This window comes from Eumetopias jubatus, unplaced genomic scaffold, assembly GCF_037043125.1.
Source record: "Eumetopias jubatus isolate StellerSeaLion01/CBP00866 unplaced genomic scaffold, mEumJub1_p1.0 scaffold_1, whole genome shotgun sequence".
NCBI lineage: Eukaryota > Metazoa > Chordata > Mammalia > Carnivora > Otariidae > Eumetopias > Eumetopias jubatus.
In genome coordinates, this window is record NW_028274807.1 from 143,368,004 (window position 1) to 143,489,899 (window position 121,896).

General features: G+C 42.5%; 1 protein-coding gene across 2 annotated transcripts; it reads left to right on the forward strand.

Annotated features, from left to right (window-relative positions):
- The first annotated feature begins 23,204 nt into the window (after nucleotides 1-23,204).
- TGFBR2 (transforming growth factor beta receptor 2) lies at nucleotides 23,205-112,595 on the forward strand. Of its 2 annotated transcripts, none has more exons than XM_028107073.2 (7): nucleotides 23,205-23,573; nucleotides 58,838-59,006; nucleotides 64,014-64,204; nucleotides 91,181-91,980; nucleotides 93,640-93,781; nucleotides 106,895-107,022; nucleotides 109,855-112,595. In XM_028107073.2, the coding sequence occupies exons 1-7, from the start codon at nucleotides 23,480-23,482 to the stop codon at nucleotides 110,032-110,034; spliced, it is 1,704 nt and encodes a 567-aa protein (XP_027962874.1). In that variant the 5' UTR covers nucleotides 23,205-23,479; the 3' UTR covers nucleotides 110,035-112,595. The 2 variants fall into 2 exon arrangements, with proteins under 2 accessions (XP_027962874.1, XP_027962875.1); XM_028107074.2 differs by lacking the exon at nucleotides 23,205-23,573 and adding an exon at nucleotides 50,306-50,482.
- The last annotated feature ends 9,301 nt before the right edge of the window (nucleotides 112,596-121,896 follow it).

A 121,896-nucleotide genomic window follows, 5' to 3' on the forward strand; every position in this document is an offset into this window, starting at 1 on the left:
CACTGACATCCTTCTTTATGCAGTCTTGGGGCCTCTCCCTGTGATTTCTCCTCAAGACCTTGCCATCATGGCGACCGCAGGGGGATCAGCTTTCTTACATGATAACACAGAATTCTGACAGCAAATGTTCCAGCCAACAAGGTGGAAGCTAAATGGAAGCTAAACCTAGCACACATAGGTACTATATTTAGTACTTAAATGTGCTATATTTAAAAATATCAGGCTCAGTACCTGGAACATTATTGGAGCTGTAGAAATATTCTAGAACAGAATGCCCCCAAATCAATTTCCTATTGTAATAGTAGTGTAATAAAGAGATCATAAAATATATGAACATATCCTTCACAAGACCTTTATATTCATTATTTCATTATGTCACATTACCTCTATCTAAGTAGGAGAAATATATACATATCTTTTTATAATGGAAATGAAAATGAAATTCAGAGAAGTTAAATCAGCTCCCCAGGATCACACAAGTAGTAAATAAGATAGCTGGGAACAAAACCCAAGATATCAAATTCATGATGCAACCTGCTTTACTATGTAGAGTGAATGGGAATAAATGTACTCAAATATATAAGTGTACAGTTATACAGCTTTTTACATTATAGAGATCTGGTAATCACTGATAATTTCAGTTCATTGCCTACAAAACTTGCATATATATATATATATACATACACACATGCACATATGTACATAATAATAATATATATTAATATACATTAATATAATAATATAATTATTACAATGATTATATATAATATTACATTATATAAGTTTTCCTCTTTATCTGTTTCTTTTACTAACTTGTTACAAACATAAAGTTGCAATGGCTCCCATTTGTACTATGTGACACTAAATTCTACGAAAATATTCTTTTTTTTTAAGATTTTATTTATTTGAGAGAGAGAGAATGAGAGACAGAGAGCATGAGAGGGAGGAGGGTCAGAGGGAGAAGCAGACTCCCCGCTGAGCAGGGAGCCCGATGTGGGACTCAATCCCAGGACTCCAGGATCATGACCTGAGCTGAAGGCAGTCGCTTAACCGACTGAGCCACCCAGGTACCCCTCTATGAAAATATTCTTAAGCTGAATCCCCCCTTTTTGTGTCATAAGAGAGAAAATTCCCTGAAATGACCACTTTCTGAGAAACAATTAAACCTATTTACATTTTGACAAAAATTGATTTCTCAGGCTCTCTCTCAGACTGAGTTGTATACTCGGAGGCTGGTGCCCGATTATCTATTCCACTTCTCCTTGGGTGGGTAGTGACTTCAGATCAGACAGGAACCTGATTGGTCTCAATGTAATCCCACTCTTCTCACTAATGAAAGTTTCAGGAATGATCACATGATCAGGTTTTGGTCAATAAACAATAGGAGAAAATTGTTGGGGGCTTCTGGGAGTTTTCCTAACTCATTTGAGAGACTCAGAGGGACTCTAATACTCTGACTCCCCAGGAATATGGATTAAAAAGTAGTTTTCCCCAGGGGTTGCTGGTAACCATCATGAAATCATGAGACAGATGCTGAAGACCAAATCCATAGACAGAGGAGAGTATAACCAAAAGCACAGAAAAATTCAGCTAGTGGATGCTGTGGGTACCCTGTCCTGATCTCTGTACTTTACCACACTGGCACATGCCAGTGCTAGGAGTGTTGGCTGCAGAGAGCTAATGGCTGCCCTTCTCTCCTGAGAATTGCTCTCTGTGGATGAGATACCCAAGAGCCCCCTCCCAAAAGTTATGCTTCCTTTCCATCCCTAAAATAACCTACAACAAATGACTGACCAGCACAGGGATATGAAAAGCTACCTTCTTAACTCGCAGTAAGACTAGTTTTGTGGTAGAATTCATGCTCCAGAGAGAGCTCCCTGAGTAACCAGGCAGAAGCCAATCCAGCTGATATCATGTCTCTGCTTAGCACCTTTCCCTGACTCTTTATTTACTCACTCCCTTTCTCCTGAGAGTTCTTCCTCCATAAACCACGTGGACTCAAACACCTATTTCACATTCTCTTTCTTGGGAACCCAACTCAAGACAGTGCCTGGAAACATGATTAAACCATACCTGGTACCTGCCCTGTCTCTGTTCTTCCCATTGTGTGAACCAGTATAAGTCCTTGTGCTTGAAGACGTTATGGGTAAGGTCTTTCTGCTACCCTTGGCTGAAATTTCCTGAGTTATGACATGGAGTTATGACAATGGGCTTTATTGGGAAATCGGGGTCAGAGAAGACACATAACATGAGCTGCTACTTAAAGGTCAGCTTTCAGTGGTTACTATAAGATCCAGAGCAAAGTGATCTTGGACACAGGAAAGGACACGGATATTTCTGGGATAATAATTATTGAGGGTATGCTGAATATATGAGGTCTTATTTGCATATGCTAGGAAGTTAAGCCAGGTCAGTGAGATTCATATTCATGAGCATTGAGACACATTTAGGGGTGGGGGGGTCAGGGGGAGCAGATGGGTCAAATAGACAAATATCTTCACCACCATCTTACATTACAATAGAGAAACAACTTAATCCTAGATAGGATTATGTTGAGATGAGAAATGCATCCTTGGAATTGACCTTGAGTTTAGGAAATCAGAAGACCCATGTCCCCATCTCCAGGATATAGCTATACAGGTAATAGGCCTGTGCTGACCAATACAGTAGCCATTTGTCACAAGTGGCTATTGGGCACTTAAGATGTAGTTTAAATTGACATGTATGATAAGTGTAAAATACATAATAAAAATCAAAGATTTAGTACAAAAAATGTATAAAGTACCTCATTAATAATTTTTATTAAGTTATGCATTGAAATTATAATGTTTTACATCTATTAGATTAAACAATACATATTATTAAGAGTAATCTTACCTGTTTCTTTTTATATTTATTAATGTGGCTACTAGAAATATTAAAGTACAAACATGACATATTAAATCACTATCTGAATAGTTTAAGGCAGAGGGCAGTGTCATGCTAACAACATAGAAGCCAGGCCTGGAGCGACATGCCAATAATTCCTTAAGGGAAGCAGCTTGAATTTAGAGCTAATATTAGTATGAAAACATGACTAATAAGACAACTAAAAACTAAACATCCAGGCTATCCAGTGAAGTTTAAGTCACCATATGCTCAATCCAGTGTTTTACAAAATGCCACTCAATAATTATAAACTGCTTATTTTTTATTTCCAGAATAAAAATGGCTAAAATGACATTAAGGTGCAATGTGACAACAAACTAAAAGGCTTTTGCAAACAAACTTACAAGAAAGGCCCAGAAGACATTGATGGAGGTGTGACAGAGACGAACTTACCACAAATGACACAGTGTGTGGGAAGGCGCCATGCTGTTGCTTAAAAATACTTGTCTTCTTTTACACTATTTACTAAATTCTTTTGTGATACAGGGATACATGAAGAAATACATTTTGGGAAACTAGTAAAGGACAGATATGCAAAAGATGATGCATTGTTTCAAATATTTTATTTTATTTTTTTATTTGTTTTTTTTAAGATTTTATTTATTTGCGAGAGAGAGAGAGTGAGAGACAGAGAGCATGAGAGGGAGGAGGGTCAGAGGGAGAAGCAGACTCCCCACTGAGCAGGGAGCCCGATGTGGGACTCGATCACGGGACTCCAGGATCATGACCTGAGCCGAAGGCAGTTGCTTAACCAACTGAGCCACCCGGGCGCCCTTTTAGAGAGGAACTGTGGCTGTTTTGACTAGAAAAAATAAAATTCAAAAACAAACTGGAAGGAATAGCATCCTTTCTTTCTATCATATTTGTTGGGTGTGGTAGCATGTCCAGCTAAGGAACTACATTCCCCAGCCTCCTCTGTAGCTATGTATGGTCAAGTGACTACACTCCGGACAATTAGATGAAGTTGTTAGATGGAACTTCTGGGAAGTTTCCTTGAAAGAGAGAATAGAAAGCTAGACTACAGCCCTTTTGATCTTGCTCTTCCTTTTATTCCTTTTTGGGCCCAGATCTGATGGCTAGATCCCTGGTAGTCATCTTGTTGCTTTGAGGATAAAAGCCACAGGAAGGATATGGGAGCAGAAAGCTAGAAAGAGCTTATGACACTGTGAAGCCATCATGCTAGCCCTCTCTCTGTGAGAGAAAATTAAGTTTGTTTTCGCATTTTTTCTAACTGATAAATGTAACTCAAAATTTTTGAAGATCCTTGGCCTATGAAAAAAGTTAGAAGGTCCAGGTTTGGTGGTAGGGGATGAATAGTAGAGGGAAAGTCGACCAGGAGGCTAGGAGAGGGTTTTGGGAAAAGGAGGGCTCTCTTTTAGAACTGCACCAACCTCTGTTAGGAGAATAAGCCAACCTGACCACACTGAGGGGCTCTTTTTTTTGTATAAGTTCCTTGGGGGCACCCTAGAGCTGTCTTGATAAAGATAAAATAAAACTCCTTCATGAGAAGGCCAGGCTACCTCTCTGGTCTCATTACCTGCCACTCACTCTCTTTCTTTTGCTCTGCCATTCCTTTTGAAGACTTGCTCAAACATTAATTCTTTATTGAGAGCAAAGTCAAGTGGAAGAATCAGAGAGATAAAAGCAAATAAAAGTAGACAGGAGTCATTAAAGTCATTTAGCTACCACTTGTGAGCAAGACCAAATAGCCATATTCGTGGCCTATGGTTAAATTTTGATTGTAAAAAGCCATAAAACTCTCTTAAGAGGAAAGCCAAGTTTTCATAAAGACAAAAAGAAGAGTCCATTTGTTTCACAGCACTGGGCTGCTCACTTCAACAGCAGTCCTACAAGCTGTTGAACTCACTTTCAGCATAACAGCCAAAGAAGGGATTTTTTTCCCCTTTTAAATATCTATTCCTTGACTGTAAGCTTCATATGTGGATTCCAGTTTTTGAACAGAATATTCAAGTAGCATCTCCACTTCATCTCCCAACAAGTCTCTAAATTTTTCCAAAGGCAGATCCCCCAAATAAACTGAATTTAAGGCTTCTTGAACTCTTTATAAGATCTTACCAGAAATTTTTGCCAGGTTTCAGTAATTCCTTCAACAAGTACAATATCAAGATCTTAAAACTTCAAATTTCTGCCTTCATCAGGAAAAATAAACCTCATAATTATACATGCATGTGTGTGGATATGTTTGTGTGTATATGTATATAAATGCATAGAGGTAAAAGAATAAATTTCCTCACAAATATTTGATTTCTGAGAAAAGGAACAGAGCTCCCGGGATTATTGGATTTAAGTTTCCACAATGGATAGGAGGGTCATGATTTCAGAATCCCAGCCCTAACTGCAATGAAGTGCTGATCTTGTTTCTCTTTGTTATGTGGGATTTGTATTTATGCCCAAATCATGATTTGACAGATATCCAAAGGGAAATTAATTGTACAGAGATAAAATTTCATTTTTCTCTTTTTAGGTTAATATTCACACTTCACTTCCTAAAATTCTTAAATAGTTTATAGCCAAGCAATACAAAATTAGATATAGAATTATACTATTTCAAGAATGTAACTGAAAAGGAGCACAAGTAATAAATGCTATTATTATAGCTGGATAATGCAGACTCTATATTTACACAATTTGCAATGTGATCTTTTATTTGGAATAGGTTTTAATTTAAAATGTAATTAAGATTATATCAGTCAAGACTCTTTATATTAATATGCAATAGAAAGCCCAACTCAAATATAATGAAAGAGTGTACTGACTCACAAGATTGGAAAATTCAGAATTAAGGCAGACTTTATGTTTGGTTTGAGCCAAAGACTCACAATATGATCAGGTCTCATTTCCCTTCAATTCTTTCAGCTTTTCCCTCCTTTGTGCTTTTATCTCATCCTTAGGCTGGCTTCCCTCATGGTAGGAAGATGGCTGCTAGCAGTTTCCAGAGCCCCCTCCTGACTTCTTCACTGTAGGTGAGGGATACTACTTTCCCCAAACCAAGAGTTAAAAGTGTTAAACTTCACGTTGTATCATCCTTCATCATATTATGATCTCTAAAACTATAAATGCCACAAGGAAGTTAGAATTATCTTGATGGACCTGGGCCAATTGTGACCTCTAGAGCCAGGGGCCTGGTCAATCTCATATAAACCTTATGCCCGCTCTGCAGGGTAAAGGGGTTGAAAGAAATTTTTGAGAGGCCACCAGAATATCCATTACCAAAGAAGATAAAAAAAAAATATTTCTAAGGTGTACTATTTGCTTGCCTTAATGTCCTGTCTAGTCATATAAAACCATGAAAATTTATAGTCCCAGCACTGAAAAGACTCACAGATTTGATGTTATAAAACTTACCTATAAGGAAATTACAGTCTAGGAGAGGAGATAGTGAAGTGACCAATAAATCTACTACTGTGTGATACGTACTGTGAGCAATAGAAACAGTCTTGGAATTATGTGGGGCTCAGATCCAAGATCTGCTATAGTTAAGTTGAGGAGGTCTGAGACAGAGTTCCTCAGCAGGAAAATGGGGATAATACCATCTTATCATTCATGGTGAGTTCAGCTACAAGTAACACGAAACAAAATTCAAATTCTTTAACAATAAGAACAATTAACGCACATTAGAGAAGACCAGAATTGATAACTCAGTCACTTGATGACATCCTTAAGGACCAAATTCCTTGTGTATGTGGGTGTTTTCCTTCAGTATTACCCCTTTGTGTTTGCTAGATGGCCACAAGGTCTCAAACCATCTCCTCAAGTAACATGGTTACTTGACCAAAAAGGGAAGTCATGCATCTCTCTGGAGAGCAACAAAACTCTTTGGCGGAAGCCATTTCTCACCCTACCAGCAAACAATGTTGTTTGGCCAGAATTGTATCATTTGCCCATGTCTTAACCTCTGGCTGGTAAAGCTAGTAGAATGGCATGCTTGACCTAGACTCATCAAGATTCATTCTCTTGAAATATTCAGGGAAAGGAGTTTTTCCCAGAACATGTATAAACAAAGAAAACATTAGAACAGAATATGGAAGAAAATTCAGTAAGGAAAAGTTATATGGGCTTGGAGGTGAAGATGAGCATGGGCCAGATAGATTTGGGAAAACAACAAAATGCCCGCTAAACCAAACCCAGTCAGTGTATGAAAGGAACTTAATACAGTGTGTAGTATGCGCAAAAGCTCAATAAATCGTTTTTAGTGTTTGCTGTCTACAGAAGACTAGTGTGATCTGGAAAAATTCTCATAGGATGTGCCACTCTGAGTGTTGAAGGTAGAGGCAATTAGAAATTGCCTAGATGACAAATGACAAGGGAAGGAAGGAGGCCAACGGTTTTGAGGTAGGAGATGGCAGACAATCAAGGAGATGCAAGGACTTAGTTTCTAGTTGGATCAGGAAGTCTAGAAAGACTGAACTTCCTGGTATGATATAACCCATATATGTGGATAGAGGTGTCATTTGTTAGGACAAGAATACAAGGGAAATGTCTGGTTTGATTGCAGGGGCAGAGGTGCCAAGTTCAGGGACGGGAATTATGAGTTTAAGGTATCTTCAGAACATTCCAATACAAATTAATTGTAGTACAGTCTGCTATTGTTTATTTAGTAGTATATCGTTCATTCATTCAACAAATATTTATTGTATACCTACTGCATACTTGGGATTAAGCTCCACCCATTAAAATCACTCCGTTATGTAATTTTCCAAACCTTGCTACAAGATAGTTGCCCAGTGATCTCCAACCATTGCTTTTGAAGCCAATTTTGGAATCCATTCACTGGTGCATCACTAATAGTTAATTACATTTTTGGCAACAGCATCCTCAAACGCGAAGGCCACATTGTGTATGTTAACTCAGGAGTGAGGTTTTCTCTTGTTATCACTAGAATCAGACCTGCACACTCATTAACAATTTCTCATTTATATACACTGAAGAACCTACAAATTAAATGCTTGAAAATGCAAAGAGTACAACAGACTAAAAAATATCACATTCAAATACCTGCAAAGTTGGTGCTATTTTGATAATAAATTGTATATATAATATCTATAATATACATATATATATGTGCCCATATATATGTATATTATAGATATTATATATACAATTTATTGTGTGTATATATATATATATACACACACATATAAACTTAACATTTGTTAAAGCTTTGTAAGTTGTAAAGAGTTTTCATAGACATTACCACACTTGATTCACAAGGAAACATAGAGAGTGAGACATGGCCCTTTAATTAAACTTTTATTTTAAGATAATTATAGATTCACATACAGATATATAAGAAATTATACAGAGAGATTCCACGTACTCTAAATCTAGCTTTCCATCTGCTAACATTGCAAAACTATGGTATAGTATCTCAACCATGGTATTGACAATGATGCAGTCAAGATACAGAACGTTTGTATCACCCCAAGGTTCCCTCACATTGCTTCTTTATTAGCCACACCCACACCCTACTGCCTTATACTCTCCTGAACACCTGGAAACAGCTAGGTTTTTCCATCTTTCTATTTGTATTATTTTAGGAATGTTACATAAATGGAAGCATACAGTATGTAACTCTCTGCAATGAGTTTTACTCCCTGGTGTAATTCTCTGGATATGCATCCTGATTATTGGGCGTATCAGTAGTTCATTCTTTTCCATTGGTGAGTACTAGTCCATGGTACCCATGTATCACAATTTATTTTATCATTCACTTGTTGAAAGATATCTGTGCTCTTTCCACCTTGGGGCTATTATGAGTAAATCTACTATAAACAATCTTGTCCATTTCTCTTTGTGAACAAATATCTTCATTTTTATGGGATAAATGCCAAGAAGTAGCATTGCTCAGTTATACAGTAGGTGCATATTTAGTTATTTAAGAAACTGCCACATGGTTTGCCAAAGTGGCCATACCATTTTACATTCCCGACAGTAATGTGTGAGTGATCCAATTCCTCCATATCCACACCAGCATTTGATGTTGCCCTTATTTTTTATTTTCGCCATACTCATAGGTATGTAGTGTTATCTCATTGTGACTTCAGTCTGCACTTCCCTAATGGCTATTGATGTTGACCATCTTTTTATGTGCTTATGTGCCATCCATGGGTCTTCCTTGGTGAAATGTCTTCTCATTTTGTTTGCCCATGTCCTAATTGCTTTATACTGCTGAATTTTGAGAATTTTTTATGTATTCTAGACAGTTGTTCTTTATCAGATATGTGGACTGCAAATATTTTTACTCACTTGTAAGCTTGTCTGTTCATTTTCTTAAAGGGTCTTTCACAGAGCAGACATTTTAATTTTGATGAATTCTAATTTATTAATTCTTTTCTTTTATGGATGGGCCTTTGTTCTCAAGACTAAGAACTCTCTGCTAGAGCCAGATCCCAAAGATTTCTCCTCCTATGCTTACTTTTCTAAACTTCTTATAGTTTTACTTTCTACTTTAAGTCTGTGATCCATTTTGAATTGATTTTTGTATAAGATAGGAGAGTTAGGTCAAAGTTTTGGTTGTTTGGTTTGGTTTTGGTTTTAGCTTTGGTTTTTACATATGGAACTCTACATGTTATAGCACCAAATTTTGAAAAGGTCATCTTCTCTTCGTTGAATTTCTTTTGTATCTCTGCCAAATGTCACTTGGGCACATTTATATTCGTCTATTTCTGGGTTCTCTTTCACCGATCTATGTGTCTTTTTCTCTTTGCCACTACCACACAGTCTTGATTACTGTAGCTTGAACTCACATAGATTGACTCCCCTCCCTTTATTATTCTTTTTCAAAGTTGGTTTAGCTATGTAAGTTTTTTTGCCTTTCCATGTGCATTGTAGAACAATGTTTTTCTTTTAGAATATTTTTCCTATATCAACAAAAAATCGTACTAGTATTTTGATAGGAATTGACTGAAACTTGTATATCAATTTAAAGAGAAGTGACATCTTCACTATTTTGAGTATTACAATCAGTGATCTGGTATGTCTCTCCATGTATTTGGGGCTCTCCTGATTTCTATCACCTATTTATGGGTTTTAGCATACCAGTTCTGTACATGTTTTGTTAAATTTCCCCCAAGTGTTTCATTTTTGAGCTATGTAACTGGCATTGTAGTTTTCATTTCAGTGTCTGTATGTTCATTTTTAGTATATAGAAATACAATTGATATTTATATGTTTATCTTACATCTTGTGACCTTGCTGAACTCACTTATGAAATGTCTTTGTAGATTTGTTGGGATTTTCTATGTAGACAATCATGTAATCTGAAAATAGGAACGGTAGGTTCTATCCTTTACTCTAATTCACTGATTCATTCCTCTGTCTTCTCTAATCTACTGTTGAGCCCACTGAATGAGCTTTTTATTCAGTTATTATATTTTTCAGTTTTAAATTTCCATGTAATTCTTCTTTATATTTTCTCTTCTTTTTCTTTACTGATTTTTTCTATTTTTTCACTTATTTTAGGCATACTCCTTGTTGCTTGTTGAAGTATTTTTATCATGGCTGCCTTAAAATCTTTGGTAGATAATTGTAATATTACCATTATCCTGGTGTTGGCATTTATTGATTCTCTTTTTTCATTCAGTTTGAGATCTTTCTGGTTCTGGATATGAGTGGTATTCTATAGAAACCTGGACTTTTTAAATTATGTTGTAAAACCCTGGATCTTATTTAAATCTTCTGTTTAAAGGTTGTGTGTGTATGTGTGTGTGTGTGTGTGTGTGTGTGTGTGTGTGTGTGTGTGTGTGTTTTGTTTTCAATACTGTTCCAGTAGGTTGAGGGGCACCAAGATGTTACAGCTAGAAGTCAAGAGTCCAGGCTGCCCAACTGACCTCCATTGACACCTGATTGTGGGGTGGGGAGATTCTTATTGCTGGGAGCAGGTGGGAGTTCCAGCTCCCATGTGGTATCTAGTGACATGGTAGTTGAGGTGGCCTTATTACTCCAGGTCAACAGTAAAAGTTCTGAATCTCCAAGAGCTCTCTTCTGGCACCAACCCACTGGGGATGGGTAGAAATACTTCATTACCACAGGATGGGGTAGAAGTTTAGGCTCTCTGCATGGTCTCCACTGACAGCACAGAAGCAGGAAGGAGCAGAAAGTCCTCTTTCTACTTGGCCTTCTCTAATACCACCTTGGTGGGGGTGTTGGGATCCCTCATTCCAATTTCACAAGCATAGAAATCTATGCTCCCCATTTGGTCTTTGCTAGCATGGATGAGGGTGGAGCCATAATATTTTATGTGGTATTTTGATGGAGTACAGCCGTTACTGTCTAAAATTTTTCTGTCTTGATAGATTGTCTCTTTTCTAGTCTTTTCGCTAAGGAGAGAGGAGACTTTGGTTGGAGGGTTTTGTTTTGTTTGTTTGTTTTTTTTTTTTTTTGGTCTTACTTATTGATGTTTCCAGGTTGTGGGCTTCTTTACCTCCAAATATGAGCTTTATGGGGGTAGGGGGGAGAGGTTGGGGAGAAGGGGAGGCAGGAAATAGGAAAATCACCACCATGTGGTTCCTCAGGTTCAAGGTCCTTAGATGGTCTTACTTCTTCTCTCCACCTTCCATAGTCTTCCTATGTTTTCTTACATATAGTATCCAAGGTTTTTAGTAGTACTTATCAGGAGGAATAGGGAAAAATAGATCTGGGATGCCTGGGTGACTCAGTTGTTAAGCATCTGCCTTCGGCTCAGGTCATGATCCCAGGGTCCTGGGATTGAGCCTCGCATCGGGCTCCCTGCTCCACAGGAAGCCTGCTTCTCCCTCTCGCACTCCCTCTGCTTGTATTCCTGCTCTTGCTATCTCTCTCTGTCAAATAAATAAATAAAATCTTAAAAAGAAAAGAAAGAAAAATAGATCTGTGCCATCTTCTGTGAAGTGGAAGTCTGATGTGATTATCAACTTGACTTTAAACTTGAAATCAGTCAGGCTCAGTAATGTTGGATAAATTGCTCAGGTCTCCCAGTTAGAAAGTGGAAGGTCAGGAAAAAGGCCAAGAATAAGGACTCTAGAGTAAGATGGATTGGGTCTTGTTGCCAGATCTATCACCCACTCTAAATATTATTAGTAAGTTGTTTTTTTTTTTTATCACAACCCCTTTGAAAATCTGCTGAAAGCTATGACCCCTCTTTTGAACAACACATTTATGTAAATTCATACAAAATTCTGGACATCATGGTAAATTCCATGAATTCCAGATTAGGATCTCCTGTTTTGGAGAAAAATATGCTGTAGCCTTGCATATAGGGAAGAGGGAGGCCACAAATATGAAGAAGCAGCAAAGAATCACATCCCGAAAGGTCATTCACCGGTTCAAGAACTAACTTCGGGATCTTGCAGAGTCTGAGGCCCTGTAGTGAGGAGAGAGCAACCTTGGGGGCATCATGGGAATGCCAAGAGCAGGAGTTAAACTGGATGGCATTCCCCTCCACCCCCCACTCACCAGGGTTCTACTGTCCACCCCACACCCTGACTCCCTCAGGGATGACTGTCCTGGACAGACAGTCCCCCTGGGCTCCTCTGTGTGTGAAGCTACTGTCCACGAATTTTCATTCACCATGCTGCATGGGTAGTAGTAATGTTCCCAGGGCACTTCTGGCCCCTCTGGAAGCAAGTGACAGTACTTAGACTTCGAGGGTGGACTTTGGTATACCAGTATATACCCTCTGTCTGGGGCAGAGGTGAAAACCCAGTGTAGAGACGTGGAAGCCAGCAAAAAAGAGAGTTTAAGAAGTCCCTGAGGAAGAGAAGAAAGAACTGTCAGGTAACCAATCTGTGTTCTGGCCCTTTACTAGCTGTGCAGCCTCGGGCGAGTCACCAACGTCTTGGAATGTGGCTTTCATCACCTGCAAAATGGAGTTGACAGTTCCTGCCCTATCTACATCACATGGTTTCCATGAGACACAAATAAGATCGTGTGTGTGGAGCCTCTTTTGTAAATTGGAAAATGCTACACCAATATTATTTTTAGGTCTGACTAAAGATTGCACACTTCACCCAGAAGTAGAATTTTACGTACAGAATTGTTATTTTTCTGTAAAAGATATGTACGTAAAGGACCTGATTTGAAACTCTATGGTAAAACCACAATCTAGTTTTCTTTACTTAGAGAAAAATGTCCTAGGGAATATGGGTGTTCTCCACAAAAGAAGCAAATACTTTTCATGGGAGCAGATGGCTGAGAAGAAAATAAAAAGTAGAGCATAATAAAAGGTGTCTATAAAATCAGTCAAACAAAACATTAAGTGTTGGGAAAATAGCCCAATGTTTTAATTGTCTTTCAGGAGTTTATTTTGTGTGTGGAGGCAAAATGATACTGATAAATTTCAAAGGCAGCAGCTCTGAACTACTTCTGCTGGCATCCTAAAGAACTAGGAGCATTCTGATAGCCTTTAGGTGAGGAATGACTGCATGGAGCAGATGGTTTGATGTTATGACTTGGAGATAAGCATTTACCATGGCCATTCTAAACAAGAACCGGTAGTCTATTGTCAACTTCAGGAAGGAGGCAACCCTTTGAAATGCCTGAAGGCACAAGTGGAACGTGCTTTTCCAATGATTCAGTGAGTTAATAATTAATAACCTCTCAAGACTTTCGCAAATGATTATGCAAGAGCGCATATCACACTGTGAATTCTTCACCCCTGATACACTAAAGCATAAGTGTTTTGTTACCAAATATTCTTTGCAATCGTCCTTAGCAGTTAATCTAAAGCTTCTGCGTTTAGAGAACTGCTGTGAACTGACTCAAGTTATTTTGTCACTGCCAAATATTTGCTTATGTTTGGTAGATGGGAGAGGTTAGAGATGGGTTGAGAACTCGAGGTCTCCCCAGATCCTTGCTACCAGGTAACATTTAACAATGAAAGTAAGTCTCAGATTGAATTCAGCTACACATACCTATATTTATTAAGCAAACCAACATTGATCTCCTCTGTGGAAAGGTAAAGACTCTGCTCTCTGTCCTTTCATACACCCTGAAAGTATTTTGCAGGAAATAGTCACTCCAGGAAAATGTGACCATTTTTTAGCAGTAGGGTTCAGTTAATCTGAGATCAAGGGTCAGAATCTTCCAAAAGTGGCCAAACACAGTATACTGGGTTAGGCCTGGGGCTCGCTCCTTTAAGCCAATTTACATAACATGAGCAGCAAGCCTTTCACCAATGAAAATTCATTTCTGACCTCCATTATGACACTTAACAAACCTTCTGGAATTGATCTAAGATAGGTACAGTCGTTTGATAAGAGCTTCCTAGGTGCTACGATGACTCTCAAAATATTTATCTTTGACTAGGGTACAAAAGTTTTAACAGAAAATCTCAAATATTCATTGAATCTAATTAGCACACATGCATATTACATGCTCTAAGATGTGTAATACCGTGGGATCAAAGTACAAATTAAATGTGGCTCTTAATATGGTTATATCATTATTTTTTCTGAAACCAACTAAGTAAATCCACCTTAAGGTATAATTTTTTACGTCAATGAACCAGTACTGTTAAGTGATTTTGTACTTTTGTGGAATGAACAATTAAAACAGTTTGTTGTAATTAAAGCAATAACTTAGTTTGATTAAGTGTCTAACTTTCAAGTCTTTTACTATAATTCAGCTAATAGCTACTTATTCAACTGAATGATTTTGGAACTGAGAAAATAATGTTAAAACAAGACCGAAGTTATCCAGCATTTCTGCAATTTTGTTGCAATTTTCTTTTTTTAAACTTAAAAATTAGAGATGAACACTTACCAGGATAAAATTGATTAATGTAACTGCCAAAAACATAAATCTCGGGGCACCTGGGTGGCTCAGTGGGTTAAGCGTCTGCCTTAGGCGCAAGTCATGATCTCAGGGTCCTGGGATCGAGCCCACATGGGGCTCTCTGCTCAGTGGGGAGCCTGCTTCTCCCTCTCCCTCTGCCTCTGCCCCTGCTCATACTCTCTCTCTCTCTCTCAAATAAATAAATAAAATCTAAAAAAAAAACAACAACTTCTCTTGGGAGGTAAAAACCTATTTTAATTTATTTGTACCATTTTCACTTATAGGAAGCATTTCTCAACATTTTAAGATGTTTATGCTGGTGTTTACATTCCATGGCGAGCATTTCTAGCCTCTTTGGGTAGCCAGGCATTGAGGGGTTTACAGATTTTATTTTCCATATTCCCAATATGCAGCATCTCAGTTCTTGAATGTTATATGTTATGTTTATTCATTGAATTATCTTATCTTTCACAGTTATTTGTTGAGCAACAAACGTGCATCACACACAGGAAGATAAAGGTGTGAAAAACACAGTCCCTACCTCAAGAATGACACAGTCTGGTGGGGGAAGCTGAGGGGTCGCTAGTGCCATGGCGGTGGATGTGACAAAGTGGCTTCGCAGCTGGTCTCCACTGGGCTGGAATTCCAGCTCCGTTGTTACTTAATCTCTCTGTGGTTTGGTATCTCCACCTATAAAGTGGGTATGAGAATACTACCTACCTCATAAGATTGCTGTGAGGACTACAGGTATTTATTTATATATATATAAAAAAACAGAAGAGTGGGTAGCACATAGTAATAGATGTGCAGGACAACCCGTGTTGGTTACAATTATTGAGCGTAGATGCTTTAGGACCCACCTTCTGCAAGAATATCCCTCTGCTTCATCCCATCTCAATACAGACACCAGTTCCTGCCATATGGAAGTCTTTATTATCTTTCCTATCCATCGATTTCCCTCCATCCCCATGCTCCTTTGGCTCAGATGTGTTATTTCACACTTGTTTTCCTGCCATAGTCTTATGCCCTCAAATACATCCTTCCAGGCTTTCTAATCACTATTTTGAAAATCTTATCTGATTAGCTCTGATCATCTCCCACCTCTGATCAAAATCTCCTTCAATGTCTTTTACCACCTGAAATATGAAATACAAACTCTTTAGCCTGACATGAAAAAAAAAGTCTTCTCAAATCTCAAGCTATCCTGGGCTACTCTTGGGCTTTGAGTTTCCCTTTTAATGTGTAAAAATGGATAACTATTAAAATGAAATCACAAGACTTTGGTACATTTACATGTTTGCAATGTCTAATCAATACAAACGCATGTGAATATGTATTTCTTTATGAATACAAATACATGAAGTTATGCTTATGCGATTCGCAAGATAATTGGAGGAATTGTACAGTTCTTAATTCATCATTGATGCGGTTCTGTATTTGGTACACAGATTGACAGCCATGTGGTGACTAGAACATCTCCTTCTTTCCATTTCATTAGCAGACTTCTCCCTATTAGTTAGAAATAATTTTGACTGGAAATAACAATTTATATAATATCAGTTTATGATGTCTCATGATTCTGCAAACTAGACTGGGATCACCCTGCTGATTCTATGCCCTCTAGCATTTGCTAAGGCTGGAAAGTCCAGGACAGCTTCTTCCCTCACATGTTTGGTGCCTCATCCAGGAAGACTGGAAGAGCTGGTGGCTGGCTGGGTATCTCATTCTCCATGTGGCCTCTCCTGTGGCTAATGCGGGCTTCCTCACAGCATGATGGTTGCAGGGTACTCAGACTTCTCACCTGGTAACTGGTTTCTGAGAGAAGAAGTCTCTCTTTAAGACCAGTCCTAGAATAGGCACTGTACATTTCTACTGTGTTCTTTTGGTGGAAGCATGTTACAAAGCTAGACCAGATTCAAAGAAAGAAGAAAGAGAAAATAAGCTCCATCTCACCTCTTGATGTGAGGAGCAACCGTAAGTCAGTGAGGAAGGAAGGGATCACAACCATCTGTGAAGACTATCTACCATACTTGGATAATGTCCAAGTGGAGGTGATTGCTTGTATTGGTTCAGTGGTTCTACTCTGTGATACTTTTGGCCTTCTATCATTGTTGAAAGGTGATGATATCATCTCTAACTGCTTTACCCTTCCCCAATCATGTTCAAAGGTAGGAAACAGGAGTGGGCAGAGTGGCTTTCCTTGGAAAGGAACCTTTCTCACAAGCCCCAATCCAATTTCTTATATTTCTTTGCCCAGATTTGGATTACATACCAACCCTCAAACAAGGATGGGTTCTTTCCCTATGATACGGTTAAATCCATATCCTAAACAAAATTAGACTCCGATAGCAAAGTAGGAAGGGGAAGAATGAATTTTGTGCAAGTAAGCAATGGTGCTGGCCATATTCTAGAGCTGCATATACAACCAAATTTGTAGATAATACCAAAAATCTAAATTAGAGCTGCATTGCCCTCCTCATCTTCAGCCCCATGACAAATCCCATGATAGTTTTTGCCTATAAGAGCCCTTTGCCTCTAGCAGAAGGGACTCCAACTCACAAGGCAAAGTGTATGAATTCAGAGAGGGGTGCAGAATTGGGGCCAAAAAATACAATCTAAAATCCCTTCAAATCTAGACTCTGGGCATTGTGAAGTCTTTACATTTCCCTATCCACTCTACGATCATACTTCTCCTTGTCTCTGCGTTGCTGATCTGTGTGTCTCATGCCTTCACCTGACCATGCTTCAAGATTCAGCTCAAAAGGCACTTCTGCCGGGCAGCCTTCTCTCAGTCTCTGGCTTCATGGCCTCTAGTGCCTGCTCCTGAGGTTCCCTGAGCTTATTACCATTGTGACATTCATATTATCAGATTTATTCACATTATTTGTGTCCTTATATCTGTTTCACATTAGATCATAAGGACAGCCTAATGTCCTTCAATTAAGGCCCAGATTACATTTTCTGAGCCCTCGTGTTTTCAGTGTTTAACACAGTATTTGGGTCATAGTGGAGGATCAAATGCTGGTGGAATGCATAAATGGATGGATGGTGGGTTGAAATTCTATCCTGAAGGCAATGGGAAGCCGTTGGATAATTTTAAATGTGATTGTTATTCTTGTGCTTTTGGAGGGGAATATTTGGTCACAGTGGAGAATGTAGTGGGATGTGGTAAAACTGGAGAGGCAAGCAGATGAAGAAACTGAAGGAATCCTCCATGAAGTAACAAGAGACAGAACCAAAACATGTCGGTGGTGGGATGAGCACAGCACAGACTCAAAAAATATATAGAAAGTGAATAGATAAACCCCAATGCCTACTTTTTCGGGAGGCTAAAATAGAAGCAAACTCTTAGCTGATTTTTAGTGTTTCTGGATTGAGTTACCCAGTGGAGATTGAGCCATTTCTGGATATGGGGAATGTACCAAGGGGACATCCATTTTGGAGTCCGATTTTAGAATAATGAGTGTGTGCAATGCCAGTGAAACATCCATGAAGAGTCGAGTAGGCGATCGGAATAATGGTAACCTTGGTAAGTAATTAGAGCTTGATGATTAGATTTGGAGATCATCAAGTATCAGCGCAGCCATAGAAATAGATGTGCTCCCAGGAAGAATGAGAGGGGAAGAGAGCAGAATTGGTAAGGACTAGCGTCTAACCAGTGAGTGGAGGAAAATAAACCTGTTGAGATATTGAGAAGGAATGGCTGGACAAGCAAGCAGGAAGTGGGGTGTACTAGTCTCCTAGTGCTGCCATAACAAAATACCACAGACTGGGTGGCTTAAACAACAGAAATTTATTTCTCACAGTTCTGGAGGCTGGAAGTTCAAGATCAAGGTGTTGGTGGTTTGGTTTCTCCTGAGGCCTCTCTTCTTGGCTTGCAGATGGCTGCCTTCCACTGTGTCCTCACATGGCCTGTTCTCCGTGTGTAACATCTGCTTCCTTGGTATCCCTTTCTCTTCTTGTGATGATATTAGTCACATTGGGTTGGGGCCCTAACCTTTTGAGCTCATTTAACATTCATTACTTCTTTAAAATTCCTATCTTCAAATAGAGTCATATTGTAGGTTAGGGTTTCAACATATGAATTTGGTGGGGGGTATTATTCAGTCCATAACATAGGAAGGCAAAAGCAACATGGAAGTCGAAGAAGAGAGAATGCAAAGGAAGAGAGGTAAGCATGCTAGTAGTATCCAAGGCAATACAGAAAGAGGGCAGGTAAGCCACTGACTGGAACGTGCCCACCGGTTGTACAAGTTGAAGACAAGATGTGAGCTAAGCTAAAGGACTTTCCAGTGAAGAAGTGACTGCCATGGGTTGATTAATGAATAAGAGATGAGGAAGTAGTGATAGTAAAGGGTGGCTCTAATCAACCTTTAGTCACCCAAAATACTGTGGTGATCAGGCTGGTCAGGTGGTTAGGATCAACCCCTTGATTAACTTACTCTATAGAGTGCAGACTCTGGAGCTAGTGACAGGCCTCTGTTTAAACCTGGGCTCTGTCCCTCACTAACTCTGTGACCTTTGCCAACTACTTAATCTTTGTAATCCTCAGTTTCTTCACCCGTAAAGTGAAGCTTAGAATAGTACAGCAAGGACGTGCTCCCAAATGTTAACAAGTGATTATCTTTGGGTGAGAGAGTGAAGGATCTTTATTTTCTGCCTTTGGCTTATCTGTATTTCAGATTTTTTTCTACCTGCAGTTACCATATATTACTTTTGTATTTTAAAACAAAGCTATGTTTTCTCCAAAAGAAACTATCCATGCTTTCTCTAAACCTGTGGTATAATTGCAGGTTTTATTAATATCTGTGAAGAATTGCAAGCAAGGGGATGGATTAGAAACACAGATACTCTCATTTTTTTCCCTTTATCGAAGACAAGAAACATACATTGAGTACAGTTGGGTGCCAATGTAGTTCAAAATTGAAAAAGGAATAATCTATGCTTCTAAGGACCTTACAGTTGGTGGGGTAGGATTCCAGAAACTAATGAATAATTATAATGCACTTCATGTCAGAATGGGATAAACATTAAAAACTAGGTTAAATAAACTAAATGCTCCTCGGGTTCTCCTTGGGAGAGGAGGGATCAGTTTAAGTTGGAGGAATCACAAACTATTTCCTGGAGGAGCTAACCTGTGTATGACTCTGAGGGGGTTGGGGGTGACCCTCACACATTCATTATTGTCTCAGTGTTCATCGGTCTGCTTCACAATAGAAGGAAAATTGGTCAAGAGCTAAGAGCTGAGAATGCAGAATGCTTGATTTATATGGAGAGGAGTCTCCCTGTCAACTGCTTTGGTTGTGAGTAACCTCAACAGCTGCATGTCAAGAAGTTCAGGGGAGTAGAAAGTTCTTGCCTCATCACAACTGGAAAATGCAGGGCTTAAATTAACTACATTTTGATTCAGTCCAATTGTTCTGTGTGTGCGTGCGTGTGTGTGTGTGTGTGTGTGTTCAGAGTTCGTAAAACTGGAAATATGGAGACACTCAAGCTGTTTAACTTCGGTTCGACTTGGTTTTTATTGTTTTTCAACTTGGTAAGGGCCTAAAAATTACTCTCTCTTTTTTTTTTTTAAGTCCTGAGTTGAGCTTTTAATTTTTGTTTCTATCTGCAAATGGCCCAATTTTTGCATATGTATTTTAGCTGAAAATTATACTGAATCAAATATACAACTCTGTGTGAAAACAATGTTTTAATGGAGAGTATCAGACTTCTCTTTCAGCAAGAATCCCTAAAGAAAGGTCATATTGACAAATTTTTAAGATCGCCAAATTGCAATATGTGTGAGTTTACACGTCTCTGATTTCATTGTGACGGCTTCTAAAGGATGAGTTTGCACTTGGCAGTGCTGACTTCAGACTCTCAATTTCACAGGAGATTGGGGATTAAATCAGAAATGTGAAAGGCAAACAAAATTAAAATCAACATTCGTGATACATGATGACAAAGACCACCAGTTAAATACTCCACCATGGAACTGAATATCTCAAACCTGGCCTCTAACAGTGAAAAACATCTGTCTTTGCAATAAGTATAGAAAAGAAAGCCTTTGGAATCCCTTGGGCATTTTTATTTGCCTCTTAGTGTGTTTTGGTGAGTAAGGAAGTATATGTATACTGCCCAGAGGAACTTGGGCAAATTTAGAAAAAAAGAAAAAAGAAAAAAACCCACACACTTCTCCTTTTTAAAGAAAAGGAAGTAATAGTGACATCACCCTCAGCTAAAATCTAGCCTGTTTACATCTCAATTTAGTAGGTAATAGAATGCCTTCTCCAGAGTTATGAAATAGCGAGGAGGATGAAGTCCAATTTTCTTCTGAATCTTTATTACCTCATTCTTTCCTTCATCCAACAGGTATTTTTTAAACACCTATTATGTGCTAGGTACTAAAGGTACAACAGTGAGTGGAGGGGAACAAATTTAATCCCTGTCCTCAGAAACTCTGGACTTGGGTGGGGGAGAGGAATAGAAGTGAAAGAATGACACAGAATCAGCATAAAACCACAGCTGTAGTAAGTGCTAAAAATGAGAAACATAAGGTACCAAGTGAACCTATAATGAAAGATCTATTCAGGGAGGTCAGGGAAAGCTTGCCCATCCAGGAAGTTAGGATTGATCCAGGCAAGACCAGGGGTTGGCTGGATGAAGAGCAAAAGAAGGAGAGAGAAAGGGAAGGGTGCCCTGGGGAAGGCTCTGGGCAGGAGGAATAGTGGGTATGCTCTATGCATTTCGAGAAGGCTCCCAGCAGGAGAGGAAGAGAGGCCCAATGAAAGGTTACCAGAGAGGAAGGGCATTGAAGGATTTGGTTTCTAACCTCTATCTCAAGAGCTGTGGGAAGCCATTGAATGAATTTAATCAGAGGGCTGGTATAATTAGGTTTACATTCTGAAAAATGGCTCTGAGTTGAGAAATTGTGTGACAGGGCCCAGAACGGCCCTGACTGGGGATGGGTGGTTGGGAGACCCCCGCCCTAGGGATGGCAGTGGTACAGGTGGCGTGGCAATGGAGGAAATGGCAAGAAGCAGATTTTGAACACAACTCTCCTCCATGGCTAAAGTGGCCCCCGCTTTGGCAAGGCTATTTGGTAAGCAAGAAGATGCCCAGAGCTCCTGATGTCCCTGTCCTTCTGGCATCCTGAACACAAGAGCTGGGAAGCAGTCTTTTCCTAAGAAACATTCAGAGGCAGCCTCAATGTTGGGGGGACCAGTGGTGAGGAGACTTAAAGTTTCGAGATCAAGCAAATGAACCTTTAGATTGACAGGGAAGTTTTCTCCAGTTGGGTTTCCAGGGAGAGCTATTTGCTTTTCTTCCCGGTGAGCCTGGCCACCTGCCTCTGCAAATAATCTCTCATCTCAGATAAAGGAAGTTCATTGTGTAACTTGCTGGAAGATCTCCTGGCCAGCAAACTAGACAGAATCTAAGTCTTTGAGAGTTGGAAGTAAGATGAGCGTATAATTCCTTACCCAACCAAGAAGCATGGGAAACAAAAAGGGGGTTCTTTAATGATTAAACCGCAAAGGTGTACACCAGGATCTTTGAGGGCAAACTTGGTCACCCCAGCAAGAAGGGAGGGTTGAAAGTGTATCCTGCCGTGCTGCCCTTGTTTCCCTTTCCACAGAGGAGAACCTAAGGACTGTCTCTCTTCACAGGCAGTATTGGAATGCAAACCCCTGGCACTGAGCTGACTCCCAGGCCACTTTTCTATTGACATTTTCTGCCATACTCGCTACATTCTCAACATAAAATATCCCACCACTATCATTCTGTGGCGGCTGCTCATTTCCACTTACTGAAGCACCCCCAAGAAGGGCCAATTCAAAATAGGAGGCAGCACTCAAGAGCTCTCATCACAAATGCCGCAGCTTGGACGTCCTGGATCAGAACCCGCCTTTTCCCAAGATACTCAGGTGGTCCATACGCACAGTACAGTTTGGGAAAAAAAAACTTCGGGACTTGGACCTTCAGTAAGCAAAACATTTTGCAATGTGGCGGTGTGTGTCTATGTAACCGAAACCGAAGTTGGGTGAGGCACTACTTACTATTCGATTTGAAACAAAAATGTGCTCACAGCTCTGCTTTCAGCATCACCCCCCCCCCCCCCCCCCGTGGGCTCAGGCACTTGGGAGTTGGAAAACACAATTCGGGAGCACCTGGGAACAATGCAAAGAAGGTTATGGGAGGCGGAAGATGCTCCGTGGGGGTGCTCTGGGAAGCGTATACACTGTGTGTGTTCAGCTCCCTTCTGAAACGCGTGCCCTCAGTCACGCCGGGGTAAATACTTGGAGCCAGGAACTCCTGAGGGCGGTGGGGGCAGCTGAAAGTTTGCCAAAGCCCTCGGAGGGGCCGGTCTCGGGGACATGATTGGCAGTCAGGAGAGAGAGGAGGGCTGGAAGCCGAGTGGAGGGAGAAGGCTCTCGGGCGGCGAGAGGTCCTGCCCAGCTGTTGGCGAGGAGTTTCCTGTTTCCCCCGCGGCGCCCGGGTGAAGTTGAGTGAGTCACTCGCGCGCACCGACCGAAGACACCCCCGCGCGCGCGCTCGCCAGGGGCAGGAGCCGGCCTCCTGCGCAGCTCCCCTCGGCCGCCGGGGGCCTCCCCGCGCCCCGCCGGCCTCTAGGCCCCCTCCCGGCTGGCGAGCGGCGCCACATCTGGCCCGCGCATCTGCCCGGCCGGCCGGCGCGGGGTCCCGAGAGGGCGCGGCGCGGAGGCGCAGCCGGGGCTCCGGGAGGCGCCGTCCGCTGCGCTCGGGGCTCGGTCTATGACGAGCGGCGGGGGCTGCCATGGGTCGGGGGCTGCTCAGGGGCCTGTGGCCGCTGCACATCGTCCTGTGGACGCGCATCGCCAGCACGATCCCGCCGCAAGTTCAGAAGTCGGGTGAGTGGCCCCCAGGCGGGCTTGGCGGGGCGCCGGGGGTCCCCGCTGCGCTTGACAGTCGGCCCCCGGCGCTCCCCCGGCGCTCGGGCGGAAACGGGAAAGTTCCCTCGGCGGCACCCACGCAGTCCGGCTCCCCGAGGCGCCGGGGTGTGAGTTTCTCTTTCAAAAGAGGAGGAAAGTTAAAGGGGAAGGGGCGCGGGGCACGTCGGGCCCCCTTTGTGCGGGCAGGAAAGGCGTTGTGCCGGCCGCGTTCGAGGCGAGCCCCCACCCCCGGAAAGGGAAGTTTGAGAAGTTGCTTGGGCATCTGAAGGAGGCTGTGGAGCCGCGGCCCGGAGCGGAGGCCGCCGAGGCCGCCAAAGCAGCTGGCGCACCTGGGGTCGCCGCGGCCCGGGGCGATGCTGCGTGCCCACCCAGGTCTCGGCCAGCCACCCCCTTCAGTGGCCAGTGATTCCAGCCTTGGCTCCCGGAAGGCGCCGCACGTTCCCTCAGGCCGGCTTCTTGGCCGGGAGTCACCGTATGAAAGTTTCAAGGAACCAGGCAATTTCCAAAAGAAAGTTATCTGGCTCCACCGATGGCTGGGCGTGGGTGGGGTAGGGAGCGGGGATTGTCAGGTGGCAGGCGGGGAATTATTAACTCGGTGCCTACTAGGTGCTAGGTGCTGGGTGCTGGAGATGTTGCCTGGAGCGAGATAGCCCTGCCTTCCCGGAGGTGATGGTTCTCTGCAAGTGTCCTTTGAGGGAAACGGAAAAGTTAAATGCGTAACTGTCCCTGAGCTCCCCACTCGGGGACGTTTTCGGAGGTGAAAAATGCAGGAATTGAGTTCTTAATTATTTGTTATGGAAAGTACCGAACCCCGGAGACCTTAAAAGTTACAATTTTTTGGCAGCAGTGATCCACATAACTGCGTATCTGCAGCTGAGGTCTGGGTGAACTGAGTACTTGGACCTTGAGGGCCTCAGCTTCCTCATCTGTAAAATGTTTAGATTTGGATAACTTACATCCCCTTCATCTGTGACATCTTGTCGCTCTCTTCCCCCATTGGTGACTTGGAGATGCCCTGATAGCCCACATCACCCTGAGGCACTCGCTTTATTTACCAAGGGCCAGGGGCAGACTTACCTTTAGGTTTGTCTAGAAGTAATAAGCACCAGGTTCTAAATGGTACGTTTCAGAGTATTTGAAGTGGATTGAGAACTTTTTAAAATGGTATTTCTTATTGAAGGTGGCACGGAGATGGGAGTTTTGAATGGAATGAGGAAGAAGCACTGTTGTAAACAAAAAATCCTAACCCAGATTTGAGTTTAATAAAGTCCTAGTGTCTCTTTTTTGGATGTTTTCCTACGTTGCAGTACCAGCATGTTCAAGTGTCTCTGATTATACTCCCAGACACTTAAAAACTGAGTTATATGTTGCTAATAAAGATTTTAAATGGCATCCTTAATTTTCTGAGCATGTTAAAAATCATTAAAACTTTTGTTTCAGATTACGAAAGAAGGAAATCAGCACACCCTGATTTCGTTAGATTTTGTTTACAAGGATAAGATTTATGCATTTTCAAATTCCAGACTCAGTAGTTCATGAGTCAGTTTCATTTCATCTATATACGCATTTCTAAACAATTAACTTAAAAGCCTAGTGGCTTTTTATTTGGGCTTTTGAACAGTTTTTAAAAACCCACAGATTTCATATTTTGACGGAATTAAAGTTTCCAAATTTGAACTAAGGAATCATTTTGGAATTTGCATTCATTTGAAATTAAATTTTCAAAGACCCTGGAAGGTTGAAGTTAGCTATAATGAAAACGAGAAACCTACTTCCATTTCCATTTTAATTTTCCATGTAAGTAAGCGGTTTCAGGATTTTTCTAAAATAACTGGTAAACCATCAAGACATTTTTCAAAATACCTTACTGTGTGATAAGATATGAGGAAATGAGATGGCTAACAGTGTCCTATTAGGCCGCCTAAAAAAGTCCATCTTCTGTTCAGTAGACTGATAAGCGGGCAAAGGATTTCAGTATAAGAACAAACTTCACTAAGAAGGTTTTGTAGATCCACCCTTCCTAAATGCCCCAAATTAATTACTCTTTAGGGGGAAATCTTAAATGTCAGAAAACTCTTCAGATCTGAAAAATGTGACTGTTACTTTTCAAATACCTAACAAGGGATTTCTGTTGAGGACTCAGTGTTGGTAAAAGTGTCATACAGATAAACTTCTTAACCTAAAATCATGTTAATGATGTACTTATTTTTGTCAAGGTCGGAGACTAGAGATCACTAGGCCCAGAATTTGATCTTTGGTCTGTTGCTTTTCAGAAAACACATTTTTACCCTCTCGGCCACTTCCTTTAATAACATCTTATTTTTCACCAGTTATGGTCTATACAAAATTCTCATCCTATTTTGTATTTATTGCCTTTTTTCAAGGTAGCACCCCATGGTGATGAGTCCTCATTATTGTCTGTGTAGCTACCTTAACTGCTACATGGTTTCCATTTTAGTTTGCCAATCCTTAGTTATCAACACAACTTTAAAAATTTTTCTTTATTTTTTAACCCCTTTTTCCAATTAAGAATGACATCTCATTGGTGCCATTGTAAAAAGCGGCCATTACTCATTTGTCCTTTTCAGTGTATTTATAGAGCATCTCCTTGTACCAGGCAGGAGGCTCGGACCTGGAGAATGAATGAATAAGACAGTTTAACGTATGGGAGGGTGTTAAAGGCAAAGGCAAGGACATACAGTTTAACCCTGTGTACTTGAAAGCATTAATGAATACTGGTGGTTTATTTTCTAGACCCCTTTTTCAAAAGCCATTTGGTCGTTGAATGCACTTGGAGGGATGCAAGTTGAACGTTTTTTTTCTCAGTCCCTCTGAACCTCTTTCTTTTCATTGATCTGTTCTTTTCTAGGGCCATGTTATAGGCCCCCACTTGGGCCACCCCAGTCCTCCATTCTGTAGCCAGTGTGGTGGACCCAATGTGCCCATCCAGTCTTTCGAGGAGAGGCTTCAAGATACGAGCTTTGGAACGGAGGCCTCCTAGGTTCCAGCCCCACCTTCCATTTACTGGCTGTGTAAGGGGACACAGTCCCCTTCCTTCTCTAACCCCCAAACCCATTTGTAAAATGGGGATTACGGAGTTAGGGTGAAGATTAAATGAAATAATGCTTTGAAGTGCCTAACACAGTGCCTGCAGCATAGTAAGTGCTCAGTAAATACCAGCTTTCATTATTATTATTAACTCCTTAATCAGGCCTCAGTAGGTCCTCCATGACCTGGTTGCCTTTTGATTCTGAGACTTCACATCCCACCAAGGCTCACACTTTCCAGTTGTATCCTTGTCATCCTGCATACACATTCCCTGAGCAGTTTAGGCCTTTTAGGGCCTTTGTTCAAGCTGCTATCTGTCTGGAACTCCTTACCCAAATAATTTTCCCTGTCTTTCAGACTTAACTCAAGTGTCATCTGCTTAAGGAAACCTGTTTAAATGCCCCGGGGTTGAGCTGAACATGCCCTCCTGGGGACAGACCTCTCTCTTATCTCATAACAATAGCCAAAATTATATCTTTATGTAACTCCCTTGCCAATCAAACCTCTCAAAGGCAGGGGGTGTATCTTGTTAATTTCTCCACATCCAGTGTCCCCAGAAGGACCTGACACATCACCTAGCACCCAGGAAATGTTGAGCTGAGCTGCTGGTACAATCCGGGGGAGGCATTTTAACAACCAGGCAGTCCCTGTTTATTGGGAGTTTGCTCTGAATGGTAAAATCTTCCTTTTAGTTGGAATAGTTTTGGCTCTGAAATAAGTGGGCAGTTTGGCTGTTTTTATAGTATGGAATTGATGGTTTTTTTCTTATTATTCTGATGAGATATGGAAAAAGATGCTTCAGTTTCTCACAAACATGATGGAAAGTTCTCGTCCAGTCCCTTTAGTTATACATTTTGAACTGGTGTAAGGCATTCTAAGCCATTCCAAAACTTTAGGGTTTCACCAAAGAAAATTTCCAGTAAATACTGAATTCTCTCTCTCTCTCTTTTTTTTTCTCTAGAAGGTTGTCGAAAGGAGACTTTCGTTAAAAATGAAGTGCTGAAATCTAAATTTAGCTTTTAAGTTTCTTTTTTCATCAGGGCTTGATGTTTTGGTTTATAAGCGGTGAAGCAGAGTTGGTCGAAGGGAAGTGTGGGCCTGTAGCAGCCTCTGTCTGCTGCAGAGCAGTGTGGATATTACCTAGGTCTGATGCAAACCACCAAAACAGTTTAAAATAGGGTGCAGAGGAAACATACTTCCTGGCTAGAGCATGGCATTATTTAGCCAATTTCCACATAAAAGCATAACTCTGCCACCTTGTTAGCTTCTGCCCTCCAGCTCCTCATGTGTAGCTTCAGCCGAATTAACACATGATTTTCAGTGGAAATGACTTAGCAGAGACGCATTAGTAGTTAAGAATGCTCAATACTTATTTTGTGCTCCCTCTTTTTCATGTCATGTTTTGCTCCCCAGGTACTTGTTGCTTCTGACTGAGGCAATAACGATGATTCTCCTTCCTTGCCTGGCATGTCAGAGGGTTTAGAACGCTGAGCAGGCACATTGGCTCATCCCAAGGAGAAGTGGGGAGAAGGGAAACTAACATTAGAAAATCTGCTCTGAGGCAGCTGCTTGACATGACTTATCTAATTTAATCTTCAAAAGAAGCCCACAAGATAAGTTTTATTATCTTTATTTATAAATGGGGAAGATGGAGTCTGCTCAAGGTCGCTTGAGGTTTGCCTGTGTGTGTGTGTGTGTGCGTTCTCAGCTTGCCCTGCTTGCATTCTGCTAGGCTCTTTTACATAGTGGATCTGTGAGTACATATGTTGAGATGGAAGTTAGGGAAGGGGTAAAGAGTCATCGTGTTTGAGAAGGGGAAACTTACTATCTGATACCATCAATTCAGTGCTCCTGATTTCACGATTTGCTTGGCTTGCGTGATCTGCCTCCTTCCTGACTATCTCTGTACCTTAGAAAATCAAGATAAGACCATCTCTTTATGAGGAAACTCTGCTCTTCCTAGTCTTATCATGGAGTCCTGGTGGTGGGACCCACCTCATGTGACCCATGGTTCGATCGCTTACAGCAGTTGGACAAGCACCATTTTCAAAGCTGTGTACTGTACACCCCCAGATTCCAGGCACGTAGGACCAGCATGCGTGTACAGGCCTCAAACAACTGTTGGTTGAGGGCAGAAAGAACAGAATTTATCGAACATAACAAAGGCGGATGATTTGACTCTTGAGGTCCCACTAATTTGAAAACTGGTATGTGGTTAAAGGTTCTTCTCCTCATGGTCGGATCTAGCCTTTTACTTGCTATGATCAGCTTTTTAGGTCTTGGCACTCAACATGAAGCAACTGCCTCCTTAGATGTAGTCAACTCAGGATCTCCCCCTTAGGCTTTCAGGGGTTCCCTAGCATCTTTGTTTTGTTTACAGGGCTGGAGCTTAGTTCATTAGAATGGGTTTAGCTGCAGAGTAAGTGCCCGTGATTCCTGAGGATGTAGGTGGGAAAGACTGTCTGCTGTCAAGACATGTAGCTCGCTCTCTCTCTCTCTTTCTTCCTTTCTTTTTCCTTTTTTTTTTTTAAGATTTTATTTATTTATTTGACAGAGAGACACAGCGAGAGAGGGAACAACACAAGCAGGGGCAGAGAGAGAGGGAGAAGCAGGCTTCCCGCCGAGCAGGGAGCCCGATGCGGGGCTCGATCCCAGGACCCTGGGATCATGACCTGAGCCGGAGGCAGACGCTTAACGACTGAGCCACCCAGGTGCCCCTTTTTTCCCTGTTTTTCCTTTCCTTCCTTCCCTTCCTTCTGTCCTTTTCTTTTCTTTTCGTTTGCTTTCTTTTCTTTCTACTTACATGATGAGATCCCCCCCCAATTTTTTTCAGCTCAATTAAAATGTAGGCCTAGTATATGGGCAAAAGGGGCCTCTGCCCTGGGTCTTAGAGGGCACTGCCTTTGGTCTTCTAAAGTCAGACCCCTGTCCATGGGGTGAGAAGACTCTGGGCCTCTGAGTCCAAACCCTTCCCTTTTTTAGATCACATTTCAGGTACCTGGGAACAGCACTCCACTGTCCAAATAGCTCTGGGTTAGTTTTTACAGACTGTATGGACCCTTAGTTACCTCTTGGTGAGGGCCTTTATAGCCACTAGTCTGTGCATCTAAGGGGTGGCTAAGGGGGAGCTGTAGCTTTGGAGAGTGTGTGCAGGGATGTGTTACAACTTGGGTGTCCATGCATATCTTACAAGGCCCCACTTGATACAGGATGGAGCAGGCACTGGAAAGAGGAAGGTGTATTATTGGCCAGGCCTGGGACAATGTTTACCCAAAACACCGAATTCCAGAAAGGGACTTGAATAGTTCAAGAGTTTTACAATTATACTTGGTCTTCCAAAGTATTATGAAGATACATTTGTTAGTCAGGGTAGGACAAAACCTATTTTATGCGACAGTTTCTCCACTTAATTTATAACTTCCGATATTTTGATCTATGGTACGTGGGCCTTCATTTGTCTTTACCCTGGGTCTTCCGATGCCATTCCTTTGCAGAGGTGTGGGGCACCAGATTGGTTTTTGTTGATTGTATTACGTTCTCCCTGGAGAGACTGGTCATTAATGAAAAAGCTAAGACTGTTTGTGATCATAATGTTGCATCTTCTTTGTGAAATTCAGTTTTTCATAGTCTGTATTTTCTTGAAGGAAACCTTAGTTCTATTAATTTGACTTGTTCTGTCTGCTGTTTTCACTTACACACTTTTTTTTAAAGATTTCCCAATGCTGTAATGGCATTTCCTCCATGTATTAGGAACACTAGGGCAAGGTGAAACTTCTCTGGATTTTTTTTTCTACTATTGTAAATATTTATTTGAGTGATCCATAGCCTTCTCAAGCCTCTGTAAGGAAAACAAGAACATTAGAACAGTGTTAAGAAGTAAAAAGCCCTTCTGACACTATAAAAGGTATAGAATTGTCAAAACTATACATTTTAGAGAGCCAGGGAGTTGGCAGAACAAACATGAATGTTTCAAAGGAAAATATGGGGTCAGGTGCATACTTTGAGCATATGCCACAGCAGGTCTTATCTGTGAAAGCTGTAAATCATTACAGAGGATTCACTAACTTTGGAGGAAACTCACTCTGCTGCTTTGTGGATGACTACTAGTCATCCTAAAACTCTGTGAAACTTTTCTACATAGGGAAATTGAATTGGCCTCCTGTTCCCTGTGAGTGGCGTCCCTCTCTTGAGGAAGCAGTATTCATGAGCCTTCTTGGACTGGTTTCCCAATAATGTATGGAGCCCACTTACTGAGATCTTGCTACTGCTTGGATCATGCTGAGCACTACATCTCTATTAGTTAATCTTCAAAACAACTACCTCATGGAGGTAGATTTTATAATACTCATTATAAGTCCTTTGGAGTTTAGATAACTTAGCAAAGGCTACCCACTTAGCAAATGATTATGCTGGGTTTGGAACCCGGATGGTCTGGTCTAGGGACCTGGCCTCTAATTGTTATATTATATACAATACTGAGACTAAGCCACTTCAATTGACATACTGTTCTCTATTGTAGCATGGGTGATGGGGGAACATAGGGGTTAAGAAAACTAATGGTAATATCCAACAGATTTCTAATGCTTTAATGTTTTTCATTTATTATCCCATTTAATTTCTTTAGCTAAATAAAATAACATTTGATTCATACACCAGGTAATCAAACATCATGCCTGTCTTGTGACCTCAATGGGAAAATGCAATATATATATCAGCTGATGAATCATGGAGTATTTATGCCATCAAGGAGTTTTTAGGTATTCCGAACAAAACCGGCCCTTTAATTGGAAGGATTGGGGGAATTCAAGGATGCATATAAATACGTGGGGGATATATATGGTATGCCAAGGTGGATGCACCATGAGGTGAATGGAATGTAACTTTCAAGGCTTATCCCTGGTATAGATCCATCTCCTGGTCATGGAAGGGAGACTGGCAGTGTGCTTAGTGAGTGTCAGTCAAGTCCAAGAATATTTAAGAAATCATGCAGTGCCTTGAATATTATAGCTCACCATATAAAAGAAACTTGATAGAGGTTTTCCCAAATTTAGAGACACTTCAGAGCATTTTTAGGATATCACTTAAAATGAATGATGAAGCTGAAACTCTTTCCAGACTATTCAAAAATAAATTACAAATTCTGATCAACAGTTCTAGAGGAAAGACTGAATTATTTTTCTATTCTCTCTATAGAGAATGTTATAAAATATCATTGGAAGAGGTGATCAAAGAGTATGCAATCAAAAAAGATAGTAAACATATTTCAGAGGTATGTCAGGCAGTTAATTGACAAAAATAATTTTTTCTTTTGAAAGTTTATGTTTGTGGTATTTGTAGCTTTTTAAAATTTGCAATTTGTAAGATGACATTTTAAATTCTAAATATTCACTTTCATACCTAAATTTCTATTCTTTTAATTTTTATATCCTTTTTCTTAAAAAGTGCCCCTGAAATTTAAAAGCTTCAGCTTTCACGAGACCCAACCCTATGCTTAATGGTAGGATTTGCTTGTTGGCCTAGAAAATAAATAAAAATGCCTCCTTCTCTATCCCCCACCCCCGTGCAGAGACTGAAGTCTGCATTGTTACATCATCAAACCCAAACTTTTTTTTCCAGGTTTAACTACACCCTTCGTTATTTTCCTAATTTAGAGGCCCCATGCCAAGTAGAGAAGAAGTTGTAAATATGTAATTATCACAGAACCTTGACCTTGAATGAAACCCAGATCTGACCCTTAGTTTGAGATGAAGACTCTGCCTAGGAGACAGCTGGTGAAGACTAAAATATGTTATACTGGCAACCAAGGTGTCCGAGTGATCTGTCCAAGTCCCTTGGCCCCACTAGTTCTCATTTTTTTCTAGGTACAGTGGCAAGAATTGGACTAGATGAGGTTTTCAATTTTTTCTGTCCTGAAATGTTTCATTTTGTAACTTAGTGGAGAAAACCTTTGAGGTTGACTGAAAAACATAATCCTTAACTAATCGAAGTAGAAAACTCAAAAGTCATAACAGGTCAGAAGAGACACATACCGCAAACATCCACTTGGAGTTTGTTGGAGATGACTACTATTGAAAAAGAAAAAGAAACCATGGTTATTTTGAAAATTTCCTGGTACAGGTGCCTGAGCATACACCATGACTAAATAGCATGTTTACTTGAGCTAGCACTTCTTCCTTGCTGAAGAAAAGGCTTACTTGGTTTTGGTGGTAATACCATTTCTCTTTCGTTAATTATGGTGTTCTCATTCTCCTCTTCGTCTGAATTGGTTGAAGTGTCTGTGAAGGTTTTTCCTGAGGAAGAGAATTATGAAATGATTTGCTATGTCTAGGAAAAGAAAGTCCTAAAGAAGCTCCTATGTTTTCGGGGAAAAGAAAGGAAACTCATCTGATATAATTAGTCTTCTCTGGCTTTTCAAAGACTTATCACCACTTTTCTTAAAATATTCTCAAAAAAGACAGAATTTGCTACAGATTGGCAGATTGCAGACTGCTTTTTTAGGCAGGGGAGTAGCTATGAACCCCATAATTGCATTTCTGTATGGTCTGCCTACACCATTTAGCACAGAGAAGAAATCTTCTAACTATTGCTTTGAATGACTGTCTTGTTACTACATATCACTTTTATGTTTTGTTCTCTAAAACCCATTGTATTGGGGGAAAATGATGATAAAATTTGACCTCAAATGTGTGAAAAGGAAAAACAACAACAACTACAACAACCAGCAGTCACATTTTGCATTCACTATACGGGAATCCCTAAAATTATATTGTTGTAAAATAGTTTCTAACAATCTCAACCCTTCCTGGGCACTCTTTTATTCTTATAGTTCCTATCATAATTAATTATATAATTTTTATTGCCTCTCTCCTCACCTATTTATTCCAAGGAGCCCCAAACCAGCCAGTCTTTTCTTTTTTGCTGTTTTCCGTTTTCCATCATCTCTAGCAAGCCTGCCTGTTCTACCTTCTCTCCCCTTCACGAGTCTCATTTAACATCTACCTATTGTGAGTTATAATATGCACTGAGGTTCAAATCTAGAACTCAAGCATTCTGACCCCAAAACAATGCTTTTGTATCATCCCCTGATAACAGGAGCTGAAGATATTCTAATACCTTGCTACTCAAAGGGTGGTCCAGAGACCAGCAGCATCAGCATCACTGAGAATTACTAGAGATGCAGAATGTTGGGCCTGCTCAGAATCAGCATTTTAACAAGATCCCCAGGTGACTCCTGTACATATGCACTGAAGTTTGAGAAGTGCCGCTCCAATAAGATTAAAGCATTTTCCACACAGGAAGCAAAGAATCTGCAGTGATGGGTGGATCAGATCAGACTTGTTTCTGTCACTGAGGAAGAGAAGGATTCCAGGGAGAGTGGCTTCTAGTTTTCTGAGGGTGTTTTGACTCCTCGCTAGCTATAAGGCCCCTTTTTAACTGTAGGTAACTAACACACTGAAGCTAGCAGCAACAAACGCTCTGACAGCAAGTCAAGTCAATTAGTGAGTTGGTTTCATCCTGTCTGTTTACCCAAAACATCGTCCATGGCTCTTTCCCTTGACCAACAACTGTAGATCCTAGAGATCCGTTTCTCTGCATTTAACACATTTACTCATTAGGCATTTAATCATAGACTGCCTTGACATTTGTAGGCCTTAATTAAGATCTATTATACCTTGGCATTTCTTAAAGTATGTGGCACTGTGCTGTATACAAAGTATGTACCCAATAAATTAATGAATTAATGTCAGATTTTTCAGGACATGGTTCTATTCTTCAGCATTAAAAAAAAAAAAAAATCTTTTGCCTTTAGAAAGTTATTTGGTTGATGCCGAGTGAGAACTCACTGAATTTTCTTGAATCCCTCAACATTTATTTTAGTCTGTTTTCAGAGTGCCACCAATGGCTTTTTCAGTGATTGTTCTTTTATTTACCATAAGGCAATTTTTTGCACCTCAGTTACTTTTGTATTTAAGAATTATTGGTCTCGGGGCACCTGGGTGGCTCAGCCTAACTAAGCGCCTGCCTTCAGCTCAGGTCATGATCCCAGGGTCGTGGGATCGAGCCCCGCATCGGGCTCCCTGCTCGGCGGGAAGCCTGCTTGTCCCTCGCCCATTCCCCCTGCTTGTGTTCCCTCTCTCGCTATGTCTCTTTCTGTCAAATAAATAAAATCTTAAAAAAGAAATAAAATTTAAGAATTATTGGTCTCTGGCAGTTACAACATCAGCTCTCACACCTCTTTCTGATTTTTAAAATAATTTTATTTCCTAATTTTTTTCCTTTTGACATTGTAACTGTACTCGGCAAAAAACAAAACAAACAAAAAACAGAAAAAAAACTGTAGAAACCTGTATCTCATGTTGCTGCCTTCTGCATCAACTCTCATCTTATTCGTCAGAATAACTGTAAATCTTATTACCTAGAACCTCGTAATCAGACAAATTTTTACAACAGGAACCTAGTTACATGAAATGCATAACCATTTGGTTTCGTTTTTACTCTTAAATCATGCTACCACAATGCAAGTCTGAACTCACGTTTCCTGTCCTCTCTGAGAAGCTCATTGGTTTCTGCCCATGGATGCCCTTCGTCATTTTCTGTTTAATACATGTACATGGCCATCAGTTAAATCTTCTCCCCAGACGTCATTTTGAATAGGTGGCTCCTGATAGAAAGCCTTCTATGGATCTTCTCTGTGGAACCTAGGTGATTGATTATATGGCCTTACTTTCTCTTTGAGGTCAGGGGCCGTGTCAGTATCCTTGGTTCCTAAGATGCACTGATGGGTCACAGGACTGGTTTGATGATTACATGCATGAATGCGGCCAGGCCTCTTTCCCATTTCCCTTTCTGTCTTGTGCATGCCTCAGGCCCTGATTCCATTCCAGCTAGGTGTCCTCACACATCCTTTTGCTTTTAGATTTGTAACTGGTGACTGTTCTGCTCCCCCCAATTTTCCTGTTCTCTACCCATGCCCTATAATACCTCCACCATGCTGAAATAATGCCTGAGCAAATGCCATTTCCCCTCTTGGATCTTCAGTTAGTTACCCCAGTCAGATTTCCCTTCTTTTTCCCCTTCACAGCCTCACCAATAAGCCTGGCTTCCACACTCAGGTGGCTTTGACCACCAGGCCACGTGTAGTTGTGCCCCTTATTAGAATGAAAATTCTTTGAGGGAGAATCTTCTGTCTGATTCTTCCCTAGCACTCACTGTGCGTTCTCACTGAAAGATTATTGCTGTTGAGAATTCATTACTTTTAAAGGCCAGGGAAACTGCTTGTAAATCCAAGATGGGATGATAGGATATATATCCTATCATAAATATATATATATGTATTTATATATAAATTTATGTGTGTATATTTTTTTCTAGACTGTTTACCTTCTCACCACCAAGTGCATCATCAGGGGGTTTGTCATTTATAATAAAGCCACCCAGAGGGAACCATGGGCTTGTGGGAAATTTTGAATGATCTGAGGCATGTAAGTTGCTCTTTGCAGGGGAGGTTCCCTCTGCCTTCAGTCTTTAGCTTCTGTGAATTTGGGGGAGCTGCAGTCTGTAGGTGTTAAGGCCTGTTGCTTTTCCATCCGTCACAGACTGCCTTTGATTCATTTATCCTCTTGTGTGTGACTCTTTTGTAGGGGACCCAACATGTTACGACTGTAGGCGCCAGAACAAGTCATAACGTAAATCGTATTATCTGACTCAGAACAATTTTTTGCCACTCCTGCCTTTCATTTTTTGTGAATTGTAGGCTATCTCCTGTCATTGGGATAGTTGGAGAAGGGGCAGTTGAACGAAGGGGTCTTGGTGCAATGGAGAGCGTCTGAAGACACCCTTCTACCTGCCCGAGGGAAGATATCTTCTATTGCAAAGATGACTCCTGGTTTTAACAACAGCTTCCAGACATGGCTGCCGCCTCTCTTCCAGTCGGATTGTCACCCAGGGAGCCCCTCCTCCAGGGAAATTGGAGAGTGACCGCTGACTTCATAACATTACTTAGGCATGGACTAACAGTGCCCTACCTGCTCTATCTAGGGGAAAAAGGACATGAAATAAGAATTTTATGTCTTAATATTCTGTGGCACCTATGGGAAATGGTTGACATAGAATACTTTTAATTTGATGTACTGTTGGTTAGCTTTCAGAACTGCTGAAAGCATTTCTCTTTCAAGATTTTGATGATGCTGTTGGTGAGGATGTTTGTGGCCATTACATAATCACTTATGCAGCACCGTGCAAAGCATTTCGTCAAACTCAAGAGTGTCTCCTGTTACCAGTTTATTAATGAAATACTTATGGTATTTTCAGGGCCAAGGAAGGAACCTAGTTTCTTAATAGCTCCATTTTTGCTTCTTGAATAACTGTTGGAACTACAATTACCTCTGCTCCAAGCTTATTGGCATTGTTCCTTCTCAAGGTATAACTCCTTCTTAAAAGCAATTGACTAAATGTCAGATGTCTGTGTTACTCATGCTCTGCCAGTCAGAACAGTTTTGTTCTTCTGTCTCTATTTTTATTCAGACATTCATCTTTAAGCTCTGGAAAAGGAATCTTCACCTTGACCTCTGATACAATGTACTTTTTATTATGATCAGTACTTTAATAAAATTTATGTTAAAGCAAGTCATGGTGAGCATTTTATAATGTACATAATTGTCAAATCACTGTGTGGTGCACCTGAAGCTAATACAATATCGTATGCCAAGTGTACTTTAATTAATAATGATAATAATAATAATAATAAGAGAGAGTCTTTAGAGGGAGCCCCTGAAAATCTTGGGAAAATCTGATTGATCTGATGTCACTTCTTCCCGTGTTACATGAAGTGACCATGGAGCCCACTTGGCGTTTGTGCTCTCTGAATGGAAGTGCCTTGAAATTAAGAGCAAATGAAGGGGTTGGAGGTGGTAATTGATGATTGTGCTGGTTGAAAGCAGTCATTTGTGTGCCCTTCCTGAGCAGTGACCAGGGCTGCAGTGGAAGGTCCTGATTTTTGTGAATATTTCTGCCCACAGCCCTCTCTGGCACGTATCTCTTGGAAGCACATAAGATGTCCTTTGTTGTTAAAATAGCTGTTAAGTGAATACGAAAAGCATAACAAACATCGTAAAAATCGTCATTTGCCAGCTTGTCCAGGCATAAAAAAAAAAAAAAAAAAAAAAACCTAGTGTCAGTAGGGTGCCCAGGTGGCTCAGTTTTTAAAGCTTCTGCCGTTGTCTCAGGTCATGATCCGAGGCTTCTGGGATCAAGTCCCACATCGGGCTCCCTGCTCCGTGGGAAACCTGCTTCTCCCTCTCCCACTCCCCCTGCTTGTGTTCCTGCTCTCACTGTCTCTCTCTGTCAAATAAATAAATAAAATCTTAAAAAAAAAAAACTAGTGTCAGGAAAACAGAAAAGAGCAGGGATTTCAATGACTTTATTCTTTTTGAGGCTTACGAGGGAAAGAGCATCAGTGGGAAAAAAGTCTAGCATGATAACTTCGAAGAAAACATGTTGACCATATCTGGCTATGATAATTTTTTAATAACCCCTTATGTTAATAGAGTGCTTTATGTAAAACTGTTTCACCTGGATGTCATATTTAATTCTGGAAACAACCCTCTGAGTGGGTATAATTACCCTGTTTTACAGATACTATGGAAATGGAAGCCCAGAAAGATGAAACCATCTAAGGCATTGTAAAGCATCACAAATTTGTGTTTCTGTCATTTTACCATTTTTTGGTCTTTGTGCTCCCTTGCTGCTTAATTTTCCAAGTAAATGTAAGACAAACACTATGGTCCCATTGTGTTTTTATATTTCTGTAGCTAACTTGTAGTAGAGGGGATGGTAGGGTTGACGTCAAGAAACCCTGTTCTTTGCCTCAGAAATCGGAAACCATATTTAGGACGAGAGAATTCCCTCCTTCGAGACACAGTTCTCTGAGGGCTTTGTCGCCCGGTCTTACTAGAGTTCAAGCTATGTAATGAGTCATTTTTCTTTATCTCCTTTTCTTGTGGAGCAGTTTTTCTTTTAAACACTATGCAGTCGGCCTTCTTGAGGGTTATGTCACTCCTGCCAATAGACACAGGTTGCCATTTATAAAAGACTGTAGGCAGTTGCCACAGTCTTGTCGTTTTGCTCTTTGCCAGAGCTTCAAGGTCCTTTACATAATCAGGGAGATGGATGGCTTTACACAGGAAGGGTGTGTCTTCACCATATAGGTCTAGAGGTCAAGTGTTGTCTTTGGCTTCCTTTCCCAGAACTTTTCAAAGATGAATGTTTGAATAAAGATACAGAGAAGAACAAGATTGTTTTGACTGGCAGAACACAAGAAACACAGACATCTAGTATTTATTTAAATTACTTTTATATAAAAGAACTTGTATCTTGAGGAGTAGCAAAGCCTACTTACTTGACTGACATTTTCAAAGGCTGTGCTAAAGAATCACCTTGATTAGCAGAAACTGCATTCTGTTTGCCAGCTACACAAAGCTAACTGATACTCCTGCTAATTTGTTCTATAAAATGTCATTTCCCCCACAACCTAAAAAGAGAAGTTGAGTCATGATGTTGTTTACTCCACTTTGGTTAAGGAAACACGTTAAATGAGCTCCCATATTACATAGTATGGACTTCTTTCTCTTCTTTTCCACCATTATTCATCAGGATGATTTTTCCAGTGGACTCGGGACTAAGGATTGTTCTGATCCTTCCGCCTCTGTGAAAATTTCCTAGAAGAGATCAGCGTCTTTAAGGAATGACTGGGTTCATGAATTTATATGAGAAGTGGAGAGATCTTCTTCAATTAGAATAGGTTGCAGTGTTACCTTTTTATGTACTTCTTGTTTAAAAGGGATGCCATAGTAAATCTTCTAGAAGACTACCTTTTATATAATCCTTTAAAAAATGGTAATTTGTACATACTGTTTCCTGTTAAGGCAGATGTAATTATACTTAGAAAAATACTCAAATTTTGAACATTTCAGAGATGGTCCCTCTTCAGATCTGGTACATGGTGGTGCTCAATATATATCTGTTAAATGGAATAAGATAGAAAAAAAATCAGAGACTAGGAAGAGAAATTAAATTGTAGGACTATATTGACTTAAAAGTTATTTTTTTGTGTTATATCTATTTAGCTTCATGATTTTCTGAACGAAAAGTTTCTCCACAACTGTTAAATCTGATCTAAGGAACTATTTATCTTATTAATTTCATTGGTAGTTTATCTAAAGGGAGATACACTTTCTTACGTTGGACTTTTTTGAAGTCATTATTCGTTTTTGCCATGTGGGGTCAAAGTCCTTTAAAAATTCAGCTTTCTCAGGAAAACTCAGACAGATCTGAGTTTTCTCAGGTCTTCAGACAGATCCTCCTTCAAACTCATTGTGCCCTTGGCGATTGGCAAAGGATTTCCACCCTTTAAAAAGATAGGAATTTGTAAAACTCTTACTAAAAAATTAATCTAAAAATGACCTTCCAGGTAGAATTTGTACAATAGCAACCTAATGCATTGGCGCCAATTATGTTGATGATCTCTGCCTCATCCCAAAACATTACCAGAGTTTGACTCACATAAGAAAATCACTTGGAGAGCACCAGGGTGGCTCAGTCAGTTAAGCGTCTGCCTTCCCTCAGGTCATGATCCCAGGGTCCTGGGATGGAGTCCCACATTGGGTTCCCTCCTCAGCAGGAGTCTGCTTCTCCCTCTCCCTCAGCCCTTCCCCATGCTTGTGCTCTCTCTCTGTCTCTCAAATAAATAAGAAAATCTTGAAAGAAAGAAAGAAAGAAAGAAAGAAAGAAAGAAAGAAAGAGAAAGAGAGAGAGAGAAAGAAAGAAAGAAAGAAAGGAAAGAAAGAAAAGAAAGAAAGAAAGAAAGAAAGAAAGAAAGAAAGAAAGGGAAAGAAAGAAAGAAAGAAAAAGAAAGAAAGAAAAAAATCACTTGGGTTGGGTTTGACTTTACCTGTATACATTGATAAAAATGTTCCGTTATAATGCGGTTTGAGACTTTCCTAGCAGCCAGGCCAAGCTGGGGAACATGGTTTGTAGGACTGCCCCCTTGTTCCTGTTTAGTTCTTTGCTCTATACAGAATAAATCTTTTCCTGGACTGTATTTATTTTTTTTCCTACTTCTGGCTGCACATAAGAATCATCTGGGAAGCTTTTAAAATAATCCAGTGCCTGAGCCAAACCCCCAAAGTTCTGATTCATCCACCCTGGTGTAAAGCCCTAGCATCAATATTGTTTGAAAAGATCCCCAGACGATTCCGTTGTGGAACCCAGGTTGAGAAACGCTGATTGCTGCACATATAGGATTTGAACAGAGAAGTCAGGGTATTCACTTAATGTCCCACAGCAAAACAGTACCATTGATTAGGGTCAAAACGTCCCAACCTCTGACTCTAAATCCAGTATAACAAATAAGAGCAAGACTTTGTTACAAAGTTATGGGAGAATCGAAATCCGTTTCCTTCTGGAAACTCACCAGCACAGTGGGGGTAAATACTCATCTAAAGCCTGTCTCACAGTACAGGTGTTTGAAAATCAAGGCCAGAGGATCTGGAGCACTGTAGGGTGGGTTGCAGGTGGGTGACTTTCCAAAGGAGCCAAGAGTTGACCTGGCTCGGAAAGGCTGGGCACCCCTCCATGGTACCATTCATTGTCCACTCATCAGCAGTTGTGTTTCTGCACTTGCTTCAGGGAAACTGAGGCACAGCTGGGGAGAAGCCTGCTTGGGATGCACGCGCACCAGCCACACAGAGGAGGTGTTCAGCTCTCCTAAGCCACAGTCGATGTGGGCAGTCAGCACACTCTCTGTCTTGGGCCTCTCCTTGTGGAAGGTGGCAGACATCCAGTGTCCTTGGGAAGCCATTCTCTGGGTCCCTCTCCAGTCCCAGTAACCCCCTACAGCTGCTGGCAGAGGCACTGAACTCTTTCTGAGGTCTGGGCAGACCACCTTGGGGATGGGAGATCTTGTGGGCAGGTGGAAGTACTGGGGGTGAGGAAGGCAGAAGGAGTTAACATACCATAGAGTTTCTGATAAGGGGTTGTTCGGCAGAAGGATAATCAAACTATGGGGGCCTTAAATACCAGGCCATGTTGTGTGGGCTTAATTCTCTTGAGTCACTGGCATATTATAAGTAGGAACATGGCATAATAGAGCCATCACAAGGCTGGGAGTTTGTGATGTGAAGACTGTGAATGCCTTTCTTCTTTGCCCCCAATGCCTGCCTTCTGCAGTTAGCAGAGGGCAGGGGCACGCATCACATCGTGCCTATGCACCTGGTCTGCACCTGGGCCCATCTTGCTTCTCATCCCACGTGAGGGTTAGCAGCAGCACCTACCAGCAGCACCTCATGATATTTAAAACAACAGTTCCTTCATTATACCTCAAAAGATATATGGAGAAGTGTCCCAGAACGTCTAATATTTCCACATTCTCTTTAGGTTCTGTGTAGATCTCACTCCATACAAAGTCTTCTGCTGACTCCTCTGGAATGAGGTATGAACAAACCAAACAAGGGCAAAAATTCATTAATTCCAAAAGGGTGCTTTCTTTTTCCAGGGCCTCACTCGTAGACGTTTTCCTGACATGTTCACACCCCAAGTATCTCCAACATATGCTTCATACTTTTAGAAATCTGAAGAATTTAGAGTTTCAGTTGGGTAGAGCCTCAATGGAATACTTTTATTATATCTAATGCCGTTTTAGTGGGCTTGAGACTAGGGAGGTTGGGTTGATTGGACAACATATATAAACCATTGCAAAGAATTTACTGGAGTGGAGAATGATGCCAATAGTCCAGAAATCCTTAAAATCCTCCTTCTCTTCAAGTCCTCTGAAGGGACACAATCAGGTAATTTCTTAGCATCTATAGTCATGGTGGAACCGATTACATTATTTATATCTTTCCATCCATGTACTTGGGAATTATAGGCTCTTTCTGTCTGGACACATGATATTCTAATGTTTATGAAAATACTCTTTAGTAGTACACTTTAATTATAATACTTTGTTCTGGGATGATCCAGCCAGGCCTCTTTTATGATCTGTGTTTTTAGTTTTAATCTTAAAAGGGCTGTAAAAATAGTATTGTCTTGCAAGAAAAAAAAATATGATTAAAGTCGATGCCCATGGAGCAGTAGGGATTATAAACTATTTAAATTTCTCCTGGAAATACTGGATAAAAAGAGAAGCTAAAGAGGAAAGGTAGACGTCTCCAAGGAGAAAACTTGCCCTGGAGGAATGCTTTTAATTAGATTTGGCTTCCCTCAGAAGAGTCTAGCGAAGTGGCTTTCCCTGAGCGCTTCGGGATTTTCCCCTGTGAATAAATTCTCTCCCCCATCCGTCATCTCTCTACGGTGTTCTAGAAACTCACCCTTACTTGACATGCCGTGACTTAAACCCTCCAGAAGACCTTGGAAAAGAAGCCAGTATTTTTTTCTGAAATGTTAATTTCCTTGCTTTAGGCTTATGTAGGCTTTGACTGGAAACTTAATCTCTGTGCCTCAGCTCTGCATTATGTTTCAGCCATTGAAATGGGGCTTAATAAGAATTATTTGATAACCTAGGAGTCAGATGAGCCTCACTTTTTTTTTTAAACAGTCTTTTATCTTAGGCACAGGGATTTGCATTTTGAGAGGTTGTGCCAGCTGACTTGAGCCCTCACAAGTTTCAACTTGTTGCTTGTTGGTCCATTTTTCTCACTTCTGGAACCTTCTGTTGCTGCCACTCATGGTTTATGGGTTTTACTGGGGAACTCTAGTCCAAGTCCCTAATTGTCTTCTGTCCCTACCTCAGCAATAAATACTACAGATAGCCAATTATTGCCTACATCACGCATCCCTTAGAAAGTCGGAAATGAAACATTAATTACAAAGGCCATCCAAGCCAGTAGGCAAGTCTCTTCCCCGTGAGACTTCTTTACTGGCTCTGCCCTATTTCTCCTTCCTTGTCCCTTGTAACTTCTGATGTCAGAGCTCCCTGGAAGCTGAGGAGCCCAGGTCTTTCAGGATTTCTTCAAATCAGTGTTGTCCAATAGAACATTCTACGGTGATGAAAATGTTCTAAGTCTCTTCTGGTGACACATAGCTACTAAGCACTTGGAAATGGCTAGTGCTACTTGAAACCGAATATGTGATTTTATTTTACTTCAGTTATTTATGTTTATGAATTTAGTTATTTACATTTAAATTTAGAAACCCTTGTGTATTCCTGGCTACCATATTACACATATTACATATTACACATATTACAGAGTGCAACACCAGACCCTTGGCTTCAGAACAATGTGCCTTGACAGAAGCATCTTCTCTTGAGTGCCTTGTGGTCTTCTTTTTTTTTTTTTTAAGATTTTATTTATTTGAGAAAAAGCGAGAGAGAGAGAGAGAGAATGAACAGAGAGGGGGCAGAAGGAGGGGAAGAAGCAGATTCCCCACTGAGCAGAGAGCCTGTGATGTAGGACTCAATCCCAGGACCCTGGGATCATGACCTGAGCTGAAGGCAGATGCTTAACTGACTGAGCCACCCAGGTGCCCCTCCCCATGGTCTTCTACCTTCATGAACCAGTTCTTCCCAGGAAAGAAGCTCTCTTCACTTCTGAACTGACTTCTTTATACTGCTAATTTTGATTAATGGAAACATGAGCTTTTTATTTTTATTTTGTTAAATGCACAGACTATTCACACTCTCCACACTTGGGTTCAACATGTCTTTTTTGTTCTATTGTCCTATTTCCTCTGTGAACATATCTTTATTCCTTGTCCAACAACTGCAAATATGCATTTTTTTTTTCAAATAAGAGGAATTTGTCAGAAAGGTAGAAGTTTTCTCTGGGAACCTAAGGAAGGGATATGAAACTTGACATCGCAGGACAGAGGGAAATGGAAAATTGGAAACAAGTGTTCATTGTGTACCAACTACCACGTGCCAGGCAATGTTGAAAATTCTAGGGTACAGCAGTGAGCTAAACAAAGTCCACTGTACTCAAGCTAGCAGATAGGATTCTACTAATATGTTGGGGATGATAAGTGCAGGGTGAGGGGCAGAGACTGATGATCAGTGTAATTTTAGAAAGGGTTGTCATATTCCTATCTGAAGAAGGCATCTATCTGTGGTAAGAGTGTTCTAGTTGGAGGAATAGCAAGTCCAGATGTCCTAAAACCAGAGTGTGCTTGTTACCTCTTCACACTCTTTCCGCATTCCCATGGTCTCTCATCTTTACTTTTTTTTTTTTTTTACATTTGTAGATATACATTTTTACATTGGACTCCTCAAGATATGGAGCCAGTCTGCAATCCCATTGGTGTTGGTAAAAAGGTTAGATTAAGATGGATGAAAGACTGTGCAGTGTAGTCCAAATGTGCTTTCTCGGTCACCTCTAGGGCCATGCAGCATTTTAACACATCTCAGCTCTCATTCTAGCACTAGGCAGTTTCCAGCACTAGGGAGGTTAAATGAATCAGATTATTTGATTGGGGGGCAAATCCATGGGGCAGAAGTTCGCTGCCCATGAGAGTTTGTACGAAAAGTCTTCTGAAGAACTAGAAGGTATTGTCATTTGACCTCCCAGTGACAATTCAAAACATTTCGAAGTTTGAGTTACTTATTCCACGCTTAGCCCTAGTAATGAATGTTATTTTTGTATGCAAATATGGCTCTTCACACTGATGAAGGAGCCCCCTGTATTCCAGTGCTCAGTGGCAAGAACAAGGCAGCTTAAGAGCTGTGGCGTGGCTCTCATTTTCTGTATTGAAATGACTACTGGAGTCTTTCTTGACTCCTCCGCAGCCTGTTGACAATGAAAGCAACATCCTCATGTAAATTTTCTCTTACCAACTTCGGGGGGTTGTTATGGCGGGCGTGGAGGGCGGTTGACTTTTTACTCAGTGGCGGAGAGCATCACACAAATCGCGGCTCCTTTACCTTATGAGAGCCCTTTCTGCTGTTTACTGCAAATAACATTAAGGTCATGACAGTGATGAGTAATGCCCAGGAAAGGTATAAAGCTGCCTTACACTTTCTTATCCAACTGCACTGTGAGAAAACAAGCAAAGTTGCCCAGTTTAAGGGCAGATTCTCAGATTTCATTTAAAATTTCCTACCCTTTGTTGTCCCTTCTTGAAGACTTCACAATGCTTTAAAACGTGTTTCTTTTTTATTTCACTTCCTCTGCTTGAAAAACACGAAGGGGAGGTTTCAAAGTATTTGGTGTTATCTTAGAAACCAAAGTGAATCTGAATGTGCCTTTTAGTTCTCTTATGCCAGCTAGGTCAGGGTAGTTTGGCTGCTGCTAGTCAGATAAAAGTCTCCCCAAATTCTTTTAGAAGTGGATCGCAGTTTTAATATAATGCTAAAACTATACCAGGAGTGGTTTTTACTTTCCTGTCCTTAAAATTGTATTTCTTTGCCTTAATTTTTACTTAAGGGAAAATCAGCCTTAAATAGATGGCAGAGTAGAAGGAGCTTGATTTGGAATTTTTGGCTTTTAATTTAACATTTACTGAGCCCCTGTTTTGTGACAGACCCTGGGCCGAGGCTATCCACCTTGGAACAAGACAGAGGATGGTCCCTGACCTCATGAAGCTTACAGCCTGCTGTCGGCCCACCTCAGCAAGTTACTTTAAACACTTTCCTCTTCTGTAAAATGGAAGCAATAATGCTAATCTTCCATAGCCATTTGTCAGACGTAATCAAGGTATAGATCAAGTAATAGGATGTTTTTATACAATCATACATGTTATTATTACTTATCATTCAAGCTGAGCCCAGAAATGGATTCAGAATAAACAGAGATGTTTCTAATGCTGGAGGTTGTTTTTTTAAACTGCTAGAGTGAATGTCTGTGCTCTAAACCAGAATTTCCTCCACATCCCCCATAAAATTAGAGGAAATGCCTATAAGGGCTGAATGGAAAGTGATCCTTTGTCATCTGACATAATTTTCCTTCCTTCCAACCTCGGGATGCACGAATGTTTTTTCTTGCAACATGGATCAGCTGCAGTGCTCAGGTTTAAGCCCGAGTGTTAACAGGAGATGTGGACCTCCCAAAGTTGCAAAGAGTGGGTTTCTCAACAAGCAGAGAAAACAAAACTTAAATCACACTGCTTGATAGTCCTGAAGCCATTTTTCTTATTAAGCTGAAACATAGCATCTCATTGTATTTAACCAGAGCTGCCAGGTCAAAGCTGGGGCATGTTTGAATGATTCAGCTCACTTGACTTTTGGGAGTGGAATTGTGAGTATTTTCCAAAACGAAAGGGACTTGAAGATCGTCATATTCAGCCCACCTGTTTGGTCAAAGGATGGGCACAGAGAGTGGTTGAGTAGCTTCCCGGAGAACTCAAAGCCAGCTCACAGTTTGTCCAGAGCTTTCTCTGCTGCAGGCTGCTTCTACTCCCAGCGTGAATTCTCCTCCAGTGGAAATTGTATAGCAGTATCACATAATTAATTTTTACATGAGTAAATGGCTTCACGAAGAAGAGATTAAGGAATATTGATTTCCATATATCTGAATGGCACAGAACACTTCTTAACTAGATACTTAAAAATCTAGTCCAATTGTTGCTTATATTCTTCTCCGATTTTCTCATCAGCTGTGAATCAAATTGTACTGGTTTTATTTCCATGAGAAAGAAGGCCAAATATAACTTCATTTCAACAATTTAGAATTCCATAATCTTCAGGCGCCTCGGTGCCTTCCCATCTCTGCATGTCAAACTCACTAATTTTATTAGCATTTTGCCAAATAACACACGAAGTGCCTCAAAGCCAAGGCAGATCAGCTGTCCCTAGTGAACGTTGTGCAAGAGTCAGCAGAGGTTTCGAAAATCGAACTCGATCCTCAAGTTACCTATTTGCTAGACCTAAGCTGGTTATGAACAATATTTTAAAATTTGGCTCTAGTAGGGTGTTTAAAGATCCTGAGCACTTTTGCGAACTTGATTATAACAGTCGTTGATTCCATTATATCTCTTTGAAAGCTTTGGACCAAGAAAAAGTTACTATTTGTCTATTCACTCAAATTTCCTGAAATATTTTGTAGAAGTCATCAAACTGCTGCGTTCCGTTGATGAGTAGGAATAGATTTACCAAACTCTTAATTATCTTGTCATGCCTTTCCTGTAATTTTCTTTTGTGAGAGAGTGTTGCATGCCGTGTTACTTTTCTAACCAGAGTGCTTGTGTGGCACTTTTTATCGTCCAGATGATTTTCACATGTAGTTCAAGCACGCTTTCTCTTCATCCTGACCCTAGAAAGTGCCATTTCATAGATCAAGAAATGGGGGTTCTAAGAAGTCAGGTGGCTTGCCTTGGGTCCCATGGCTCTAATTAATGGCAGAACCTGAACTCCGAAGTCTTTGACTTTAAAACCGTTGGACTTCACCAAGCTGCCTGTGTTATATATGTCTCCCAAAATAAGTGAAGTCATTACAAAAAACCAAAGCTTTTTCTAAGAAATGTACTGCTCCCTTGCCCCTCCTTGCCCCCCCCCCCCAACCTCTTCTGGCCACACTCAGTGTCTTTGCTTTCTGCTGGAGGGAGCACAAAGTTCTGCTCGGGAACCTTTACAATGGGGTTGGCTATCACACTACCCGTATCAGGAGCGCGGAGGGTTTTCTTGTGACCCGTGGCTTTGTTTCTCATTAGCTGTCTGTCATTGACCTTGGGGAGTTATTTCACCTCTTTGACCTTTAATTTCCCCATCCATAAAATGGTGATGACAAAACCACGCGGTGCTTGTGATGAGCCAATGAAATAATCATCACAACACTTGGTATTGGACTAGGCATTTGGTCTGCATTTAATAAATTGTGTAGAAATAACTATTATTATTATTATTATTACTATCTCATGCAGATCTGATTTCTAAAGTAGAAAGTTTTCCTTCTCCTTGAACTGAAATAAGTGAGTGTCCACATTAGTGAATCAAATACTTATTGGAAAATACCCATATTAGAGAGTTATACATGAATTTTTGCATTCCAGTTAAACCTCCAATACTAAGCATCTGACTCTTTGTTTCAGCTCAGGTCATGATCTCAGGGTCCTGGGATCTAGTCCCACATCAGGCTCTCTGCTCACTGGGGAGTCTGCTTCTCCCTCTTCCTTTGTGTTCTCGCCCCCACCTCTTTCTCTCAAATAAATACAAAATAAAATCTTTAAAAAAAAATAAGTAAACCTCCAATACTGGAAGAAAGAATTGAGTGGACATGTTAATAAATCATTTATGGTGAAAATTCAGATGGCCACAGGGGCCAGACAGGGCTACGTGGGAGACACGAGGGAGTACCAGGGAGTGCAAACATACGAGTCCTCGTGCCACCTCAAGGGCCCACCGCCCCTTACCAGCTGACTGAGGACTGTCATCAGGGGACCCTGTAGGCCCACTGCTGCCACATCTTTTTAGTTTCTTAATTGGAGTTGGAAATATGGCTTTTCATGTGAAATATCCTCATTTTAAAACTTGAGTCACATTTTCAAAAGAAAAGAGTTTAGGCCAAACAGAGCGCATCGGGGGGCTGTCCGTGGCTCACGCAGTCCTGTCTCCCAGCCTGGTGTACTCCCAGGTTACTTTGTGGTCAGAAACCAAGCATCTGGGACCTCACCCCTTAAAGAAGTATCTCACCTGAGTGCTATGGTATTTCCCACCCTTTTCCAGAGTGGGAATAGGGGAATCATCTGCTTTGACCAGTATTTTCACATACTTAATACAACTGTAATTGAAAAACCTCTCAGGCACCAGGCATGCACGAGGACGCTGCAGCACATTTTGAAGAAAAGGGGAGAAAACCTCTACAGAGAAATTTCTAAATGAAAAGCCCGATCTCACAGGAAATTGATATGCAGGCCAAATTCCTTGCTTCGCTGAAGCAAATGGCTAATCTCAAGTGCCTATTTTTCTGATTGTCTAATAGTTTTTACCTTTTAAAAAAAAATCCCTTCCCAGATTTTCTATTAGTTTTGGAATTTGGCATTAGGTTGCCTCAGCACTTCGAGATAGAGTATTGTTTAAATCTTAAATGAATAACTTCATTAAAAAGCACATCTTTATGAAGAGCCTTTCCATTTCCAAGGTTCTTTAGATAAAAATCATTTATGTACATTTTTTTTTGGTTCCCTGCAAGAACGCAAGCATCTTGAGGAAAAAGGATTATGTCTTATACTATCCACTCTTGCCATCACAGTTTAATATGAGGCCGCTCACAGAGCAGATACATAATGCATGTTGGTTTACGTCGGCTGATTTTTCTGGTAACAAATTATTTGAGCTGAATTGGAATGCGATAGCACTCCATAAATCATGTGCTCATTATCTTGCCTCTATCAGGCTATTTACCAATGCTGTTTTGACTGTCACCAAGGAGTTAGTTCATCATATTTACTTGCAGTAATCTCTGGGTCCCTTTGCTTGTTGCCACAGTATACCATTCAAGTCGTATCAACTCAGGGAGAATTGTTTTCTCAGTTACTATTACTTTACATAAAGTACCAACTTTCAAGCATTTCCCAGCAAAAGAACAGTTAATATTTTGACAGTATGTGAAATAGGGCCAAATTGTACCCCTTCACTTGGTATAGTATCCCATTTGCATTGACGTGGCTTAACTTTTTCAACTGGTTTCCTCTTTTCCTCAGCCCCAGCCCCTGCATGCGCCTGGTGTCGGCTCATCTCAAAGTCTCGACAGTTAGGATTTGCCAGATAAACACACTGTGAAAATCAGCTTTCTCAATGATAAACTGAAATTGCCAAGTGTGGACGGTGGTATTTGTTGCCAACTACTCAACCCTGCCCAGCCCTCCGAGGGCTGTTTTTCCACTAGATCCTATTAAAGGTGAAAGAGAATGATCGCGAGAGTTAAAAGTTTTTCAGCTCTTTGAATATGGCAGAAATGCTGGTATTCTGAAATACTGCCTTTGGCAATAAGATAGATATTTCCATCTGCAAGAGTCATTTTAAATGTTTGGGTTTTGTCACCTGATATGTGACCTGATTCTGGGACATATATCCAAAAAAAAAAAAAAGAAAGCAAATTCAGCAAGGGTTGGGAGAACTCAAGCTGCACTTCATCCTCAACGATCCAAGAAATTCAGGGCTAAGCAAGAAAACAGAGTGTGCACATTGGGAGCTATTTGGAGCTCTAGGGGCTGGGGAGTGTTCAATTGAGAAGTTTGCAATCGAAACCCCAGCTCAGTTATTTTATGTTTGTCCCTAGAAAATGCCAATTACTTTTCCATTCAGCTACAGCTTGTTTTATTCTATTTATGGCTTTTAAAAATTTCCTTGTAAATCAAATCTTAAAAATCCTCTTTTAAATACACAGTCAAGTTTTCAATTTAAAGTACCCTATTGGATGAATCCCTTTGAAACATGCCTTAGTCCCTTAATTTACTTGTTTGGTGAATACAAATTTCTATGTTTGTTTATGCAGTTTCCTTAAAGCAATCCATAGTGAACAATTCAACTCATTTTAGCCAGAAAGGCTAAAAAATCAAAAGCAAGAACACAAGAAAACAAACCTTCAAAGCTAAATTCCTCAGTTGAACAAGTCAAAGAGGGAGGAAACACACACACACACACACACACACACACACACACACACACACACACACACACCCTCCTCTCTGATTCATTCAGTTACCTATGCTTCACACACACACACACACACACACACACACACATGCACGCACGCACCCCTCCTCTCTGATTCATTCCGTTACCTATGCTTCAGTGAAGTTTTATTAGGATGGTTGACAACTGTCCAGATTCATTAGTTTATTTGCCAGCTCCTGACATTTAAGTTTTTAAACCAGGCCTTGAGTTTATTCAGTTCATTTCTTGAATAGAATATTTCTATTATGAGAGTAGACGGACAAAGTCTGAGATGCCATTCTTGGCCCTTGTCGCTTCTGCTGGGACTTTTTCTCTGCCTTCTCAACTCTCCTTGCCTTTTGTAAATCTCACTTGGGTCAAGCCAGGCATATGAACAGCATACACACCAGAGCATGCATGTGCCCCTCAGCCTTCCCATCTGCAGAATGCAGGATGCATATTTGTTGAATGATTCTCTGTCTTCAGAGATCTCGTCTCCACATTGTCTGCATCCCTCATTCTGCTCAGCCTCTCCTGGTCTGAGCAATGTTCTCAGCTCAGAGGACCTTTTTGTCCTTCCCCTGCCTCTCAAAACCAGCCATTCTTCAAGGACAGACTCCTCCTTGAAACTGGGTATGCCTGTAACAGCTCTCTTTCCTTTCCTGACCTCATGCTTGCATTTAAAGGCAAGTAGGTAACGTTTGATAATTCTCCTTCTCCAACTAGAATGTAAACCACAAGAGGGCGGGGGCCAGGTTGATGTGTGTTTTAAATCTCTTACTGTGTGGAGAATATCACAGACACTTGACAAATCCTTAACTGTTCACCATGTGGTAGGCAATTTCGGTGTGGAATGACTGGAATGATTTTTCTGTCATTTCAAAGAGATTTTAGAGTATTGATTAGGTCATCCTTGGGAGATTTTTTTAAAAGTATTATTATTACAGAGGGGCACCTGGGTGGCTCAGTCGTTAAACGTCTGCCTTCGGCTCAGGTCAAGATCCCAGGGTCCTGGGGTGGAGCCCCGCATCGGGCTCCCTGCTCCATGGGGGGCCTGCTTCTCCCTCTCCCACTCCTGCTTGTGTTCCCTCTCTCGCTGTGTCTCTCTCTGTCAAATAAATCAATAAATTCTTTAAAAAAAAGTATTATTATTACAGAACATTTGCATGAAAATGGAAGAATTGATGTATTCAGGCCACTTGTCTCTATTTCTCTCCTCCCCATACGCTGGTCCCCAAGTTAACTATGTGATGGTTTCATACTGATCCTGGTGCCCCAGAGACCATATGGAACCATCACTTGAAGGAAAGCCCACCTCCCCTGCTCTCAAGATGTTTATAATTACTTAGAGAATGAGGGTTCAGCACTTTTAAAACTAAAAAAGAAGGTATTGCATTGTGTTAGACTCTCCAGGTATGCCGTGGAGAAGAAAAATATTCCTGAAATATCTTTGACTTAATCACGAGGTGTTTTTGTTTGTTTATAGTAATTGGCCGAAGTATTTTATTCACTTAGAAATGTCTTTCTCTCCTGGGGGATCATGAAGGGACGGACTCCTCTGAGGCTGCTTGACTTGCGGCTTTGTTCTGGAGGGGAGAACGTGTGTGACGGGTCCATACACTTGTCCCACCTGGTCTCGGGGGCCGTGGGTGTTTGTTGCCAGCCATCACAGACCATGGCGGCTGTCTGCCAGATGGTTGCCTCAGTGTCTGACTCTGAAATGCCAACTGCAATTAAAAACCTTCTTTCAGAGAACAAGTCTTTCAATTCTGGGCCCATATGGTGATCAGAGCCTCTGGGCCTGTGATCGTTTACGAGGCCAGACTCAAGAGAAAAGCAGATGGAAAGAACTGTAAGATGAGACATGCTTGTAAAAAAGGTGAGGAATAGTATTTAATTTTGCTGGATCCAGCATGAGTGGAGAAAGGGGAAATAATGGCCAGTCAAAAACTGGGTTTACCCTCGCCTTCCTGCTCAACACGTGAACCAGCAGCATGGGCATAAACTGGGACCGGTCTCAGCTCCTACCTGTAATGCTCACTTTAATGAGGACTTGGACTTGGCCAGGTTACAGGTCCCCGTTCTTTCATCAAACATTAACCTGGGGGGCGTCGCTGTGAAGGTCCTTTGCAAATGTGATTAACAACTGCAATCAGTTGACTTTAAGTAAAGGAGGTTACCCCCGGTAATGTCACTGGGCCTCTTCCAATCAGTTGGAAGGCCTTAGGAGCAGAAAAGGTTTCCTGGAGAAGAAATTTCAGTCTCAACACTGCCGCATTCATTCCTGCCTGAGTTTGCAGCCTGCTGGCCTGCCCTATAAATTTCAGACTTGCCAGCCCCCCTATTGCATGAGCCAATACACTACCCCACACCTGTGGGTTAAACGTATTCCCAAAAGCTTTGTGTCCCTCTTAACATCTGAGAAGCACGGCTGAGAAGCATACTGAGTTCTGTTTGCCAGTTGCCATGGATTATTCTTTGAGTTGCTGCACATAGTTGTATCGGTTTTCCTGGTCCTGCTCTGAAACATAGAGCACTAAGCAAGACAGCCACAGGTGTTTGTAGAATAAATGAATTCTTAGGTGCCTCCCCAAAACACACCCCTAAACAATAGTAGATAGATGCATGAATTCAAAGGTACGTGAATGCCTTCCTGGCAAAGTGTTTAAGATTACTTGTAGAGTCTTGAGATTTTTACCTACTAGCTCAGTTGACACTGTTCCAAAGATATGGACTAAGAATTTATATCCAAAATTCCCTGTTTTTATCTGGAGTAAACCTAAGCCTTCTTAGGCTGCTCATCGCTGAACTTCAAAGACAACAGTACTTTTCCAGAAATAGACACAGCTAAGCATCGACTTAATTCATGTTCTCAAACCCTGGAACTTGTGTCTTAAGGCAGTGAGTTTGGGGAAAATGTGCCCTAAAATGAGGAAGGCAGCATGACCTAGACTGAAGGGTTTGATATTACTCATGGGTTTGTTTGAAGAGAAGTGAAATATGATGTGCCATGTGATCCCATCATATGCTGAAAGAAGCTGCCCATGCTCACTTCCTTTGGTGAATGACTTTCTAGGTGAGAGACACTCTTATTGGAACCTCTTTCTGGGGGACATTATGAATAGTTAATTTGCCTATTATGGGTAGAAAATTCCCGGAGGATTGTCAGCTGCACACAGAGGGCCTAGAGACACTAAAATACACTACCTTAATATGAAAATATATTAATTAAAGACGCAGGAGAGTAATTTAACCTGAATTGGAAGTCATTTTGAAGTTGGTTAGGGTTTATTCTGGGGTTAATTAGATGGCTTTTGTTGTGCTGTTTAGGGTAATAACTTTGTCCCTGGCAGTTCACATATATCCATTTATTCATCATGACTTAGGCTTCATGAACATTATTGAACATAAAGTGTTTGATACCCGTGGTCACAATGGTAACTTCTTTTCCCAATGACTGGAATGCACAGATGTAATCCGAGCCTACAGTGAATAGCCATCACCACCCTTCCTGCCCCCAGGAGCCCTGCACCCCACTCTGATTAGCGGTGAACTACTTAGGGTGTTTTCCGTGACCCTGGAGGATCCTGGGCTAGTCCTTGGATTCTTCAATAGGGGTTTACAGGTCTTCAGGGAGTCTGTAAGTCAGCCTTCTGCAATGATGAGCACAACTTTGTACATCTGTCTCTCGGCCCCTTCTCCCCAGCATGACTCCAGAGATTTTTATCCAAATTAGGTGACCTCCAACAAAGCTTGAGGGCAGCTTTGCCCTTTACACTTCACCCTATCCCACCAACAGACATACTCACAAGGGAGAATGCTGGCTTAAAGAGGAGGCTGACCACTATTGACTGGCTGGAGTTGTCAAGGTGGGGAGCCTCCTGAGGCCAATTAGCTAAGGGAGTGGCTGGCTAGGGAAGGGAGGGAGGGGGATTATAGTGAATATGCCCTAGGTAAAGGCTTTCAAATTTTGCAAAAAAAAAAAAAAAACAAACAGAAAAGAAACAGCGGCTGATCAAGCTAAAAAGTCTGTTCACCTTCGCAGTGATCGCTTTTACAATAATAAAGAGAAAAAGGAGGCCTCCTTACTGGGTACTTATGACGTGATATGTGGTAACGTACGCACTTTAGCTGGCACACAGTAGGTGCTTAGGTGTGTGTGCATTCCCATTGTAAGCCGTCCCCTCCCCCCATGGGCCTGAGCCTCCAAGTGTGGAGGCCTTTTTCCCAGAGGTCATTGCAAAGGTCTGCTCTTTCTGGGCCTTGCTGTAGGCAGTGGACCTCATACACCTGCACGTCTCCAGGGACCTCAATCGCAGACTGTGGTCTGAGTGACACCCCAGAGCTGGGCAGCTTGGTGGCCCTTCTTTATTGTTTTTTTTTTTTTTTCCTTTTCAATGGCCCTCTTTTGTGTCTTCACTGTTGATTGTGTTTTGTAGGCATTAGATCTAAACCACTTATACTTGTCAACACGTCTGTGGCCGCCCCTGTGGCTTCCAACAGTGGACTCACTGTTGGCACGTCTCTCCTTTCACTCCTGACTCCTCTAGCTTTTCTCACCCTTCTTAGCTTGTGTTAGAAAGGCATTGGCCAGCCCAGCAAAGGACTCCTTTCCATCTGACGTGTAAAAGGCTTCATCACATAGCTTTCGGGCCCTGGTTTTTACAAGGAATCTCCTTCCACATTTATTGAAGGACTGGTCCTTCATTGTCACAGGAGATGTGTGTGTGTGGCGGGGGGTGCTTTTTTGTTTTCTGCTAATCAGGTTGTTTTCAACTCATTCCAGGTCAGGGTTCTCTGCCTTGGGTGCACGTTAGAATATCTGGGCAGCTTCAAAAAATCTCGATGCTCAGGCCGCCTTCCAGAATAATTAAATCAGTGTATCTGGAAGTGGGACTCAGGCTCATTATTTTTTTAAACCTCTCTAGGTGATTGATTCTAACATGCCCTCAAAGTTGGTAACTACTAATACAGGCTAAAATCCTCAAATGCGAGAAGGCTGAATTCCATTTCATGGAGGCTTGATTTTATATTTAAAAACAACAAAGCTTCCTAACCTGCAAATACGTGTTTGTTTGTGTGAAACATACTCTCTATAAAAAAAATTCACATAAATGGAACATCACCCAGATTTTTATTGTTTTACCCATGCTTTTAGGGAAATCTAAGGGGTTAAATTAGTTGCTTCACAAATAGATCCAACTCTAACTATTGTAGAAAAAAATATATATATTCATTGTCATCTTACTCCCAAATTGAACACAAAGTTCAGAAAGCATTTTGGCCTGTATTTTTAGCTTAGCATAAAGCTCTTGGTCTGGGAGACAAATTTCAAAATAGTTTGTTGCCTAAAAATATACTTCCTGAAATGAACTTGAGGCCTGAGAGGGATGAATGTTTTTTTTTTCTTCTATATTTAATGTTACCACAAGAAAGCAAATCTTAAATTTATATATGTTTGTATTTTTAGAGACCCAGGAAACAGGTGCCATGCCCAAGCGACGAGGGTTTCGTGGCAAAGTGTGGATGACAGAAATCAAAAATTCACGGGGCAGAGAGAGACCGTGGGAGGGCGTTGAAGTTGTCTGTCTGGCTTTAGGCAGGAGCATACTTGACACAGGGAGGAGATGAGGAGCCTCAGGCCCTTCTAAGGGAGAGCCCTGGGAAAAGCACACCTCCCAATAGCCAGTGGCTGGTCCAGTGCTATAGGTGGTCTAGGCACGTAATCTTTCTTAGTCTAGCCTGAAAGTGTCTCTAAGTTCATGTTTGTTGACCAAATGCCTCGTAACCTTGTCTTACTTCACTTGACTCTCTAAACTCAACCCTTTATTTATTTATTTTTTTAAAGATTTTATTTATTTGTGAGAGGCAGAGAGAGAGACTGAGCACGAGCAGGGGGAACGGCAGGCAGAGGGAGAAGTAGGCTCCCCACTGAGCAGGGAGTCCGATGTGGGGCTCCATCCCAGGACCCTGGGATCATGACCTGAGCTGAAGGCAGATGCTTAACAGCTGAGCCACCCAGGCATCCCTAAACTCAACCCTTTAATTTCCACTTTTTCCAATAGAAATGGATCTCTTGGAGGAAGAAGATGGGGCAGGCGGTGTTACACCTTTTTTAATGGTCTCTCAACATGTAGCATGTGTTTTGCTAAGAACGGTCTGCCTTATAATATGCTATAGATGACTGTGAATGAATATTGCATTTATAATCACCACCCTCCCCATCTGAGTGAAGAAGTTCTATATCGTTTCCCACTTGGTATAAAGAGCCAAATGTGAACTTCTTATATTCAGTCCTTGTGTATTCACTATTCACTCACTCCTTCAACAAATTCCGGATACCTTCTATGGAGCAGGTCCTCTTCTTGACACTGGAGACCCAGTATGTAAACAAGGCAGACAAAAGCTCCAGGAGCTTGCATTCTGCTGGATAGATTATAAACAAGTAAGTGAGTGAGATAGTTGTGCAGGAGATAAAACAGAATCCTGTGCCAGTTACTTGTGGGCTGCTTTAGGATGAAGAGGTGACATTAATTGGCGACCAGAAAGGGGACAAAGGGAATTGCAAGTGATAGGCTCTGAGGAGGAAGGAACTTGGCTTCTTCCAGGGAGGCCCATGTGTCCTAAAAGGTAATGAACACGGAGTAAATATGGGTTGGTGGTGGGGGATGAAGTCAGAGAGGCGGCGGGGAGCAGACTCTCAAGGTGGAACTCAGCTTTTCCACACCTGCAGGACTCCAGTGCTCTGAGCCTCGCCAGTGTTTGGGATTCTGTCTCAGAGACAGTCAGTGTTGGTTAATCACCTGATTTCCGTCAAAGCAATTAGAACCAGTCTTTTTTTTTTTTAAGATTTTATTTGTTTATTTGAGAGACAGAGCACAGAGGGAGAGGGAGAGGCCGACTCGCTGCTGAGCAGAGAGCCCGATGCAGGACTTGATCCCAGGACCCTGAGACCATGACCTGAGCCGAAGGCAGACGCTTAACTGACAGCCACCTAGGCACCTCTAGAACCAGTTTCTTGCAAAGAAGGCCCTTAGAGCTCTTCCTATGCAGGTCAGGAGAACGAGGGCAGTGTCCTGCCTCACCTACAGTGTCTCCTCTGAGTTGGCCAACACCCTTTCGGTGCACTGCACCATTGTGACCTGTCTCTGCCCATCTGGGTGGTGACTCTTGTCAGGATCCCGTATCCTCTGTGCTTCTGTTTTGGGTTACCCTATCCTCATCTGTTTCCTTGTCTATCTACTCAACTAAAGGATAATTTCCTTAAGTTAGCATTCTCTGTGCTCCTAGCACCCAGCACTATGCAGTGGACCAATCAGATCTATGTTTCTGGATTGAACGATTGTGTTTGGAGATAGAGTGCCTTATGGTAATCAAGGACAAAAGCAAGAAGTTACTCAAACCACCACCCCCCACCCCCCCGCCATGCCCCCCTGCAGTGGTTTTCATTACAAATTGCCTACGTGAAGGAAATTCTAATCTGATGTGAAGGCATTACTTTGGTTCATTTGAAATTGCATAACACCATCAGGAATTCACTGGCAGGCTGCCTAGCAGTGAGATACTCATTTAATGTGTCTTTCTTTCCTCTCCCCAGTTAATAATGACATGATGGTCACTGACAACAATGGTGTCATCAAATTTCCGCAATTGTGTAAATTTTGCGATGTGAGATCTTCCACCTGTGACAACCAGAAATCCTGCATGAGCAACTGCAGCATTACATCCATCTGTGAGAAACCACATGAAGTCTGTCTGGCTGTCTGGTAAGGTGGCCTTTGAAAAATCTTCGTTTTGCCCTCCTTTTGTAAGTGATGCACACCGGGGTACATGGAGTCAGGGCTCTCTCCATGCCCCCTCACACGTCCCTTTCTTTCAGGCCATCTCTCTTTCAAATGATTACATGTAATTTCCAGAGAGATTCTGTCCTTCCTCAGACACATACACACCCATGTGTATCTATATTAATGTGCGTGCGACGGGATATAAGATGACCGTTAATGTTTACAATAAATCCGGGCCTCTTCTCTGTATGAAGGAGAGACATTTGCCACTTGTCATTTTAATTGACACCTGCTTGGTACCGCAGAGGGACACCAGGAGCTTTATTCTTCTGAGGCCATCTCCGTCTTGTCCTGTGGAAGGAGAGGAGATGAAAGGTGGCCTGTTGGAAGAAGAAAGCTTTTGTCAAAAAAAAGAAAAGGAAGCTTTTTGGAGAACCAGAAGAACAACCCATTCTGTACTCAGAAGCCCTGGCCAGGTCACTCACAGCACCACCGGCTACATGCAACATCTTCTTGGATCAACACTGCGTATTTCTCTTAGATCACATTCCCTCTCTCCCCCTCCCTCCCTCCATATTCCCTTCATATTCTCTCTCTCTCTCTCTCTCCCTCCCTCCCTGTCCCTCTCCCTCTCATTCCCCCCACGTTTACACACACACACACACACACACACACACACACACACACACACACACACGGTGCTCACAAATCCTTTGATTCCTTCATAATTACAGATTGGGAGTATGAGCAAGAGATAAAAGGAAAATAGAGATTAAAAGAGCCCCCCTTTTATAAAAGTGTATAAATTTGTTAATGAAATATAACATTTATAGACTTATTCTGATGTTTTGAATTTATCAGCCAATTTTTTTTAAGTAAACTATGTGTCTCCTGGCCAGTTGGCAAATGAGAATATAAACCCAAATATCCCCTGCCTCCTCATTGGGGGAATAAGTCTTTTGACCACATATAGTTAGACTTGATGATAGATCTGTAAAGCTTGCAAATTTCCATACATACTGCAGATGAACTAGTTTGGCAAGCACGAAAAGAATGTTAACAGCAAAGAGCTGTCATGTTACCTTGTTGTACCTGCCAACTTCATTCAGGTCCGGTTCTGAGCAATGCTTTTGCAAAAGGGATTTTGACAAAGATCGTGTCCAGAGGCAAAGGGACCAGTATGATTGCAGGCTTAGGAAGTTGGCGATGTGAGGAATGGCTGATGGAATCAGACACAGCAAGTCCAGTAGAGAGAAGACATGGATGAGTTCTGTTAAGAGATACTGGACAGGCTCTCAAGTAGAAAATATAAGAAACTTGTTCTGTGTAATTCTGAAGGGCAGAAAGAGGATCCATAAAATTTACCAGGGGACAAACTTAAGTATAAATTTAAACATTTTCACACTCGTGGTTTCCCAACAACAAAACAGGCTTCCTCCTCTGAGGAGTCAAAGTTCAGGACATGCTGGGGGACCACCCATCAAGTCTAGTGCAGGGAAGATTGAGACACCAGATTGGGTGACCTCAACTCTTCTTCTTTGCTTCTCTTCTCTGCTGATCACCTTCACTTGAATCTGCACTGTGGCAGGAGAGCTTACTTCTGCTACCCCAAACAGGCTCATCTAATAAAGTCATTTTTTCTGGACCCACCTTACAAACCTCACCTATTGAATGTGAATCAAGTCTCTCTAGGATTACAGTCTCTGTAATGAAGCATTATGTTACTCGCTGTCTCAGGAAATGTGAGCATGTAGGGGAGAGGAAACCTCCCTGTCTCCTCACTGTTCCCACCGTAAAGAGTTAATGCAGTGAATGTTGTTTGTACCTGTCTCGGCAAGACAAATACTCCTGTGGAGTGGAATGTCAGGAAGGAGAAAGGGAAGTGAGAGGTGCTGTGGTACACCTCGCTGATCCCCCTCAGCACTGAGGCACTCCCCCCCTCAGCAACTGGCAGCAGTAGCTGCTGAGGGATCACCCCGAGTCCCTCCAGGGGACTACCCACCACGCCCACCCCCACTCACTGGAGCTTCTTCCCTCATTTGGCCCCTCATAAGTTTGCTCCTCTCCATAGGCAGTCAGCATCCCATGACTGGTTGATGCCAGTGTCCAAAATGCCTGGCCGCTTGGCCTCCTTCAGGGTGGCTCTGACTGGCCATCTTAGCTTCACGGCTTCTAAGGGATCAGTGAGTCGGTTGCTGTGATCTGCATCGTGGCTCCACCCCCACTGTGTGCAGGGTGCTGCTTCCCTTACAGGTGGCTTTCCGAAAACTCTCTGCACAGGAATCTCACAGCCTTAAGGTCTGTTTCCAGGGAACGCAAACCAACAGCCAGATGTGGAAACTGAAAGGCTCTACCCTGGTAATACATTGCAGTGCCTTTATGAGTCTTAGTGTTCTTTTCATTCATTCGCTGGTTTGTTTGTTCATTTAACTGATGGCAGTTACGCACCCATACCATGTCAAATGTGTAAGTTCTCTCCAAGGATAAAAATCTTGTGGAACCAAAATTAATTTTATTGTCGTGGTTCTTTTGTGAGTGGATAGTGACAAACCTCTTCAATGGCTCAGGGCAAATGTTTCAGGACAAAGAAAAAGTCTGTATTTGGTTCATTATATTTTCCCTTCTTATGCTCAACTGTATCCAAAGATATTTTGCAAAGTCAGTTCTGCCTGCCAGGGAACACTATTATAGGAGTGAGTGGGGGAAGAAGTTAAGGACTTGCCCCAGGCTCAAGTATTCTAACTGAATTTCCTCTCTGCAATTTTAGTCCTCTAAGCTGCAAGGGGGTGGAAAGCAAGAGGCTCTGGAAGAGCTGCCCAGTAGTTATAGAGCAGCTTTACATCAGGACTCACAGTTCCTTCTTCATTCCATTCCTTGGCTTCTAGAAGCTTCCCAAGGAAGAGACATCATGCTTTTACCTGGGGGCACCAAAGACTCAGCGTGCCTTCATTTTGTTACCCAGACCAGAAAATAACACATACACACACACACACACACACACACACACACACACACACACACACCCCACTACTGTGGGGACAGGGAGGAAGGTGCTCTTGTTTCATCGCTGCCATTTTTGCCAGGACTTCCCAGGAGCTTTGGGGTTAAGGATAAATGGATTTTTAAACATACATAGTTTGTTGTGTGATCATGCCTTCCCTGCTAGCCACGCTAGAATAAGAATTCCAACTGTGGCGCTTCCTTTACCAGTAGAGACCTACTTAGCAAGGGCTTGCTCCTTTTGTGCCCACTTGAGTGTTAGTTCCAGAACCAGAACCCTTGAACTCCTTCACAAGAGCATGGATGGCTCTCCTGGAGTCAGCTCTGGGTTGCATGGAAGTCAGCCACATTGACTCCATTCCTGGTTGGACTGTTCCATCTGTGCCCTCATTTGTGCTCTTCTTATCCCCTTGTTGACATATCATCCTTTTGTGTCCCTAATGGTGGCGCCATCAAAATTACTCTTTCCCGTGGATATGGCCCTGCCTGTTTTCCAGGTGAAGGCTGTATTTTCGCTGCTTCTTGCCTCCAACCGGCCTGCCATTCTGTTTGCTGCAAACAGTGAGCTTGTGGGGCGGGGGGGAGCGGCTGGTGAGTGTGAGCAGGCATGCAGGCACATATGGACCCTCAACCGCCAGCACTCAGAATCCTTCCCAGGGAAGATTATGTTCGCAAAACTGACCACCATTCAGTTTAGCCAGATTAGCCCATCCCTAGACCCCCCTCCAGATGGAGAGAGGACCATTCAAGACAACAGGTATTTTGCATCTGAAATGGTCGGAGATGGGAAGAAAGAGGTCAGCCCAACCTTGGTATTGGACAGAACCATCCAAGGTGGCACGTTTATGAGAGAAGCAGATTGAAAGAGGCAGAGAATGATACACTTTTCCAAGGATGCCAGAGTTTTATTTTGGCTTTTGCAGTTATAATAGCGGGCATTAATCATGTCATTTTTAAATGTACTCTACACGGGCGCCTGGGTGGCTCAGTCGTTAAGCGTCTGCCTTCAGCTCGGGTCATGATCCCAGGGTCCTGAGATCGAGTCCCACATTGGGCTCCCTGCTCAGCGGGAAGCCTGCTTCTCCCTCTCCCCCTGCTTGTGTTCCCTCTCTCGCTGTCTCTGTCTCTATCAAATAAATAAATAAAATCTTTAAAAAAATAAAAAAATAAAAAAAATAAATGTACTATACACATAGAGCCCACTGGGCACCTTCTAGGGCCTCAGTAAAATGCCACAGGAGAGCTTCTCGGAGCCCTTAGCAGACACGTGAAGTGAAGGGATGCTACATGTAGATGTAATTGGTTCATGACAGTGTAAAATATTTCACTGAACTATAAATGAAGAACACCTTGTAGTTCTTTCCCATGTGTTTTCATTTTTTCCCCTTCCGTTCCTTTCTGTGAGGCAGGGAAACTGCCAATGCTTCATCTAGGAAGTGTGTTCCGTGCCTTCCACACAGCCAGCTGCCGACGTGGATACGCCCTCACACGGAGCCCTCTGGGGCCCAGCAAACAGACTCGAGGAACGGCCACGGCATTCCCCGGAATGCTCTTGGAGCACAGTTGAGCTAGACGTGACCCTGTTCCTGTGAGATAAACCGGGGATGCAGTGTGAGCCTGGCAGGGCGTTCAGGATGGAAGGTTTAACCCTGAGGACCTCGCAGTCTTCGGTTTACCATGCCTTCCTGTCTTCCTGGTTTAATTAAGACTTAATGCGTAAGGTTCTCCAGCTGGACAGCCCCCAGGGAAAACCTTCATGTTTACACTCATAAAGGGGTTTTGAGAATATGCAATGGAAAAAGCGAAATGAGTAGAAAAAGCACAGGAGACTAGAGGACAACCTGTTAACGTGGGAGAACAGGAACCAGCTGCCATTGTTCAAAAAGCTTTGGGAAGGAAATACGGTCCAGATTGCTTTTCTGTCCAGGGGGCCGTATTCATCCATCCTCTTTTCTCTTCTCTCCCCTGCCATGAACTTCTGCACCCTAGGAGAAAGAATGATGAGAACATAACACTAGAGACGCTTTGCCATGACCCCAAGGACACCTACCATGGAATCGTTCTCGAAGATGCTGCTTCTCCAAAGTGTATTATGAAGGAAAAAAAGGTGTTGGGCGAGACTTTCTTTATGTGTTCCTGTAGCTCCGACGAGTGCAATGACTATATCATCTTCTCCGAAGGTGAGTTTTCTTCCCTCGAGGGTCAGGAGCCCAGCTTCCTCTGTGTCCATCTCTGTGTCCCTGGTCCGAGGTCTCAGACTCCATCTTCTGGGACTGGAGAGGGAGCTTACACTCTGTGGATTAGGAACCCAGTCACCAGGCGGGACGAGGTGCTTCAAGAGAGACAGGGTTCATTCTGGCCCATAGCCAATGTGGCTTATAGGACCCACGTTATTATTTGCCTTCAACCAACAGCAGTGGTTCTTCACACAGTCCCTGGAGTGGCAGCAGCAGCATCACCTGAGAAATTTCCAGCAACGCGGAATCTGGGGCCCCGCCCCAGCCTGTGGAAGCAGAAACTCTGGGTGCGGGCCCCACAGTCTGTGTTTGAGCAAACCCTCCTGGGGATTCTGATGCTGCTCAAATTTGAGAAATGCCGGTCTGGAGATTGGAGGAGGCTGTTGGATACTGGAGGGAGACTTATTTGGAATGAACTCAGGTGGTTTTGTGTACATGTTCTTAGGATTTGTCTGAAGAGTACTTGTTAATGCTCCCATCTGAGAGAAGAACTGAAATGCAGAGGGCAAGTAATGAGCCACAGTTTACCCATGGAGGCAGCGAAAGGCGAGGTTAGCTGCTAGCCTCCATCTTTGAAGTTCAGGATTCGCTCAGCTTGAAAGGAGGGCACACACCACTCCTTTAGTTTAAGACATTATTCAGTGATTTTCAACTACAGAATAGTGTATGTTCCTCACCAAAAATTCAAACAGCCCAACATGTAAATATTTTTAAATGGAAGTACATGAGCCTCATCCCCTCACTCCTGACTCAGCAGATAATCAGCGTGGATAGTTTGTTGGATGTATATTTTTCTCTATCACTCATTTATATTATCCCTCCTTACCTCCTCTCTTTCCCTACTTCCTCCCTTTCTCCCTTCTTCCCTTCTTCAATCCATGTATACATCCATCCATCCATCCATCTATCCAGCCATCTGCCCATCCATCTATCCGTCCACCTGTCCGTCCATCCATCCATCCATCCATCCATCCATCTATCCAGCCATCTGCCCATCCATCTATCCGTCCACCTGTCCGTCCATCCATCCATCCATCCATCCATCCATCTATCCAGCCATCTGCCCATCCATCTATCCGTCCACCTGTCCGTCCATCCATCCATCCATCCATCCATCCACCTCTCAGTGCAAATAGTTGGTCATACTGTAAATATTATTTGATAATATTTTTTTTCACCCAGCCACTTTTACTCTTCCTTTTAAATAAGACAATACATATGGATATACTACATGCCTCTTAATTGTTGTCTAGAAATCCCATAATATGGATTATCTTCTCTGGCTGATTTAACCATTCCCCTGTTGGTAGATTATTAAGGTGTCTCCATTTCTCCTACATTGAATATCTTTGTAAAAGTGTCTTGTACATTTGTGCTAATATTTCTGCAAAATAAGACTTGAATTTCATTTCTAGAAATGAAATTTTGGATCAGAAGTTATACACATTTTAAATCTGGATAACCACTACTAAACTATTCTCCTCCCCACAAAGATACCTGAGTATACAGATTCCCATGTCCCTTCTTTAACACTGGAGATCATAAGCCTTTTAATTTTGCCAGTCGGATAGTGAAAATAATATTCTCTTGGTTTTAGGAATGTAAATTCAGAGTGGGGAAAGATTATTTTAGCCCCAAAATAGGTCTGATTCAATAAAAGATTTCTTTAGAACGTAAGTTCTGGGCTTAACACACTATCCCTGCTACTATGTATATCCCAACTATGGAAAATGATGTCTCATGCTTTGTGTTTGGTGCCTGCCCCCAATGCTGACCCTCCTTTTTCTCTCTCTGTGTCCTTCACCTACTGCCATTTCCCTGCTCTTCTTGTCCAACCCCTTACCAATGCTAACTTCTCAGGGTCCAGAGTCAGACATGTTCATCTGGTCAGCGCAACACTTTCTAAAGTCATTCCTCCCTCCTATTTTCTCATCCCGTATACTCCATTTCTTGCATTTTTCTTATGTAATTCGAGTTAGGAGGGAAGGTGTAACTATATTAAATCACGCTAAAGCATGGTAACACGTGATATCCTGACTTAACCTGTTAACTTTCCCCAAGTAGTTCACCTTTTCAAAGAACTCCCAGTTTAAGCCAAAGGAATTAATCTCTAATAGCAGAATATCCAAACAAGTTTATTACCATCCATGAAACTTCTCTCTCCTTTTGCGTACTGGCTTATCCACAACGGAAGAGTTTATTTTGTCTAAAGGGACAAAAGTTAATAAATGGCCTGTAAGCTGGAGATAGATATATAGATATGTATATTACTATAAGCTCTTAAGATATGCATGACTTCAGTTTTTAGTGTATTTCAGCTCAGGTGATAATCATGGGCCCATGTCTATATTTTCCCTCTTATTCATTATCAGACTATTTGTTTCCCTGTGAGGCGGGATAATCAGCATAAAGGCAGTTTCTCCTTGTACAGCTCAGGAAATCCGGCGCAGCTGATGCGTCGGTTGCTGGCTGACTTCAGAGTCTCCTAAAATGCTCCAATGTTTGCTTTTTAGACATCTTCCGTCTCCGCAGTGGGATAATTCCCCCACCTGAAACACCCCATTTGGGGACCCACTTCCCCTCTCATTGCCACCATCTGTCCCTTACCCTGAGGAATGAAATCTCTTGAAACAATTTTTATTTCTCCACTCCGAGTCAAATAAGGTGTCAAATACAAACACTCTAAAGTGTTTTACGCTGTATTTTTATTAGTACAGTACTCTGTTCTTTTGCCAGATTTCTGATCTGCAAATACAGCAAAAGATAATTACTTACGTCTTCCATTTTTCTTAAAAATTTGAGGGAAGGGGCGCCTGGGTGGCTCAGTCCGTTAAGCGTCCGACTCTTGATTTTGGCTCAGGTCATGATCTCAGGGTCGTGGGATGGAGCCCCGCATTGGGCTCCGTGCTCAGTGGGGGTGTCTGCTTGGGATTCTCTCTCTTCCTCCCCCCTCTGCCCCTACCTCCCACAATCTCAATATCTCTCTAAAATAAGTAATTTAAAAAAAAGTTAAGGGAAAAAGATGAGCCACAAGATTTTCTTTTTAAATGCACATCTTTATTTTCTGTGTTATTATTCGTAGTAGCTGACATTCAGAGAGAATGGATCCTCTCTCTTGCCAAAAGGTGTTGTGTAGAATTCCGAGGAGTCAGGGTCTGCCCCCTGGACTCACCCAGACCTCAGATTCCAGCTAGAAGAGCGGGTATTTGTGTTAGTCCTTATTGATGGCCTAGTGACAACTGTTGGTTGGAGGAGACCTGTCAGGCTGTAAGACAGAGCATAGCATGTGGGAAGAGGGACCCCGGAGCCGACAGCTGCTCTGTTTACTTGCAGATGACATAGCCACTTTGCAAAGACATTCTGCGGTTATTGATCTCCCACTGAACCTTTAAGAATCAAACAAAACCACTCAGTCTTATTTTTTTATTTTTATTTTTTTTAAAGATTTTATTTATTTATTAGAGACACAGCGAGAGAGGGAGCACAAGCAGGGGGAGTGGGAGAGGGAGGAGCAGACTCCCCGCGGAGCAGGGAGCCCCTTGCGAGGCTCGATCCCAGGACCCTGGGACCATGACCTGAGCCGAAGGCAGACGCCTAACGACTGAGCCACCCAGGCGCCCCTAGAACCACTCAGTTTTATTCATTCCATCAACGGTTTCCAAGGGCAGTAAAGACCCTTCATTTGCAGAGCCCTGAGCAAGATGACTTTTGCTGTTTTGGGAAAGAGAGAAATAGTGTCGTGTAATTGGTCAAGAGTGAGAGCCCGAGATGGCTTTCCCTGCACTGAAGGCCTGACCTGCTACTTGGCCACCTTGGGCCAGTTACCCGATGTCTCCGTGCTTCCGTCCTCTCGTGTATGAAATGGAAATAAGGGGGCGGGGGTGAGGGTGTCGTGACATTGTCAGGATTGAATAGATGGATGCATGCAGAGCATTTGTATCCATGCCCAGTCCAGCGTGAGGAGTCACCATTGGCTGCTAGTATTCTGTGGGCTCTTTGTACAGGGTCTGGGACTTCTGCGTGAGCTGTGGAGAGGACCATGCGGCACTGAGGTCGTATAGCTGAGGTTCCACCATGGCATGCCAGCGGAGCATTCAGACTCTGCCGGGTCTCTGTGCCTCATCCTCCACATGCCTTCACAGAGACGAGGGGAGAATGTCGAGGCTAGGATTTCTAATCACAGCTAACCACATCCCTGACCTCACCGGATGATATGTCAAATGAGGCACCTTGTTCCTGTTTTGACTCAGAAATCACAGCAAGAGGCAGCTAAATAAAACTGGAAAGACTCACAAGTGCCTCTCAGATCCGTGATGAGGGCAATCACACTGTCCTTGCTAAAGAGATTCACTCTTTTTTTCAGCAGAAACCTTGCTTCGGGCCACGCGCCCTTCTCCCTGGATGGCCGTGCCACTGTCGACCCCCTAGTGCTGATGGTGGGACCTGTGGCCCCCGGGGTTGGCCGTGGGGGGTAAAGAAGGTGATGCTGGGAGAGCCCGGCTCAGTAGCCAGCACACAGCAGGTGCCTTCTGTCTTACTCCTTCCTCCCTGGGGAAGGGGAACACTGCCGAGGAGCACAAGTCTTCGGAATGCTGAAAACCTTTCATACCCAAAGTCTTGGCTCACCAGCAGTGGCGGCCTTACCAGGGAGCTTGTAAGATGTACGCAGCCTCCTGGACCTACCGTGCCATCATCTGCCCTGTAACAATGTCCTTGGTGATTTTTTTGCGCATTGAAGGGTAAAAAGCACTGGTGTGAACTTACCCAGGTAGGCATGGAACCAGGGATGGGTCTTGTTAAGTTCATGCTGGTGACTTGCTGAGCTAATCAGCCCAAGAGGAACACATTTGGTCTAAAACCTGGTCATTTGGAAATGAGCTAAAGATCCTGTACTCAGTCCATTCATGTATCGCGTAGCAGAACTCCCCAGTGAAATGTGGGTGACTTTCAACAGTGATAGTAAAGGTCATTCTTTTATATACCCACAGACTTTGCGCTAGCAGATGCATGTAGATATCAAGCACCTTTTAGGTAACATTTCTCTGGCTTCCATGATAATGTTTATGTTAATTTGTCTGTGGGGTTGTCCCCTAAATTTCCCAAAGCAAGAAGACATTTAGGGATGATTTTAAGATGTTGTTCTGAATTAGGTCTACTGAGGAGGTGTTTGGTAGCCCTGGGCAGCCCTGGCCAAGTCATAGAGTAACATTAAAAAGAGTTTGCCTGAATTAGTTTGTTCCTTAGTTGTTTGTTCTGATCATCTGCTGGAGCTGGGTATGTGGAAAGCAAGAAGGTAACTTATAGGAGCTTCCAGCCCCCAATGACTGGACCCCTGGCCGTCCCACCTTTCCCCCTGACTTGGAGCTAAACTGCTCATTCCAGAAATCGAGAGGCACCATGGCTCTGCAGGAAAGGGAATTAGCATTAAACTCAAGGTCCTGAACTTTGAAAAGTCTGGTTTCAAGGCAGACACCCAGCCCCTTCCTTAACTGAAGAGCCAGCAAGCTGACACCTTGTCCAAGGCCCAGGCTCTGGAAATTCATAGAATAATTAGAACATCAGCAGGGATGATCACTGCCCTTGGTTGAGAGTCTATGATGGATTGGTCACCTGTACTAACCACTTGCGGATATGTTGTCTTATTTCCTAGAGTTATGTATATTTAAGATTCATTCATTTGTTTTAGAGAAGGGGGAGGGACAGAGGGAGAGAAAGAGAGAAAGAGAGAAAGAATCCCAAGCAGACTCCCCACCTAGTGTGGAGCCCCACACAGGGCTTGATCCTTTGACCCTGAGATCATGACCTGAGCCGAAATCAAGAGTCGGACACTTAACCGACTGAGCCACCCAGGCACCTCTAGAATTCTGTTATTTTTCTGACATCATGTTTTAGCATTTTTTTCAGCTTTATTGAGGTATAATAGGCAAATACAATTGTAATATATTTAACGTATACACATACAGGGGCGCCTGGGTGGCTCAGTCATTAAGCGTCTGCCTTCGGCTCAGGTCCTGATCCCAGGGTCCTGGGATAGAGCCCCACATTGGGCTCCCTGCTCAGCAGGGAGTCTGCTCTTCCCTCTCCAGCTCCCCCTGCTTGTACTCTCTTTCTCTCTCTGTCAGGTAAATAAATAAAATCTTTTTTAAAAAGTATACACATACATTATGAAGGGATTCCTCTCATCTAGTTAATAACATCCATCACCTCACATATTTATTTGTATGTGTGAGAACATTTAAATTCTACTCTTTTAGCAAATTTCGATTATACAAGACCATTATCAACTATACTCACCGTGTTTTACATTAGGTCTTCTGACCTTATTCACCGTATAGCTGAAAGTTTGTACCCTTTTATCAACCTCTCTCTATTTCTCCCACCCTCCAGCCTCTGGCAACCACTTTTCTACTTTCTATGAGTTTGACTTTTTTTTTTTTTTTTTAAGAGTCCACATGTAAGTGATACCATGCAGTATTTGTCTTTCTGTGTCTGGCTTATTTTACTTAGCCTGATGCCCTCAAGGTCCATCCATGTTGTGAATGGCAGAATTCCCTTCTTTCCCATAGCTGAGTAATACTCCATTTTGTGTGTGTGTGTGTGTGTGTGTGTGTGTGTGTGTGTGTGTGTGTGTGTATTCCATAGCTTTTTTATCCAGTCACCCATTCACGGACACTTAGGTTGTTTCTATATCTCAGCCATTGTGGATAATGCTGCAGTGAATATGGCAGTGCAGATAGATCTTCGAGATCCTGTTTTTATTTCCTTTGGTTATTTACTCTGAAGTGGGATTGCTGGACCATATGGTATTTCTATTTTTAATTTTTTGAGGAGCCTCCATACTGATTTCCATGGCGGCTGCACTGATGTACATTTCCACCAAGGGTGCAAAAAAAGTTTCCTTTTCTCTACTTCCTTGCCAACACTTGTTATTTCCTTCCTTTTTGGACTCATAATTTTTTATGCTGAAGTGAGTCCCATGAAATAAGTTGATCTACACTTTTCATTTTACTTACAAAGAAATGGGTCTCCAGAGAGTGACATGAGTTTCCCAAGATCTCACAGTTGGTTCTTCACCTTTTGCCCACAGAGAACCAGAGAATCTTGTGTCTTCTTCAGGGAATGCCCTTTCCCTTCGACAGTCAGGTCGGGTGGGGGGCTGTATGCTTTTCATCAGGCTTACACCCGTGGCAGTTTGCACCCCTCGCCTCAGAGGCTGCCTGTTCTGTGGGCACAGGACTGGTCGCTGAAGTACAGACTCGCCATTCAGCAAATCCTTGGCAAGACGTACAACCTCAGGCTGACATTCTTCACGGGCTTGTGAGAAATGATGTTTCTAACGTAAAGGATAGCCAGCGGGATGCTCATCTTTTGAGAAGCTCATGGTTCTCCCCCAGTAAGATGATCTGAGTGCAAATCCCCACTGAGCCACTTATAAATTCTCCCTGAGTGAACCACTTCACCTCTGTTTTCCCCTCTGAAAAATAGGGATAGAAATCGTGCTCCTTTGGACAGGATTCTTGTGAGGATAAGTGACCTCATTCATGTAGGGAACTTAGAAGTGGTACCTGGCCCAGAGCAAGTCTTCAATAAACTTTGGCTGTAAATAGTTACTATTGCTCCCTTAGATTCAAATGTCTTAACATTGGATTTAGCCAGATGAGCAAGGAGCTTTAAGAAGTGAAATCAGGGGGAAATGTTCACTGTGAGGAATGCTGTTGGGGAAACGGTTCCATTGAATTTTTCTATCTGTGAGGAAGCCAGGAGAAATTTCTCTCAGCTGTCCCCTTTAGAAAGAGTGTTTCCCTCATGGGGTCCTGTTCCTTTCTGATCTTAAGGACACTTTGAAGCATATAGAGTAGAGGTCAGCAAACTTCTTTGCTAAAGGACCCATTAGTAAATATTTTTTGGCTTTGCAGGCCCTAGAGCCTCTCCCTGTCCCAGCTACTCAGCTCTGCTGTGGAAGCAGCCAGAGACGGCGTATAAACAATTGGATGCAGCTGTGTTCCAATAACACTTCATTTACAAAAACAGACTTCAATCCGTGACGTAGATCGTGTTTTTTGTACATCCCCCTTCGGTACCGACTAAGTCGTGCTTCTGGCAAGTACTTGGCTCCTGACAACACCACTGCTTGCCTTGTATTCCACATTTATCTTCTTGTTATCTTCGTTCCACCCCCCCACACACCTTTTATTTTCTTGTCTTCCTTCCCTACTATACCTATCTATAGGTTACATGAGAATTTTTTTTTTTTGTTAAACAGGATGGAACTATCAGTAAATACATCAATTATATGTAGTCAACTTAGGCACGAGGACTCTAGCAACCACTTCTGACTCCAAGTTCAACCCATGTGGTTAAACAGAGAAGCAGACCTCCCGAAGTCGGCTGCTGCCCAGTGTGCGTTCACTGCCGACGTCCCAGCTGCGTGCAGACTTTTGCAGTTAGCATGCCCTTGAACCTGAGAGGCTGAGCGGAGAGGAGACAAGGGTTCCCAGGAGCCACAGAGTTTCATTCCTTCCTCTCTCATTGTAGAATTTCTTTTAAATGAAAACAGCCTCTCTGGTTTGCAGGCCTAACTCTGGCAGGAAGACAAATGATTTTTTTTACAGTATCAGACGCGCGGTTTCCTGTCTATGTTTAACTTGCTAGCAGAACATCTCAGCCAGCTGGTTCCCCCTGGACCTATCATGACCTTAATCACATGGCCTCACGCCATCCCACAAACCCACTCTGTATTGATCACATGCCTTGCCGCACTGTATTGACTCGTATTGGTTTCTGAGTCAGAGATGACCTAGGAGCGCGGCCCGCTCTCTCTTAAATCCCACTTTGTATTGGTTCTGTCCCAGCATCTCAGAACTGGCTTCTTGGGGAAACTGTTAACTCTTGAGTGAAAGAAATACGAAGAATAAATGGTGCTTTGGCAGCTGTAGGACTTCTGGGTGCGCTGCCTTTGAACTGTGCAGTCGCTACTCAAAATAGCTGGCTCGCCAGCTATGCGTTTTTGTTTTAGGAGAAACAAACCAGGTTGACTTTCCAGTCGAAATGCAGAAGACAAAAGTAAGCGTGGAAATATGGTTGCGAAGAGTTGTTAGAAGAGGAAGAAAATTATGGATGGAAGTCTCTGGTTTCATTCCTGGGAAGAGAAATCAGTTATTTGAGGTGATGACTCAGAGCTGAAGGGGCCTTGGGTTGTGAATGGGCTAGGTTACAAAGCATGCTCTGAATCTGTGAGTACGACCCATGTCTGGCCAAGGAAATAATAAAGATCATACATGCCCGAGGGCATTGTGACTCAGTCGAGTGAAGCTTAGAATGTATTTGTAGCATCTCCAGGCAAAGCAACTCGCTTCTGTAGATTTTTTTTTTTCCCTAAGCAGCACAGTAAACAAAGATGCTCTGAGGCTACATGTGGTTGCCTGTTGTGACTATTTCCACGCTGGAACCTCATTTTGATGTGAATCATGGCAGAGTGGAATCCAGTAAGGACACTATCTGTCTCGAATCCCAGCCACTGGATATGAGTGACCAGTTAAACAGTTGGTCTGATAAGGTGGTACGTCTGCAGTCTCTCCTCACCCCCATGACCACCTCCTTATGTTCCACAAACAGCACACGGATGGGTGACGGCAGAAGGGTCCATGGAGACCCTTTTGCCACTTTACAAGTGTCCAGTGTCCCACCAGTGGAAAAACACCAGCGAGCTAGCTAACCACCATGAAATTGACTTTCATTTTCACTCACACTAAACTCCAGAGGCTGTAATTACCACCAGTTGGACATCTGGCTGACATGCTTTTGTAAAACCTTTTCTGATCCTGATAGCACTCCTGCGCGGTGCTAATTATGCAGAATATCAAATTTACCAGCCATCATCATACAGTCATTAAGAAGGAACCATTTTGTTGTACTTTGGCTTTAGAGAACAGCATGAAAACCAGTAAATGGATGTACAGGAAGGCCACTTTGACTTAATGTAAAGAATAAATTTTGAAATATCCCAGTGTTTAGACCTTATCCTCATAGATCTACAGCTAGATCTCTTGGGATTAGATTATGGAATGATTTACAGAGGAATGGGGTCTCTCTGTTGTAACATTTCATCATTTCAAGGTCATAATTCATATTTTTACTTTGAAAAAATATACCTCGTGTTCCCTCATTAGGATATAGCTGGTTCCAGGGGCGCCTGGGTGGCTCAGTCGTTAAGCGTCTGCCTTCGGCTCAGGTCATGATCCCAGGGTCCTGGGATCGAGCCCCGCATCGGGCTCCCTGCTCCGCGGGAGGCCTGCTTCTCCCTCTCCCTCTCCCCCTGCTTGTGTTCCCTCTCTCGCTGTGTCTCTGTCAAATAAATAAATAAAATCTTTAAAAAAAAAAAAAGGATATAGCTGGTTCCAGTGTCAAGAATAGTCGATCCTAAATGTAGGCATTAAAATTCCTTCCATTTCTTCTTTTTTCAGGTCCCATCCTATTCAGAATACCTATTTTTCCCATCCGGCTGAAGTCATTGTTCTCTGCGTTGGCTGCACTTTGGAAACACCTGAGAATCTTTAAAAACTACTCATTAACTGGGTCGTAGCCCTGCAGTTTCAGACTTACTTGGTCTGAGGCCTGGTATCAGGATTTAAAAAAAAAACCTCCCCAAGATATTCTAATATGCAGCCAATGTTGGGAACCACTGACCTCAAGACAGTTTGTTCTGCCAAATATTTTTATATTTTTCATCATGTTCCTCATACAACCTGGAAAAGGATGGTAACAATTAGAGAATGACAACCACCACAGGATGTAGCTGAAATTCAGCCTTCTAGATGAGAGGAGGAGAACAACCAAAAAAAATTTACCTATATTACCACATCCCTGAGGAATAATAGGATCCTTTAATACAGGATGATACTGTGCTTTTCATAGCTTATAATAGTTGCTTCCAAACAAGGCCAAGTGCCTCCTCACTGGGTGGAGGCATCCGTGGTTTTAGAACTGATGAAATTTTACATTCAGAGCAGGTCTGTGTTAAACCTCAAAGTGTAACTGGAAGGTTAGATGGCAAATTTGGAGTGTCACTGCTCTAGCAAAGACAAGCGAGGGGAGGCCGTGTGCATAATCGTAGGAGGTAAAGATCCTCCGGTAGGAGGATCTGCGACAAGCTATGGTTCACGTGGAAGGTCAGAGGAGAAGTGAGGATGTGTTTCAAGTGGCCGAAGGGTGATCTCTAGTGGGACTAATTAACATGCTTTTCTAAAGTGGGCTGGTCTCCCTGTTGGAGAAGATATTGAAATACCTTACTATATCTCTGCTTTTAGGTTTTATGAGAGCACGAAGGGCGCCTAGGTGGAATAAGAAGATGTCATCCAGATAGGCAGCCCTAAAAAGACTAGAAGAATGAGGGCAGGTGGAGGAGCCTAACAAAACCCAAGTTAAGCGGTCAGGCTGTAGTTCTGTTGGTGGAGAAATAGGCATTCATAAGACACGTGATCATTTCTTGGGCAAAGCCTGGCGTGATTTTGGCTCTCTATTATGTTGGTTGCCCTCTGAAAGCTACAGCAACAAAAGTAACAAGACTCTATATCCCAAGGAGGAACATGAATGATGATAAGCACGATGGAAGGAGTGCCTGCTACAGCAGAAACAGAATCAGGGTTTTAATTGCCTGGAATGACCAGTGATATGAAACTTAATGGATTCATGGAAAGGCAGGCCTGTAGGTCTAGGCGATCGATTGCAGAACAGTAGCTCATCCAAAGCTGGCTTGGCATCTGTTCATGTGATAAAGACCCTGGGGTTTACAAGTGAGTTAAGGTCATTTTGAATTGAGGGTGATTTGGCCAAGAGTATCAAAACAAAACAACAGAACCAACTGACCAACCAACAGTAGTCTTCAACTGCACTCATCGGAAGGGCCGGTGAGAGCCCCAGTGGAATCTTTGCTACACAGATTACATTCCAAGTATTGTGGCTGGGTCTGGCGAAACATGGAGGATCTGGAATAGCGAGAATGATTTCAGAGAATAGATCACTATACACTTAGGAAAGGGGCCTGGCATTTAGTGGGTGCCTGCTATAAGCTGGGCAGGCCGACTTTAGAGTCTGATATATAAGTCTTTTGAAGAGCGATCAAAGGAAACAGAGATGTGCAACCTGAAAAACAAGCGATTTAGGGAAACAGATGAAATGCTCACCAAGCGTTTAAGAGCTGTCATCAATCCCATAGAAGAAGAAGAAGCCATTTTGTTGTCTTTTGCTTTAGAGGACAGCACGAAAACCAGTAAGTAGATGAGCAGGAAGGCCACCTTTGATTTAATATAAAGAGTAAATCTGTAAATATCCCAACGTTTGGACTTTATCCTAATAGATCTATAGCTAGAGCTACTGGAATTAGATTATGGGATGATTTAAAGAAAAGTGCGGTCCCTCTGTTGGAACATTTCAGCCAGAGGTTTGATCTCAGGAATATTCCAGAAGAGGTTGTCATACCAACCTGGATTTACCTGTAAGGTACTTTTGCTGGGGAGAAAGGTAGGAAGGAAATAATGTAAGGTAGACAATGGAATAGGGTGCAAAGGTTAGGGAATGGCTTAGTTTTGAAATATGTATAATTGGAATAAAGCAATCACAAGGAAAGGACGAAAGACGTCCATTATTTTGGAAAAAATTATCCTCAAAGTCTGTCCAGAATGTCAGACAGTCCTGTCAATATTCTGGAAGCTAAATTCAATCCTGTATGCCCCGTGAGCTCACTGTCCTTCTGTTGTTTAATTAAAATGATTCCTTGTTTTTTGCCTGAATTTAGTTTTTGCTTTTTGTTGAGACGATGGATGAGGAGTCCGATCTCGTTTCGCGCTCCTGCTGCCGTTGATTTCGTGAATTCTCACGGACCATTTTCTCACCAGCTAGCACTGAATACAATTCTACGAGGGCTTTGCAGACAGGTCCCCAATGAATTTTCTATGCGAGAGGGAATCCTCTTTATGGCAGAGTACCAAGGCACTTGGTCCATGTTTGCTAAAGCCCCACTTCTCAAATTCGACTGTGTAAATGAAGCAACTAGAGAACTTTCTAAAATGGAGATTCCTGATTCAGGAATTTAGGACAGGGCTGAGGTTCTGCATTTCAAATAAGTACCCTGCTGAGGTTGTTAGTCTGGGGAACACATTTGTTTTTTTGGTTTGTTTGTTTTTTACTTTTTTATTTGAGTATAGTTGATACACCGTGCTACATTAGTTTTGGGTGTACAACTGGGGAACACTCTTTGAGCAGCAGGGTGCCAGGAGATTCTTTCTGTATCATGCCACCAACATTTTTACAAGACCGGTGCTCTAACCACCGAGCTATGGGGACTTCTCGCCACCAGAATTTTTAAAAATGCGGAAAATATAGATAAGATATTAGAACTCCCGAATTAGGAAGTGTGAGTGTGTGTGTGTGTGTGTGTGTGTGTGTGTGTGTGTGTAAAATATGGTGGCTTGGTGTGTTTGTATGTGTGTGTGATGGGGCAAGAACAAGAGAAAACTGATAAGGATATGGGATATAACAGAATCAAGAGAGAAAATTTGTTGGGCTTCTTATGAAATCCTTTATCTCGCTGTCTGGGGGTCCCAGCATACAACTGTGGCTCTGTAATACTTGCTTTGCATGTTGAATGAACAACATAAGTGAAACATATTCAGTGAATGTATTTGAGATATCAGTATCTTTGGTTCACTTTCGTCATTTTCTTTATTGTAACTGGGTCCAGCTTCATTAGGCATGGTTCAACTGAGTTATGTCCCAGGGAGGATGACATCCAAACGAAAAAGCACATGCCTCCATTTTCCCAGGATAGCCAGATGACCTCCTGACTTCCCTAAATGAGCCTTCTACCGTAGAGTTGCTATTTCACTCCAAACTCTTAAAGTCTATGCAGTCTTAAACTTATTTCTGACAAGGTGCTAATGCTTCACTTTTTCAAGAAAGAGAATCTTGCAGCTCAGATAGTCACGGGGAAAATGGATTCTCTAAAAGCAGCATTATCATTGGACGTGATACAAAAGAGGTCAACAAGACTGCAATCAAACCACATACCTAACGATGTTTTAATGCTTCTTCACCAGACCAGGATTTTTTTTTTCCTGGTTGGAAATCTATGAAATACGTTATTATTAAGAATTATTTTTGTTAGGGCTTATCACAAAATAATACAAACATTTCTTGAGTGTTTTCTACCTTAAAGAGCTTGACAAGTATTTAAGAGCTTGACAAATATCTCTTGTAAGCCTTATAGGAACCCCAGTGGGGTTGGTCCTGGGTTGTCTTCATTATGCAGATGAGGAAGGAGAAAGAAACAAAGCTAGATCTAAAAATCAGATTCCAAAGTTTTTTTTTAAAAAACCAAGTTATACTGCTTCTAAATATACAGAACTGTTTCTGTAAATTTTTTGATCTCAGGATCTCCTTTGTTTTTGGAGCTTCCTATTACCTGATAAAATGTTACTACTTTGAATGTAGAGCTAGTTTTGTTTTTTGTTTTTTTTTTTAATTTCGCTGCAAATTGCCAAAAGAAGTCAGCTTTTCTGTGTGCATTGAAAAAGTCATGAAACTGGATCTCAGCTCAATGTGGTGTCTAGAAATACCGCGGTTGGGAGGTAAAGTAGCATGAAGATAATTAGTACATCACTTGGTCCTAGAAGAATCAAGAGAACTCCTCTTCCAAGAGGAGCAGGGACTTCGGGGTTTTAAATGTAGTGGCTGCTCAGAATATACTAAATAGTTTAAGGAATGTAAAGGGACCTGAAATCCCAGGCAACAAACAAAACAGCGTGGCAAAGAAAGATGATTCTGGGTTATAGTGGGAGACTTGGGATAAAAATCCTCAAGTAAGCTGTTTCAACGAAATGTACTTAGTGTTGGTCTGTTTGGAAATAATAGTTTCTTGACTAGATATAAGAATACTTTTAACAACGTGAACTTCTTGTCCTTCCCGATACCTATATCATCATTTACAAATATATTATTTCATCAGAAAAGAAGCCACGTGTCAGTGAATCTGGTTATATAGCAGATGAGCTAGCCCAGCCAGGGACATCTGGAGACCAGGAGTCACTGAGACCAGGTGTAAAAGACTAAGCTAGATGAAGCTGTAGAGTTATAAATTATAATTCTTTATATCATAATGCAGATTCTTCCATTTCGTTTCACTATACTGTTTAGGATCTCCAATTTGTATTCAGCAGAGATAGCTATGGTTGGCATCCTGTTCCTGTTTTTAAAAGAAATGCACCTAGGGGCACCTAGGTGGCTCACTCAGGTTAAACTTCTGACTCTTGGTTTCAGGTCAGGTCATGATGTCAGGGTCGTGAGATCGAGCCCTGCGTCGGGCTCTGCGCTTCGTGTGGAGTCTGCTTAAGATTCTCTCTCTGCCTCTACACCTCCCCCTGCTCTCTCTCCCTCTCTCTCTCAAATAAGTAAATAAATCATTTTTTTTTAAAAAAGAAATGCATCTAACATTTCCCCTTAGAATAAGCTTTGTTGGGGGCGCCTGGGTGGCTCAGTTGGTTAAGCGACTGCCTTCAGCTCAGGTCATGATCCTGGAGTCCCGGGATCGAGTCCCACATTGGGCTCCCTGCTCGGCGGGGAGTCTGCTTCTACCTCTGACCTTCTTCCCTCTCATGTTATCTCTCATTCTCTCTCTCTCAAATAAATAAATAAAAATCTTTAAAAAAAAAAAAGAATAAGCTTTGTTGAAGATCATTGGTATATATTTATTATCAAGGTGTTTAACATCATCATGTACTTTCTCTGTGTCCACTGAATTGATCTCGTATAGTTTTTCTCCTTTAATTTATTAATGTGGTAAATGATAGTGGGTTGTTTTGTTTGTTTCTAGTGCTAAGAGATGCTTTCCTGGTAACCTGGTCCTGCTGTCTTATCTTTGTTTTATGTTGTCTAATGGGTTTGGCTTACTATTTACTTAGAATTATTTTTTTAAATCACTGTACACGAATGAGATTGTTTAGTAATGTTCTTTTCTCATACTCTTCTTGTCTGCTTTTGGTTGTACTTATTTTCATAGAATGAATTGAGCCATGGTATATTTTTTTCTCTTCTCTGAAAGAGGTTATGTAAAATTGAAATGACCTCTTCCTTGCAAGTTTGGGAGCTGTCATCTCCATCCGGAACTGGTATGTGTTTGGGGTTTTGGGGGGAACACTGTTGCTCAAGTGTTTTGGGTTATTTTTTTCTCTACTTTTTATTTAAAAAAATTTAAACTTGTAGAAAAGTTGAAAGGATTGTGCAGGGTGAGCTTGTATAGTCTTTCCCTTTCTCAGTATTTACCCTGTGTTAACATTTTACTACACCCTCGTTTCTCTCTCGGTGCCTGCATGTGTGTGCGTGTGCACCTGCGTCTGTGTATATTATGGTCAATATTAAATTTCCCCAAAGCTGTGGGATTACTGTTGTTTAAATTCAGCATCCAGTCAAGGACTACCCATTGCATGTGGTTGTTTTGCCTCATCTGTGTGTTTCTTGTATTTTCATGACATTGACTTGGAACAGGCCAGCTCATGTATTCTGGATTTGTCTGATGGTTCCTGCTTAATGAGATTCTTTTTGCTTATTGAGATATAATTGACGTATGACATTATGTTAGTTTCAGGTGTACAGCATAACGATTCATTGTATGCATATATCGCAAAGTGATCACCACAATAAGTCTAGTTAACATCCGTCACCACACATAGTTACAAACATTTTTTTCTTGTGATGAGAACATTAAGATTTACTCTCTTAATAATTTTCAAAGATGCAATACTGGATTTTTAGAGTCACTAGATTGTACATTATATCCTCCAGACGTATTTTATAACCGGAAGTTTGTACCTTTCGACCAGCTTCATGCATTTCTCCTACCTCTTCACCCCCACCTCTGGCAACCACCAGTCATTTCTCTGAATCTGTGAGTTTAGTTTTGTTTTTGTTTTCTTAGATTCCACATATAACTTAGATGAAAGTGTTAGTCTTTCTCTGTGGGACTTACTTCACCTAGCATAATGAACTCAAGGTCCATCCATGTTGTCAAAAATGGCAGGATATTCTTCTTTTTCTGGCTTAATAGTATCCTATTGTGTGTGTATTTATATATTTATATATATACATCATATTTTCTTTGTCCATCCATCCTTCGATGGGTACTTAGGTTGTTTCCATGTCTTGGCGATTGTAAATAATGCTACAATGAACATGGGGGTGCATCTATGTCTTTGGGAATAGTGATTTCATTTCCTTCAGATTGATTAGATTTAGACTAAACGTTTTTGTAAGGATTCTACTGGTGTTTTTGTTGTAGGAAAATTTGGGGTGGGGGGTTGACAGTTCTGCCGAAACCAAATTTGGAGATGTGTATTCAGACGTGTTAATACCAAAGACACTAATTTGACAGTAAAAGGCTAAAAAAGAGAAAGATAAAAAATTAAATTAAGAAAATGTTTAATTACTCATTCAATTTCTTTAATATTTATGAGATTATTCGAGTTTCACAGTTTTTCTTGGGTCAGTTTTGTTAAGTTACACATATATATTTTTGGGACTTTGACCATTGTTGTCTAAGTTTTTAAATGTATTAGCAAAAAGTTGTCATGATCCTTTGAATCTCTGCTGTATCCGTAATGATGCCCCCCTGTGCCTTTGCTTTATTGCCTTAACAGTCTCAGAGAGGTTTATGTACTGTATTAGTCGGTATGCACAACCGATTTGGGGTATTCTTGGCCCCCCCCTTGTGTCTTTGTTTCCTATTTCGCTGATTTCAACTTCTATATTTACTGTCTCTTTCCTTCTATGTTTCTTTGGATCTCTAGTCTAGTGCTCTTTCCAGGGCTCTTGTCCCCTGTCCTCTTTTCTATGTTGAACCCTGTGCTGGCTGAGGGTCCCAAGAGCCGCCATAAGCATCCCTCTTCAGTGAAACTCCACCCCTCCATCTGCGTCACTACCTACCACACAAGTCTCCTCTGCTTTGACCTCAGCTCACTTCATGTACATTTTCCCAGTTTCCATTTCTAGGGCATGGGAATAAATAATACATATCTAGCAGTGTGGCTGTAAGATTTCAAAATAATCCATGCAAAACACAGTGTTTGGCATGAAGTAGGTGCTCAGTAAATGACTGCTGTGCTTTTTAACATTATAATGAACAGAATGACTTGAGACAGGAAGTTCTCCATCCCCCACCCCGAGCCTATCTCTCTTTAGCCCCACTTCCTCCTTTGGATCTCAGCCAGATGCATATATATATATCCTGTCGCTTTCGATGGTATTGGCCTGTGAAAGCTTAGTGGTTAGACTGTCACTGACATCTTCAAGAATCTCTGGGTTGTCATGTGGTGTTCATTAGTATACCCACGCACTAAAGCGTGCAGGAACCAGTCATCCGTATCCCTTTCTACTGCTTGGATAAATTAATATTTTGATAAATTTGTGCCCCAAACTTCTTCATTAAGTGGAGGAATTGCCAAAACTACTTCAAATACTAAAAATAGGAGCCCATCTCTCAAAGTCACTTATGGTGATTTGGCTTTTATCAAGACACATTAACTGACCCACCAGTGGCTTTTGTACTATGTTGGCCTTCATTTATTGTCTTTTTCACTGTGTGATTTTTTTTTTTGAAACTGTGAATTATAGAGGTTCAGTTTGAAATTCATTTAAGCAACCAGTGTTAGATTTGGGCATAAGAAAGGTCTTGGAAGATGCTGGGAGCAACCTGTTTTCACGATCATTTGTGTGTGCGTGTGTGCGTGTGTGTGTGTGTGTGTGTGTGTTACTAGGCAACTTGTTTACTTTTAAATCACTCCAAAGGAATGTATACCATGAAATTTCCCCTTGAGGCTTTCTGCTAGTTTGTATTTTTTTATGGCATACTAACATTTATCTTTGACATTTGTCTTTAAAAAATATTTATTTATCAAGGCTCTGACATTTGCAAATGGTTCCTTATTTGCAACTAGGTCTGGCCTCTGTCTGTGGGGCACATTTGGTTGGAGATTTTCAGAATTACTAAATGGACTTTGGAGTTCATCAGGGACTCCTCACTAGGGACACAGCTTGGTGGCGTGGAAAGAACAGAGGCTTTGGGTCACTCAGACTTGGGGGAAACAAGCTCCCCTGTTTGCCCTTGTGTGATTTATCATAACTCTTGATTTCTCTTTCTTCCTTCCTCTCTCCTTCCCTCCCTGCTTCCCTTCTTTCTTCTTTCCTTCCACATTGCAAGAACATTTCTTGCAGCATCAGTCATACCTCGAAAGGACCAATAGTAGTCCTTATGTATTCAGACAAGGAACTTAATTTCTTAACCCCTAAGATGGAATGAATACTTGAAGGGGTGTTCTGAATATCAAATGAGATTACGTATTTGAAATTTCGGGCACATAATAGGTGCTCCAAAATAAAGTTAGTTTTGTCTCCCCTTTCCTTTTCCTCCAAGAGCATCCAAAATAGTATACTTAGCCCAGGAGCAAGGCATGGCCTCCATAATTATTCTTCTGATTTCTCTCTTTTGAAAAAAAAAAAAAAAAACCTCTTTTCATTCCAAAATAAAATACAAATACAGAAAAGCACATAAAACAAATGTCCTGCTTAGTGAATGTTAACATTCTTGTAACCCCTGCCCAGGCCCAAAAAATATAACTTTGTCGGATATCCCGGAAATTCTTGCATGTTCCTCAACTCAATCACAAAGCCCTCCTTCCCTCCAAAGTTACCACTATTCTTCTTTTATAATTATCACTTCCTGTGTTTCCTTAAGTGGCTTTATCATCCAAGTTTGCATCTGTAGATACTAGCTTAGTCCTATTATTATTATTACTATTATTATTATTATTTTGGTAATTTGATATACCTACAGTTTCTGTTAATCTACTGCCCTCCCCAGTTCCTTTTTTCCCCCTTATAGCACATTGTAACCCCTTCAACCTGTATGACTTTACAGTCTGGATTTTGTTGATTGCATTCATGGTGCAGTTGGCTGCATTTCTCTGTCCCCTCTATTGTTTGCAAATTGGCAGCTGAATCCCGAGGCTTCATCAGACTCAGTTTAGATCTCTTTGGCAAGTCTATAGGTTGGGTTATGCTCCTCCATCGAGGGTAATGATGTCTGACTATCTCTTGTTTTGTGATATGAGTTGGCATGGATGCTTGCTGCCTAGATCCATTTAATTAATTAAGGGTTAAAAAAGAATAATCTATTTCTATCAACTCATTTTCATTTATTAGCTGGAATAATTTAATAAAGAGATGTTTTCTTCAACTCTTTGGTTACCCAGTGCTGTGGTTCTGATGAAAATGTCAGGAGGCATGCTTGATGTTTCTCTTCATTTTCTAGTTTTCCATATAATGAGCTGACATCCTGTTATCCTCGGAAGTTGATAAATTTGTTTTTTAATCATTCTGATATCATAAGCTTAAACGTACTTAAATGGATCCCAGTGTGTTGCTTTTTTAAAATCTTCATTAAATTTCTAAGTTTCCTCTCTTGGCCAGTGAGAATCTCATCAAGAAGACTCCTGGGTCTTCTTGTCATGACCTCAGTAGTCTTTGATCACTTCCTGTTTATGTGGTGTAACAAAATATTACAAACTCATTATTTCCAGCCCCAGACCTAGAATTGGCCAGTTTGCCAAGAGGCTCTGGTTTCTTCTATTGGAAGTGTCTATTGATGAGGCATTTTTTTTTTTTTCTCAAGTGGAACCAAGAACCATAAGCATTTTTAGGAAACTGAGTCCCAGTGAGGTTAAATGACTTGCCTCAGATTTTATGGTGATTAATTATAGAGATAGGAATAGGATCTTAGTCTCCTGATTTCCAGTCTAGGGCTCCTTCCTTCATACCACATCCCAGGTACTCATGCTTACAGTTCCCACATGCTATATGCAAATTACAGGGAGAGTGGTGTGATATGAAGCATGCACTTACCAAGCAGAGGAGAGCCTGGCTCATCCATGGCATTTGGCCTTTGGAGGAGAGGGGGTCAGCTCTACAGAATTATTCCTCATCAGATTGATTCATCAAATCTATTAATTCATCTGCTTAACAAATTTGACTTGTCTCCTTATTTATGTGCCAAGCTCTGAGTGATATGATAGTGAACAAAAACCTATCTCTTTAACAACTACAATTCTACTTTGGCTGTGCCAGAGAAAATTGGCAGGAGAATTGATACTAGGGACAACTTTTATTTTGTTTCCTAAGTAAACTAAGTAAACGAGAATGTTGTAGAATCCACTGAGGCTCAATATCTTTCTCTATAAAACAGGGCTATTAATAGAACCTGACTTGGTTGTTGGAGAAATAAAGTGAGCTGATGCTTATAAGGTGAATTGCCTAGTTCCATAAAGCACATTTTATGTTAGTTATCTTTATTACTGTTGGGATTTCAAAGGAGGGCTTCCCACCATTTTCCATTGCAGACCTCCCTTCATGCAGGACAGAAGGGACAGAAGCTCTGACAGAGTTCAGAGTTCTCTTCCCCCTGGGGGAAGAGAACACATCCTGCCAGGAGGATCTGTTATTGGCACCAGCTTCCTCCCTTAGTAACTTCCCAGAGACACAGCCGAATCTCAAAATCTCTGCTCTAGGAAATCCTGGCAGAGACTGGAGCTCCAGTGCCTTCCCTCTGCCAAGGGTTCTTCGCTTTTTTTGTGCATGTGCCATGGACTTCTTGGAAGTCTGGTGAACCCTGTGGACCCCTTCTCAAAGGGATGTTTTTAAAGGCATAAAATAGAATACACGGGGTTTCAAAGACAATTACTGATATTGAAAAATACTTATCAAATATATTTAAAAATAAATTTGTGATACTGTAATATGTGCTTCTGTAATCATGTGCTTCTGTAATCATGCTTGAAATGATAGGATCTAGCATCAGATCTAAGATATTGAAATGTCTAAGTGATGAGTATAGATGAGACACTGAGGCATCTGCCACAAATGTAACATGGCATGAAAACACCTGTGGTTTCTAGTGGGGACAAAGTCATAGCTACAGCTACGGATAGGAAACGTTAAATTTTAGCTAATGGTTGGAGAAAATAAAAAGACGTGATTTGTGCCCATTTACATTCACAGATCTACTGAATTCTACCCATGGAGCTCAGGCTAGTAACTTTTGCTATTACACTGTAGAGCTTTACTTTCTATGAATCTTAGAGAAATTCTACTCTTCTTTGTAATCCTCCCCTCCCAGAACTGTGTCCCCCCCACTATCCAAAGGGAGAGCGTTCCTACAAAACCTTTTGCAAGCCAAAATGACGTAAAGCAAAGAAGCGATTACCATTAATTTAATTGGGGAACATTTTTGAGCATTCCCAGAGCCCCCAAAATAACCACTTTTAGGCTCTTCTGATACTGTGGGACACATCTTGCTAACAGATGCCCAAAATAAATCGAGATAAAGCACACATGTTCACAGAGTTCAAAGCTATGGCGGCTGGATGCTGAGATGCCCAGTGCAGTTCTCAGGGAAGGAGCCGGGCGGGGCCAGTCTTGCCGCTGGGGTGTGTGCCGCCTCTACAACAACTCGCTGCAAAACAGACAGACTGCCATTTTTTCTTCTTGCCTCCTTTCATCGAAGTGACAGTCCTCTTTGGATTTCTTGCCGTTAGCAAAAACAGGTACTAATATAAGTGTTTTATAAGAGCAAGTGGCTTAACAGGAACTTCTAACAAGTGAAGAATACCTGTGTCCGACTCGATGTCATGGAACGCGAGGGAGCATAATGTGAAGATCAAGTCTTGAACGCTAGTTACCTGACATCCAGGAAACCGTTTATGTAAAAATTCCATGGTTCGGCAATTATATCTTGAGCATCCTATGTTGTAGGCCCTGGGATATACTCTGACAAGAGAGATTTTAGGGTTCTTCCTCATGTAAGACTTTTCTTCCCAGGCAGGGAAAAGACACATATTTGCAGGGACACTACTCAACTGTGGTTCTTAGTTAGGAACCAAAGAGAATGGTCTGCACATCTAGAACATGCCCTTTGGGGTGCATTATCTAAGAATGGCCAGTGCCACTTGATTGATCGACAAGCCCCAGTGAAGGCAACCAATTTAGCAAGTTGAGAGGTTTTATAAAGTCATTCTTAATTGGCTCTCACCATTGTGAAGTGTAAAGACAACATAGCATGGGATTAAGAGCAGGATTAATTGTCTGTCTCCAATCAGACAATTCATTTCAAATATTAGCTTTGCTGTTACCGAAATGTCTGATCTTGGGAAATCATTTAATCCATCCAAACCTTAGCTTTCTCATCTGTGAAATGGGGCTTATAATCATTGTAATATCCACCTCATAGGGTTTTTCTGTCAATTAAATACAAATATTATATAAAACTGTTAGCGCATAGCCAGGTTCATACTAAGTATTTGATTTCTGAGTTTTTGTGTATTTGGGGGTTGGCCAAAAGAAATGCCCCCTGCTAATCTCTGAGTAAAGGAGATGCTGGTTTGCACCTCTACCTATGGCTGTTGGTTTTTCTAGTAGCAGCCCGAGGGTTAATACTGCGAGAGGGTGTGGGTGGCTCCTGTTTAGATAAAACCACATCCCAAAGCTCCCTTTTAACCCAGTTTGCTATTGTTAGGGTTTTTCACCACCTCTTTGAAGTTTCAAGATTGACAGATGTTATTCAGTAATTCCCACCCCAACAAATTTTTACATGTAGGTTTTCAAAAAGAAATCACAGGAAATTTGAGGGGAAAGTAAAGCTTTGGTTTCTGATATTGAACAGGGGGGGATTTCTAGAATCTTCTTCACACATAAATTTTAGGGGATTTCTGTGTTTGTGTTTCCCGCAGCCTGAAGAAGAATAGAAGTTAGCGAGGAAGACCCTTTTCATCTATGGCCAGGAATTACAAAATAAAATTATCAGCGATAAGTGAACAGTTCATTTGAACGTTTTGCACTCTTTAACCCATTGAAGACACAGCCAAGTAATTATGCAATTAATATATTTTTTTTTATTTTCTAGTTGTGTTGTTGCCCCATGTGTGAAAGAGAAAATTCACAATTGGACCAAAGTGAAGTCTCCCCACACTCTGCTAATGCCTTAGAGGTTGTTAAAACAAATAACATCTATACGAGAGGGGCCAACAAACTTTGTCTATGAAGGACCAGGTAGTAAATATTTTAGGCTTTCTGGGCCAGATATTATCTCTGCTGCATGAACTTCTTAGTTTCTTTCTTTTTCTAAACAACTCTTTAAAACACAAACAAACATTTGTAGCGTGTGGGACTGTACAGAATAGTCCCTGTGGCCATGGCTTGCCAATCCTGCTGTAGAACAGAAAAACATGTGAGGGTAAGTCATCATCCATTCAGATTCTGTGACCAACATTTGCAGAGTACTGTAGGTACCCCATCCTAGGCCAGGCGCTGGGTATAGCGTGGTGATCAGTATGTGTAGATTTACCCTGGACAGTTCACTTTCTCTTGGGGAAAATAAGCAATGTGGGAATCAAACTGATTTATGACTATAAGGCATCTTGTGTGGTTACAGACAAGTGGGTGCTTGAAGCAGACACATTCATGAGATACTTCAGATAATAGAGGCGGGGTTACTGGGAAGGAACGTTGTTTCCTGCTGTGACAGCTCCTTCATCTGCCCCCTTAACCTTGTTCTCCGGGCTCGTACTTTGCTAAACGATGGGGACAGTCCATACTTGTCTACACGAACTCTTTTTACTTTTGCAGTTCCAGTGTCTTCTGTCATTGCCTCATCCCATTGTCACCACTCTCACCACCTGGCCTTTGTCCCATTCATGCCTCCCAATGTGAGCAAGAATTTGGGTTTTCAAGAGTCAGTTACCATATTGTTTCCCCTTTTGTATTCTTTTTAATGCACTAATAGATCTTTCCCCAAAATAGTGACTGTTTTTCCTCTTGGTTGCTGAAATTCAGATGTTTTGGGGTTACTTTTCCAGTTTTTTAGTGCCATCAAATAGACTTAAGAGCTAAGGTTTCCATCTAGAAGTATAGGCAGTAGAAGTTGGCGTTTCCACTTAGAAACTGACCTTAGGACCAGGCAGTACGTCATGTTAAACCTGAATACCCCCTCAAAATAAAAACCCAAATACCCCAAACTGGCACAGCACGAGCGTCATCTCTCACTGTGCTTTGTTAAGGGATGATATCAAATACGATCGAGGTAATGGGTTCTCTTCAAGAGGTTATGGTTCTCCCCCTTGCACCTAGACTATATTCTTATTGCTGTATTCCCATCAAACACCTACAGTAGGTGAAAACTGCCAATTGAACAATTATAGATACTTTCTCTGACATGATGTCCACGTCCATGTCACCCACCCAACCCTTTTCCTTTCTGTTCCCTTATGTGGACTTGGCAGTTTGGGAAAAGTGCTCTTCCTCAAATAGATCGTATATTCGTAGTTTTTAATGTGACATTCCTTCTAGCCGTCATTGACCTTTTCCCGTCTTCCATTGACCAACTAAAACATGGTCCTTGTCACTGTGGTTCCCTGTTTCTCTAAGCTCTTCTACATTCCGCCAATGCGTGTAGACTGCAGCACACATTCAGCGCCTGTCCCAGATTGCCATATGTTACTATGCATATCCTGTGTACGTGTCCTAACACTCTCCTTGGGCTATAATCCCTTTGAGGGCAGGGCCATCCATACCATAGTAGGCACCCAGCAGTGCTATGTTTAGTGAGCAAATCTAGCATCTGATCATGAGGACTGCTTGTTAATAGGTAACTGTGAGGGAAAATGAATGACATATAAAAGCAGTAGCATTCTGGCATTCTTGCCCAGTGGAGACAGGCTAACACAAAGCTCTTACTGAACCGTAACTGCCTTTCACTATCTCCTGCCGCTGACTGTTTCCATCCATGTTTTTCTTCCCAGAAGGAAAACTGTTTAACCAGAGCCAGCCAAGGCCAGCACATGAAGCAAAGTTTGACATACACGACATTATATGTGGTCAGATAGCTGGTGCTAATGACTCTCCTCCATCACCCCACAGGGCCTGCTTCAGTGGTCCAAATTAGAAAACTGCCTGCATTTCCTTCTTTTCACTCCTCTCACCTTTGTAGCAATATTTCCACTGTTGCTAGTAAGATTTCCTGTTCTACGAAACTACACACCACATGCACATTGAAAAGAGGAATATTGGGTGGATATAAGGTGACTGACTTCCAAAGACCCTTTTTCACAGACTCCTCTTCCCATCACCTATGTTTAAGGGTGGCCTGGAGGTTGGTCAGAACAGGGCAAGCTGGAGTTTAGGAAAGAATAAAGACAATGGTAGAACCGTGAGAGTGTCTTCATTTTTACCCAATACCATCTACGTAAGCTTTTTGGAGGCAGGAGCTACCATTCTTTCTTTATTCCCAGAGCCTCCTGTAGTGCCTTGGTTTACACTCCGTGAATGCTTTGTCCATTTATCCAACACTTACTGAGGACCTGATGTGTGCTCAGCACTGTTTCTGGTGGTGAAGAAGAAAGACATGGCCCCTGCCAGCGTGGAGTGGTCAATCCGCTGAGGGTGGGGAAAGTAGGGAAAGGCAGATGTGAAACCCATAACTGGAGTCATAGTGATTTAATTCTAATTGTGCCAAGTTGTCACATAGGAAAAATGTAGGGTGTGATGAGAATATATAAAATAAAACACTTCCCCACATTTTCCTAGATCTCCTTTAGAGAGTGACATTAAAGCTGAAGTTTGAGGGAAGAATAGGAGACCTTGAATAGGTGGCCAGCGGCAAGGAAGTCTGGACGGGTGCATCCATCCCTGGAATAAAAAGTCACAATTTATTATCCACAAAAATTATGCAGATGTTAAAACTTCTAGATGCCTGAGGTGTGGACCCACTCTCTGACTGTGCATACCCACCAAACCCAACTTCTTCTCTCCCTCCTTTTGTTTCCACATCAGAATATGCCACCAACAACCCTGACCTGTTGTTAGTCATATTCCAAGTGACAGGCGTCAGCCTCCTGCCACCCCTGGGAATCGCCATAGCTGTCATCATCACCTTCTACTGCTACCGCGTTCACCGGCAGCAGAAGCTGAGCCCGTCCTGGGAGACCAGCAAGCCGCGGAAGCTCATGGAGTTCAGCGAGCACCTGGCAATCATTCTGGAAGATGACCGCTCCGACATCAGCTCTACCTGTGCCAACAACATCAACCACAACACAGAGCTGCTGCCCATCGAGCTGGACACCCTGGTGGGGAAAGGTCGCTTCGCCGAGGTCTACAAGGCCAAGCTGAAGCAGAACACTTCAGAGCAGTTTGAGACTGTGGCGGTCAAGATCTTCCCTTACGAGGAGTACGCCTCCTGGAAGACGGAGAAGGACATCTTCTCAGACATCAACCTGAAGCATGAGAACATCCTGCAATTCCTGACGGCCGAGGAGCGGAAGACGGAGCTGGGGAAGCAGTATTGGCTGATCACTGCCTTCCATGCCAAGGGCAACCTACAGGAATACCTCACACGGCACGTCATCAGCTGGGAGGACCTGCGCAAGCTGGGCAGCTCCCTCGCCCGGGGCATTGCTCACCTGCACAGCGACCACACCCTGTGCGGGAGGCCCAAGATGCCCATCGTGCACAGGGACCTCAAGAGTTCCAATATCCTCGTGAAGAACGACCTGACCTGCTGCCTGTGTGACTTTGGGCTTTCCCTGCGCCTCGACCCAACTCTGTCTGTGGACGACCTGGCTAACAGTGGGCAGGTAAGTTAGACCTGGGTCCCCTTACTTGTAGCGGGCCCAAGCCACCTCTCCATCCGTCTCTCATGTCTTTTGTCTCAAACAGCCCGGTGCTCTGGACACCTGTCTAGGGAATCTAGCCAAAGTGAGGAGTTGCCCCTGGGCATGCCCCACTCTCTCCTGCCAGCGTGCTTTTCTAATGAACAACATTTCTCCCCCGGTTTCTGCCAAGCCCATCTAATCCAGGGTAGGCGTTCTTCTCCTTCAGTTGGTCTTCATTTCTCTCCCATTTGTAAATTACTTTTCATTGCTTCCAACACCACCCGTGCTTTGTCTCTTTTTCCTCTCTTATGCTTCCACTCAGCCCTTCCTACTCTGAACTATTGGTGGCTACCTTGTTTCCTTTTTACCTTTCTAGAGGGCGGTCTCCTTGTAGCCCAAATCCACTTCCATTTTTGCTCACATCTAACACTGGAACAGCGAAAGTGTCCAATACATACTTGAGTGAGATGACAGACTGAGTAGATACACAATTCTCCAGTTCCTTTGAAGCATCTCACAGATAAAAATAGAAACCTTTTTGGGTAAGGAGATATTGGAAGGTCACTAGAAATTACCAAGCCATCCTTTATGAATAATGGTGCCCCATGTTTTCACACACTGAAACCTTGATATGGATTACAGTAGAGTCTGCAAAGCACCATCGTTTCCTCTAAGCAGGTGGGGGTATGTGCTTCTGAAGCATTTGGTTACGGCTCGGTCTGCTCTCTTGGGTCTGTGGCTGCACAGCCAATGTTCAGATAAACATATCGAGTGAAACATGGACAGATTAATCTGACAGGGTAATGAGTCATGCAGCGACCTAGTAAGAAGAAAAATTTCTTCTGATACATACCATTAAGAAACATTCCTTGGGACAATAATATCAACTCACCTGACCCTCCTTAGCTTCTTGAAAGTGTAGGAACTTCATTGTTATTTAGTGAAGCCATACATGCTACAAAATCAAACGTTTAAGTGATCCCTTCCCTAGAAATATCTTTCCTCTTTTTTCCTGTGTATACCAGTGTTTTCGCGTTATCAGTCCTACATGGCTAAATTATAAAATGATCTAGATTTGGTCTTTTACTGTAGAAATACTTTCATGCAGTTTAGTTTACTAGAGATTTTATGAAGTTACACTACATTCTTGGCACACTAGAACAGTACCATGGAGTAAACAAAGAAGTTGAGACAGTCCTTAAGTGACCGAAACTAATGGCAATGATTCTTATTTTCCCCATAAATCTTGGTGTTTTGGGAATGAGAAAATAGTTAATTTGCAAAAGCAAAAATAAAGATCTAAAGTATCACAGATGTTATCTCCCCGGTTATCGGTGAGGATGTTATTGTAGAATACAATGACATATATCATGAAGCTAGATAAAGCAGCTCTGGGGTTTGGCATTTCCTTCTTTTGGTATGCTTTGTTTATATTTTTAAAAGTGTTTTCAGGGAGAGAAAACCTATTTTTAAAAATAATTTCATAAGCTGTACCTTTCTTTGCCAGTCTCATGATTTAAAAGAGCACTGTGCTTTCCAAAGATCATCTGCATGTGTCGAGGACAAACATCAGTTATATTTCTAAAATAAAGATGCAGCCGGGAATTACATGATGGGTCTCAAAGTCTATTATTGCTTTAGGTGGGAACCGCAAGATACATGGCTCCAGAAGTCCTAGAGTCCAGGATGAATTTGGAGAATGTTGAATCCTTCAAGCAGACGGATGTCTACTCCATGGCTCTGGTACTCTGGGAGATGACATCTCGCTGTAATGCAGTGGGAGGTACGTATGGACCACCATCATGGTGCAGGGGTTGACGCGTCTTCAAAATGATGTTATGTTGTTTGCTTCAAGCATAATTCCAGGGCTACAACAGAGTTAACTCCACATTGAGAGCTGGCTGAGATCTGTTAGTACACAGCCATTCCAGAATGATTGGGAATTGTGCTAAATAAAAGCCTAGATTTTTAAGCTGAAAGCCATGTTCGGAGCATAAAGCTTTCTATCCCCCTTTTTGAAGTATGATTACTCTTCTCTTGACACATCTCGCCACAGATATTTAAATATCTGGGAAGACTTGAACACCGATACAATTTATAGGAGTGAGTTCTGTTTATCAAATGGAAAATATTGTTCAGGAAAATATCTGATTTTTGTTTGGTTTTCTATTTTAAGGTTTTTAAACCTTAAGAATTATAAGGTCCAGGTGGTGGATTTGGCTCAAAATTTATTTTTATGGAGATGACTTTCCTTTGTTGGGCAAAACAAGCAGAGTGATTTGATATATTTGTTAAGCTTTATAAAAATCTAGTAGAGAGGTTATTAAGGAATGCCACGGTATTCTTCAGGGACATAGGAGGGATGCCATTGTTTTAGACAGCATTGTCCCTGATTTCTGTGGACATGACAATGGCTCAGGTCTACATTTTTACCCTTTTCCCATTCTTCTCACTAGTTTCCATGACGGTCTTCACTCTTACCTTAGAAATTTATGCATCTCAGCTTGGTCCTGGCTGGCTGCTAAGTCAAGCCAGGCCAACTCCAGTTTTATTTTTAACTCTTTGTTTTGTAATATTTTTAGACTTACAGAACAGTTGCAAAAATAGTATAGGGAGTTCCCATATAGTCTTCGCCCAGCTTCCCCTACCATTAACACCTTACCTAAACCACACAGCACAGCTATTGAAGACAGGTCATTCACATTGGCACAATACTCTTAATTAGTCCGTACAAGTCATTCATGTTTCCGGGTTCCCAGTAGTGTCCTTTTCTGGAGCAAAATCCAGTCCAGGATCCTATGTTCCAGTTAACGTCCGTGCCTCCTTAGTCTCCTTCAACTTGTGACAGTTCCTCAGTCTGTCTGTCTTTCATGACCTGGACACTCAGGAAGAAGTTAGACTAGTTATTTCATAGACGGTCTCTCACTTTGGGTTTCTCTGATGTTTTCTCACGGTTAGATTGAGATCGTGCATTTGGGGCAAGTACTTCTTGCAATGCTTCAGCAATGATGCTCTGCCCTCCTTGGAGGCTCATGGAAGGGGAACAAGATGTCAGGGTGTCAGTTCAGTTTGGTCCCTGGGTTGGGGTGGTATCTGCCAGGTTTCTCCCCTGTAAAGATAGTGCTTTTTCCATTTGTGATTAAAACATATCTTATAAGAAGATACTTTGGCCTGTTTCTAAAGATACTAAACACCTGTTTCATCAGGATACTAGACCTGTTTCTTATCATAACTTTACCTGCTGATTTTAGGATCCATCAGTCATCCTTGTTGGCAACAATTGTTATTGTAATGTTTGCCTGTCAGCGATTTTCTGTTGTCTTATCCTTTCTACATGTGTTAGTAGGTCTTCTGCTGTAAGGGAGATCTGTCCTTTCTCTGACCACCCCCGGTATTTATTCTTTCATTATGCATTTATATCAGTATGGAGCTGTGGATATTTATTTTCTTCTATGGGTATCCAATATCACCAATATTTATTTTGTTGTTCAGATCGCCACAGCGTTGGTCACTGGAGCACACTACCCATGGGTAAAACATGGTGGATCTGGTTGGCACCACGCTGGCTCTGAATCTTCATCCTGTTTAGAACTTCCTTAGCTGACTCTCCAGGATGGGCCCAGGTCACCGCTTTCCCACTGGAAATCTTGCTGTCCCATCACCTATTTGCCTGGGTTCCTGCATGGGGATAGCACTTCCTGTCTGGCTGTCTTGCCCGACTTTCTTCCCCGACAGCACATCCAACACTAACTTGGTTTTTCCTTGTACAGTGAAATTTGTTTAACCAAGTTTCAGCCACTGAGAATAATTTTCTGCTTGAAAGCTTTGACAGTTCCAAAATGAATCCTTAGACCGGTATGAGTTGTGTAAGAGACGATGCTGTTGTCACTGTCAGAATAAATTTACCTAGATTTCGGTATCTTTTCTATCCTTTCAGACCCGTTATTCTATAAACATGAGCTGGAGATTGTTTCTCTGCTTTCCCTCTGTCAGTGCAGCCAGCTTATTAAGGCCCTATGTGAGATCCCTGCTTTCATTGTGATCGATGACTGAAACCCTTTCCTGTTGATATTTGCTGAGTGTGGAAGAAGTCGGGCTAATGGGAAGAACTGAGTTCACCAACTTGTACAAGGTCTAAAAACGGATACAGTATAAACAAGTTTTCCCAAGGAAGGAACCGGATCTCATTTGCTCAGCTAGTCTCAAAAAACCTTTCATAACCTCTAGGGTAAGAACAGACGGCTTTTGGGGGACCGGAAAGAGGCCATCCCAGTTCTCATTTTGTTTGATCTTAAGCCCACAGTCGTGTTTCTCCCATCTCTGCTCAGGCTGCAGAAACCCAAGCTATTTATCGGTGCTCACTTTGGTCCAACTGAAAGCCCTTCAGTTGTTTTAGTGTGTGAACTCACATGTATAAGCCCTTTCGTTAACCTTCTTTTGAAAGCATTGGTTTTTGGTTTAGGGTTTTTGGGGGTTTTGTTTTGTTGTGTTTTGTTTTTTGAGGGGGATGTATCTTAAAAACATCAAAGACAGATTCTTAGCCTAGTCTTAATTTCAGAGACTTTTCTTCTATATTTCGGGAATCCCCTGGAAACAACATAAATCCTGCAGATAAATGCCTTCCCTCCCAGCTGTTGTAGGTACACAGGTAGAAGGACAGGTTTTGCCTTCAGGAAGTTTGTAGCCTTCTTTTTCTTTACTTTTTAAAAATGTGCACATGCAGACACATTTCTTACCTTACAAATAAAATGGGTACTAATTCCTTCCAGTGGCCGTTAGGCTTTAATTTTGAAGATCTAAGAAAGAGGACGGGATATAAAAAAGCTTTCCTTGAGCTTAAACCTTCTTTTCTGTAACCTGAAATACAATGTATGTAATTACTATTTTTCATGGACAGTCTCGTTTCAAAAACGGAAATGTGGAATCTGAAGCTTAACTTAGTCTGATGACTTGAAGACTTGAGATTTTATTTTGCAACATAGGTCAGCTAACATGCCATCTGGTTTTATTCTGAGTAGCAAAACATCGAACTGAATGCAGTAGGACACTAAGCGTCAGTGGACAGTCTTGCAGGGAATGAGAAACCCCAGCTTTCCTGCCTTTAAGTGACTCCATTCTGCTCTTGTGGTTGAGCCCAGACTCTTCACACAGACACTAAACCTGACCCTCGCTCGCCTCTCTAGGCTCGTCTCCCGAAGCACAGTTGTTCCACGCTGCAGGTCTTCTGTGAATGTCGGGTCTCGACACTAGGCTTTGTCTCATGCCCTTAACTGGGACTGAAATAGACTTTTGAACAGGCAAGTGCAGTTCAGTTGTGACCAGTCCTGCAGGAAGGTAAGGCAGGGGCATGGGGCACTTAAAGCCCACGTCAGCTGAGGGCAGTGAGACAGTAGGGTTAGGCACAGAGGGTTAGGTCAGCTCTGGAAGGAAGGGGAAAACTCAGGAGTGTCCTCTTGAGTTCCTTCTTGATCAGCCTCTCCTCTGTGCAGAGTGGCTCAGGGGAACAGAGAAAGACAGAGCACAACACGGGAGAAGTCTCTTACCAGATGAGAAAACGCAAACCGAGGATCATGGCACTCTTCTGAAGCCAACTGGTACAGCGCCATTCGCACCCAGGAGCTCAAGAGATGGGCTGTCATAATTGAGGAGAGTGGTCAAAAAGGAAGGGCCTCCTGGGGGACGCCCGTGTGATCATGAAGAGAGCCACAGAGGAAGAGTAACCACCATGACTACACACTTGCTTCACGGGTCCCCTCCTCCAGTCTGCCAAGGACCCTGAAGTGTAAGCACTGTTATTGGCTGCATTTTACAGATGGGAAAAACTGAGGTGTCCGGAGATGGGCAAGCTGTGCGGCCAGGAATGAGAGCCCTGCTGTCTGACTCTAGCCCCCTGGCCCCAACCTTCCCAGGACGCAGCCGGCCTGACCAGTGAAGGACAGCTTCAGTAAAGGACAGCTTCCCTCACTACGATCATCATTATGGATCAGGCAGCCAGTGTGACTTGGTGCATCCTGGCCTTTAATTCCATGCCTTTCTGGAAGTAGCTGGCAAGACAGTCACACGCTTGAGGAATGTTCGGTGACGGCCTCACTCATGAAAGTCTCCAGGGATTGACATGGCTGTCTCCTCTGGGTGCATCTCTGTTAGCAGAATCGCAAAGCTGTTCATTTCTGAGCATGTTATGGGCTCAGCGCCCTAAAGTCTGAGGTAACTTTCTTACCCTTTTTTCTCTGAAGATCTATTTATCCATTCATTCCTTCCCTCAACAAATATTTATTGAGGACCAATGACATGGCAGGCATATTCAAAATGCTAGAGGCACAGTAGTGAAAAAATTGAAAGAAAAAAAAAGTCTCTGTCCTCAAGGGACAAGGAGTCTCTGAAGAGCTAATATTCTAGAAAGACAGGTAGTAAACAAATCGATATGTGATACAACACCAGGGGTGAGAGGAGGCCAATATGACGATTTTAGAAAGAAAAAAAAAGAGTTAGGGACAGATTATGACAGAGGGGATCATTTCAGACACTTGGATCATCTGGAAGAATATGAAAGTCAAGAGAACAGGTCTCTCAGAGCTGTTGGAAGAAGGAGGTGATTGGTCTGTTACTGTCTTCTAAGGAAGGAGGAAAGTCCTGCAGTCGTCACTCAGCAAGGACGGACGCAGAGACTGGCCCTGTCTTTACAAAGAAATCTCTGTCTGGCTTTCCGTTTGTTTGGTGTTCATGCAAGTGTTTGTGGTGTGTGGGGGGCGGATGAAGGCGGGGAGCCTTTCAGGGCCCCCTTTGGCGAGCACAGCAGGCACAATATTCACATCATCCCCAGCCAAAACAGGCCCACAAGCAAACCGACTTTCAGATCCCTGGCCATTTAGGCCTTTGAATAGAAGCTAACACACAACCTCCCGCGGAGCAAGCGTTTAACAAGAGGAGAGACAGAGTCCCTGAGCATACTGTCAGCTTGCTACAGCTTTGTAGAACAGACAGAAAGTGCGCAGGAATCAAAACGAGAGGAAAGAGAGACAAAAACAACAACAACAATAACAACAACAACAACGAAGAGGGGTGGGGGAGAAGGGCTGAAGAGAGACGGGATGGAAGCGCTTCATTTTCCTGGTTTCAGGGGAGTAAAATCTGGAAGCAGCTATAAAACTCAGGGGTGCTGCTTTGGGGAAAACTGTCAACAGCGTTGCTGCTCTGTTAAGTTGGAACTGCATCAAAACAACAGCTGTGTCCCAGATGCTGACTTCCAGAGGAACAGCACTGGGTCCCAGAGACTTGCCCTCTGCAGGCGCGCAGGACTGGGGCAGGGGCGGGGTGGGGGGAGGGCTGGGGCAGGGGCGGGGTGGGGGGAGGGCGGAGAGAGGCAAGCATGGTTTCTCTTCAGCGCCTTCCGAGAGAAATTAAAAGAAGCCGCAAGGGTCTGGGAGGGCAGGCTGGCTTCCACCAGTGAGAAGACTTTGGGGAAAGGCTGCGGAAGGGGAGTTGGAAAGAAGAGCAAGCGGTTCCTAATAAAGAAATTTCTTAGAAAAGAGGTCATTTGAGGCAGTCGGTGGTGGCGGGGCGGGGGGGTGGGGGGGAGATCCTGAGGTGGTGGGCCTTGGTGCGCCTGGCCTGGGAAAGCAGCCTGAGGGCATGACAGAGACTTGGTTTGATTGAATAATTCTGTTGTGTGAACATCTGCCTTGGGTTGGGTGCCTCAGAGCCTGGAACAAGAATTGAGCATAAGTGGTTTATTTGGGAAGTGATCTCAGGAAATGCCAGAAAGGGAACGAGGAAGTCAGGAAAGGGAAGGAGGCCAAGAAATGGCGTGTTATCAAGCAGGGCACCACTGTGGACAGCTAGGACACACAGTCCTGCTGGGGACCCCAGGTGCAGTCAAACGCACACCTCCGCATCACACCACCTGACTCACGAGGAAGCTGGGGGCTTACCTTCCAACCCCCATCCATCTGGGATAGTTTGGGAGGGTGAACACCAGCCTGTTCTACATGGAGTTGGGCCAGCAGGCATGGAAAGTTGTGTGGCCAGCGGTCTTCTGGGAGTAGACTGAGTAATGGAGGAGGAGCCCGCTCACGCGTTAATTTGCTTGCTCTACAGCTCTTCGTAGAAGGGAGGCCTGAGCCTGGACATTTTTTTTGATCAAATGCACAAAGAAGACTCTAGAAAACCATGCATGAACTCCATGGCCAACCCTGCCCTGATCTGGTGCTCATGGCCTAATTTGTGACAGAATCATTTTTCCCCACCCCCACCCCCACCATCCGACCTGTTTCTCTAAACCCAAAATGGACGAATGTTTGGGTTTAATGTCGGTAAATAATAGTAGTTAAGGAGAGGGCTGCTTTTTGTAATCAGTGGGTTTTTTTGCATAACTCTTTTAGAAATTACAAACCATCGCCATCCAATAGGTTCCATGAGCTTCCCCTTCTCAGAGTCATGTGGTGCAGCGGGGCTGGCCAAGGCAGGGAGGAACACATTTGTCACATCTGTGACAGGCATGTTCCCACCTGGGGCTGCCCCAGCTGGGCTTGTTCTGGCTGGGGGAGAAAGAGCTCACTGCAATGCTTGAGGAGAGAGGAGAAAGCATGCAAGGCTTCCTAAAAAGGCAAAACCATTTTCAGAGTAACGGTAATCTAGCATGCGATTCTGAGTGTTCTTCCCGGAATCCAATGCACTCTCTTAGAGCCTCTTTTTTCTCAACTGTAAAATGAAGTGTTGGATCACATCTTTCAAGACTCTTCTTTGACATTCTCTCTCTGACTCATTTGAAATGCTTAAAGTATGCTTAATAACTTGTATTCACTTCCTCTGTCAAGATGCAACTCCTTTTACTTGCAAAACATTCACAACCATGCTGCTCCAAGCCTGGTCTGTGGAAGGTGCTGGTCCTCAGATGGGATGGATTTGTGATATGATGAGGACAGAGAGGGTGTTTTGTGACTTTAACAGCAATTTGGTGTTGCCCAAGACACCTGAGTAGCATTCACTTTTCTTGTGATTTATTTCTGCAGTGTTTTACTCAAGCTTCAGTCCCCAGTAAACTGGGAAGCAAAACACCTCATCTTTTATAAAAATATAGATTGAGCAGTGCTCATCGTAAACAGTAAGGGGAAAATTTAAATCACCATTAATCCCAGCATTCAATCGATGCCAGTTTTGTTCAACTAGGAATGAGGAATGGGAGAAAGATTTGCTTTTGCCATATCCATTTATTTAATAATTTTGGAGTTTTAATCACATGCATTTTCTTTTTCTTTTCTTTTCTTTCTTTCTTTTTTTTTTTTTATTTTATTTATTTGAGAGAGAGAGCTAGAGATAGTGAGAAAGAGCACAAGCCAGGAGGAGAGGGAGAAGCAGGGTCCCGGCTGAGCAGGGAGCCCGATGCAGGGCTCGGTCCCAAGACCCTGGGATCATGACCTGAGCCGAAGGCAGACACTTAACCAACTGAACCACCCAGGCACCCCTCACATGCATTTTCTAAAATAAAAATACTTTAAGCACCAAGGTGAAAAATAAATAGATAAGGATAAAAGATAAATAGGGATAAAAGATACATAATTTGGACCCAGCAGTTTTGCCAGAGTGGATGAAGCATCTCAGCCTCTAGATGCCTGAAACAATGGGAGAAAGTAGGAGCGAAAACCAGCCCCTGGTTTGGCCAGTCACTACCTCTGCTGGATTCCCCTGGACCATCCGGCTATCAGTGCTTGATATCCTGTCCTGGGGAGGACCATCGGTGCCCACCTGGCTGGCAGAGGCCTCCTGCCCTCAACCACCTGCCCTGGAGTTAAGGCGTCCCGCTGGGTGTCTGTGGCCACCTCCTTCTGCTGAGGCAAAGCAGATGTGCTCCGTATCCTCAGGGCCTCTGAGCAGACCTGAGGAGCAGTTAGCACGAGGCCTCCAGGAAGAAACAGCCTCCAGCATAATGTCTGGCAGCAGTTATCCTCTGCATCCTGGTGGAGGCCTGAGAATGACATTGCCTTCACAGCCACAGAAGGAAAAAGAAAGAAAGAAAGAAGAATAAAGAAGGAAAGGAAGGAAGAAAAAAAGAAAGAAAGAAAGGAAGGAAGGAAGGAAGGAAGGAAGGAAGGAAGGAAGAAAGAAAGAAAGAAAGAAAGAAAGAAAGAAAGAAAGAAAGAAAGAAAGAAAGAAAGAAAGAAAGGAAGAAAAAGAAAGAAAGAGAAAAGAAAAGAAAGAAAGAAAAGCAACACCGGCTGACGGTGGTTTTCATGCTGCTACAATCACATTAAAGGTGGTGACTGAGAGGCGCTGCCAAGCATAGGTCATCTTTACATACATTCTAGGGCATGACTAAAAAAAAAATAGGTGGGAATAGCATGTTTAAACTGAGGGCAAAGAGCAAAGAGGAATTGCAAAAAATCCACAATAAAACAAAAAAGCCCACTTAGCTATTTTGGAAAATATATATTATACATTATATAAATATGACATCCGCCGGGAGTTGAAGAAAGGTCGGCTTAAAACATGCATACGGTTTATTTTTTTTATTTTTATTTTATTTTATTTTAGAGAGAGAGCACAGGGGAGGGAGGAGCAGAGGGAGAGGGAGAGAGAGAATCTTAAGCAGGCTCCATGCTCAGGGCAGAGCCCCCAACGCAGGGCTCGATCTCATGACCCTGAGATCATGAACTGAGCCGAAATCAAGAGTCAGTCACTTAACCAACTGAACTACCGAGGCGCCTTCTTTTAATTTTTTTTAAAGATGCATGCACTTTAAATCTCCATCTTGGTTCCTCACCTGAAAGACTACTTCAGTGTTAAGGGACTGGGGTGTTCCTGTTTGGGTCACATGATGGTCACCCAGAATTGTCTAATTTAAACTTAGAAGGAGACTCATAGACTCACACTGTCCCAGCTCAGCTCAGGGCCAGCCGCTTTCAGACTGTCCTTGACCTCCCTTCCCTATAAAATCTCCCACAAGTCACAGACTGGGAGCAGGTCTCGTGCCCCTTAGGGATACTAGAGAATCTCACAACTTTCCAAGGTTTTAGGAAAAGTAGGAAGTAATCCAGTAAAAATTCTCTTTACTCTGGGAAAGGACTATTGCCTTTGTCTTCTTTTCCAAAGGAGCATTCATTACTTTTCCTTTACCCAGAAAACAAGCTTGTGCCTGATGCCCTATGCCATCCTCTCTGAGCTCTCCCTGATTCCCCAGGGAAACCTGCTTTGGTCCCCACAGAACTTAAAAATTACTGTGGCTTATGCAACTTTGAAGATTAGGACTGGAAATGAAATAAATTGGCCCTGGGTTATAACCTCAACTATGGAGACTTTTTCTTTGTTGTGTAGGAATCTCAGCCATGAGATTGACACCTGGGATTGATTCTGATGCCGCCATTTTCCTTCCCTGACCATGGTCATCCCCTGCCCCTTTCTGAGCGCTGTGCGGTGGGAATTGTTGATGGGTTAGTACATTCAGTTTCTCAAGAAGAGGCCCTATCAAGACTTCCTCAGGGTGGCTTTGCAGCTAGTGTCAGATGGGGCAGTTTAGCTGAGAGATTGACCTAAAGAGAAAGCACTTCCTTGGCAGCTGTCTCAGGCCAGCTTTGCTAGAAGTAGTCTGACACAAAGATTTTTGTGCAATGGTTAATTGCGGATAAGGTCTCAGGGGAAGAGAGTAAAGAGAAACAGGAAGGGGAGGAGCTCAGCAAACTTGTAGTTTCAAGAGAGTTCTAGCCTCAGCCTGATCTCATGGGGAGCTCTAGAGGGTGAATTGCACCACAGTCCTCTCCCTGCAGAAGCAAGAGGGTTAGACTATGAAAACACCCACATTAATTTATCATATGCTGCAGGCTGCCTCTGGGGGGTAAGGCTTTCTGGAAATCTCCAGGACAGGCAGCTCTCATCAGCCAAAGGCAGTCCTCCAGAGAAGGGCGAAGGTGTGAGCCCTCAGGACTCAACACTTGTGGCAGCTGGGGTCTGGTGCTGCTGGCTTGGTAAAGGGATCCGGGCAGGGAGCCAGTGACACCAGCTATGGCAGCCAAAATAGTAGGAAATGGAGACTCCGTGGACTGACAGATTATTTAAAGAGCACTTTATATCATATGCAAATCCTATCCCATTATATTGTATTAGAATATACACACCTCGGGCGCCTGGGTGGCTCAGTCGTTAAGTGGCTGCCTTGGGCTCAGGTCATGGTCCCAGGGTCCTGGGATCGAGCCCCGCATCGGGCTCCCTGCTCAGCGGGAAGCCTGCTTCTCCCTCTCCCACTCCCCCTGCTTGTGTTCCCTCTCTCACTGTGTCTCTCTCTCTCAAATAAAATAAATAAATAAATAAATCTTTAAAAAAAAAAAGAATATACACACCTCAAGTCATGGCGCTAAGAGGGCATCATATTGTTCGATTAGATTGGATTACAAGATAAGTCCGGAGGGGAACATGGAGGTCATCCAATTCAGCCCCTTCCTTTTATAGAAGAGTTAGGTCAGAGTCAACTGTACTGAGAACCGGCTCTGATTGCCAGTCCTCTGCTTTTGTTTGAATTCAACCCAACTCCTATCTAGTGAATGCCTGCTATGTGTATGGCACAATTTTAAGTACGGAGCAGAGAATTAGAAAGACAGTAGACTCAGCTTCAGCCTTGGACCTTAGGAATTTACAGTCTATAGAAGATAAGGGAATGGAAGAAAGAAATAAGAATATTATGCTGACCAAAGTTCAGCTCTCACCCCTAGAGCAGTAAGGATTAAGTGTTACGGCACTCGGGGGCAAAAGCGGACACACAGGAGGATGGTTTGTGCTTGTCTCGATGTGATGGGAGGCCTTCATCACAAATCTCCTGAAAAAACACGATATCCTGGCTGCTCTTCTGTTGGGGGATGGGGGTGGAGGTATCACAGAAGATGAATATGCAAGTGGGGTTCTGGGAAAGGGGAGAAAACAAATAGACCAATTAGAATAAGCTATCGCTTTTCAAAGGGGGCATTGAAAGTTTCTTCAGTTCTTAGCCTGGAAGGGCAAATTATTGAAAGTTTTACTTATTAAACATGATTATTTTGCTAAAGGCCAAAGGTTCTACTTTCTGTGAAGAAGAATATTGGGTCCAGCCCATCCTCCCCTTCTAGCGCAGACACGTTTTAGTAAAGGAGTGTTTTCTAAAATCTTTTAGGTTGTCCTGTGCAAGGACATGTATGTTGATCCACCCAGTTAAATCAGTGTGTTGTTTTACTTTTCACTTAAGAGTTTAGGCATTGCCACTTTGGACCAGATCTAAGATTCATTCATTCATTCATTCATTCCTCAACAAAGAATGTGTTGAGAGCCTCGTGTGTAGAAGAATGACAAAAGGGAGTCAGAACCCGCCCTCAGATGTTCATGGTCTGCTTAGATGAGGCAAATAAACATGTGATTATATCAAAATATGATATAGGCTAAAATAAAGCTCTGCCCGGGACATCTAGCCACAAATGGCTTGGGGGATATTCAAGGAAGTTTCTATAAAGAGATTGACCTTAGTGGAAACCTGAAGCCCTAGGGAAGGGGGGTATATCATTCTCTCTTCTCTTCTTTGTCCCATGTATCACTAAAGGAAAATTACCTTTATAATTTTGTTTGTTGATGCTTTGTTCATCTCTCTCCTCCGTCATCCTAGTAAATAGCATTGCTCAACATTTGTGTCATCATTGCTATGGTAAGGAGCCTTTATAGACGTTTTCTTTGCCTTTTTTTTTTTTTTTTAAGTAGGCTCCACACCCCTCGTGGGGTTTGAACTCACAACTCTGAGATCAAGAGTCGCAGGCTGTATGGACTAAGCCAGGCAGGCGCCCTGACATTTTTTTTCTTCTTAACCGGTACTCCACATCAATTTTTTTTTTCCTTCATGGAAAAATAACATAATCTAAAATTCACCCTTTCAACCTTTTTCAAGTGTAGAATTCACTAGCATTAAGTACATTCACAGTGTTGTGCAACCATCCCCATTATCTATTTCCAGAACTTTCTCATCCCCCCTCAACTGAAACTCTGTACCCATTAAACAATAGCCCTCCATCTCTTCATCCCCCAGTCCCTGGCAATCACTCTTCTACTTCCTGTCTCTATGAATTAGTCTATTTTAGGTACCTCATAAATGGAATCATGCAGTGTTTGTCCTCGTGCGACTGCCTTATTTCACTTAACAGAACATTCTTAAGGTTCATCCATGTTGTAACATGTCAGAATTTCATTCCCTTTTAGGCTGGATATCCCCATGAAGTTTAACCACCACATATTAAACCTGCTTATGGACTGGGGCCTTTGTAGGGCTGCCAACCAGTGTAATATGTAAGATTTTTCTACCTCCCAAGAACCAGTTTTGCCCCCCTTGGAGCAACATCACCCCACTGAGAATGCCTGCATTAAAATGTAACCTCAGGCGGGGCCTGAGTGACTCAGTCCATTGAGCATCCGAGTTTTGATTTCTGCCCAGGTCATGATCTCAGGGTTGTGGGATCGAGCCCTGGGCAGGCTCTGAGCTCAGAGCGCAGTCTGCTTGTCCCTCTCCCTCTGCTCTCCCCCTACTCGTGCTTTCTCTCTCTCTCTCTCTCTCTCTCACTATCTCTAAAATCATCAATGAATTAATTAATTTAAGAAATAAATAAAATGAAAGCTCAGTGACCTTGTTGGTCCCGTTCTTCACTGTCCCCAACTGTTAGCACAGGACGTAGCACGTAGCAAGCCCTCAACGGTTATCTGTTGAATACTTCTCAAGCTCTTTCCACAACCCCTCCTTCCTTCTTATTTTAATCTACTATTCTTAAAAATTGCTCTCAGAGTGATCACAGATATATTTTGATGCTCAATGCCTCAGGCTACTCAGCCAGACCTCTCCACCTGCTCATGTCCCCAGCTGCACACGCCCTTCTCAATGGCCCTGTGTTTCTCTCTTTAACAGAAGTGAAAGATTACGAGCCTCCATTTGGCTCCAAGGTGCGGGAGCATCCCTGTGTTGAGAGCATGAAAGACAACGTGCTGAGAGACCGAGGGCGACCAGAAATCCCCAGCTCCTGGCTCAACCACCAGGTAAGGAGTGGCCGTTTGGAGGGGAGAATAAGATTTATCTGAAGCAGCCTCGGAAGGAGGAGAGAATTTTAGGTTATTGGGCTTCAATCTGAGGGCAGGTCCCTTTGTGTTCTGTGATCCTGTTAGGGTTTGTTTATTAAGAAAATTTCATCAACAGGTGTGGACCTGTTCTTCTAAGTTCCAACCAGCAGGTAGATACTCCATTCAAAGAGGGCTCTCAAGCAATCATTGGAAGGGCATTTGTCCCACTATGCAAGCCCGCTTGTTTCTGGGTTAAAATATTTTGTTTGCATCCTCTGCCCCTCACCCCCAAGCCTTTGCGTAGAGTGCTTTTGTTTTGTTCCCTTCTGGGTTCCAAATATTTTCTCCTGGGAATCTTCCCCTCTAGAAGGAAATACTTAGCAGAGTGAGAAGTAAGCAGAGTTTGTCAGCCAGCTGGACTAGGGCGGGGGGGGGGGGCGCACTGCCGTGTGCTCAGGGCCATATGTGGGCTGGGCGCACAGAGTTTGCAAAGAGGAGGCCAGTTCGGGAATAAAAGAAAGCCAAGAGAAGTAGGAAAGTGCAAGTGAACAAATAGGAAATGTGTTTGTGGGGAACATCTTCATGGCTGCCGCTTTTTTCCTTTCAAGAGACAGTAGGTAAGGCCAGCTATGGAAGGACAGCGGTTCTGGACTTAACAGGGTGAGGGAGAACTATCCAACTTCTTTGCTTGGGAGCATTTTGATGAGGGCAGTGGTCAGAGAAAAAGAAGAAAGCGGTGGGCGGCAGGGCCATGTGACATACCCCGGAGACAGCGTGAAGAAAGAACAAGAGAGAACAGTGCACTCCTCTCTCACTGACAGAGCTGATCTTTCTACGGAGTAAATTGTTTTATTGCCTCCTTTGGAAGAATTCCCTTATCCAGTCAAGGCTGGGACTAAGTCATAGGTTTTCCTCAGGGCCAGGCAAATTGAGATAAGAAACAGAAACAACAAATCACGCACAATCAGGAAGACAGATGGAGCAGGAAGCCCGGTCTGTGCCAATCCTGGCCTGGAGCCACTTCAGCAGACAGACCCTAATAAAGTCCGTGGAGAGAGCATGAACCAGGCCACGGTAGCCCAGGGCTTCCCCCCGGGGTTTCGGGCAAAGTCTCTCTGACTGAAAAATGCAAGACTGCTCTGTGTTACCTCTGAAATCAGAAGACCCTGGTGTTATTTCTCTCAGACTCTGTTGCCTCCTCCGCTGTACAGTTCTTGTAATGAAGCCATTATTCATGATGATAAAATTCTGGAAAGAATTTGCATAATACATTTTTTTCTCTTAATGAGATTTGTTGCCCTATTGATTTCAAGTTAATGCTTAATATTTAATTTAATTTACTGCCTGTAATTACAGTGCCAGAGTAAAATAAATGTTACTTGTGTACCAACAATACCACTCCACTCTTAACAGGCCATCAATCAATACCGTCAATTAGGTGAATTATACAATTAACTCAACATCATGAATTCACTCACAGGTCGGGAAGGGAGGGAGAGGCTCCTAGGTGTGTTGGGAAAGTTATTGGTAGTAGATGTTGAAGGGGAAAGTACTGGGATATATCCGGTCCACCTGGGCCACTTGTGTGACGAATCACCAGTGACCATGCAAGCTTCTAATTGCCAGGAGCACGCTCTAGTTCTGCCCATCTGTTTACCCCCTGCCTGCTTTATTGCAAAAAAAGGGCTTGAAATGATAAAAATATTTGCAATGCAAAACAAAAATTACAGCCGTGGGAGAAGACCCTTGCCACCATACTGGGCAGCATTTCCTGGATGGGCCTTTCGAATGGGGCCTTCATGGGGTTGGACTAAACCCTCTGACATAGCCTAGAGTCTAGCCCAGCTGACCCACAAAACAGCTGCTTCTGAAGTGCGGCTTGATGTTGCTGGGGGGCAGTGGGGCCCTGGGCACCACCCTTGGCACCAGTTGGAAGCTTGGACTTTACAAGATAAAACCAGACTAAAGCCTAGACTTCGCTCTGATTGCGGTATTCAGTGCTGTTTAAATAGAAATGCGTCTATGATCCCAACTATAAGGTACCCTAGAGAGGCAAAACCACAGAGGCATTAAGATCTGTGGTCTCCAGGGGCTCAAGGAAGGGAGGAAGAAGAAGGGGTGGTGGGGCACGGGTGATTTTTAGGACAGGGAACTTACTGTGTGGGATACTATAATGGTGCGTACAGGTCGTTGTACATTTGTCAGAACCCCTAACGCGTACCTCAACATAAACTGTGGACTTTGGTTGGGAGTGATGTGTCAGTGTTGGTTCATTGATTGGAACAAATATACCACACGGATGCAAGATGTCCGTGGTGGGCGGGAGGAGGTATGTGGAAACCTCTGTGCTTTCCACTTAATTTTGCTATGAACCTAAAACCACCCAAAACAAGAACACCAGAAAGTGCTCTAAAAAAATTAGGGCAAGGGTGACAGGGCATTAGGGGCCACTCCTCGTGGGAATTTTCCAGTATTGGGGCTGCTACTGTGCCCCAGAGGCCTACTGGAGAGGCCTTACTGTGACCAAACGTGCTGGCTCTCCCATTTCACGACCTGTCGTGATCAAATGGCGCCCGAGAGCAAATGGGTGCAGCAGGCTTCCAGGACAGTGCATGCCCCTCGGTTCCACAGACAAGTGGCTGCCCCCCCACCGGCCACCCCCTCCAGCGGGTGCTCAGTGGGATGTGGGCACGCACAGGCTCCTTGGCACCCAGCCTGCCCTGCAGGAGCAAGGGCAGCGGGCCGCCCTGCCGTCCGTGGAGCCCCGCAGACCAGCAGCTCAGGGGGTCTGTGCCTTCTCTCCCACTGCAGGGCATCCAGACGGTGTGCGAGACTCTGACCGAGTGCTGGGACCACGACCCCGAGGCCCGGCTCACGGCCCAGTGCGTGGCGGAGCGCTTCAGCGAACTGGAGCACCTGGACAGGCTCTCAGGGAGGAGCTGCTCCGAGGAGAAGATCCCGGAAGATGGCTCACCGAACACTACCAAATAGCTCTTCTGGGGCAGGCTGGCCTACGTCTGAAGGGGCTGCCCCTGTCACCAAAGAACAGAGGCAGCAGGAGGCTGCCCCTGAACCTGAAGCAATGCTTCCTGGAAGCCCAGGGGGTCACTGCCCTCCCTATAAGCCAGTGGGCATGAGCAGAACCACCAGCAGCCGGGAGTGGGTGACATGAAGCATTCTAGGCCTTTGACATTGTCATAGGATAAGCTGTGTTAGCACTTCCTCAGGAAATGATATTGATTTTTACAATAGCCAATAACATTTGCACTTTATTAATGCCTGTATATAAATATGGAATAGCTCTGTTTTATATATATCTATATATGTCTATATCTATATATATATACAGCCATACTCTGGAAAGAGACAAGGAAAATAAAATCAAATATCCCAAGAAATTGGTTTGTTTGGAGAGCTCCGGAACCAGGCACAGAAGGAAGGGGATCCGAGACAGCATTAGCACTTGACAATCAACACGTGCGCTGGTTTTCTGCCTACACGAGGTGAGGGCTCTGCATTAGGAGGGGGCTCCGAGTCTCAAGAGCCTGCTGTGGCCACGTTGCACTCGCTTTTGCAAAATAGTAATTCCCTGCACGGTGGGTTGGGGGGGGGGACTTTTCTGGCTATGGAGCCAATTATAGTCACACTGTTTGGGGACCAGATGCTGGGGTTCCTGCGTGCCACTGTGTCTCCTGGACTTTTCACTTGAGCTTCAAGCCCACATCTGGTTTGTGAGCCACCTTCCTCAACCAGCTCAGAAACCCTGTCCCGTCTCTAAGAGCTTAAAAGTTTTGAGCCCCATTTTTTTTTTTTTTACCTTCGCAGGCTTCACGGGCATAAAAATCAGGACAAATTTCCCCATTTATGAAATGGCCACATATTCTACTAAGGAGAGACCATTCTTTCTTTCCTTTAATCCCCATCCTCTGCTTCCTGCCCCCATACCCATGTTACTATTCTCCCATGCTACTTTCCCTAAAGGGAACAAATCTCCCTTCCAGGGTTCATTGTGTTGAGTTTCTCATCAGGCTTGGTTTGAATCTCTAGCTTTCTATGCAAACACCGGTGGATTCCATCTGTCTGGGCTCCTGAACGCTCAGGTACATTTTGGCCTAGTCAGAAGGATTCTGCCATGGTCAGAACTGTTTCCTCAGGCACTCTGAACATGTGTTTTGCTTGGCCAGAACGGCGTTTGACAAAATTGAGCCACTTTTTAAATATTTGGAGATTTTGAAGAAAAAAAAAATCTGGATCCCGCAAGTGAGGATAGATAGCGGATGGTTTTCACATTTCCCCAGTCCATTACTCACAGAACGAAGGTGTGGACCCACTTATAAAGCTGCTTTACTTCTCGACGTAAACATTTGCATTTTCCACTGCCCGCCCCACCCCAGTCTGGGAATTAAACCCGCCCCTAAGCAAGGCCTTTTGTAAGAAATGTACTTTCCATCAGTCATTCTCTGGCTATATGAGTTCAAGTCCCTCCCTTTTCCTAGTCTGGCGTTAAGATTTGAAGTTGGTTTTTTTTTTTTTTTGGACTGTAGGGGACCCCCTCTAAGTGGTCCCAGGTAAACCAAATCTATTTTTGTCTATATATTAAGAGCTTTCCCCCCACCCCTGCATTAGGGAGGGCGGCTCTTACCTAGAACCTTCTGCCACGGTTATCTTTCTCTCCACCATACCAGCTTTCCCGCCCTTTGCAGAATTTGCCAGCGAGGACTTGAATGTGGGACCCAAGAATCCCATTTACAGTTAGAAAGACTGTGTCCACATGGGCAAGAACAAAGAATGAGCTTTAATACTCCATAGGAACTCGTTAATCCACAAATACGTGTTAATGCTGCAAAAAAAAAAAATCTTTTTCTAAAATGTTTTGAAGCTACCTATTTTCAGCCAACTAGGAATATAAGAGAGGACTGGCAGTGAGTAGATCAGTTCCATTTGGATTTTGGAAGATCTCATCTCATTGAAGTTTTAGCAGATACGCTGAGATTTGGGATTAGGTGAATCTCGTAGGCACCTTGCTCAGTGGGTGTGGGCTGAGAGAGTTCAGGACAGCTTGCCCCCAATACCATGGAAGGGCCCAGAAATTCCATGCACCTTAGGGCTTGTCAATGCTGTCCCAATAGCTGTTGCTCATCGACCTCTAGTGGTGAATTTCTAGAATACTGATCCATTAATGGGATTTTCCAAGATTCAGAAGAGCTTTATCACTTCTGGGGGGTCATCAGCCTAAACTGGAATGTAGTGTCAGATGATACTGTGGCTTGTTTTATTTCTTATTTCTTTGTCAAGAAAAAGACCAAGGAATAACATTCTGTAGTTCCTAAAAATACTGATTTTTTTTTTTTTTTTACTACTATACATAAAGGGAAAGTTTTATTCTTTTATGGAACACTTCAGCAGTACTCATGTATTAAAATAGGAATGTGAATGCTATATACTCTTCTTATATCAAATGTCTCAAGCACTTATTTTCATTCTATGCATTGTTTGTCTTTTATATAAATAAAATGTTTATTAGATGGAATAAAGCAAAAATACTCAGGTCAGCTTCCTGCCTCCTGATCCCATTCATCGTAATTAAGCCATTTAACCTCAAAACTTGGTTATTCTACAGTCTATGCAGGAAAAGTCACAAGACAGATTCTCTCCAAATTTCCCATATTGTCTCCTTCAACTGACAGTCTCGAGTCCTTTAAAAAAAAAAAAAAAAAGCAATCGCAAAAAGATCCATAATATGAGATGTAGCAGATGCCATTGGTGGGTGGGGCATGAAGTCTCTACGTCTCCCGGCCTCCATCTTGCCTGTCCCAGGAACTGCCTCCATCCACATGACTGCTTCTTCCAGGGCTTGGCACAGCCAACGCGGCTGCTGAGAGCTCATGTCTGTTTCTTATATCTTCTTCTTCCCTCACATAGCAGGCCGTTGACTATATCTTTTTGATTTCTGTCATGTGTCATAGTTCCTCCCTCTTCCTTTCTACTTAGCCACAGCATCCTGCTTGGGGATTTTAATCAGTTTATCTGCATCACCAGATGAATGTGCCTTAGGCAGTTGGTTCCAGGTCATTGTTTGAAGGGTTTCTGGTAACAATGTATATAATTTGCTGCCCAAACTTTGGGCTACCTGTTTTGGAATCTGAGAGATTCTCTGGTTTCTTCTAAGTTATCAACTGAGTTCTAAATAGTGAAGATTCTAAATATTTAATGTAATAATGCTGAGGTTTAGAAACCTCAGCATTACTGACATTCTGCATTGGATAATTCTTTGTTTGGGGAATGGGCCTGTCCTGTGCATTGCAGGCAGATTTCCTGACACCCACCCCACAGCTGTGACAACCAAAAATGTCACCAAACATTGCCAAATGTCCCCGAGGGGATGAAATTGCTCCCAGCTGAGAATCACTGAGCTAGATGATATTGTCCTATACTACTGTGGGCGTGAGTGATCGTCCTGTCTTCACTGGTAGCTTGGCAATTTTAGTGGTTACTTGCTCCACCATTTACCAGCCATGTGACCTGAGTAAATAACTTACCCTCTCCATGCCTCAGTTTAATTATATGTAAAGTGGGTAAAATATGTAAAACAGGTCTCATCCTATACAAGATACCATTGTGATGGGAATACATGCAAAGATTTTTCGAATTGTCTTGAACTTGGAAAGCCTGAAATGCATATTGGCCAACATTAAGTTGGGTTAGTACACCAATGACTTCTTTCACAAAGAGGTAGATTTTGAGGTAGACCCTAGAAAGCACTTACAACACAGAAGAGATCTGGGCACATGCTACAGACCTGTAGAACAGGGAAGTTTCTGTCCCCCTGTATTGACAATCTGAGGAGAACGCTCATTCACTACCTGCTGTGTCATCACATTTAATCCCCCACTAGTTCCCTGAGGTAGATATTGTGCCCATTTTACAGATGAGAAGTCATGCCGAGAGAACTCAAGAAAGAAGCCTAGTGTCTCACAGATGCAGAATCTGGGTGCAAGGCCAAATTTTCCTAGAATTTAGAATAATTTGGAATAATAATTTGGAATCATGCTCGGTGCTTTTCTCCACCTTGTATTGTTTCCTGAGGAAACTGGCTTGCCCAGTGGAATGAGAGGCCTCACCATGATGAAATGTTCTATTCCATCTACACACGGCATGGTCATTGTTCTCATCTCTCCGTCATGGATCTGTTTGCTCAGTGGAGGCATCTCTATTGTCCGCTTGCTCTCCACTCACATGATAAATGTTGTCTAAAGCCTTGATGAGAACGATTGAAAGATGAATGAATATGTATGGACAGCGTTGCCTAATGGGTGAAATGTACACTGGTACTTCAGATGACTTCAGATTGTGCCAACCCTTAAGAACATGGTTTTAGTGGGTCTATTTTTATTTTAACATGCAGTAGGGGGGAAAAAAAAACACACCTTAAGCCCAGGGTTTCACAAATGTGAATCTGAATTAATCACTAACATGTATTTGTATTCAGAAGCAATCAAACACTATTCTCTGTTTTACCTTCTTTATCTGCTTTAATCGTCACCACAAACCTGCGAGGTAGCCTTACCTCCATGTTAGCGATGAGGACACTGAGGCAGACAGTGATTTATTCTTAAGAGTTCCACAGTTGGCAATCTTTAGGCTGGGATTTGAACTGAAGCCATGAGACTCCAGAGCCCACACTCCCTCCTTGAACACAAAATAAAGCTAGTGTAAGACAGCATGGGGGAGCCTCTGGCATGCTCCAGATCCTGATTCTTCGTTAGCCTAAAATATGGAAGAGGAAAATGTAGTTTGCACTGGAGGGGAGGGAGTTGGCCATAAGGGAGCCCAGAGAGAGAAAGTCATTCCTCAAAGGCACATGGACTCTGGGCTCCAGCCCAAGCGCTTCAGCCAAAACAGGAGCCAAGGTCTTCTGATCCCCTTCGCAGGCTCTGTTCTGCCGAGGTTATTTCAGTGCTGGCTACTGCAAGGTCAGGAGCCTTCCTGGTTGGCAGTGAGTCTCCAAGTGCCCTCAGCAGGGACGCGGGTTCTCACACCGGTCACCAGCTTTCGAATGCAGGCACTCTTTGTGCTCAGGAGGTTCTGTTTTATGGCGGTGGGTTTTGTTGTAAGCTCCCTTTGCAGATGGCACACTGAGGCTGCGGTCCTGAGGGAAATCCCTCCCCTAGGTGACAGACAGGAAACTTTTCATTTCAACTAGTCCGTCCACCCTTGTTCACAAAAGTCGTCGCAATTAACATCTGCTCATTCTGTTCATTTTCTTCCTGAAATAGGCCTTCTAATCATCGCTTATCACATTTCCAATTACTTTTTTTTTTCTTGAATAATTATAGCTCCAGACTATGGGTTTGGGGCCACAGCTCCCAGGCATTTTGCAACCTGTGCTGATAAAGACGAGATTATGAACTTTTCCACGTGACATGGCCTGCCAATCAGCCTCATACAACGAATTTCATTCTAGTACCCCCCTGATCTTTGCTGCATTTAAAAATAACTTAACATTGGGTAGGGTATGTGCTATGGTGAGCGCTGTGAATTGTGCAAGACTGTTGAATCACAGATCTGTACTTCTGTAACAAATAATGCAACATATGTTAAGAAAAAAGAAAAAGAAGAAGATAACAGGAGGAGAAGAATGAAGGGGAGTAAGTCAGAGGGGGAGATGATCCATGAGAGACGATGGACTCTGAAAAACAAACTGAGGGTTCTAGAGGGGAGGAGGGTAGGGGGATGGGTTAGCCTGGTGATGGGTATTAAAGAGGGCACGTTCTGCGTGGAGCACTGGGTGTTATGCACAAACAATGAATCATGGAACACTACATCAAAAACTAATGATGTAATATATGATGATTAACATAACAATAAAAAATTAAAAAAATAATACTCTTCCCATTTTAATTAAGCTAAACTTGCACACACTGTGAAATGCTCACACTCTTTCACTCATGCACGTGCGCATGCGTGTGCACCACACACACACACACACGCACACGCACACGCGCACACACACACAAGTGGTCCTTAAAAATCTCTTCTGTAGGGGCACCTGGGTGGCTCAGTCGTTAAGTGTCTGCCTTTGGCTCAGGTCATGATCCCAGGGTCCTGGGATCGAGCCCTGCATGGGGCTCCCTGCTCAGCGGGAAGCCTGCTTCTCCCTCTCCCACTCCCCCTGCTTGTGTTCCCTCTCTCGCTGTGTCTCTCTCTGTCAAATAAATAAACAAAATCTTTAAAAAAATCACTTCTGTATGCAGTCACACAGTAAACAACAGAATAACCATAGCCCGTATGCCATCAAGTCATCAAAAAAGATAAAATGCTTTTGAATTTTCATGTTTTGTCTAATTGTTCATAACAAAATCATTAAAATTGAGACCTCTAGAGCCAGACCCCCTCGGTTCAAATCCCAGTTCTGCCACCAACTAGCTGTGTGACTTTGTGCAAGCCCCTCAACCGTTTTATTCCTTTGGCTTCTTAATGTGTAAAATGGGGGAAGTGATAGAACCTACCTGTGAGACTAGTAAGAATTGCTACAAGAATAGAGTTCCTATTTTAAAAGCCGTTAGAACAGAGCTTGGGGCACATTAGCACCAGTTGTTAGGATGATAATGATCATTTTTTTTTTCCATTCTACTCTAAAATGAAGCCGTGTTGTAATATTTTGCAGACATAGAGTTCCCCAAATTTGGGGGCAAAATGGACTCTTGAGGACAATGAGTCATATAGATCTGTAACTGTGAGCAGACCACTCCATATCCTGGAAGGGACCATTTTCACTCGGTGTGCCTGTCATGGCTGTGGTGGTAAATACAGGGCTCTGGGAGACAGGTAATCTTGGGGTTTAGTCTAGCTTCACCAACCACCACCCTGTTCTTCTGTGACTTTAGTCTCCTGCTCTTGTGCCCCACCTGAGACCCCTCCCCTCCCTGTCCTGCCTACATTAGGAAGCTGGAGAAAAATCAAATGACACACTAAGTAAAAATACATGGGAAAAGTACTAGATATCATTGATGCAAGATAGAATGTATTACCTTTTTGGGGGCATGGATAGATACCCTGAAACTTTGCTGGAACATTAGATTCTCATTCATTAACAACATTATATATGTATATGGTAATCATCCTAGCAACCGTATGAAGTAGGGATTATTTTCCCCATTTTTGCAGCTAAGGAAATTGACGTAAGTATCTTACGCACGTTTACAGTTTGCATCCAGGCTCTCTCAGTACGATCCGTCCACTCCTCCAAGCTGTTTCATCCATATTTCTTTCCTTCATTCAGCATACGTTAGTTGAATGCAAAGTGGTGTACCATCCAAGATCTGCTTGCATCTTGAAAGCAAGAGCTATGTGTTACCCAGTATTTTATATCAGCAGTTGGCACAGAGGGGAGCACATAACAATTGTTCAATAATTTCCGCTGAGAGAAGAAAAGAGACTCTTGGCCTTTAGAAGTTCACAATCTAACTGAGGAGACATACAAATAAACAGTCCATGATCGGGATGTCCTAACTGGTAAGGCCTAGTGGAATGATATAGCCTGAGGCCAAAAATGCCTGGGTTTTACAGAGAAATTTCAGTGAGAACCTGGCTGCTGTCCCACACCTGCCTGTGTAGCTGTAATGCTCCAGCCGTCATGGTTACCCCTGACAGGATGACCTTGCTCCTTCAATTCCGCCAAACTCTCTCCCATGGAGCTTATATTTGTTCCCTAGGGCTGCTGTAAGAAATTACCACAATCTGAACCAACAGAAATTTACTCTCTCACAGTTCTGGAGTCTAGAAGTCCAAAATCAAGGTGTCAGCAGGACCTTGTTCCCTCCGAAGTCTCTAAGGTATAGTCAGGACTAGAGCTGGATGTGTCCAGATCCCATTGGCTCCTGGTGTTTCTTGGCAGTTCTTACCTTATAGCCACCAAGTCTCCAATCTCCACCTCCATCTTCACATTACCTTTTTCTTTTCTCCTCTCTGTGTGTCTTATAAGGATATTTGTCATTTGAGTTAGGGACCACCTGAATAACCTAGGATGATTGCATTGCAAGATTCTTAGCTAAATTCCTTCTGCAAAGACCCTTTCTCCAAATAAGGTCACATTCACAGCTCTGGGGATCAGGACATAGATATATCTTTTTGGGGACCATCATTTAACCCAATACAGAGCATTAGCCAATTCCTCTGGTATAAATTCTTTCAAGATGAAAAGATCTCAAGTCCAAGACTCTCTCCTTTGGTCACTTGAGACCTTCCCAAAGAGGACTATGACACATTCACAATTTTATTTGGCTTCATTTTCTATCTTAACACACACGCACAAATGGTATGTTTCTACTGTACAATAATTAAAATATCACTTAAAGATTAACATTTATCTCAATGACTGCACATTCTTTTCATACACCTATCATTTTTTCAGCAACATATGTCCTCCAAAAATACAGGAACACGATGAGGTTGGCATGTCTTTTCCCACCCACCATACCATCCTTGGATGCAACCCTTTGTTTCACAGCCCCTGACACCATGTAGGGAGCAATTCGTGGTACCCCAAAAACATTACAGAATTTCACACCAGTGCCAAACTTAGAAATAAACTATGACTGTGTGTAAATATACGTATGTTTTATTCAAATACCCGATCTCATTCCTTTGGAACCCAGGAAGGGTGGGAATGAGAAGTTAGGTTCCAGCCTAAGTCCTATTTCTGAATCCCTTAGCTCCATGACCTTGGGGATTCTAGTTATTATTCTAACATAGCAAATGACTGTAAAACCTAGTAGCTTAAAGCAACCATTTTACCTTCCTCAAATTTAGCGGGTCAGAAATTTGGGAAAGGCTTGGGCTGGACAGATCTCATTTGGGGTCTTTTCTGCCATTGAACTCCCACATTGACTAGGGTTAGAATCATCTAACGGCTCAGCCGAGCTGGGTAACCAAGATGCCTCACTTAGCAGTTAATGCTGGTTGTTGGCTTGGAGCTCAGTCGGGACAATCATCTAGAACGCCGAGAATACCTACACGTGGCCTTTCCAGCTGGCGGTGTCAGAGCAATAGAGTTCTTAATGGCAGCTGGCTTCCTCTAGGGCAGATGTGCCAAGAGAACCAGGCAGAACCTGCATGGACATTTATGACATTTTCTTGGAAGTCTTAGAACATCACTTCTCCCACACTCTTGAACCGAGCAGTTGCAAGTCACTCAAATTCAAAGCAAGGACACAGGGCCTCAGACCTCTCAATGGGAGAACTGACAAAGAATTTAAGGCAATGCCTAAAACCACCACAGGTAATTTGCAGCATGTGGGTGTCAGTCTCTCATCTGTAAGTTGGAACTATATTCTTGCTAAGCCTCCTCTGATACTTAGAGCCTATGAAGTACTTTCCTTTCATTATCTTGATGTACTCACATTAATATTTATATTTATTTTTTATTAAAGATTTTATTTATTTATTTATGTGACAGAGAGAGAGAGATCTAGCAAGAGAGAGCACAAGCAGGGAAAGCTGAGGCAGAGGGAGAGAGAGAGAAGCAGGCTCCCCGCGGAGCAGGGAGCCCGACGTGGGGCTCGATCCCAGGACCCTGGGATCAGGAGCTGAGCCGAAGGCAGACGCTTAACCAACTGAGCCACCCAGGCGCCCCTAATATTTATATTTCATTTCCTTTCTTTTCTATTATAAAATAACCATATTACAGAAAATTAGGGGGGAAAAAGAGAAAAAAGTTTCCATTTCAATAGACTCCCTAGACTTGTATATATTTTTAGAGTTGTTTTCTATGTGTGTGTTTTTGTGTCTGTGTGTGAGTGTGATAAACTCACCAGTTCACCATTTTGGAAAATTTTTCTCAGAATTAAGAAGGGCATTCTGGAATCTTATCTTTAAGAGGCACTAGTTACCATTATAACTAAACATGCTATGTAGCAGTAAAATTTAATATCGTAATTCAATTGTAGTGGTTATTAACCTCAGATTACAAACTCAGGCATGCAAGAAATGTCACATGTCTTATTTTTCTATAAATCTCCTTAATTTTGATTCTGAGCCCCTATCCTGCTGGACTCGTGGGAAATTCGGCCCTTATTTTGGCGAGATTTTTCCCCACTATCTCTTGAGGTTTTACCATTGTTTTGGGTTTCCTGCAGTACGAACAAGGAGCAAGGTGTTGGATAGTTCTCGTTCCCTGATTTTCCCCTGGGCTGCCCATTGTCCCATTTGCTGGATTTGTTTGGGTCTGCCTCTCCTCTGGTCGTTTGCTTTGCTGGGGACTTGGTATTTTTCTTGGGATAACTTGAGTGCCAAGGGTCCAGATTCACTTCCTGGTGCACCTGGGCTACTCCCTTAAAACCCACCATATCCTCAAGTCCCTACCCAGGAGCAATACTTGTAGCCACAGTCTATGAAGTGTGACATTTAATTATATATGAATTAACCATCCTTGGAATAGTTATTGAGATTGGAGTAGCTATCTATCTGAGGAACGTATATTCAAGTTATTTTATATAATATACGTATCTCAAATGTATGTGCTAAAGTATTTGAAAGTAAAGTGCAGACTACAATTCACTATCTGAGGTTCTTTGTGGGTAATCCCCTTTCAATTTCCCAGGGCACTCAGGAGCCCTTCAAGTTAGACCCTGGAGCACTGGATACCTAGAAAGATAACGGTGGTGGTATTTCGCTGAAATCCTCCCAGCTTCTCAACCTCCACACTTAAACTTGTTTAGGGCTGAATGGGAACAGGCTGAAAATCTTCCAAAACCAGGAAGCGGTATATTTTCAGCTTTTCCTGGTTGGGGGTAGTAGACCCTTACTTCTGGAACAGAACTGGTTTTGCTGGAATGCCTCCTCACTCTAGCTCCCCTATGGACTATGCTGAGTCATGATTACTGGAAGGAATGTCTCTGCTGTTGGCACAAACAGGACAGGAAAAAGCTGTTAATATAGGCAATACCTTGTGGTTTTGTTTTATGAGACAAGTATTTTGTTAACAATAAAGATACTGTGTTAGGAAATTAAATCATTCATACACTAGCACTGTGTAAAGGCATTCAATCATTCACAAGTTATAAATCTTCAGTAATTGATACTAAATGTAATTTCTTAAAATGCTAACACTCAGTTTAAATTCAAACATTGAACATTCAAAAATTTAACAGTCAAGATTAGAGAGGTGATTGAGTAAATTACAGTCAGAGGATAATCATGTAGACAAGTTCTGTAGACTGCTATGCATAACCTAATATGAAGTTGAGAAGAATCACGGAAAACAAACAACTTTTATCCTGCGTTAATTTTCTTTTTGTCTTTCAGATATATCTGTTACATTGTTTCCCATTTTCCATTTTCCAGCATGAGGAATATTGGCATGATGAACAACTTTACATATGTTAACATTTATATATTTTTCATTTCCTTAAATAAATTATAAGAAGTTACGAATGTTTTCATGGTTCTTGTCATCTCTGTCCAAATTATTTCCCAGAATAATTGTGTCTGTTTTTCTTCCCACCAACCATATCCGAGAACACCAGCACACTCACTAGCTTTACATATTACCCCTTTTTTGTTAATTTAATATTCTGGCATTGTACATCATTGTTGGTATTATTTGCATTTCTTCCATAGAAGGTTGAACTCTTTTCACGTTTGTTTAGAGATTGTAGTTTCATCGCTGAGAATTATCTGTCATGTCCTTTACCTATTTATCTATTACACCTAAATGATTTTATAAATTCCAATAGTTGCCACACTTTCCGGGCTTTTATCTCTCTTGTCATTTCACTAATGTGTATTTATTTAATCCAAATTTTAAAATACATATGGAGCTAAGTCACTCACTCTATTTCTTTACGAATTCTC

Bases quoted from the DNA above. Each gene is read 5' to 3' on its own strand.
- TGFBR2 (XM_028107073.2), top strand. From the start codon at position 23,480: ATGGGTCGGGGGCTGCTCAGGGGCCTGTGGCCGCTGCACATCGTCCTG. The intron at 93,782-106,894 runs GTACGTATGGAC...TCTCTTTAACAG, and splicing joins TCGCTGTAATGCAGTGGGAG to AAGTGAAAGATTACGAGCCT. The intron at 107,023-109,854 runs GTAAGGAGTGGC...CTCCCACTGCAG, and splicing joins GCTCCTGGCTCAACCACCAG to GGCATCCAGACGGTGTGCGA.